The sequence below is a fragment of the Telopea speciosissima genome, chromosome 8, assembly GCF_018873765.1.
Source record: "Telopea speciosissima isolate NSW1024214 ecotype Mountain lineage chromosome 8, Tspe_v1, whole genome shotgun sequence".
Taxonomy (NCBI): Eukaryota; Viridiplantae; Streptophyta; class Magnoliopsida; order Proteales; family Proteaceae; genus Telopea; species Telopea speciosissima.
The window spans coordinates 6,485,722-6,629,900 of NC_057923.1; the positions used below are offsets into that span (position 1 = coordinate 6,485,722).

A 144,179-nucleotide genomic window follows, 5' to 3' on the forward strand; every position below is an offset into this window, starting at 1 on the left:
GTCTTTATGTCATTCCAAATTTGATGACATATTTTTAATAGTATGGTGTACCATTTCAAATTTGATGATACAACATAAATTTATGATTGATATGACGAACACAGTATTCCAAATGGAAACATGGTATGGTCCTTGTGATAGAGACTATATAGGATTGAGTTCTTGTAAAAAAACTTGATGATGATGCTTATTGTTTTTTGATTTACCTTCAGCCATATATGGAATGTACTAAGTTCTTATTGTTGAACTAAATACTATTGTACAAATGATTGAATTCATGTTATCTTATGAAATTCATATTTGACAAATTACAGAGAATGGCGAAGATGGAGGAAAACGGTTGAATCTGGATCTCGATGAGGATGACTTACTTAATGAATAAAGTCACATGGACTGCAAGGACTTTTCCTTTTGTCTATTTCTTTTGGTTTAGCCACTTGCATGTGAAACTTCGGATTTATTGTTGGGTTTAGTTTTGACCTAAAACCCTAGTTTATTTCTTGAAGTTTACTTACTTGATTCATTGGATTATTGATTTTCAACTTATTCAATTTATATTGATTCAATTACTGATTGAACAATGGTTTCTATACATGTGTAGCGGATATATGTAGAACATAAGAGGAGATTGTAAGAGTATTAAGGTAATATCCCTTCATATGTTCTAATATAATCCTACTTGTATTATGGCTCAGGCTGTGAGGGACAATCTAGTAATTAGCCCCATCTGACCTAAACCCTAGTTTCCTTATAAATACTAGCTAGAGGCAGCAACTTGGGTATTCCAAACTTGATACACAAGGTGTAATGCTTTAAGCAACCAGTGCTTAAACCCTAAACCCTAACACCTTATTCTTCATTGATAGTTAAATAGATCTTATCTCACTGTGGATGTAGGCAATCTTGTCGAATCACGTAAATCCTTATGTTCATTGTGTGATTGTTGTTTGCAATTTCCATTCTTTTCTGCGTCATAAATGTTAGGTTTCATTTTCAACATATAGATTATGGTCTTTGCACCTAGTTTTGCCATATTGAATTGTTATTGGTGAAGCCTAATTTCGGTCCAGAAAGTGGTTCAAAGGATCTTCGGAGGCCTATTTCAGCCTCAAAACAAGCTTAGATGGCTACATCAATGCCAAAAGTGTTGAGTTGTGTAGATCTCGTTGAGACCTTCGAAACGATATGTATTTCGACATATGTTTAGTTTTGGTCCGACCCTGGTTAGTTGGTCATTTTTGGGCTCTAGGGGTATTTCTGTACTTTCTGGGTTTGGGCTTCTCTAGATATTGTTCTTTTCTCTGGGAGGGCTGACATAGAGGGTTTATAACAATTTCAGAGATAGTGAAAACATGTTCTGTTGCTCGACCGTGGATGTAGCTTCCCATCTTGGGGGTGAACCACGTAAATCCTTTGTATTGTGCGTTGTGTGTGTTTAAATCAGAATCCTCATTTTAATTTTCTTTTCTTGAAGAGGAAACATATTAATAAGGGGTTGAAATCGAAAGAAGAGATCTGGGACATGAGCTCACAATTGATACCAACCGATACAATTTGGTTGATATGGCCGAATCAGTTGTGACGGCATTTGCACAACCCAATGTTTGGGGTGAACCACGTAAATCCTTTGTATTGCCATATCAGCCAAATTGCATCGGTTGGTATCAATTGTGAGCTCATGTCCCAAATCTCTTCTTTCGATTTCGACCCCTTAATAATATGTTTCCTCTTCAAGAAAAGAAAATTAAAATGAGGATTCTGATTTAATATATGTAATTACTGTTAAGCAATCCACAGGCACCAAGGAGATATATACTAATTTTTATTTTATTTTTTTGGTAAATATATACTAATTAATACTACTACTAGTAGTAATGATCTCATCATCAACCCTCTCATGTTGCTGACTGGTTCCCACCTCCAACTGGTTTTGTAAAGGTAAATTGTGATGCGGCATTGAAGCAGAGTAGCTTGGAGGGAGGCATTGGCTTGGTGTTTCGGTCAGATGTGGGAAGGCCCTTACATGTGTTATCTACTCCCCTTCATTTCACTTCTGCAATTCAAGGTGAAGCTCTTTCCATCAAAATGGCCATTACTAAAGCGGCCACTCTGAGGATATCGCATTTTGTCGTGGAATCTGACTGCAAAGAAGCTATTCTTTACCTTCACAATAATCTTACGCACCCTTCCCTTGAAGCAGTTGTAATTTTGGATTATGTTAAGCACCTATGTAATACCTTTACTGCTGTTTCGTTTTTTTTTTATTCCACGGGATCTGAATACTGTTGCAGATATTCTGGCCAAGAGGGCCCTGTCTAGTGTGTGTATGACAGATTGGCCCATTTCCACTCCTTGGCTCCAAAACATGCTTAGAGTTTGAGGCCCCTCACATGATTATCAATAAAGCTTCTTGTTACCCAAAAAAAAAAAATTTGATCTCATCATCAAGCAATTAGCAAGAAATAGCTTATTTGACACGTGGTGGAATGGTATTGAAGAGATCATGGATGAAGTTGTTAACTAGATTTCTTTCGTCTGTGCAATGTCCTGACTCGATTGAGATTGATTAAACAAATAGTTGAAAAATCAGGTTTTCTGACTCGATTTGTCCTTCAAAAAACCTATTTTAGGATGACTCATTTTTATGAGAGAAAGAATGCCACCCGGTCGTGTGTTGTGGTGTGTACCTGTGCCTAGACACAACCGGGTGCAAAATGACTAGCACACCCCTGCCTTTCCATGGGGGTGGGGCCGTGGGGCGGTCATTTTGCGCCCGACTGTGCCTGGACTCACTGGCTCAGTTACACGCCATAACATAAGACTAGGTAGATAACATCTACAAATGATTGTTGAAATGGATAACTAGGTTGTATTTGCTAAAGAAAAAAATGTATTACTCAATTGCAGAAGAGGTATATATGGTGAAGATGTTGAGACCTTTGTGATGGATGAAGTGTTAGGAATTGACAACGCAATAGAACAATGTTTTACGAAAGATAAACGAAAAAGGAGATCATACACACACAGAACATAGATTTACGTGTTCATCCAAGGTGGTTGGGCTATGTCCACGGCCAAGCGATAAGTAGGCTTCCACTATTCCAATGATAAAATTACAAACCTTCACCCCTTATATATAGCGTCTTGTGCAGTACAATATAAAAAAACCCTAATCCTCAAACGTACAAAATTACCCCAGTATAAACTAACACCCAAACACATAAAGTTGAACTACCACTCAAATAGCAGATTATAAAACTTGTTCTGTAGATAGCGAGAAGCACATGAGATACACAAACACGAGTATAGCTAAGCAAGTGATTGTGATTCCACTTCATAGTTGCTAAAACTGGCTGGCATTGGAGATGGGAGACTGGAGAGGATCATAATTAAAGAAGTAGCATTTGGGAGAGACTCAAATGCAACCACTTTATTATGAAAGCTAGAGGAACTTAAGGTATTGAAAAAGAGAGGGGACTCAAGGGCTAGGGGTGCCAATTTTAAGCCCGCATTGATAGGAATGATCTGTCTAGATCGGTGAAAGTCCGAAATTGGCCCAACATGTTAGCTAAACATGTCAATCACGGTGCAAGGGGATGGACCGATGGGTGTCCGATCGAGTTCGACACGTTTAAGCCCGATTATGGACTGTTGTTTTACTCCAACTACCTCATAAATTCCCTATTTTATCCCAAATATACCCTTTCTTAATCTCTTTGATTAATTTATTATCTTGCATTACATAAGCTATAAATAAAGGACTATGGGTAGAGTAAAAACATAGAATTGATAATAATACATTGTTGCACTTTGAAGTTATGGGCAAAAAATAAACGTAGTATGTAATCAAAGCCATTTATATTGTTCGAAATGTCATCATACTATTGAGATTGAAGACCATAGAGCTCCAAATAAATTTGAGATTTATTTAGGATGTCCATTAGCCCAGTAAGAAGCACCCTCTCGAGTAAATTCTCGTTTCATCACAAAGAATTGAATCTCATTAGGAGCTATATTGATCAAACTTACATAATAGCATTATAGCCCATTTAGTATGATCCCGTTTATAGGCATGTTTAGCCCATTAATAGCCCATTTAGTACAAGTAAAAAATATAATTCAAAGATACAGGCATTAGCTTATCTTGAGAGCCAAACCAAGCCAAAACTAGAAACACACCAAAAACAAGGAACCAATGAAGAAAGTCATAAACACCCGGTTTCAGACACAACGAAGAAAACTAATCAAGATAAAAGGGAAAAAAATATTTTACATTTTTACTGGAGTGGTTTGGTTTAATGGGGTTTTGTTTTTATGAGATTCACGAGTTTGTTGTGACTAAAGTCAGAAAAATGGAGTCTATTTTGATAGGAACGGTTTTTTATTTGATTATTTTTTAATTTGGAAGAATGTTCTCTGTGCCGTAGCGCAGGCTGCGCTCAAGCACATGGGCCTGCCATTGGGGGGGGTAGGGTGGTCATTGCGCCCACCCCCATGTGCTTGGGCGCAGCCAGTGCTGTGGCACAGAGAACAGCGCCCTTTTAATTTTTATCCTAGCCGAGTCTACATGACTCTAGCCCATGCTAGCTTGATGTACAGAGTAGAGATCAACTGGAAAGATCCTCCACCAATTCAAATACAAAAGATCCATCTTATAATCATCATCTTAAAACTGAAGCAAACATGAAAGAGTTCATAGCAAATACAAGAATTTTATATATAGTTACTTTGTGCTATAATACACATAAATCCTATTTATAGCTAGAAAGGTAAACAAACAAATAGGGAAGGAAAACAAAAGAAGAAGATGCTTAATTACTGAGACCTCATCCTGTTGATCTGGTTCAAAGCCGGTTGAAGAATGTTGTAAAGCACCCAAAGGATAGCCGGTCCAACCACAAACAAAAGAAGTGATCCTCTGTTATCATTTGAGGCATCAGATATCATAGCTACCTCACTTGCAGATGCACTGGGAGTAGAAAGGAAGCTTGATAGACCCAATAATCCACCACCAAGCCCAAGTCCTATAATAATTCCTTTGGAGCTTCTCATCTTATTAATTTGATTCAGAGCTGGTTGTAAGATGTTGAAGAGAACCCAAGCAATTGCAGGAATTATGGGTAGTAACAGAGCAAGACCACGATTGTCACCTTCTGCAATCTCTGCAATTTGTTGAGCTGCTAAAGCTGGATTACAAGAACTCAAAGTGGAAAAGATTGCACCAGCAATTGCAGTTCCAGCTAGTGATGGTGATGAGAGATTATTAGAATTGTTAGTGGTAGCTTTGGAGGTAGTGAATCCTTTAGGGAGGTTTTGGAGTGAAAGGAGGGAAATGGGTTTAAAGGATGATGGTTTGGAAGGGTTGAAGATCAAGCATTTGGCATTGAGCATGGCCATTGAAGCTGTTGTTGTTGCTGCCATTGATGCTTGTTAAGGATCTGCTTAGAGGAACAACTAGAGATGGAAGAAACTAGGTTAGAAGAAGGATTGATTTTAGGGGTTATTTGGGAGTATAGATCTCTGTGAAAGGAAGGGTGGAGATATCCAATGGGATTATGTCTTTTAGATTCTTCTCTTATCCAGAGATTGTGAATAGAGTAATATGGGCCTCATATTCCTCACCCAACACTACCTTTTCTTATCACTTCCCCTCCATAGAAAACCATTTGAGCGATTTAACCCTTAATTAACCTTATTTCATGGTTATTTTTCATTTTTGATGAATAGATTTTAATTAAAGCTCTGTTTGTTTGGGCATAAAATTTTAATTACTCAAAAATATTCACTTCAAAAAATTTGACTTATAAAATTTTACATGTATAAAAGTTTTCCAATACTTGTTTTTTTATACAAAACAAACATTGAAAAACTTTTCACCATGTAAAATTTAACATTTACGAAGTAAAATTTATTGCAAAAAAAACGATATATTATCCACCACATCGGTAGTTAGTCAGTATTGGCACAAACCTTTGATACACCAAAGCGCACATCACCCACCTACAACAGTGATAACCTCTCAAGTCTAGAGACCATAGCACCAATGATGCGAATCTTGTGTACATATAACAGATAATCCTAATCCATCATGGAAGATTCTCATGATCCAATTCGACACACACAACATATGATATATTCTTTATTTTATTTTATTTTCATTTATTTTCCCTTTATATACCTTACAAACGGATGAAGTCTAAATGGAATATTTTTTCACAACGAGGATTATACACCAATTTTCAAAGACTAAAATTTAGAATTATGATCTTATCCTTCTCCCTCTTATAGGTTTTCCTTTGTAAAAAATCAAACTCATGATCTTTAATTCCATATTATAATGTATTTGTATAATATAAATTTCGCTCTATTTCTTTATTTTTTTCAATGAAACCTAAAATACATTAAATTTTAGTCAAAACATGTATTCATGTTGGAGAGAAGCCCAAATAAATAGATTTTTTTTTTTTGTTTGAAAAATCTTATTGTAACTAAGGTTGGTTAAAAAAATCGTAATCTTAGGCACCGTTTGACAACGTTACTAGTGTTTCTGTGCCGTTTCTGATAAAAAACGTATTTTGGTATTACTGTTACCAGAATAATGTTACTGGCTTCCTGAAAGGTGTTTGATAAACTTGTTCCAGAAACGTAACCAAAACACTATTAATACTGAAAGGTGTTTGATAAAACCTGTTTCTATAATAGTTTTGTATTGATTAATCTAACGCATTTTTTTGCTTTTATAAATCACTTTCAAATTAGTTTGAAAATATTTTTATCCATTTTTTAAATAATTTTTAGAAATAAGATACAGGGCAATCAAAAAAAGGTTACAACTCTCCACTTCACAATTCTAATGACAACAAGATAATTTTTTTTTTCTAGAACAAAGTTGGAAAATTTCAAGTTGAAAGAAGATGAGGAAGAATCCTCAGCTCCACTGATGATGGGATATGACCATACGATGAGACTCTTGTTTCATCAACAAACTCCCATCTTTGACGAATTCAAAAAATATTCTTCCCCTTTGGTACATGATGGCCATTTGCAAGAGAATCTTTTTTTTTTTTTAAGAGAGTGATAAAAATATTTAAGAGAATCTGCCTTCATGGTCCTTGAAATAATAAATTATATTATATTACAAGCTAAGGACTATACAATCACGATTCATCTTTCACAAAAATTTAGTATAATTTTGTCCTTTGTTAAAAGGGTTTTAAAAAAATGCCTTAGGTTCTATTTTGGCACAAGGTCCATGTATGAACCCTATTTGGCTATTTCTATGTCAATAATAATGAGTCATTAGTAATAATTAATGAGGAAAATGAACAACAATTTGATCCAAGTTGCCTTCATGAGATTCGACCACGTAATATATTATTGGTTGGATTCAAATTCCACTGAGAGGTAGTACCCACTTCTCCTTCTCGTTTGTCAATTTAAATTATGCCTTCAAAAAAACCATTACCACATGTTAAAATAAAAAATCAATCGTGGTTGAATTTTTATTTTTATTTTTATTTTTTTGTGTTTTTGGGTGGGAAGAAGGTAACCAAGAAGAAATGGATGACTATGAACCGTTGAAAAAATAATAAAAAATTTTCCATAATAAAAAACATTGGTGATCATGCAATACCTTGTAGAGTTGTAGGCCATCTAATTGAGCTAGAGGCTAGGTCATTAATTGAGCTAGAGGCTACTAAAATAGTAAAATTTAACAATTGTTTTGGCGGCAAGTTACCGACCAATTGAGCAAGCAATTATTCTCACTTAAATCTTATATTTTTTTAGTAGATATCATAAATTTATTTGGACAAAGTTTTCCTCCACTCACAAAGGATGGTTCACCAACCATCTTAGGGTTTCATAAAAAAAAAAAATCCATCCTATGTTTCAGAAATCCCTCCTGGGGTTTTGATATGTTCCAAAATGCCTTCCCGATATCCATTCTTGCCCCTCTCCCCCCCCCCCCATTGAATGGGATCCCATTCACCGTGGGTGGAGGGAAATTCGGTCCAATTTATTATATTTTTATTTGTTGTTAGATTGTTGAACCAAATGATCTGATCGTCTAACCATCGATTGAGAGGACAAAGGAATTTGGCGTCTGATAAGTTTCTAAAAACATGTCGAAATTTATATCACTCCCTTATAGTTGGTCTATAATTTACTTAGGGTGGAGGTTTGTTGTTAGGTCGAATGGCCCCTGCTATGCCAATGCCTGGGCCAATGCAAGCATACATGGGCATCTACATAAGGGCAAAATGGTCTTTTCACATGGCCATTTGTGTGGGTGTAGGGATAAATGATCGGACAGCGATCTTTTCCCCCATTTACTTCAACTCCCTTATCTTAAACTAATTGCCTTAGAAAAATTAAGTTTTCAATTTTGTTTCTCCTTTGGTAATTCGAAATATCTAAATTCCCCTCCTATAGCATTGCAGCCCTCTTATTTCTCATTTCTCACAAATGGTTGTTATATTAGTATCTTGATTTGTATCAGTATTGAACATAATTAGTAAATCCACATATTATATGCGTATAATATGCGGATTCGAATATATAATTCAAATTTTTTTTTCTATATAAATGCTTAGATACGGATTTTAGCGCTCGACGTATTATACAAGTATACAAATCATATTATATGCATATAATATGTTTAAAAAAAATCAAACTCTAAATCTCTAACCAAGGAACTCGAACAGATGAATGACCAAAGTTATGGACCCTGAAAAAAAACCCCCAAACCCCTCGTCCTTCTCTTGCGGATACCATACCCTAACCCCCTTCTTTTACGTCTCCGCTCGCGAGTGATTTTAGGCCTACAATTGCAGTGGCAGATTCACCATTTCCGTCGAGGACTAAGGTTCAAGCCAATTTAACTAAATGAAACTTGGTTGTCTTTAGGCTGGATGAAAGCAACGAGAACTGATAAATCAGTCTGTTCTGTCCCGTAAGCATTTGGATGGTCCACGATCAGTGCTATTCGTATACCATATGCCTGATTTCGCAACTTCAACCCATTCATCTTAACTTCATTGTGATGATTGTTCGGTTTGGCCTAGCTCATGGTTTTATCTGCTGAGTTGGCTAGCCTATTTCTTATAACTGGAAAAAAAAATAAAAATTCTTTGCTACATTACATTAATGCGCATTATAATGCAGATTTTCCTCTTTTCCATTCTTTTTCCATCGATTGCAGCGGCAGATTCACATCAATTTCTCTTTTCCATTCTTTTCCCATCGATTGCAGAAACTCCATGACGATTACAGCGGTAGATTCCATTTTGAAAATACAATTCAACAGTTTTACATTCATGGATTATTGTCGGATAATGGAAGCTACTTTCCTCTTTCTCTAATATCAAACTAAAGGGTATTGGTGTCCCATTTGATAATAAATAGTAAGAAAAGGTCCCATAATAAGATAATGTAATTTACAAAAATTTCTTTTTGGGGACTTGACTTAATGGGTTTCCACTTTCCACTCACTCATTTGTGAGTTCTTTTAGCATTTCTAAAATGCTATTGAAATTTTGAAATTGGAGTAGTTTCTGTATTGATATAGCCTTTATCCAATTATAAACAACTTGGCTCCTGGTTTATTCTCTTAAACACAATATAACAGAGCTGTAAAGTTACACTTAGCCTAATCCTGGCCACCAAGAATGTAGTGTGGGTTTAAGGTAACCAGTAGCTTCAATTTTTTCTCCTTCCTTCAATTCTTGAACCCTAATTGAGGAATATATTATCACAGCAAAAGAGACTTTTGTATCTTAGTTGGTTATACTCTTTCATTTCAGTTATTATTTGTAGACTTCAACATGGATATGAGTAATATTCATTAAGATTGTAAAGTGACAGTTTATTTAATTCCTTTCAATCGTCTCATCCTAAGTTTTACAATGAAGAATAAATCCAATTTAGGCTTAGTAACCAATTGAACTATATATTTAGGCACATACCCAGTGCACAAAGCTCTCATCATTGCGAGATCTTAGGGAGGATCATATTATACATAGTCTTACCCCTGCTTTCGCAAAGAGGTTGTTTCTAGACTTGAACCTGTGATCCGTGACCACTTGGTCATAATGGAATAGCCTTTAACGTAGCAACAATAGAGCAAGCGACACCCTTTCAGCATGATTCAAAATCCTTAAATTCCATCATAACTAGTCTAATAGCATCCAAAACCGCCTTAGAGCTTCTCAAGATCGCAACCGATCAACACCAAATGAAGCTGCGGCTTGCAAGCTGGCCAACTTGATGGTCAATCCCCTTCTAATGCCATTGGTGGTGGCGGTGGTGGGTCTTCCTTGTTGAGTTCAGATCTACTACCCACACGGAGACGGGTGGGGATGGATCCCTCACCTCGAGGAGGGTTCAGACCTGTCCCCACCCGTTCCCATGTGGGCAGATGATCCGCATTCCTTGTTTGGATCCTTTGTACGGATCTCTTTGAAATAGATATAAACCCATGTGACGGAAGCCAAAGTGGAATTGATCACCACAACCCAAAAGGCGTGGAACTATATGAGCTGCTTACACAGGACACCATGACGGTTTACACCATTAGTTGCTTATAATATGCCACGTAGTACAAATATCAAAGACAGTTCGAAGAAGGGTTTTTCTTCCTCTCTGTCCTACTCGATTTTATTAAAAGGGAAGCAAAAGTGGAAAGATCGTTCCCCACCCCATAGGCCATAATCCAGGCCCATTCCCCACCCACACTCCAAATCAATGAAGAAACGCTCGCTTCTCTCCCTCTCGCTCTCTTTTTCTCTCTGCCTTCTTGAAGGAAGTTCTTAAAACTCTAAATAGGTTAGAAACTGAAACTAGGGCATTGAAATTTGATCCAAGTTTTTTGGGTCTAAACAATAATGGCGACTTTCTTCTGCTTACGACCTCACTCGCTCGTCCTCTCTCCTACCGTAGACAAAACCAGGCATGTCAACCGTCTTCTCCACCGAACCTCCCATGGTTTCTCCAATAAAAAATCTCTCCTTCCTTGTAAGGTTGGTGTTGTCAGGTCCTCTTTAAGTCCTGATTCGTTTCCCGATCCGGAGAGTGCAGAAACTCTCGTTCGACAACTGTTCGGAAGAGCTGAAGGCTTTATCTATACGATTGCCGATGCTGCGGTGTCTTCTTCGGATTCTGTGACTGCCACTAAACCGAACGGTGACTGGTTTTCTGGAATTACCGGTTATTTGGAGAGTGTTCTCAAGGTACTTGCCTCCCCTATTTGATTGTTGTTGTTTATTTATTATCAGCATCAGCTGGAAATTAGCTTATAGAATCTTTTTGTAAGTTCAATCTTTCTTCATTTCATCTGTGTATGTGTTTCTTTTTGAACGTTTTAGATTGAGATGATCGTCAATGACAGTAATTAGCTTACGAATGATCGATTTCTCTTTCCTATTCTTTTTAGTTTAATTTCGAGCTGAGCATTAACTAGTATTTCTTGATTTCAGGTTTTGAAGGACGGATTTTCGTCTTTACATGTCCCCTACTCTTATGGATTTGCGATTATTCTTCTCACTGTTATTGTTAAAGCTGCCACATTTCCTCTGACGAAGAAGCAGGTTTGTTGGTAGCAATTCTAAAAAACTTGATTGGTGTATGCGTATGCAGCATTCTTTCTGTTTTGCTGCTTTGTATTACAACCTTCTAATCTTCTGTCTAAGAAACTTTTGATTATCATTTCTTCCTACAAATTTATTGGCCTTTTGTTTATCTGGTTGTGTATCAGGAGCTTTAATGCGCATGTATGTTGGAAATCACAGTTTTAAAACAGTATACTTGTATTTTGATCATTCCGAGATGCGATTTTATGTTACCATAATACCATGGTTGAAGCCATCGTTAGCTTTGAAAAATGTTTCACAACTTATCAAAGATATTTCTCAAATTATTGTGCGCAGGTTGAATCTGCAATGGCAATGCGTTCTTTGCAACCTCAAGTAAAGGCTATTCAGCAACGTTACGCAGGAGATCAGGTAGCTTAGTGTCCCGAATTATCTGAAAATTTATATGATGGTGCCAAAAAGTACTATGTTATTTATTTATTAATAAGGAAGAAAATGACTAGACGAGAGGTCTTACAGAATCATGTATTCATGGTGATCAGTGGGAGTGCAAAGTACTCTTGATCACCCTTCATTACAAGACAGGTTTTATCCTACACCTTAATGGTACATTTGAGGAACGTTTGAACAGTTAAATCTTTCTGCTTTTTGCTTGTTTTTCCTGCAATACTGTTATCCTACAAGAAGTTTTGAATGCCCAAATATTCCTTTCTGACTTAGTCATAACCCAACTATTTGTGAGTACTTAATTCGATTTCCATATTTCAAATGGAATGAATATCATTCTTTCAGTTCATTTCATAAACAGTCAAGAGTCACGATCATCTTAGCCTGGATTCTACCCAGATGAATGACTAATCATGTGTTTTTTATCTGTTGCAGGAGAAAATACAACTTGAAACTGCTCGCTTGTATAAATTAGCAAGTGTAAACCCATTGGCAGGTGGCCATTCTCTGACCTAGGCAATCCATGAAGCTGAAAAATGTTTTAAATTGTTTGTTTATGAAGAGTTCAAGCATATTTCTTGTAACTTTTTGCCAATTCTTTGTAATTTTGCTTAATTTGATGTTTTTGTCAGGATGCCTTCCCACTCTGGCTACAATACCTGTTTGGATCGGACTATATAGAGCTCTTTCTAATGTGGCAGATGAGGTAGCATTCTATTTATTTTCACCTTTTGTTCGTGAGTTTGTCATGCATGTGCTGTTCTTTTTCTTTTTTACCTTAAAAAATTGTCTATTTAGTGGTTCTAATTGTTTTTGTGTAACCTTTAGGGGCTCCTTACAGAAGGTTTTTTCTGGATTCCCTCCCTCGCTGGTCCAACTACAATTGCTGCTCGACAAAGTGGCAGTGGGATCTCTTGGCTTTTCCCATTTGTAGTAAGTGCACTGAGTGATCTTAATATCTCTGTCCTCGAGCAACTTTTTCTTTACAAATCTAAGACATCTTCTCGTATTCAGGCTTTCAAGTCTTCAATCTTATTCTTCACTAAAAGTAACATGAACCATAAATAGTATGGTACTATGTTCCAAATTCTAGACCTGAATTTATAAATAGCGGGTCAAATTTGCAAGTACCAGAGTAGAAGATTAGGGATTAGTTATAATTCTGATTAAGGAATATGTAAAGAATATGATATAAAAGACACCTGTCCATGGTGTATTTGGTTGCTAAAGGCGAGAAACATCTTTTAAGATTTCAATTTGAAGCCAAGAAGCTGTGCTAAACTTTTTCATTTCCTTGCAGTGCATGATTGTGAAATATGCTCATGAACCGACGTAGAAGTTAATGCATTTGGTGTAATTTAGAATATCTGAATATGGAATAACATCATGTGACGGGTCAAGTACTTGTATAAACAGTTACTGGGGAAAAGACCACCTAAATGATTACCAGATGACTAAAATGCCCTTATTACATTGTCATGAATTACCCTATCTGATGAATTCTGCAATCAACACGAGAATGAGAGTTTTAATAGATAACGGCTAATTTTTAACATATAATGATAGTTTTCCCATCATCTGGTAATGTAGTTCTAGGTTGAATGTAATCCAACTAGAAGCCCAAAACCAGAATCTGTTCTTCAAAGGGAGATTCGGCCAGGGTTAAACTAATGGAAAAGGTCAAATTTAGGGTTTCGTTTAGTGGGGTTTAGGCTTTGTAGGTAGGGTTAGGGTTAGATGATGTCTGGAAGTCTTCCAGTGAAGGTTATGTTAACAAATAAAAAGCCTAAGACTACTGAACAGAATCGACAGCTAGTTATGGAGTCTAGGGTTGGGTTTAGTGGGGTTTAGGGTTTGTAGGTAGGGTTAGGGTTAGATGATGTCTGGAAGTCTTCCAGTGAAGGTTATGTTAACAAATAAAAAGCCTAAGACTACTGAACAGAATCGACAGCTAGTTATGGAGTCTAGGGTTAGGATTTTGAAAGAGGAAAGAGTGGAGTAATTAGGGTTTGGCTGGGCAGAATGTAACCAGCCTTGGATCAAGTTCTCCAAGTGGGCAGAAGAGCACTCGGTCAAGGTTTGGTAGTGTTCTATTGGTTCGGTTATGCTTTGCAGGTTATGGGTGGTCTAGAGGAGAAGAGGAAGGTTAGGGTTTTGATTCAGGTTCATACTTACTTGTATATTGAAGAACAACTTGAACAGAAATTTTGTTGATGTTGAACAGTCCTTGCAACAATGCTTGAACCAGAACTTGAATGTAGACCAGTGAATGAAAAGATAATAGTAACCACAAACCACCCGGGCTTCCCACCGCAAGGTGTCAATCGGATCGCAAACACCGATTCCGTCAGCCTTGATCAAACACAAGACAATTCTCCTTGGAGAAGACAAGTTAAAGCAGCAGCTTTGAAGAGAAATTTTTCAAATTGTAAGGTAAAGAAGAGCCCCACGAATTTATTTATTTAGAAGGGCCAAAAGGGCTAAATCCTATTCAGCCTTGGAGTAGAAAAACCCCTAGCTGATTCTAATTACAATTCACATCCTCCCTATGAACAGTTGGGAGGAGTGGATGACGTAAAAAATCTTGTGACTTACTTAGTCACATGACCATTTAAAACAAATTAAAAAGAAATCTAATAATTTCACTTTAATTGAACCACTGGTTCAAACCAGTTTTGGATCGGTTCAATTTAAAACACCAAAACATGAAAATAAAACTAAATAAGGAACTGAAACAGCTAATCTCGTATGCAACCCTATTACCCATACTTTAGGTACATAAAAGTGACGACCTATTACATTGAAAACCCATGAGATCAAAGGCCCTACATGTATATAACCCAACCCTAGACTTATTCCTAATAAAACAAGCTTATTTCGGTGATGAATCTGCATCATCTGGTTTGTGCAATGTTAATAGCTGACTTGGAATGTAATTTGGTCCTTTTTACCCACGTATAGTTTTATCATATTGATTCTGCTCAGTTGAATCAAGCTTCTTTGTGGGCGATTTGGTTGATTTTATTTTATTTTTTTTAAATCATTTGAGGTTAATTCTCATCCCTATGTGATTGATTTTGTCACAGGATGGTCATCCACCCCTTGGTTGGTCAGACACCTTGGCATATCTTGTTCTACCTACATTGCTTGTCATCTCACAATATATCTCCGTTCAAATTATGCAGTCATCACAGGTTGGTCCAGGTGCAGATTCTGCTGTTATATTTATTATTTACCTTTAATTATTAACTCTCTCTGAAGACGCCAGCTTGCTAAGCTGGTATAGTCTGTAGGCTTGTTCCCTGGGTTCTGAAATCTTCTTCATCTACTAACCAATGACACACTACTACCCTTAAAAAAATTGAAAAGGAGACTGTTCACTCTTTCATACATCTGCCAAAACTTTATTTCTTTTCTTACATCACACATGGACGTAGTATTGTCAGTATTCTTATACTGTGAATTGCATTTTACAAACGGCAGGTGATCTTTCCATTTTTCTTTCATTTCCATGACGTTGGTCATTCTCGTGTTTATTTTATTATGTCTGTCTATCTTTCAGGCTAATGATCCAAACTTGAAGAGTTCCCAAGCTATAACTAAGTTCCTGCCGTTGATGATCGGTTATTTTGCGCTTTCTGTTCCCTCTGGCCTGAGTCTTTATTGGTGAGCATATTTTTAATCCTCTTTTTAGATGTAACTGTAAAAATTTTAATTCAATGAAATAATCATGTCAGGAATGCCCTTTTGTTGGAAGAACTGTCTTCATGTTCTTTTTCTGTTGAGAATTGATAATAATTAATAAATGAATCCATGCTTTAAAATTTAAAGATATGTTTTTCTAATATTGTGCAGGTTGACAAATAACATTCTGAGTACAGCACAACAGATATGGCTCCAAAAGCTGGGTGGGGCCAAAAATCCAGTGGGGCAGCTTAGTGTTGATACCACTGTGGAAGAGCAACCCAAGATTCATAAGTCTAACCTAGAAGTTGACTCAACCAAAGCAGAGCAGAAACCTGTGGGAAAATTGACTCAGGAAGGGCCAAGTCCTGGTGAAAGGTGAACAGTCATTGATTTTTGGTAATGCAAACTTTGTATTTACTTGGCAATAACTGTATTAGTTTTGTACTTAATATGTCGTCTTTTTCAGATTTAAACAGTTAAAGGAGCTAGAGGCTCGGAGGAGACAACAAAGGGAAGAACAAAAGACAAAAGCAGCAGCTGAAGGAACTGAAACATTGAAGGCAGCCGAAGAGAAAGAAGCAAATGAGGCCAATTTTGTCAAGGCAGAAGTCAAAAGATCTGAAGCAGATTCATATTCTAATGGGAATGAAAAAGTTCAATTAGTGCATGAAATCCATGATTCTTCTAGTGCTGGAGTTACCCTTGTGAATGGTGATCACTCCATTCTGGGATCAAAGGAAGAACATAAGAAGATGACTGTATCTAGGATGGAAAATGGTGGGCTTTCTGTCGACTATGAGGTTGATGGAAAGGATGAACAACACTTTGACAAAAACATGGATAAGGTACACCATTTATTGTGGATGCATGCCTTGGAAATTTTAGTTTTGATCATGCTTACATTTTGATGAAACTTTGTGCAACTATGAATATTTGAGCCTATACTGTTTGTGAGTGGATTCTAGCAATATGCTTGTTTGTTATCTTTGCTTACGCATGCCAGTTTTTCAGTATTTCCGTAAAATGGTAGTTCTGTACTTCTGTCAACAAGAATTGTAGACCAATGGATATATCCTTTCATTTTTCCTCAAGTCTTATACCTTTATTGACTAAGTATAGATTTGTCATTGTGTGACTAAAAAGAATCATTAATACAATGAAACATAACTAAAAGGTGGTACAATCCCGGGTTCAAATCTCTGCTTTGGGATAAGCTTATGGACCCACCCAAGTATTAAACAACTCAAATATGAAAAGTAATGGCCATTCTGTAAATATACTGAAGCTTACAAAAGGGGGTGGTAATTTGGTAATTAAACAGAATCTTAAAGGGCTATTGATATATAAGAATAGGAAGGGACAAAATAGAGATCAAGAAATATTGATGGAGGGAAAACTGAGCATTATGTTAAGGAGGAACAGCACTAGGAAATTTTAGAGGGGAGGAGTGTTCTAGGGAATAATGAAATAAGAGTTAAAAATAAAATAATGATATGAGATTGTCTTCAACCTCTTGACAGCAACAAGGCGGAAAACCTACAGCCACTTTGAAGGAGAGAACTCTGCCATACGATTTCGGTTCATGCTGAAATTTTGGATTATGGTTGTGTTGGTTCTTTGATCTAAATGTGTTTTCATTGTAATGGGCCACTTTAATGGGGGCCTATAATATGGGTAGAAGCTCGGCCTATGAAATTAATTAAGTAAAGTGTTTTTATTTCTTTATTTTAAATGTTATTAAGTGTTTCAGTTATAGGTTGGATTAGGATTCTATCAGTCCAGTCCTGTTTTGAGTCAATTCCTTCATTATTTTATTTTCCTAGTCAGTTTATATTGACTTGTTTATAGTTAAGGATTGGTTAGGCCTTTCCTTTTTGGACTGAGTTTCCCTTTACCTACGACGAAGGAATCCCTTTTCTAATGGGTCTGGGTGTCTTGGGATGAGCATCAGGAACAGTGGAGAGGGCATTATCGAGTTGGTACAGTACGGTGGCAGGGTAATTATGACCCTAGGATGGTGGGTGAACCCTACTCTACTGGTGGTGGAAAACTTTCGCCGTCCATTTTAGTGTTTGAGTCTTCTATATAAGTTTGTTAGGGGCTACAGTTTATACATAGATTTGATTAATGAGATTTTGTCTTGAGCCTTTTTTTTAATTCTGTGAGATACGATTTGATTAATGAGATTTTGGCTTGAGCCTTTACTTTATTCTGTGAGATACATATTTGCTGTGGGATGCAGTATTATGTTTGTGGGAAGCCAATAATGGCTGGTGGGATTCCAGTTGAGGCTAGGTGGGATGCTTAGTCATATCTTCTTCTTTTTATTCATTCATCCTTTTCCATCTATATTCGAGTAAAGTACTCCATTGTTTTCTGCAACTCCATATCCTGTCCAATGATTTCAATTTTTTGAGAGTGATTTTTGAGTTAATTCGATTCTGCTGCAATCTGATCCTTGTTGCTAATATCTGACTACCATTCATATACACATTCATGACTCTATTAAAATCCTGCAAACTAGGGATTGAAACTTGCTATTTTCAAGTCTGATTTGAGGAGTTTTAATTGAACACGGAATCTATCCAATCTTAGCATCAAACAATGGATTAATCTGAGATAGATTATGTTATTCTCCTTTATTGGATATGCCTATGACCTGGATTTCATCTAGATCAGAAACACTGATCTACTGGAATCGGACATTTCAGATTCTGTTAAGACTTGAAGTATTTCAATCTGATGGGAACTCTTCTAGAACTATCAAGTATCAAAACACCATTCTGATTCTGTCCCAAATTTGCAGAACTGTTACTCATTAACAAAAACCCTGGACCTTATTATTACTCGCATCTGAGTTACTGATTTATTGATACTTAATTTTTTTTTAAATCTGCTACAATCTTGTGTCAACGATCCTGGCTTGTGGTTGGTTTGCTGAAACCTACTGTTAGGTGGATTCGGACCTCGTCAGTTTGCTAACCCAAACCCTTCTTTAAATCCACTAACTAGTCACCTCGAGAAGGAAGATCTTAAAGCTGCAACAGAACCTGGCAGTGAACTAAAGACCAAGTCTGAAATTCCAGTTGTTTCTCACAGCCCACGCAAGGTTTAGGACTGGGGTTCTGCAGCTAGGGTCGCCCAACGGCGAGGGTGATTCTCCCTAAGTCGTAGAGAGAGAAGTGGAAAAGGGAGTTCGATGGCTGGTTATGGTTGGTTGTGGGTGTCATTAGGGTTGGGCACGGAAGAGAAACAAAAGACCAACAAGGAAAACAGTAACGAAAAGTAGAGAGAAGATAGAAACTATTTACCTGATATAGGGAAAGGAATAGGTCAATGGGGAAAAAGGAAAACAGCACACTGTTAGCTCTTGACTACAAGAAGTCGCGCTACTGCAACTCAACTCTGTAAGTTTCATTCCATCTCTCTGTAGTATTGTGTTTACAAGCACATATAACTAAAGGGAAAGAGAACGCTACCCGTGCCCAGACACACTGGAGCGTGAAGTGACCGCCGTGCCCCCGAGATTTTCCTCCTTTCCATGGGGCTGCAGAGGTCATTTCATGTGTCCCTGTGTCTGGGTGCAGGGGCAGGGCACCGCACGCTCCCAGGTATCGTTCTTTCTCCCATAAATAATAAAGACTCCTATAAAATAAAACCAACTCTATCAAGGAAACTAGAGCAACTAGAACACTAAAATAAACTCAAACATGTGAAGTAGCAACTCCTATGTAGCTAACTCTTACCAAAATAAAACCAAATAAAATAAAAGAGAAGATTATATGTTTTTTTTTTATGGAAAGAGAAAATATATATTCCTTAGAAAGTAGTATTTTTATCGCGAGGTTATGAACATGAAGATTAGATGTTATCATTCCAACATGGTAATAAATCCTGCCAACCCTTCTTGGACCAAAACCCGGATTGGGACGGTTCCATCTAGGCGTAAGCTTTCATAGCAGTTGTGCTGGTCTAACCACGTCAACGCCACTGCATCAAAAGGACTCAAATAATTGTAGGCATAAAACACTAGCTGCATTTCGTGATTGTCACTTAAAAAAGAAAGCTCTCATAATGTTGCCTCCTGCATTAGGTTCTAGCGCATCGATTTTTCACTTCAAATATGCTGATGCTCGGATCCAAAGAAATTCCAAATCAAATAAATTAATGAAGTCTGAAGAAACAATTCCACCTGGTTTGAAACTCCACTGATACCCATACAACTCAACTCAACTGTGTGCAAATCTTATCGATAGTTTAAAAAAGTGGACCGAACTGGTTGAACCAGATATAGAACCTCCCTGTTTTCTTTAAGAACCACCCGGTTTTTAGGGGAGAGGTGATTACTAAAAACCAGAACTGGGGGCTTTGTCAGTTCAACCTCCAGTCTAGTTCTCAAAACTATCGTCCCATCCCAACTAAATGGCGTTGGCCACAAGTCTATTCTATTTCAAGGTGAAATCTCATGTTACTTGTGAGTTTACTGGTACTCGTGAGTTTACTTATTATATGCCTTTACCCCAAATGCAACCACACTAGGGGCATTATATGAGTTAGCTATCACTAGGTATCCTCACAATTCAGAAAGCAAATGTTGAAGACCAAACTACTCAAATTAAGGCAAAACAATGTGATCAGATGTTATGTGACACCAAATCAACCTGGTTTGAACTTTGAACTGCTATTCCATTAACTTTTATTTATTACATAATTAACCCTGAAAACCATAAAATAAAATATTATAAGAACCATCATAACTTGTCAAGTGTCAACAATTCAAAAAATAAGCACATTGAATAAATTAAGAAAAATATAGAAATACGATGTCAATACGTGAAACAGGCGTGTCAGGGTTAATTAAGCAAAAATATAGCAATACTATGTCAATAGGAATGCAGTTGAAGCAATCATAAAAATCCTAGAAGACCTGAATGATTCTGTAAGTTCTTCTAAACCCCCCCCCAGTGAGTTATGGCCATGTCAGTTACCTCGTTTATGGGAGTGTAAGTTCAAAAATTAAAACAAGAGCTCAACTGTTCCACACTTTCTCAACTTGAATAGGATTATGTGTGTTATGACTCACAATCTCCGCTCATACCATGTGGGTCCTGTATCAGTGTGTCCTAATTTTATTGATGATCCATCACTTGGGAGAATGATGGGAACTGGAGGCTATTCTTTACAAGCTCTTCAAAGATGATTGGCAAGACATAGAGGTTATCTTGAGATGTTCACGTTGTAATTTAATGTTCTCCTGTTCCTTCAAACCTGCATCTATGTTTGCTTTGCTGCTGCACATATGATTTCTTTTAATTGGGAACAGTTAACTTGCCCACTCTTTGAAGCTTCATATGATTTTTTTGTGTGAAAAGATTCATTAATTGATGTTAAAGAAGAAAGGATATGCACTTTTTTTTTTTGTCACCATAAGAATTGTAGTATCTTGGTTTTAATGTTTGATCACTTATTGTAAAATTTTCTTGTATCCCAGGAAGTAGCAGTGGAACCATACAGTACTTCAAATATTTCAGGTGGTAAATGTTCCAGTGAAGTTTTTGATGATCGAGGGGATAAACAAAGTGAAAGAGATGAAGCTTAGACACTCAACTCAAACTTGGATAATTTTTTCAAGTGAGAACAAAATTGCGTTGGTTTCAGCTTCAGTTGTACAAAAGAGGTACAGAAAGGACAGACCCCTCCGAACGCACATAGGTAGTTCCCTGTTTTGGCTAAAAGCATGATTTGTAAGGCCTTGGGATCCATGAGGTGTAAATTGTTGTACTCATAGATGAATATCGGACTAATAAGATTTTGAGTCTCGAAGTATTTACTGTTGTAGAATGCCTTATTATGTAACAATTGTCTGCCAAATCCAATTTTCCACAAAAGGTAATTGTCTTCCCCCCCCTTCCCCCCTTTCTTGATTCCCCAGATTCAACAACATTAGTTATGAACATGGATGGAAGTTGTAATCAAATTAACACAAAAGCCCAGGATGCCGGATTAGTGCTGTAGGAAATCTTCCATCACAAATGGTCTCTATGTTGTTTAGAGACAGCCCAGTGGGATTCCAGGCCATTTGATGAGTTGATTCGCCTATTCGGCTCCGACAATGATGTTTCCTTCTTAAAATGTGGTTTAAGGAAAATTTGGCCCTTCTAATAACTGGCATATGTAAACTTGGCAATCACCCTTTATTAAGTGGATATGTTTGCCATAAAACCCACATTGTTTTGTTTGTTGAATTTCAAGCCAATTTGGGGGAATAATTTGCGATAAGCAGAGGGTAACATAACTAGCAGGGATTGTAATACGTTACAATCCTTTACCTCTACCAAGACAAATGCTTTTCTAAGCAAATCGAAACTTGCATAGATGGAATCCAAAGATGAACCTCTCTGTACATGAGTTGGAAAGTAAAAACAAAATAAGCGATCTGCAGAAAACCCATTATCCAATCCCAATCCAACTCTGAAACAAAAAATTACAGTGCAAAGGGGGCAAAGACAAGACGAAGGGGCACCAATTGTTAATCAAGCAAAAACGGTCAGGAATCCAAAATATGGAAGAAGCCACCCATTCCTCTTAGCATGCTCCACATAGAACTTGAACTTCTCCTCTGCATTAGGGATGTCGAGAGCAAGATCTTCGAGTCCATCCCTTATCCTGGTGAAGCCTTTGGTCATCTGGTTGATGGTGATCAGTCCTTCTGCGAAGCACTCCTGCAGCAAATCCAGCATCCTATCATTCTTCTTTTCCATAGCCATAACCAGTGCCTTCTTCACCACTTCATGGTTAAAGAATGGCATCCCAAGGTCCCTGATGCACTGGCAAGCTTCAGCCACTACACCCCCACTTTCATACTCCTCCAGGAGCTTTGTTATCTTGTCCTTGGCATCCTCCACGGCCCAACCAGTGCCACCACCCCAGCACCTCAAAATCCTCTCACCTGCATGGCGAGCTCCAAGGAGCGAGCGGGCCATGTGGACAGTCTCACTCCCACTGCAATTCAGTGGTAGCTTACTGCTTATCTCATCCAAGTTCAAAGGAGCCAGTACATCATCAACTACTGCCCTAGCCAGAAAGTATGCAAGCTCATTTGAGGCATCCAATATGTCCAGTGCAGTATCTTCTGCAGACTCCAGAAGCATAACAAACCCATTAACTATGTCTACAGTAGAGAAGATCTCAGAATGAAGTGCTGATAGCAGAACAGATGACATCTCCTTCTCTCTGTTCTTCCTGTCCATGGCAAGGGTGATCAGCTTCTTGAGGAAAACTGGATTGAACTCAGCAACTGCAAGATCTTCAAGGCTTCTAATGAGTTCTGGTATATCATCTGAAAGAAAATATTCGTGGATGATAGTCACAGCCTCTTCCTTGAATCGTTTCACTTTTTCTTCATCATTTCCTACCAACTCCCCATCATCAGCTGATGTTTTGAGAAATGAAGCATCCAGCCACCCCTCAGAGATGGCTTTTGGGACTAGTGACTGGAACAATGTTTTTGCTGACGGAATGTCAAGAGAGAGGTCATCCAAGCTCTCAGCAAGCCGGCCGAATCCCTTTGTCATCTGACTAGAACTTATGAGGCCTTCTTCTGCCGCTTCTTTCAACACCTTAAATATAAGTGGTTCTGCTGTTCGAATTTCCATGGCAAGGATTAAAGCCCTCTTTACTACTTCATGATGGAAAAATGTGACGCCTAATTCCCTTATACATCTGCATGCCTCCACAGTATCTCCACTCTCAACGTATTCCCTCAACAAGTCTGAAATCTTTTTCTTCACTTCTTCAACAGTTATATGTGTGCTACCACCCCATCGCCGCTCCACAAGTTCAGCATGGTGGGGAGCAGACAAATAGCTCTTCTCTGCAGTTTGTAAAACCTGATGTCCTTTTAAAGAATCCGGGAGTGTTTTCTTTGCCCTGGTAATGAAAGCCGGAGGAAGAATGTCATCAACCACAGCACGTGCAATGAACAGTGCCAGAATATCAACAGCATCAAGTATGTCAAGTGCCAAATCATCAGCAGACTCCAGAAGCAAGAGAAATCCTTGGCTGATTTCGGCTGAGCTGATTACATCAGCATAGAGAGCTGATAGTAAAACTGAAGCCATCTCCTTCTCCTTATCATGCCTGTCCATGGCCATCGAAATGAGTCTCTTAACAAAATAGGGATGATACTCACTTGAGCCAAGTTCTCTGAGGTCAGAAGCTGCCAATTCCACATCTCCTGTGCTAAAATATTCCTCTATGATAGCAACCACTGCTTTCTTGTATTCATCAAGGGGATCAGAAATGGTAGAACCTACAAGCTGATATGGTTCCTGGTGGAGATCAGGCAAAAGAGATTAATTAGAAATGATTTCTTGGAATTAATACAAGTTGATCCATTTCTTGGAATTAATACGTGTTATCCATGTTCATAAACAATCCAACTACAGTAGAAAGCTGCAACAAGTGCAAGTGCTAGTTGACGCCTCTAAGAACAAGAACAGATAGTAGACTAAGAACATATGCAAAGCAAGGTGGAAAAGCAAATCAAAGAGGGGAGAGAGAAAGTGGGAGGAAAAGCAGCAAAACAGAGAACAGACCAACCTCGCCACTGTCATAATTAGGATCGTTCCGATCTACACAGAAACCACCATCAGTATCGAGTAGTTTACCCCATGTTCCTTTCCCACCAGCACCATCTATCATCATTGTCAATGAAAGCAACAGCTTATCAGTAAGAATATAGACTAATCAGGAATTGCTTATACAGTGCAAGTAATATACCACCAAAAGTAGAAGAAAAGCAAGTGTGCATCCTTTAAGTAACACTGAACAAGAAATATGAGTAGTCAATGACACTGAGGATTAGCTACTACTCATACACTCAAAGCATGGAAGCTTTAAATATTAGCTTATAGTACAGGATAACTTCTTTAAGGCTCCTTTAGAATCCACCAAGAGGTTACACCTCGGGCTTATATTGGGTAAATTTTCAAAAACATGAAATAATAACATCCAAGAGGATTGTCAGGTTAAGGTTTTCCACTTGCCCAGAGATTAAGCATAAATCTCTTCAGAAGCCTCATAATTATGCAATGATTGCAAGGGAGGAAGTGCATGTTTCTTTTTTCAGACAAGGATACATTTTCCCTCATTATTATAATGTTGCATTTATAGAGTCCAGGTATAGAGAGGCTCCTCTCCCTGGGACCCCCTAATTCTGCAACATGTCAAGATGATGTGGCAATCCTGACCGTTGGATAGACAAGGGATGGTCTGGATAAGCCACATGTCAAATCATAGAAACAATGCTCTTATACACGAAACCAGAGACTCGCGAGATGAAATTCACTGTAACACCATTATTGACATCTCTAGACCATTGAATGTAGACTATCAAAGGATTTTCCAATGTAACCAAATTTAAGTGCTAAGCTATGACAATGACTCTTATTAGGGGTCCTAATAGCTATCCTCATCACCAGTTTAGAAGTCTCCCTAGCAGAAAAAGACTTGTAACCTCTTTACATGGTGAAACTTTTTCCCTTTATCCTCCTGGCCTTAAATTTTAGTGTTTAAAACTCTTCAATCTGTTTTTGTTGATGTCACCACTGAAATTCTTAAGGTATCTAGCTGAGCAATGAAAACATTTCTCATCCTTGTTCCCGGTCTGTTAGTTGGACAGGGACCAGCCAATATCCTCTTTATGGTAAAGCATCTGTGATGATGTTAAGATGGATGTGCGGAAAAAAGAAGAAGGATAAAGTATGGAATGAACGTATTAGAGCGGACGTGGGAGTTGCCCCGATCAGTGACAAGCTTCGAGACAGTTGTTTAAGGTTGTTTGGTCATATTCATCGGAGGCCTAGGGATGCCCTAATAAGGAGGAGTGATATGATTCCAATTGAAGGAGCTAAAAAAGCTAGGGGCAGGCCTAAAATGACCATAGGAGAAGTGGTGAGGAAGAACATGCAAACTCTAGGTCTTGTACCAAGTATGACTTTGGATAGGGCCTATTGGAGGGCAAGGATCTATGTAGCAAACCCCATTTAGCTGAGTTTCTCCTGCCATGTTGGGTTGGGCTTCTTTCCACTTACTATCTTTCATCTTTCATTTGTCATTTGCCATTTTCCATTTTCCATTTTCCATTTCTCTTCTCTTTCCGCATTCTTTTTTGCTAAAACTCAGTTTTCCTTTATTCTGAAAATCTAAAGTTTTTTTTTTGGGTTGTGAGTGCTTTTGTGGTACCAATACTCAGATCCCTGGTTCCCTAAGTACAAAATCTTAAGATTTTGACCTTTGAGGAAACCAAAGGTATTGATTGAAAATCTAAAGTTTAATAGGCTTACTTAACAAGCTAATAAACCCTAAAATATCAGATACGAAATATACCCTTCATAAACCATAATAATACCTATAACCAAACTAGATCCTTGCCCAAAACCATATTACCTATGACCAAACTAGATCCTTGCCCAAAAAGGCCTCTTTCATTTTCCAAGCATATTAGTTCCAGTCAAATCCCTTTAAACAGTTGTAACTGACAGGTTTCAATCAGAAAGAATACAACCAAAAAAATACATACGAATGGATATTAAAAGAGGCTAAATGAGAGAAAACAAAAAAAACAAAACGATTGCATTGCATTTTTTTTCCCCTGTAAGTATCTGAGGCAAGCCATACAATTTCAACCAACCAGCAGGGCGAAAAATGTTTAAATGCACAGTACTCACCCTTCTTCACGCGAAAGACTTTCCCAGAGTGTGACCGACGGATATGCCTCACCCCAAACCCAAAAGTCGGGGCCTTCCCACCAGTAGAAACTTTAATATGGTGCTCAGGAAGTAGGGAAGTAGGGGATTTGGGCGAAGAAGACAAAACCTCTGCATTCTTCAAGATTTCCCTCTGCTCATCGGTCAGAAACCCCTCATTTGAAGCCATTTACTGCGTCAGGAAATCAGCATAATACGAATAAATCATTAGACTCACAAAAGCGGGCCAGTTTTGCACCCCACAGAAGGTTTTCGATCGCTAAACAAAAGAATACAAAAAAAAAAAAAAAAACACTAATGAACTACAAATACAGTCAAACGATACATTGACGGCGTTTACAACAACTTAGTTATAGTTTGAACACTGAACAATTAGTAGGGCCAAACGAAATTTACCTCGAAAGGGTGAATCAGCATAAAAAAGAACAAACACGTAACAGAACCTCTGCACTTTGGAATGTCGAAAATCGGCAATTCTGAACCCTAATCTATCATTGAAGTTGCAGAGATTTTCCTCCAACAAGTGCTTCTGTACTTGGCCCGGATCTCGAGCCAAGACAGTAACAGGAACCGGATCTTGGTATCAATAGCCAATAACAGTGGAGTAATAAGGCAATAAATCTGCAAAAAAATAAACCCTAGAAATATAACCTTACGAGTTGCGAGGGAGAGATCCAGAACCGTTATCTCGTCCCTCTCTCTTACACTTCTTACTACTAAAAGGAAAGAAAGGAATGAGAGACGAGAGAGATGGAGACAAAGTGAGAGAAATGAGGAATGATGGGGAGAAGAAAAATGAAGAGGGGCGGCTTGGGCGGTTAGGCTTGTCCTTTGGGGATGCCTTTTATATAAAGGCTTCAGATTCGTGTTACACGTCACCAACCGTACTAGCTTTTATAAATCTCTGAGAGTTTCCACGTGGTGGTTGTCTTTAAGCCAATACGTGATTATTCCCCGTTTCTTATGCTGCCACTTGGCTGTGGTTGATTGCTGCCACCATAGAGGAGTGGTCGCATAGAATAATCTATTCGGTTTTGGCTTTGAATGTAAATATTGTAGGGGAAAGGGTTTCTTACAAAGGTAGTGTAAAAAGGAATCTGCATGTTACACCAATGAGAGGTTGGAAAATGGTATCATTCATATGGATCTATATAGGGTTGATATAATCAAAATAAGAAAGAGAATGTCAGTGTAAGTCTCACTATTTATTATGTAAGAAGGGTATAAGGGAATCTGTACAAGATTATTATCCTTTCCAACTCCTAAAGTGTGGTGGCAGTGCTAGGTGGAGATGTTGACACCTGACACTAGTCACATCTAACAGTCTGATCTCATTGATATGGATGGTTGGATGCGGCAACTGCTAGGTGTCAACATCTCTACCTAGCACTGCTGCATTGCCACACTTTAAGGAATTGGAGATGATAATTTTTCACATTTACAAATGCAATGCAAGCAATTTTTTTCTCATATTGTTGAAGATTCATTTACCCATAGCCAAGGAAATCAACAGTCATTATATCGGCCCTTTGTATATATATATTTTTTTTACAAAAGATTGTATCTGTTTAACAAAACTAGAGGTTATATATTTTTGTACATATAGGTGGGGGTACACCACTTAACTGTTATATTAGTGAAGTTCCCAGATATTTCAGCAAACTTAAAAAAACTAGTTATAATGTTCCATGGGACTGGGGTTCGAAGACTATGGTGTTGAATATGTTAATTGTAGTTTTAGACTTCACTTCATCCCAATGATTTTGTAATTTTCATCATCCACAATGTTGTTACAAAATTTATAGAACTATATTAAACTGAAACCGAAATCAAACTGGCTAACTGAGACCAAATAGAAAGCAGTTTTAGTCTGAAAATTTGTAAGTTAATGGAATTCGGTTTGGTTTTGATTTATACCTATTACAGCATGACCCAAATCAAAACCGAACAGTTTAACTGAAAATGTTAAACTAACACCCTTATGTATAATATTTCTTTCCTCACAAGAAACTGGAGAAAATTAGCAATACGTGTGCACTTCTACTATGGAACTTTGAGAAGAGAAGGTTGTGTTAGTTGTGAATTAAAAATAATAGGCTCCGTTTGATAATGCTTTTGTTGTTTTTTACTCTTTTTGTTTTAAGAAATTGCCATTAGAAAACAAAAATGTTTGATAACTACTTTGTTCTTTTTAATCTGTAGTTTCCTACAATAAGAATTATAAAATTGTATTTAAGTATAGGGGTTGATGTTCTCTGTGCCGCCGCAGTCTGCACCCAGACACATGGGCTGAATATTCAGGGGGGCAAGGTGGTCATTTCGCTCACCCCAATGTGTCTGGACGCAGCCTACACCCCCAGCACAGAGAACATTTGGCCATAAGTATATTTGTATTTGTAACAAGGGTAAATTTTTTTCACATGGCAAATGAGATGGCGCAAAATTTGTTGAACAAGTGGACTCTGGAGTCCCCTGCTCACATGTCCAATTTCAACCTAATCAACAAAAAAGCCCTAAGATTCCTAATTTTAGAGGTTGGACAGGGATATTTTAGGATGAGTTTAACTTGTGCTAGCTCTATACATAGCCAAGCAGTCTCAAAAAACCGAAACTTAAAGGGCAGAAGGGGTGAGGGAAGGAGGGGGGTTGGTTGGGGAGAGAGAGACAAGAGTTTCAGCTTTCCTGTTTTTCAATATGGATTAGCTCAAGCAGGCTGTGGTCGATTCCATGAATCACAAGTCTCAGCTTGCTTAGGTTTATAGGGCTCATAGTCTTATACTAGTATAAACAAGCATAGTTTTGCCAACAATGGTTAAAAGGGGAAAAAAGTTATTTTAGTAACTAGATGCAGTAAAGCCAGAAGCCAGAAGCCAGAAGCCTCTTACCCATCATCTACTTAAGAATGTATCCAGGACATGATTTAACCCATTACTTGACGCGTTAGAGTATACATTAAAAAAAAAAAAAAAACAAAAACATAAAAACCCTCTAAGAAGTGGCATAAGCAAAATTTACAACATAATATTCACCAGTAGCATGTAGAAGATCCAGCTGACCTAGAGCTGACAATTATCGCTTTCCCTACATATTCTGTCACAAGCTCATCCTACATTGATTCATACCATGTTGGGCCTTTGAGGAAGCAAAAGATTATAGAACTTGTCATGCAAGAAGAAATTCTTACCCTTGCTATCAACAGCCTTTTTCCACCCACACCACCCACCATTCACAATCTTTTTTAGCTCATCATTACCCGTGTAGTGAGGATCCAGTATAAGGAATGCACAATCACCACTTGTCTCATTGTAGTCAACTCCCAGTAGGGTGTATGCAAGAACACCGCCACCTGCAGCAAATTATAAAGGCTCAGATGGAAGAAACACCCGTGTTTGTGTGTGTGAAAACTACCACTGCACCAAATCTAAGTAACTTGTTCATTGCTAGTCTGCTTCACATTTCATGCATTAATATTGTCTAGGTCTGTTTGTCTCATGGCAGTGACAGTCCAGAAGGGCACCAATTTTTCTATCTAACCTCATTGATTAAACAAGAAATCATAGGTATGTTCTCATCGAGACTATTTACTGGGCTCATCACCATCTCAACGATTTCTGGATCTCTTCTCATAAAAAGACTCGACGAAAAGGTGCATTGCTGTACTGACCAATCATGACTGGGGTTCCTTGGTTCTCAAAATGCATGGCCAGTTCACGACATTTCTCCGGAAGCTCTGATCCTGATCTCACATTCATAATTTTGCAGCTGACCTGTTCAAATAGCAAATCATTTCTATTAAAAAAATTCATTCATTGAAAAAGTAACAGTAGTGTAATGAAGCATACAGAACAATCAGATGTTGACAGCCAATGTAATTTAAACAATCTATGTCATACTCACACCAAGAAGTTTGTCCAAAACAAAGCTTAATTCAATGGCTCCAATCCATTCACGCGATCCAACAAAGGAAGCCTCTTTGTCACCTATCTCTACAAGTGCCTGTTGTATTTCTCTAAGAACAGAAATAGTTTTTCAGTTGACCATAATAGTAGGTGTTTAACCCTACCAGACTAGGGTAATCTTTTATATAATAACACTCGTTTATGCATCCCTTGTACTGGTTAGTGGTTATAGTCAAAAAAATTGGGGAAAAAGAGGAAGAATCAGTGGAACAAGAATTTACACAGGTAATTAAAACAAATATTCAACTTCATTTCTAACTATCTAAAGCAAAAAAAACAATAAGCTGGACGGGTAGCTACTGAGGACAGAAGAGACGAAATATATCACATTAGTTCTGATGTGTAATATCTTTCACACCTGTGTGAAGGAACTTCAATGGATGTATAGTGCTGGAGTTTAAACCATGAAATTATAGTCTGTAGAGAGCGGTAAGCACATCCCCATCCCTGGAGAGCAAATAAACATGATAGGTTAGGTCACTGAACTTAAATGCTGTGAGCTCATTCAACTTCTGACAGTATCTATATTAGTTTTTTTTTTTTTCCACGTTGCATGCGAAGCAAATTAACCACGTTGCATGCGAAGCAAATTAACTGTTGAAAATTAAAAGCAAAACTAAACCAACTTGATCAGCAACATAGAAAGTCTTCTGGCATTCTAATAAAACAACAGCAACTTTAACATGCATACAAGCATTGTTTTTAAAACTTCTGGGTTTTGCCGGTTTTGACAGGTCAAACAGTGGTGCAATGGTAAAAAATTTTAAAAATTGAAATGTGAAGGATGAAGTTTTTCTAGTTCAGCATGTCTAGAGAATTTCTCTAAACGCACAAATATCTGTCACATGGCAGATTTGATAGAGCTGATTGTGGTGAATCTAGACCATTTTCTAGATATCCATTCGGTCGAGGTTGCCATACCACCCTCCTTCCTCATGGCAAAACATGGTGTCGATCTATAGATACAAGTTTTACCAGACCAGAAAAACATTTTGCTAAATACGAAATAAAATCGGAAAGGGGGGGCTACAAGGTAGCCCTTAAATAAGGAACCATCAAATTCAGGAACCATCTGTTTCATTTTTAAATAAGGAAACAAGCGAACTGAACCAGGCAAATTCAGGAACCATCTGTTTTACAAAAACCCACTGATTTGATTCAGGTTTTCAGTCAAGGCAGTTCCATATCTGGACCGACCAAAAAAATTGGTGGTTCTGTTCTGTCCGGTTCAATGGTTAGTTCAGTCAGGTTTTAAAGGCTGCACAAAGATAGGACATAAGACAGGACAAAATAATTCAAAAAACTACAACCTCGCTTCCAAGTAGAACATAGTTCATACTGTCTATAAGTAATTCCCCTCCCCCTAGTAAATTGTTCTATTGTGGTATTACATAAAACCTATAGACCAAAGGAGGTATTTACTGTAACAAACTACTTATTGACCAAAGGAGGAATTTACTGCAAAGAACAACTAAAAAACAGATATAGGATTTGAAATTGTGCCTCCCATTCTGTATGGGAATAACTCCCAGGAAAGTGTAGTCACCAATTCTGGAATTCCAGTACTACTTTTTTTTTGGGGGGTGGGACTAAAGGTCAGCATTTCTAGAAATTAGTGTAGAATTGATGGAACTCCAGCACTACAAACTTGATTATCTCCATGTGTGTATGTGTGTGTGTGTGTGTATATATATATATATAGGGATGAAATTTTGTGCACGGCCATGCATGGTGCACAATCGTGCACACAACTGTTGGATGGGATGAGGGGCCATGTACCATACACTGTCTTACCTATCCAACGGTTGTGCGCATGACCGTGCACAAAACCTTTTGCTATATATATATATAAATAAAACTTATTTACATTGCAATCAGTTAAATTTTTGTTGATCGAAGAAGTTAAAAATAAAAGCACCACTTCTCTAAAACTGGACCACATCATGCCTACGAAAAACACAAACTACAACGCAAAAACTGGCTGAGACCCTGTGAAAGACATCTGACATTCAAATTTATAATACAATAGATACAAAAAAAGGACTGAGGCTCTCTTTTACTTTTTTGGGGGGGAAGGTGTGGAGAGGAAGGTACACCTAGAATGGTGAAATTTACTTACAGAGTCATCGAACCCATCTTGAAGGTAGTGATAGTATTCATAAGAACCCTGAACCAGAGAGACAATGCCTCCAGAAACTGCATAAGGTAGCCCATAATAAATACTTGGTAAAACCACGGGTAATGTCAAATACAGATACTTGAGAAGTCGAGGCTTCTGAATTTTCATACAGTTTTAAATAAATGTCATAACCAAATATGAGCAGAAATATATTTGCAGTAAACTCGTAAGCAGACTAACCCCCGCTGCTAGGAATTTCAGTATGTACATCCTTAAGCAGAGCAGAACCTGAAATTATAATTAAGACAACTCCTCTAGATTAATACATATAAAAATGGAATACATACAGAATCAATTGCATATATGGAAGCTGGATATTACCCTTTCTTGTTGGGTTGCTGCCTGCATGATCTTTAGTAATGGAAAATTTGATGGCATTAGCAATTAGAAGAAGAGGACGATCCAAGGGTAAACCCAGCCTTAAATGTAGGGACCTTCTAATATCAACTGTAGAAACAAGAACTACTAAATTGTGAGAAGATTCAGATATTATAATTGACGATAAGAGAACAAATGACTTTCACAAAACCAAACAACAAAACATGGTTTGGAGTATGATTCTCTCCAACCATGCACTCTACGATAAATTTTTTACCAAGAGGACATAATGTGGGAGGTCAGTGGAATATTGATATTTTTATAACTGTCGTCATGTACTCATGTATGGTAAGACAAATAACCTTGGAGGTGCCATTCAGCATCTTGGTACCTTCTACCTAATTAGCCTTCCAATAACAATTACAGAAAATGCATTGAATATACTTTCCAGTTCTACAAATTGCCAGATACAGAACATGGCATGCCAGTGGAATCCCAACATAGCTCCAGGCATTTGCCCTTCGTATATAAGCACTTAGGTAACTAAATGCATTTATACTTGCAATCAACTCCCCCACATACAGTTTAAAGGCATATCCAAAGCCAAGAAGATGGAATGGGCCTAGCAAACCACAATTACATCCTCATGATTCAGTGTTTCCGGTGCATGGCTTTAGTGTAGTTCCTCACTTTATCCCAGTCAAAGCTTTTAAATGCAAAGGCATGATGCAAGTTATTCTACTCGCCTCGAAGGCAAAAATCTTGAAGCTATGAACATAAACCTCATGACATGATCTTTCAATAATTAAATAGATACATAAAATGCTTATGCTATTCACATAAACTACAAAAATAAAATAAAAAATCAAACATGTAAGTTGAATATATGACAACATGCAGAACAGATATTTTAAAGGAGACGCATTACAATTGAAGCATAAGACCCCCAACATTCATGGTGGCATAAAAATGCAAAAATCTTATATCTTACACTATGAACCTTAAGACTCAATACAGCTCAAGGTTGTGAGCCTAAAGCACATTCAAAACAATGGTTCCAACATTTCTTCACTCTCCATACTGTATTGGACTTCCAGTTGTACCTACCTTGTTCCATCTCAGTCTCCCCATAACTGAGTTCATAGATAACTGTCAGCGGATGCACAAACCCAGGAGGACAGAAGTGATACGGTTGTAGCTGCAAGCACAATCAATTGATTATTAAAACAGAAAAACACTAAAATGCCCTTATCTTTTCCCCTAAGGTAGGATGAATATGATATATTGATAGGGGAAAAGGCAGGAACGACAGCCATGGGTCATAAATACAATGTAGCTTACTAGGATATGAACATTTTTCCACCCTTTGATAGGGGCATGAGCAAACAAAAAATTATGAAACTTCTCAAAAATTCATCAGTATCAATTCAAGAGTAAGGATTTTATTGGAGAACCAGATATCAGCTAATGCATGTAGATGTCATTATGTCAATAACAAAGGACATCTTGTGTTTCGAATGTTAATTTGCAGAATTTATTGGCATTTAAAAAGCAAGCAGTTACAAAGATAGGGATGTTAAATGAATCATACAATCCTCGTTAAGGAGTTCAAATCAATTGAAGTAGGAGTGCCAAATGAATCAGCAAATTCCTAGTATCAAAACTAAAATTATAAAATTGGAAGTTCAATTCAAATTTTACTTACCATCTCCCAAAAAACAAGAAAGAGAGAGTTTAAGTAGCTTCATTTTAGGGGGGGGGAGGGGGAGGGGGAGTATTAAGCTGTGAATAATTCTTGCACTTTTAGTGCCAACATATCCTACAAAAGGTCGATTTTCTCAGGATGATATAGCCTCTAACAATCCTCTTTGTAAGTCAGTCGATAGACTGCCCACAGCACATGATTATAGGAGATTATCTGATGCAGATTTATCACCAAACTAGGCTTCTTTGTTTAGGAATAAGTCTGGGTTAGGTTCTATACATGTTGGGCCTTTGATCCCATGGGTTTCCAATGTAATAGGTCACTCTTATGGACCTAAAGTATGAGTAATAGGGTTTCATACGGGATTAGCTCTTTTAATTCCTTAGTTTTATTTTTATGTAATTAGTGGTCATGTGACTATTTAATTGTTTTGTAAGTTGGGCAGGATTAAGACTCTATAATTCCAGCCATGTTTTGAGTCTATTTCCTTCAGTATTTCAGTTTCCTAGTCAGTTTAGGTTACCTAATAGGTCAAGGATTGGGTTAGGCCTTTCCTTTTTAGTGTGGAAGTCTATTTTTGAGTTTTTCATATAACGTTGTAAGGCAAGTAGTGAACATGAATTTTGATTAATGAAAAGCTAATGAAAAGTTTTTTGCTGCTCTTCTTCTCCATTGAAGATTTTTGTCTTATGTGTGATCAAGGCTGAGTTTGTTGTTGTTGTTGTTATTGTGTGATCAAGGCTGGTGGGATTGGTGTTTGATCCAATTGACACCTTGGGGTGTGAAACCCGGGTGGTTCTTTTGAAGCTCTACTTTCAAGTTCAAGTCAAGTTCTGGTTTTTTTATTCAAGATCTACAATCAAACAAGTTGCTGCCAAGGAAATTCTGCAACTATAGTAAGTTTGAATCATCCCCAACCCCTACCATTCTTCTTTTAACCTTCCATACACCCAAACCCTAGAATTCCCCCATTGTTTCTTGTTTTTCCCGACACCCTAAAATCACCACAGACCATTCTAGCCGTCAAAACACCCCCAAATTTGGATCGAATATTCCCCTCCTTCAATAGAAAACTTGATCCAAGCTGCTCCCTCATCTGACCATCCTAAACCCTAGAAATCCCTCTTCTCCTCTTTCCAAAAAACCCTAACCCTAACCTTGCTGCCAATTCATTCCAACCTACTTCCATCCATCAAAACTTAACGTAACCTTCACCGGAAGACTCCCTAACATCAACTTGACCAAACCCTACCATCAAACCCTAGACCCCATTAAACCTTAACCCTAATTTAACCAAAACTCCTATTTTGGCCTAGCTGAACTACCCTGTTTTTAGCAGATCCTAGTTATTTGGCTTCTAATTGGATTACATCCAATCTAGAACTACATTAAGTGGTATCAAAGCCATGGATGAACATGGTAGACCAGTGCTGCCAGCAACACCCGATCCTATGGCTACAGTGATTGAGTCGTTTCAAAAGTTCTCTGCTGAATAGAGGACTATATCTGCAGCAAAGTGAGCAATGTCAAGTTACTCCGGTAAGGGATAAATATCAAGTACATTCTCCAGTTCATCGACCTAATCGAAGGCACAGGGAAGACAGGGAAAAGAACAGAGAAGCTAGAGAACATAGGGAGCGTCAGAGGATTCTAGAGGCTCGACTTAGCTTTGAAGACCATGTGAAATCTTATTTTAATGCTGATAATGATACTCCTCATCAACGCTATGCTGATAAATCTGCATCATTATCCCTACCTTTTGCCATACTGGTTATTCATCAATCCATATAAATCCAAATAAGCCTTGTGTAGATGCCAAAGTACCACAAACATTTCCCTTATCTATAAGGGATTTAGCATGAGGCATCTTGCCATTTCCTGGGTCAATTCCTGCAAACACCGGTTCAGCTTCACAAGGACAGAACAGGTAGCTCTGCAACAAGGATATATGTATGACAAGCTTTCTTAACCCTTAAAAACAGGATTTGGCTACAAGGTAGCCCTTAAAAATAAGATTTGGCTATAGGGGATATAGAACTTTTCTTTTTTGGATTTTAGCTGTTCTAAAATTAAGTAAACCAAATGAGATAGAATGATGAGGTGGATATGGCAGTACCAAGTAGGATAGAGTAGAAAAACAAACACATTTGAGGGAACCTACACATCACACCAAGGTGAGAGGATGAAGGGAATTCAATTGAGATGGTTCAGCAAGATGCAAGGAAGAACAATGGATATACCAGTAAGAAGAAACAGTACTGTGAACAATGGAGTTCAGGAGAAGGTTGAAACATTGTGGGAACAAATAAGGATAATGAGTAAAAAGCAGAACTGGCCTCAAATTAGAGTGTTCTGGACTTTTGTTCATTTAGCCAGACCCAAGTAGCTGAGTCAGTTCATTTGAGGTGTCATTTTATTTTCTTTCTATTTTTTGTAAATAGTTGAATTGAGCTGGCTTTTCTTATGTCTCACCATGAAAGTTGGTTGACCTCATTCACTCATTCAAATGGAATCACATGCCTTTAGACCTCATGGGCATATGATTGGAGTATGCTTTCAGCCAGAATATGCTGGAAATTGTGCAGGAGGGAGAGATAAGGACATAGGATGCTTGTCTATTGAAGGAAATGGTTATTCCCAAAGTTTTCCATCCTTCTGCTTATGCCCTTCTTTACTGATTTTCATTAATAAGGCGTTTAAAGTGATTTTAGATGCACTCGGGTTCAGACAGTGTTGGGGAAGTACCTTTATTCTGCAACTGCAATCTTGTTCCTGCCAGTGGTGTTCGATGTTTCATTGTGGTCTAAGCATAACTTCAATCTTTCTTGTTTTGTTCCTCTCTGTTTTCCTTTTCTCATTTTCAAGAAATTTCAGTTAAAGAATGATTTTCCTAATGATTAGAAAGAAAAATGTCTCCAACCATTATTCAGTATTCTCATGAAGATAATAAGCTAATATAAGAACCTAAAACAACATGTTAAAAGCATTCAATGTTAAGTTTACCTGAGGATGTTGTGTAAAGAGATTAGAATAAAGAGTCTTCTCCATCGTAGTTAACTGGTCAACTAATCCTGGCACAATCAACTTCGATACAGCATGTACAGCAGGAAGATCCTTAGCAGCATAGCAAAGGATGTCTAGCTTAAAGCTGACAACCAAAAGCCTTGCAGGTTCTGAAGCTGAAAACACAAAATGTTCATCCCTAGTAAGAATGAATTGTAATATCAACATATGGTTGAAAGCATTATGAATTGAAAATGGGGATAAATTCACCCAGCATCATCCAATATACAAGATACCAGTTTGATTCACCATAAAATCAATACCAGGAAAATATTCGGCAAGAGGTGCCACAGCTTTTGGAGAACTCCCTGACTTATTCCACAGGATACTCACTTGGATTGTATCTGCACTCTAACCGAAAAAACTTTTACAACAAATGAACCACATTGGTGCTAGTTAACAAAAGTTTAAAAAAAAAATTATTACAAGACTCTATTGCTTGCATAAATTAGAACTTAGAAGGGCCAACTTGAAGAGGATATTGCGCATAAAATCAGTGAGGCTTGGAATATTGTCATGGACGTATACCAGTAAAATTTCACAAAATTATAGGAATGGAATTGTTGTATAGAACTCAATGCGGGGCAATAAAAGTAAACAACATAGACATTATGACTTATGAGGGTAGCTGAAATGAGTTTGTTGATACAGATGAATAGCAATACTAGGAGAGGATAGAATCAACAATTCACATGTTCAATGAAAATTAATAGTAGTGCCAGTAGGTGCCAATATGAGAGAAAGTTGCTTGAGATGGTTCAGAAATGTGCAACAGAGGCCCTTGAATGCACCAGCGAGAAGTGGGTGCAATCAAGAGTGGTAAAACCGTAAAAGGAGGTGGAAACCAAAGATGAGCTGGGTTGAAGTGACAAAAAATGACTGAAAATATTTAAGAGATAATAGCAGATGAGTATTTAAGAGAGAACATAACACATAGCCTTTAATAGACAGGAACAGAAAGCCAAACCCATGTAGTTTGGCAGATAAGGTGTAGTGAGTTGAAATGAATTTAACAGTATAGTGTTTTGTAGTGCGTATAACCACAAGGTAACATTACCAAACTATTACCAAGTTGCAACAAAGCACACGTAAATAATACTAACCTGCCCAGAAGAAAATGACAAAGCCGGTTTACTATTTGAACAAAAGTATGAACAAGGTAAGGCATTGACATCCAATTCTTTTACAACTCCCTTCAAAAGAACATCTGAAAGATGCGTCTGATAATCTAATTCCATGCCACGAAGCATGACAGGCCGAGATTCTCCCCCAGAGCTTTCATTTACTGCTTCCAGTATAAATACAACCTCAGGATCTCTGAGCTTAGCCGCAACAGCTTCAGTTGCTGAAGACAACACCTTCTCGGCAGCTATGGTGATACAACAATCGAAATTGGAATCAAGGTCAAAGTGTACATAATTATAAAACATAATCTAGATTGAGGGTTAAAACTTACCAGAGTCCCTGTTCGTAGGAACATAGATAGGCAAATTCATAGCCAACTCGCACCGCAGGAGGCAACCTCTTTCGCATATATACTTGTGAGGGTTTTCTTCATAAACAACGGTAGTAACGGCTCCTAGGTTGGAAGAGTTTTCGGGTTCAGAGACGAAAAAGTGAATGTCACCGGTGGTCGGATCCGCAACTGCTCCCACCGTATCGCGAATACCTCGATCATCGCCTGAGAGGAACTTTCTCATCCTACGAGCAGCATCAGCTGCCTTACCAGCATTTTGTTCCCAATTACTATCTCCAGGTAGTAAAGCTCCGATTATATCGAACCCTCTCAGCAATAATGTTCTTAGATCAACTGTTCCATCGATGAGACTACGTCAAAATTCAGAAGGGTGAGGAGGAAGACCAGGAGAAGATGAAACATTACCTGATTCTTTGGTGTATTCTGGGGAGAACGGATCGCCTGGTAGAGTATGGAGACATCTGATGGTGGAGACGATGGTGAGTGGCGGGAAGAAGGGAGATCCGATCAGCCACTGAAGGCCCGGTTCCTTACCGAAGATGATGAGCTTGCGGCACAGAACCGTAACGCTTCTCTCCTCCGGGCTTCCATTGTCCATTCTCGATCTCACCGCTGATTCCGCCGATTCTCAGTGAGATAACTCTCTTGTCTCTGTATCGGCTCCGGAGCTCAGTATGAATTTAGTTCGATTTTAGTTTGGAAAATGAAATTGTTTATTAAACATATGGTTTAAATCGATAAATAGTCGGATTTGAATCAATTATTACTGATTGATCTTGGCATTTTATACATGCACTCTAGTGTTTTATAGTGGATTTAAATTAATTTAAATAGTTTTTATAGCTTAATTCATTATTTGAGGTCAGGGGTGTCAATTGATCGCTTTGAACCGGTTTCGGTTCGATTCAGTTTCAATGTGAAATTGAGAAAGTCTAAAACATAATCCAATAATAATGCACCAGTTTCAATTCAGTTTGGGTTCGGTATGGCTTCGATTTCTTATCAGTTTACTATGGGGTTGATTTTGGCTTGCCATGAAAACATATTCAAAAGTATGGAAAAAATGTCTCTTTTATTTTTATGACTTTCAGGTTGGTATCAGGTTATATCGGTTTCGGTCTAGTTTTTTAAGTTCGGTTTGGTTTCCTAGTCACAATATCCCAATCCAAAACATGATCAAATGAGCTCATATCGATTTTGGATCGTTTCAATTTAGTTTCGTCGGTTCAGACTAGGTTTTGACACCCTAATTAGGCCTAGATGTTGCGATTCAAATCTTACAGCATCAGATTTCTTTTAAAAATAGGTATGTTCTTTGATTACTGTAATTCAACTAGCGATAAAACCAAAGTTGGTTTAACTTGAACCGTTTAAAAATCATTTATTAAAATTGGTTTGATTTGGGTTGTTGGATTCGTTTAATAAACGCTTCCAATTCTGTTCAACCCTTCATACCTTGAATCGAATCAGAAACGAACCAATTAACACCCTTATAAGTTATTAATTATTTAATTAAATAATTATGCATAAACGGTCATTTCATTATGTCAGCTAGAGTGGATTCTAACAGGGTTTTGGCGTTGGAGATCTTGCATTGCATACATTGGACGTTTACAACAACTAGTTTTTTTGCGTTGCATCTTCTATCTTAAAAATAAACATCTTTTGGGCCGTTTTCTTTGCGGATTTTCCAATGAGTATTTTTCCTCTATAAATAAATGACATCCTTAACATTTCAATGTTATTTTGTTTCTTTCATTCTTTCCTCTTTTGTGTATGTAAATCCAAGGAGCATATTACTTTGATATCCTGTGTTTTATCGATTATTCTTGGAAAGTATTCTTTGAGGCTGAACACAACTATGTAGAACTCGAAGGGACACCATAGGAGAATGCATTACAACTCATGGTAGCCAATGACTATTTTATATTAGAGACTAATTCACATGGACCAGGATCCTCTACAATACTGGCGGGGCGGCAGTGCACATCCGATGGCACAGCAGAGACCAGGTGGCACACATGGCACACATGGCCTCTGCTGTACTGTTGGGCATGCACTGCCGCCCTGCCGATGTTGTAGAGGATTTTTATCCAATTCACACTTGTCCCAATTGCACTATTTGGAGTGCACTTATCCCTCATGAAATAAAGAATTTCATCCATGCTGATGTCCTTACGAAGACTCTCATTGGCCCCGTATTGCTGTAGGGGCTACACGACCAAACAGTGATCTCTTGCCCTACCTTAAAATACTAACACTATGATACAAATCCTTTACAAATATAGCCCCTATTCAACCATTCATGTGTCGATCAATGAATCCTTCACATGTTTTCAGAAGGAAATCCAGAAAATATTCCCATGAAGGGTCGTCAATTCGTCACTAATGTGGCAACAACCCCGTCGCAGATCTTTGGAGAGCCCATGGTTCTCACATGGAGCCGCCTCCACCACCGAGGCACCGACCACTCCCCCCGTATGGGGGATCACTCACATTTTGGTGGAACCCACTAATGGTTATTGTTATCCAACGATCAGAAATGTTTGGATGATGATGATCTTCTAGCTGCCTTAACGCCAGATAAATTTACACAACTCTTTATGTTCCTTTAGGTTGCAAGAGAAATTAGAGGAGGAGTACGTGAAATTTTTAAACCTAACAAATAAATTTTTTAATCATCATCCCTTGTGATTGCATAAAACTACTTGAATTTCTTACCATTTTTTGTAATGATACATTTTATACATAATTTTTATTTTACTTTTTAAATCAAAGGGAATTGGATGCACATCAAAGTGAAATTTAATAACCAAATATGGAATGATTTGGAGTTAGTGATATAGTCATGAGGTAATAGTGATTATAAAAGTTTCCTTTTTCGATTTGAAAATTTTCATTCCCTTCTCTTTAACTCTTTTTGCAACCACACGAAGCTTTAAGATTTTATTTATTTATTTATTTCTTTTTGGTTAAAAGAGAACTCATTTATTGAAGCATGTCTAACACAAGGTATCCGAATTACAGACATCCATCAACCAAGGAGTGGAGATAGGCCATACTGGATCACACACACAAGACAAGACCTTAAGATTTTATTTATGGACAATCCATTTGTGATCAAGGTGAATACAATTGATTGTTGTCGTTTACTCTTTACTAAAGAAAAAACTGATTGTTGTAATTAATTTTTTTTTATAACTTTGACTATATTTCTCTCTTTCTTTTTATATGATTTTTTTTTTAGGGAGAATGTTCTCTGTGCCAGGGGCGCAGGCTGCACCCAGACACATGGGGGTGGGTGCAATGATCACCCTGCCCCCTGAGTGGCAGGCCCACGTGTCTGGGTGCAGCCTGCGCTGCGGCATAGAGAACATGAGCCCTTTTTTTTTTTATAACTTCACACTCCCTCTCCTTCTCCCTTTTATTGTTACTATAGTAACACAATTACTCTCCATGTGACCAATGGATGAACTGTATTCCAAACGCAAAGTATTATATTAAGATGGACTAAGTTTTTCTCCATCCATGGTGAATGGGATTCCATTCACTACGGATGTAGGACGGGCAGGAGAGGGCATCACGAGGGTGTTTTGAAAAAATACTAAAATCCTATAGGGATTTATGAACCCTAGGATGGTGGGTGAACCGTCCTCTATGGGTAGAGGAAAACTTTATCCCATTAAGATAATCCATGATGTAATCATTTTACTAGATAGTCCATGGTGAAAAAATATAGTCATTGTGCCATTGACACGTTTCATGCTCTGGTTAGCGGAATCGTTGTCCCCTTCAATTCGCTGCCCCCTCCAATTCTTCACACAAGGGCGGAAATGATCACCCTACCTCTTGCCCGAAAACACTGTCCAAGGTGTTAGAGGAATTGGAGGTGATAATTATTCCTGGTTAACATTCTGTTTTTTAGGTAAGGAGATTCTAGAATAGTTTCACAAGATTAGGTTGAATTTCCCAAAAAAAATTTGGACCATTTCTCGATTTGTGCGTGTCATCCTTGCGCAGGGGCCATGCTAATCTTCTCTGTATCGTTCCAATTTTATCGGATGTCTCCGAAGAGACAACTACTTGGGTAGCTCTTACACATATAAAGTATGGAAGTATCATCTTCTTATCCGATGTGGGATTAATGGTGTGTTGAAGCTTGACCAATTTTTTTTAAGGAAGTGGGATGTAGGTGATTATTTTATGGAGATTCTATAGTGCTTTCACAAGAAAAGGGATTGGGTTGAATTTTCCCAAAAAAATTTGGACCATTTCTCGATTTGTGCGTGTCATCCTTGCGCAGGGGCCATGCTAATCTTCTCTGTATCGTTCCAATTTTATCGGATGTCTCCGAAGAGACAAACAATATGGCTAGCTCTTACACATGTGAAGTATGGAAGTATCATCTTCTTATCCGATGTGGGATTAATGGTGTGTTGAAGCTTCACTTTTTCTATTGCCCCAAGAATGAAATGATATTATATAAAGCTCCAAGCATCACATATTTAAAAACTCACATTTGTTGTAGTGCTCCTACAATAGAAATGGTATAATATAAAAGCCCTAGGCATCACAGTGCGTTTCATTCATCCAAATGTAGAAACTATCCTCGTCCCTTGATGAACTTTCTATTCTCAAATAAAAAATATAATGTTTGAATACCAAGATAATACCAAAGGTATAATGGTTATTTTTGCATAACGCGTTGGATTCGGATGAAATTTTGCGTATAAGTTCGAAATTTATCTCATACGGTTCCCTGCTCGGTATGATTCCTACAATTCTTCTCATAGGGGGTGGAAATGACCACCTCACCCCCTGCCCAGACACCCTGTCCTAGTGAGATCCACCCCCCCTCTTATTAGAGGCACTAGGGAACCATACCAAACAAAGAACTATAGGAGATAATTTTTCGATTCAGAACGGCTAAATAAGGTTATCCTAATAATTTTGACTATATTTGAAAAGATTTGAGAATCGAATTTATACCAAGGGGAAAATAGTAATTTACCATATAATTGCCATATGAATCAAGTGAGCCCTAATCATCATCAAAAGGTCTCCCAAGGTGTAATGTCTACACCATATTTCTTGTAGGTAATTTGGTTAATCAAATGATAGAATGAGTAATCTTGTAAACCCAAATCCAATTTTGAGTAATCTCATAATTTTACCAATAAAAGATGGTAGACTTTCCATAATCGCAACATAATCGCCTACAATTGGTTTATGGGGAGGGAGGGGTTGGAGAGCATGGTGGGGGAGTGGAGCATGATGAGAGTGGAAGAGAGAGGCGGCGGTGTTAGGCGATGGTGTTTGCGGTAACGGCAACAGTGGTGGTAGTCGAGTAAAATTGTGCTTGGTTTAAAGGGGAAAATTATCCTCTTCAATTCCCTAAAATTCGACAGTGCGGTAATGTTAGGTGGAGATGCTGACACATGGCAGTTTGGACATCCAACATTCCGAGCTCATTGACTATGTTGAGCTCGAACCATTGGATGTTTGAGCTGCAATGTGTCGGCATTCTCACTTGTTTTAGGAATTGGAGAGGATAATAATCTGGTTTAGATAAAAAATAAAATGGTTTTGGAAAAAAACCATTCCCAAAGGTAATTCAAACGTTAGTTTTCAAAGACGAGGTACCCTAAGGCTACGTTTGGTAAATGTCTGAACAACGAACGCCCGTTCTTGACTAGAAATATTCTTTGGCGTTCTTGGTCTAGAACAGCATTCTGAGACCGAAAATGACTGTTTGGTAACGGTCTCAAGAACGCCGTTCAGAACGAAAATGGTGTTTGGTATAATCTGTTCTTCCCTATTTGATATTAATTACAATAATGTCATCCTCATCTATATTAAGACAAAAAAATACATGTCAATGTTTTTCTCTCTTACCAATCAAACATAAATTAAAATATCTAATAAATTCCAAACCTTAACATAAATTAAAATATCTCATTAACATAAGCAAAATAATTATAAAAATGTCAAATTTCAAAGATGCCATTAAAATTGGGTTCTTGTGTGGATTAATGCCATAACTGATTATGCTATGAACAGTTGAATAAAAATGGCCTTGGTGGATTCGAACCGCCACCCCCTTGGAACATGAGCAACTGCTCATGTTCCAAGTGCTCTACCAATTTGAGCTAAAGACCCATCAAGTGCTCATTGATTAGGGAGAGGGGGGGCTGCCAATGGTGTAGGTGTGTTGTAGGTGCTTGGGGCTGCCAATGGTGGCCTTAGCTACTGTTGTGTATAAAAAAAATAAAAAATGCAATAGAAGAGACCAATCTATTCTACCACATCCACAGATGCAGTGTATAATGCTGCCTGCTGAATGCTAGCTGGTGCCAAGGTTCTAAAATCTATTCTACCACATGGCAGCATTTCTTGCCATTCTTTCTGAACTATCTATCATCTAATCATGCATTAATTTTTAGCTGAATTATAAATTATGCAAGACTGCAGTTTTAGGACATCAATCAAACATTAACACAGCAAAACCATATCAAATTAATCCAGATTCATCTAGCAATAGAAGAAGACCAAATAATTGATCAAACAATATCATTAACCATGACTACATTTTAAGCATTACTTTTAGCAGACTTTCTGTTTTTGCAATGCATTTCTGCAATTCTCTGATTGGAAGTATTCAGCAATGTATTCTTGTGATGAAAAAATAGACTGAATAAAGAATAACTGCAAAAGTGTGTCTATCTAAAAACCTAGTATGTCCTTACAGATATGATAGTTTTCTTTTCAATTTGATAGAAAGGACTTCTTCAATAATGAAATAAGCCCGATAGGAAACACAATGAGCCTATTCTCATTACACCTGAATTGATAAGACTTTGAGCTAAAAATATTCAGACCACAGTTAGAACCTAATAGCATTCCTTTATCCTGAAGAGATCAAGACTTCTCCCAACCTCCTAAGCTCTTGAACATGGTTATAAAATTACAATGTTTATATATACATTGTCTATGGCTGCAAAGATCAGTCACCTAAGCATCATAATTTAGCACCTTCTATTCACCCTTAAAAACCAAAGATGAGAAAAAAATAGCATCTTCTCATCTTTCTGCACTCTCAAGCTCTTCCTGATCCTCCATTTGGACTTCTTCCTTATTTGGGTTAACACAACCAATTTCGTGACTACTGATATGCTGAACGAACCACCAAGAGGTAGGATCTTCTTCATTGAGGTCCTCTTCATATTCATTATCCTTAGGTGAATGTGAGATCGCATAACCGTCCATCCAAGCAGGACAGGGGTATTCAACTCCAAGAGCAGCCAGAACTTGTGAATCATTTGAAGGACTTGAAGCATGTGATGGTGCTTCTGAAGTGTCATGCCTCAAGCATGAACATTCTGGGACTTAAAATATTGATCTTTTCAATTAAATTTGCAACAAATTTTTTGATTGATTACAGCATATGCAATCCCAGTCCTTAGGATACGCCATTGTAAGCTTATTTTGGTAAAACATGAACAAAGAAACTAATCCCATCTCAAACCCATAAATCAGACAGCAATCTTATTTCTTACCCCAAAACAAAAAAAAAAACATTTATTTTGCCCCCTTTGTACTAGCTAATCTTTTATAGTATTTTAAACCTAATTAGAAAATTAGATGGGAGAGAGTTTCCTGCGCCGCTAGTGTGGGAATAAAATCTGCAAGCTAAACCAATGGTTGTCTAGAAAAAATTATCATTCATATGAAACCCACAGATTCAAAGTAGGAGAAAAATTAACAAAAAACTTCTGTGAGGGAAATGGCACTCATTTATTCCCTTCTGGTGAGGAGGGGAAAAGCCCAACCTACTGAAAATAAAAATAATGTACACACTTCATTCATTCCTCTTATTTCCCTGGGATTAGTTGATTGAAGTAGGGATAGAAAAAGATCCTAAATTATGCCTATGATTTGAGTGACAATTTGAGTGAGGTGCGTAATGGTCAAAGTACGGCTCCAGCACTGATGAGAAACTGGACAAAAGGACGAACCAGATTCGTCCTTAGGGTTCCCCAGATTGGAAAGCGCTTAGGCCAATCTATTATTCCCAGATTCTTATCTCTGTCAAGTGAAGTCTGAAGTGTGAGGCTGTGAACTGTTATCTTCTCTTTTCCCCTGCTTTTCCTTACTTCATTCTCTAACCGTTTGATTCATGAGAGTCATGAGGGGTCTAAAATCAAAAGGAAAAAAAGAGAAACCAAGTGCAATGTGTTGATAAATCGGAAGAGATGGAGAAGTACCTATCAAAAAAAAATAAAATGGAGAAGAAGTTCGGTATGCAGATCTGTTGACAGAGATGAAAATCTCACAACAATCGGCCAGTAAACTTCTGAAAAACATTACAGATTTCAGGAAAAAATGGGCCAGCAATCACAAATTTCAAACATTACACCATAAATCATACATCGACGCATGAAAAACATTACAGGAAAAAATCGGAAAGAAAAACGAAGAACAAAGACCTAATTACAGAGAGAGGGAGAGAGAGAGTCACCTTCGTTGTTGTCAACTTCAGTTGCAGAGAAGGTCGTGCTAGAGAGGACCACTGTAGCAGAAACCTTCAAATGTTAGGGATGTTGCTCCAAATCCTGAGACACAAGGGAGAAAAATCGATAGAGCTCTAGTCAGATCTTCATCCCAACAAACGACCAAGAGAGAGAGAAACAGAGAGAGTGAGAGAGAGAGAGAGAACGAGACAGAGAGAGTGAGAGGTAGAGAGAGCAGAGAGAGGCAGCGAGAGAGAGGGATATAGAGCGAGAGAGAGAGAGAGAGGAGATCGACCTGCAAGTTTCGCCTCCTCCTCCTAACTTCCTTCCCCAGATCTGTCTTTTGGGTTTTTTTTTTTTTTTTTTTGTCTTCAAGGCTTGCTCACGGGTTTTTGCTCTTGAATCGCGCGATCGATCGTTCTTGTTCTTTGCAGTCCTGGAGACGGTCTGTAAATAACGTTCTTGACAGCCAAAATTTCTTCGATTCGTTCTTAAAAAACAAAAAACCGAACCATCAAATCAAACACAAATTCACGTTTTTTTGTTCTTAAACAATGGAAAAACAGTTCTGAACACACTGTTCAGACATTTACCAAACGTAGCCTAAATGTAATTTTTTCAAGAGTAAATATCATCCCCTCCTATAAGTATCCTAGGGGCATCCAACGGCTGGGAATCCCTGGAGAGGAGCCGGATCCCCTCTTCTTCAGGTTCAAAAAAGGCTAGTACTGTGCTCTCTTTAAATAGTTTAAACATCTGAACCCGCCAAAAACACAGCTTTTCTTCCAGAAGAAAACCAGAGGACTTAAACAGTCACCACTGAATTACAAATCTACCCTTGAGCGCCATTTACGAGGATTAATCTCTGGAAACACTCTGCAATGTCTACGGAGGAAACAAAATTTCTCTGAAATATCTGACTGAAAAAAAAAAGCTCAGACGAATAGCAATGTTTACACCCTCAACCAACAGTTTTATTTACTATTATGCCATTACCTTCAGGTCTGTAAGCTCCGTGATAACAACAGTACTATGTGCTCAAGCTATTGAGCATCTAGAATGGTTCTCTAGGGTTAGGATTATTTTTATTTTCTCTGTCTTCTCGTTATTGGAATGTCTAGGGTCTCAAAGTTGCTTCAGGAACTGCAAGCAGGTTTGTTTTTTAGCTACTTGTCCGTTCATGTTGTTTCTTTTGTTATGTGTTTTTTTAATGGTAAATTCAAACTTAGATTCCATTTCCCTTTTTAAGATTTTCTTAATCCTCTGGATGCGTGATTTCCATTTGTTTCAGATTCCGTTCTTCTGCTGCTTCCTATGACAAATGTGCGTAGTTTTTATAGATTTTGAGTTTGTATTTCTGCTTTTTCTTCTAGCAGGAAAAAAAAATGTGTTCTTTCTTTTATGATTGCTGTGATCAGAAATTGGGTGAACCTCTGCTTCTCCTCTCTTTAGGTATGGTTCGTTTGTGATTATATATTTGCTTGCATTGTCGGTGAATGCATTTTTTTTCTTTTATATAAATAATACTTATCAAAGTTTCTGATTATGATATCTTTGAAGCTATACTGTTACGGTTATGGATTTTGGTGGAAAATGAAGATCTTTAATGGAGACTCCACTTTTAGTTTGTAATTGAAATCGTTTCCTCACTGGAGTACTGGACTGGAAAATCAGATTTGTAAGTTATAGAACTGTATTTTCGAGAATGTCCGATGGACCGCGTCATTCTGCTGATATTCCTCTCTCTAAAGCTCTTGTTGCACTTAGAAGAGTTCGATCACTGAGGGACCCATCAACAAACTCCATGAGCAAATTCACTGCTTTTGTTGACAATTTGAGCTGGGAAGCCAATTCTTGCCATGGTATGCTGAACAGTTGCCATGAAGGTGGCCTGAAGAATCACAGTTTTCATGACTCTCAGAACTTCAGTTTAGATGGAAGGAAAGTTGAGTTTGACGGTGACCCTGAATTGGGTTTTAGTTCAAGAAGATCTAGTTGCAAGTCAGTTTTATCAAAGAACACACATAATATAGGAATTAGAAGCTCAGACATCCGAGAATATTCTAAATCAAAATGTGATGTGATCCATGGGAACAAATCATCCAGTGAAATCCATTTCGGTAATCATAGGGACAAAGCATTACAGTTGGCATGTGTGCCTACTTCCAGTGACCATATGGAGCATGTTGATTCATATGGCGAACCAGCTTTAGGATCTGGACGCTTAGAAAGAGTTGATCCTACTGTAAAAAGGAAATCTGGATATGGTGCAAGAACAAAATCATCTCTGGTAGAAGCCAATGTTGTGGGGAGTAATGTAAGTAGTCCAAATCCATCCGTAAGCGATGTCCGGCTGGAAGGTTCGAGCCATAGCACATCACTTTTTGCAAATGAGGAGGTGGATCGCTATCATCATGGATGTGGAATTAGCCGCTGCTGGTCAAGAACCCCAAGGTTGAGAGAGTCAAACCTTCCTTCTGATTTCGAGGATTATCCCCTGTTATCGAGGGAATGCGGGGAGATGGATAGATCTGGACAGGGACAGAGCTGCACATATAGTAAGAGAAAAATTACTCATTATTCAGGCAGTCCTAGCAACTTCTGTCAGAAATTCAGGCCAAGATCTTTCAATGATTTGGTTGGACAGCACGTAGTAGCACGGTCTCTCCTGAATGCTATTTTAAAGGGAAGAATAACATCATTTTATCTCTTCCATGGACCCCGTGGTACAGGTAAGACTTCAACCTCTAAGATCTTTGCAGCAGCTCTGAATTGTCTTTCCTGAAAAAACAAAAAAAAAAAAAAAAAAAAAAAAAAAAAAAAAAAAAAAAAAAAAAAAAAAAAAAAAAAAAAAAAAAGGCAAAAAAAAAAAAAACCACCCCACAAAAAAAAAAAAAAAAAAAAACACAAAAAAAAAAAAAAAAAAAAAAAAAAAAAAAAGAAAGGACCACCCCCCACAAAAAAAAAACCCCAAAGAAAAAGACCCAGGAGAGACCCCCAAACCAAAAAAACCCAAAAAAAAAAAAAAAAAAAAAAAAAAAAAAAAAAAAAAAAAAAAAAAAAAAAAAAAAAAAAAAAAGAAGAGGGGGGGGGGCCCCACAAAGGGGCCCGAGGGGGGGGGAGGGAGGAGGGAGAAAAAAAAAAAAAAAAAAAACACCCAAAAAAAAAAAAAAAGAAAAAAAAAAAGGGGGCGGGGAGGGGGGGGGCCCCCCCCCCCCCCCGAGAAGAAAAGGAGAAGCACCCCCCCCCCCCAAAAAAAAAAAAAAAAAAAAGGAGGGGAAGGAGGGGAGAACCCCAAAACACAAAAGGAGGGGAGAAAAAAAAAAGGAAGAAGAAAAAGCAGGGGACCCCCAAACACACCCCACCCCCACCCAATGGAGGAGCACAGGCCATGTTGGATCATGATCGAAATTTTATTATCCCCCCCCCCCCTTTCTGAAGGAGGAGAAAAAAGGTAAAAAACCAAAATCCCCAAAAAAACAACCCCCAAAAAAAAAATTTTACCTCCCCCCCCAACCACCCCCCCCCCCCCCCCCCCCCCCCCCCCCCCCCCCCCCCCCCCCCCCCCCCCCCCCCCCCCCCCCCCCCCCCCCCCCCCCCCCCCTCCCCCCCCCCCCACCCCCCCCCCCCCCCCCCCCCCCCCCCCCCCCCCACCCCCCCCCCCCCCCCCCCCCCCCCCCCCCCCCCCCCCCCCCCCCCCCCCCCCCCCCCCCCCCACCCCCCCCCCCAAAAATAAAGGAAGTGGGTATTGTAACTATGTTGAAAAAATATGTGTTGAAGAAGATCTGGATTTTGACCCCCCCTCCCCCCCCCCCCCCCCCCCCCCCCCCCCCCCCCCCCCCCCCCCCCCCCCCCCCTTCCCCCCCCCCCCCCCCCCCCCCCCCCCCCCCCCCCCCCCCCCCCCCCCCCCCCCCCCCCCCCCCCCCCCCCCCCCCCCCCCCCCCCCCCCCCCAAGTTCCTGAACAGCACTAGATCTCCATTGCCATAAACTTACCCTCTGAATGCAAGTTGCAGCACAGATAGGGTTGTCCCCCCCCATCACATCTTCTAGCCCCTATCAGCCCTCCTTCCAAAATTTAAATCCATAAATACTCATTTCTATTTTAAATTTTAAACCAAAAATGAAACCTAAATCTCGGCTCAAATTTATTACCGAAATATACTAGTAGGACACCAAAATAGAAACTGAACTCAGAATTAGTAACTTAGTGAATAAAAACTAAACCAGCCAGCACAACCTCTCCAGTTTTGATTTGTAAAAAAAAATTGTAAAGAGATTTTTACCCCCCAAAATTATTTTATCCCCCATCTTTACACATATTTTTAAAAATGTTAGTGAATCAGCAAAACTAAACCAGCCAGCAGCGTTGGGTTGAACCTCTCCAGGTTTGCTCCCCCCCTCCCCCCTCCCCCCCAAAAAAAAAAAAAAAAAAAAAAAAAACAGCATAGCTAGCATAGTGCTTGCCATAGAATCTGTTTACATCACATCTTCAAAAAGTAGAAGAACTCCTCTCCATTCAAGCCCCATGGGGCCCACACTCTTAATCCAATCTACTACATGTGCAGGCCATATAATGGACAGAATATGGGCCTTTATGTGAACCAAATTATTGATCCAATATGGACTGGTTTTTGCTAAACCGTGGGGGCTAGTTTTGCTGGTTCTTTCTCCTCCTATGCTGGTCTGTTAATGCATCATGTGGGTTCATAGGAAATTAGGAATAACTGTGTTAAGTAATATAAGCATTATATTAGGACCACCTCTATTGTAATAGCAAATTTAACATTGTCCAATGTTTTTTTTTTCAATCTCTTGTTAGTGTTATAAACTTGGAGTTGAAAGTTTTAGTTAGTTTTGGCAGAAAGGCTGACACGGATTGGTTGAATTCATCTCAAGTAATTGGGTTGAATCATGAATTTAATTCATCTTATACCAAAAGACGAAAGTAGTTCTTCACCGTAGGACACAAAGTGGGTTTCATAAGTCATAACATCTATGGCAATGACACAGTTCATTGCGTTTGCTATTTCTAACAGAATTTTTTGATCATTTGCAGAACATGAATTATATTCTATAAGATTTTTATTAGAGTTTGCTCTAGCTTTCACAGCTTGCATTTGTGTACGCATTGTCGTACTAATAGCTACTATCCTTTGTCATAGCTGAAGCAAACTTACAAAAGTTGAGGCATGCCTTAAAAGTACTTTCTGAAACCGAGAAACAGTTGAGGTCATCAAAGAATCAGACAACCTGGCTAACAGTTGCACTCCTACAGTTAAGTTCTGTAGAATCATCATCTTTGGATGCAAATGATTCAAGAGTGTGCCTGAGAACTGTATCTGAGAGAGGTGCGAATGACCAGTTTTTTTTTTAAAGATACTAATGCTTTTGAGGTAAAGGCCTTAAACATTAAAATTTTATCCCTTCCATGTCTAGATGAAGGCTTCGGCCGCATATCTTCTACTAGAGAGATTTTGAAACATCCTGTGTCTTATTTGTGTGATGAAAACAAGTCCCATAATTCAGAGATGCATGGAGATTGTAAAGAGAAACTAGAAAATATATGGAGCAGAGTCATGGAAAGCTGCCACTCAAATACACTCAAGAGCTTTTTACAGAAAGAAGGGAGGTTGGCTTCTGTTTGTATCAACCAAGGTAAAATACTAGAAAATGTCTTCTTTCTAGTGCATGCTTAGTGGTCACATTTGTGTTGGTATGGAATTTGGATGCAGAAGACAGATATCCAGTTCCAGGTTACTCACAATAGCTCTTATCAATGCGGGCTATAGAAGTATCCTTTAGAGAAATGAAAAAGTGAAAACAAACAAAAAACTTGAAAAGTTTTTAAATGGCTACTCCACTTTTATTGAGCAATGCAACCCTCACAACACATGTTACCTTGTATTGATTTACTTATTATAGGACCTATGTTTATTGTCATATGTTTTGTGTGTTAGTATGATTATTTAATTTAAGTGTATTCTTCTGGATTGGATGAGTAGCTGCCTTGTTGAATTTTCTTTTTATTGGTGAGTGGAAGAAAAAAAAAAATGGGGGCTGGTGGTGGAGGTGAAGCCATAAAAAAAATATGGTTTGGACACATAATCTGAGACAAATGTATATGTGATAGAATTGGATGGTTTAAGATGGTTGATCTTTGTTATGTTGCAGTTATGCATATTTGAGGTTGTAGTGTTCCTGATGTCCACACAATCATGATTGAGTGCTTGTCCTAACTTCAGGTCTGGCAATAGCTGAAGTGGAATTCTATCATCGTGATCATGTGTTCAGGGCAGAAAAATCATGGAAACTGATTGCTGGTTTGCTTCAACATGTGCTGGGTTGTAATGTAGAGATTAGAATCAATCTTGTTCCATGTACTGCAACAAAGACTGCCAAAGTGAAGAAGCAATCCTTCTGTTTGTTGAGTTGCTCCCGTGGAATGGAAGACAATTCATCCTCAATCTCAGAAGATGGAGATGACCAATTCAATGACTCTAATTTCATCTCTGGAAGAGTAAGAAAACGGGAAAAGTCAATTGACATTTGCTCTGATTCTCAGTCCCAGAACTCAATTATCTGCTCTCATAGTAAAGAAGCAGCAAATACCTCCAGAAATAATGAAGTAATTTCTCAGAGCACTGGGATCTTCTCACTGCACAGATCAGAGCAACATGATACACAAAAGGTGTCCCATTTAGGAGTTGGCTTGAATGAAGAAGAGGGAAACAACCATGAGAGTCAGGTTTTTGCTATTGAAGAACCTGAGAATCAGCCAAGCTACTTCTCAAAGACTCTGAGGCTTCATCAAACATTATGTTCATCCAGTTCTTTGCATACTATTTGTTTGGAGATCCAGCAAGACAACAAACTCGAATTGGCTATTCCTCGGAAGACATATTTTTGTTTAACTGATCCTTATATTCTCTGCTCCAGTTCCAACACCCACTGTTACAGCTCTGGGGATGAGGATGGGTAAGTATTACTTATATCCTTCGAGTTCTCTCTTATGCACTTTCATTAAGCAAAATACATTAATTGCTCATGTACAGTAGTTATTTGGGAGGTAGACTTATTAGGCTATCATAATGTTGATCTGCAACATTTTCATGGTTTGTTTTATTTATTTTATCAGCCAAAGGAAGGAATCAAGGGTGAGCTCAAGGATACATTGTTGGAGAGCCCCAAAGTTTCCCTTTAAAAAGGTAATGGTATTCACTTACATTGTGGAACCCTGTGCATTTAGTAATTGGAAGAGCTGTTACATACCCAGAAGTCAAGTCTCTGGAAAATATGGTGTTGCAGGCTTGGAAGCTGAGGCAGCAGCAGCAGCAGCAGAGTTCTAAGTTAATGGGTTGCATCCTTTCATGTGTGAGTGCACGGTAGTCTCAGTGCAAATGTTGGCTCCATCCAGATGTTCTGTGTTTGCTCCCTCAAGACATTAAAGTCATGCCATTGAAAGGTCATTGCTTATTCAGCTGAAATCAACGAGAAGGTTGTAAATTGTAAGTGCAGGAGGGCAGGGTGGTCATTTTTAGCTTATATGTATCAATATCGAGGTCCGATACTGATACCTAAAACCATGTTTTGAAGACATAAAAGTATAGCCGTCTGCCTTGGTTTTATCTGGTACTAGTCCGCTACTGCTAGGCTCTAGAATGCCAGGCAAAGCAACTGGGTAGTGGCATTGGCCTAATATTTTATAGGGAGAATGTTCTCTGTGCCGCAACGAAAGATGGTGGTGAGGAGATGATGAAGGCCGAGGAGATAGAGGAGAGGGTGAGGGAGATGATGAGGGATGAGCGGCTGAGGGTGCAGGCGGCGCAGATTAAAGATGAGGCAAGGAAAGCTGCTGGGTTGGGTGGAGATTCTCACATAGGATTGACGGGCTTGTTGGAAAGGTTGCAGCGGAGAGGGACCAAAGTATCAGTCTCCCACCAAGAAGGAGACAGAAGGGGATAAATTTTTTCTGTACTGCACGGTATTGGTCACTTCAAAATCGATATGATACCGATATGTATCGGCATGATCGGTCCTGATTTTCTTAGAAAATGATTATTTTACATTTGATACGATATCGACCAAGTATTGATATCGGTCACCTTCAAAACCGTGGAGTATCAGCATGGGTTTGAGAGGGTAAGGAATGACGATAATGGGTCTCCGTCGCCACCTAATTTCATTTATTTCCGGATAACTTGGCATGTTTTCTAAAAAATGAGACACACTTCTTGAGTGTGGAATTTACTTATTAATTTTTTCCTTTCGCCAGTCATTTCTTTATGAGTGTGGGTATTCTAGGTATTCGAAAATAGATTACAATACTTTTCTAACTTACCTTTTGACAACATTATAATATATCCCACATCGGATAAGTAAATAATACTTCAATACTTTATATTTGTAAGAGCTCTTAGAGTAATTGTCTCTTCGGAGACATCCGATAAAATTGGAACGATACAGAGAAGATTAGCATGGCCCCTGCGCAAGGATGACACGCACAAATCGAGAAATGGTCCAAATTTTTTTTTGAAGATTCAACCCAATCTCCTACTCAAAATCTCTCTAAACATTCAAATTCTCTTAAAGGTAAGAAGGATAGTAATAAAATGGACCAGCGATAAGGAACTTTGATTTTAGATCGATATACTTTTGAGTTTGAACCATGATGAAATCATATATTGAAAATCTTTCTAAAAGGAAAAATCTCTCTAAACGTTCAGATTCTCCTAAAGGTAAAACAACAACAAACTTAGCCTTATCCCAACTTAATGGGGTTGGCTACATGGATCTAAACAAAACAGAGTATGGAAAAAATAGTTTTAATAAAAAAGGAAAAGATGGGAAAAGGAGAGACGGGGAAAGAGATGAGAAATGAAAAAGGAAAAAGACAAAAGAAAAATGAGAAACAAATAGAAAAATGAAAGATAATAAGAGGAAATTGGCACAAACCAACTCGTCTGGAGAATCTCAGCTAAAGGTAAGAAGGATAGTAATAAAATGGACCAGCGATAAGGAAATTTGATTTTAGATCCATCTGTTTTGGAGTTTGGGACATTGACTTGGTGTGTTCATTTTGTAATGGGAAGAAAGAGGAATAAATTTTAAGGGGAAGATAACTAATTTTCAAATCAATGATAAATAGAGTTTGTAGTGAAATTGTTGTTACAAATCAAATCAGGGGGAAGATAATTAATATTGAAATTAAAGGAGAACTAATAAGTGAGAAGATAAACTAATATTGAAATCACAAAAAGAACACTGCTAATCATTCATTTAACTGTTCGACTAATTTTGTAAAGTGAACAAGGAGATCAATGGAAACATCGTTACAAATCTCATTATACATAACCTCATACTCCTTGATTTGTACCAATTCCCCTTCCAACCAGTAATCTTCTCACTAATATTGAAATCATTGGATAACCAATTCATTTATTCATAACCTTATACTTGATGAGACGGGAGATTGATTGGTTTGGTTTGATTTTTGGTCTGGATATCGATCGGTTTGGTTTTCAGCTGGTCCCATCATACTGCAGTCCAAAACCAGTCTAATAAGGATCAGTTAGATTCGGTCCAGATTTTATTTGTTGATTTTATCAGTTTGGGCTAGGTTTTGACATCCTTGAGCGACTCCGATTTTAGTATGTATAATCGGTTCAATTGTATACTAGTTCAAATCAATTTTAATAGGTTCAATATGACGATTTTATCGATTCAAAACCAAATTGAATTATTTAATAAACAATATCCAAATGGTGAACTAAGGATTTAAGTTTTTTCTTCACCAATGGTGATTTGATGCCATAGTTGGACACATGGGAGTCGTTCATCATTAACTCCCACACCCTATTGTTCATGGTCTGGATTCTGGAATACCCTTATTTAGTCCAATCAGAGTTTTAGATGGGATGGGTGAAGATATTCTCTCTTCACCATAGGTTGATAGAAAGTGGGTCCCAATTAATATTTTATGAGCTCTGTCACTGTATGCTAGTATGATATATCAGTGTAATATAATAACTAAGATAGGCCCAGCTAGTCAGATGTACCTCTTTGGGTGGGCTTGATCTTGGTTAATGTTTATTTGATTTTGGGCCTCAAATATAAGACTGGGCTAAGATGGGTTGGGTCAAATGAAACATGTGGGCCTTTTGAAATTAAAAACTGCTAGGCATGCATGTGCCTACTCACCTTGGTGCAAGGATTTAAAAACCGGATCGGGCGAATCGGCCAAGCTTTGATCCCCCATTCCTACCGTTCCTGAGCTGGCGATCCATACATGGTTTCTAGGGTTCAGGCGAAATCTGATGGATTCCGGCTGATTCCGTTCAATCCGGAACGATATCGAAGCGGAATTGGCTGGACCTGATTCAAATACCGATTCCTTGTTTTAAAAACCTACCTTGGTGGAACATGTTTGAACTGAATATAGTCTAGAAGCCACCCTTTTTGATTTGAAGTTGGTTGCAATTTGTAGGAGTAGTTGATTAGTTTTCCAGTTGTGGTACTTATTAAAGCTGATTTTCTTTGGTCCTTTAATCTAAGTAGAGTATAGTCAAAAAGGTTAAAAGGAAAAGACCAAAGAAGTGATAGATGGGAGGGAAGGTATAATCCTTTTGGGTCAAACCAAGATTTTTACAGTTTAGGTGGCTTAACCAACAAACACATGATTAATCTCCTTTTGGTCGGTCTATGTAGTCTTGGCAAATGAGACACACACCCTTTGAGAAAATTTGGTGCCTGAATTGTCAAAAAAAATTAGGTTTCCAGAAGTATAATAAGAATTTAACTATAAGGACTTGACTCTGCTTCTCCCTATCCTTCTTTTCCCCTAAACTCTCTCTCTCTCAATCAAAAATTGAGTCAAACATGGAGGGTTTGGTGAGTGGAACTTGGGGGTGTCAAAATGCAAGACGAACCGGTGAAACCGGTCCAAATCGGCCCAAACTAGCCCGAACCAAACCGTTCCTTATTGAATGATTTGCAGATTTGGGTATTCCAAAACTGAATTGAAATCGAAACTGATAATAGCCCAAAACTCATTAGAAAAGAAAAAACATATTTTTTTTCATAATTTATATATACATATACATGTCAAACTGGACCCTAACTAGACCGAAATCAACATAAAAACAAACGGATAAGAACCCGAAACAAAATCGAAATGCGATGAAGGTCAACAGTAGCAGCTTGATAGGTTATTTGTCAAATTTGCAAAATTTCAGACTCAAATTCAACCAAAAACACCCTCTCTCTCAAGACTTGATCAGAAATTGAGTTAAGCATGGAGGGTTTGGTGGGTTGAACTTGAACAGGTTGGCTTGAATGTTGCCACTCCTAGGCAAAGGTTTAAAGGTTGTTCAGCACAGCCCAAGTCCAACCTTGGAACTTACTGCCAAGCCCAGTATCTTTTGGACCAAAATAAGACTGAAGAAATTTTTCGGACCCATTTAGGTTTTTTTTTTTTATGTGAGGGCCAGTAAAAGTTGCTTCTCTCAACCCCCTCCCCACCATCACAATTAAGGCTCTGTTTGGTTGCAAGGGGAATTAAAGGGAAGGGAAAGGAAAATTTTCAAACCTAAAAAAGAAACATTTGTAATCATTATCCCATGTGATTGTATAAATTACTTAAATTTCTTACCATGTCTAGTAATGATACATTTTACAAGTAATATTTATTTTACATTTTAAACCAAAGGAAATTGGATGTAAAGTAAAGTAAAATTTAATAATCAAATATGGAATGATTTGAAGTTAGTGATATTATCACATGGGGTAATGATTACACAAATTTCTTTTTTAAATATAAAAATTTCACTTCCATTCCCTTTATTTCCCCTAGCAAGCAAACGGAGCCTAAGGGATCACTTCAATGAAATATAACTCATAGCACACATAGAACATATTTCTAACAAAAGTTGACCACAAAAAAATTTCAAATTGGTCACTATGTCTAAGTTCACAAACATGGTAAACTATATTTGGTCGGCTGGAGTAGATGAATTTATCTGTTTGGTTTAAAGACAATCCGGTCTATCCAGTTAGTTTTGAGTCAATCCGGTCTATTATCTTGAATTTGGGTTTCTAGAAACTGGCAAAAATCAAAACCAACTGGATAGACCGGATTGACTCAAACTGGAAAACCCTATAAAATCGATACAATTAACATTATTATTATTTTTTTAATGTATAGCAAACAAATATGTTATAAGAGAAACCATTTAAAAAAAAACAAAAAAGACCGAAACAAATCAGACTGAACTGAAACCGATCAAAAACTTTATTGGACCTATTTGGTGTGGTTCAATATACTCATAAAATTGAAAAAAACCAAACCAAACCAAACCAAACCGACCCAACCATTTGACAACCCTAATCCCCTATCGATGAATTTTCCATCCTAAGACGGAAATATTGGATGGGCATGACATGTAATGCAATCATGTTTAGGGCTTAACTTTGGCTCCAAGGTCCGACCGCAATAACCCATTTTTAATCTTCATATAGATTAAGAGAGAGAGAGAGAGTTGTTACCATTATGATTAATTATAGTAATTACTACTACTAATCTCTGATATTCGAGTTGTTATCATTATGACTAATTGTAGTAATTACTACTACTAATCTCTCATTGGACACAAATCATTTCTGGCTTGGAAATAGGAATTGAAGGACAAGGCCGGACAATACCAATGTGAACTTAGTATGGGCCCACATAGAAAAAACCCAGATGGCAACCCGATAGTGACATGTGACCCACCCATATAACGAACCCAACAATGGTACATAACTAAAGTTTCTTTAGCGCAGTCAGTGGAAACACGGAAAAAAAGAGATGATGGGTTAGCTAGGCGTCATTGTTGGGCCTCCACTAAACACCCACACATGTGATGTTGTTGACTTTTCTAAATAAACATTGCTGAAATGTCAACCAACTTCATCATTTTGTCATTTGGGAAAGTTGTTCAAGTGACTTCTCCGCCTAGCCATCTCTTATTCTCTTTTATGAAACAATTTTATGAAAGAAAGTCCTCCATGATGGAGTGTAGCGCCCATGCTCAGATACAGAGGGGGTGAAATGACTATCTCACTCCATGAAAGGTAAAAATCCCACCCAATGATGCCAATGCGGGGCTTTCTAATTAGCCCCCTCACACGAGCAAGAGCCATGCTACCTATAGAGAACACCAACCCAAATTATATATATAGGATCTTGTTTTCCTTCACGTATGGTGAAAGAGGAATTCCCTCATCATCATGGTTTAAAAAAATGATATCGAATCAAATTCATCGATTGATCCATATATGATACAGTGAGTGTGCTCCAAGACCTATAATAGGAGTGGAATTTAGTTTCACATTGGTACACTTATAAGAACCTGATGTGAGCAAGGTTATGAGCTTGAGAAGGATCTCTCCACTCTAAAGTCTCTAAAGCTCGGGCTTTTGGTTGGATGTCATCAAATGGTTTTAGAGCGAGTTGTCCGTGCATCAGCCATATATGCAATGAATGCACTCTTTGACCAAAAATATGATGAGAATTTAGTTTGATATTGATTGGATAGTGTGTGTCTGCTAGACTTATAATCTTGGAATCACCTCTTCACTGTAAAACTCGGGCTTTTAGTTGGACGTCATTAATAGTCTAATGGACCACGCAATTTTCCTATCCACAAATTTTTAGTCCATCGGTTACAATTATAAATTGAAGAAACTTTTGCAACAACTAGGGTGAAGAGAGAATCTCTTCATCCAAGGTAATTTTAAGCTGTGATTGGAATCTTAGAATACTGAATATCATCATTAACTCCTACATCTATTCATGAAAATCCAAAATACCCTTTCCTGGTCCAATCGAAACATCAGATCTGATTGGTTAAAAGATTCTCTCTTCCTCATGGGTGTAGAGAACCTCGAGTCATTGCTACCTTTTCTGGCTTCATTCATTTTTGGGTGAATGAATGCCATCCTTTTTTGAGGCTCAATCGCAATAACTTCAATTGCTTGAATTAGTGTGATAAAATTGGATTGCGGTTTGACGCTAGGGCTTTGGAAGCCCTAACATTTGGTTCGTCCAATCTTGCGCAAAGGACCCAGACCTACCTACTCTACCTCAAAAGGCACAGAAAAATAAAAGGTCAGACTAGCTAGAGCATGATTCAGCTAGGGCGGAACCATTGTTTCAAAAATTGAAATTGAATCAATCAAATCGGTCAATTCATAGCAGAATTAGTCATTAGAGATCTCAATTGCAGCATATTTGACATAACCGATTCTAAGGTTTTAATCATGAGAATTTGATTTTTAGATTTGAAGAGCAATTCTAAGGTTTTTGGGATCGCAGATTTCTATTTTATTAACCTTGGGTGGAACCATTGGATTTGAAAAGTGGAGTATGAGAGTAAATTAATTAATTGGGATGCATTTGTGGCCTCTCATTGGATTACGGGAAAAATTTATATTAAACATTTTTGCCTTCAAAGCTATCGATATTATACTATATTTTGACAAATTTTACCCTTTGTCCATGCCATATCATCAATCCGATATCAGTCAAATATCGTATCATCAATTCAATACGAACTACGAAAACCCTGCTCATTTGGAGTTTAGAAAACACTTCCTCTTGTATTAATATTAATATTCAAAAAATATATATAACGTAGTATTACAAATCAATTATGACAAATTCTATTACGATAAAATCTAATAAACATTGAACCGAGTTTCCCTTCATTCCTGGAGAAGGGCATCGGTACCACTACCATGTAGGGGTATCAATTTAGGATCAGAATCGGTAATCGGAACCGATCTAGATTGACAAAAATCAGAATTGGACCACCCAATAGTTTATTGAGACGGATCTGATCCTAGTGATATACTATTGATCTGGGCCGATTCTAGTCCTAGTCTCCCAACGAGTCTAGAATCGATAGCGCATTAAGGACCCGGTAGCACCGGAACCGTTGGAACTGGATGATATATAAACAAATTGAATGGGAAATTAGATCTCTAAAACCCTAAAAGGCTTTAAACCCTAATCTTAGGGGTGCAAGTTTGGCCCTGTTGGCCCGAACCCACCCTGGCCCGCCCTGAGCCCGAACAGGGTTTGGGCTGAGATATTTGGCCCTGAGGGCGGGTCAGGGCTAGAAATTTCTGGCCCTGAGTTAGGGTCGGGTCGGGTTAGGGTTGAAGCCTCGAGCTAAGCTTGGCCCGGCCCGGCCCGACCCGACCCTGATTTAAGTTATACTATAAAATATATATTGACAAAATTTATACATTATAAACTTTAAATTTCACCCACATTTCTTTATATAATATATTATATATGAAGATAATAAGTGTTATAATATAATTTATTATATTATTATTTTATGTAAAATTAATAATGTTCTTTCCAGCCCATTCCAGCCCATGCATTTCTTTCCCCCTCCTCATGATCAAGGCCAATCAGGGTCGGCCTGACCCGACCCTGAGGGCGGGTCAGGGTTGGATTTTTCTGGCCCTGAATCAGGGTCGGGTCGGGCCTGGGCCCAGTTAAGGGGACTTAGGGTTAGGCTAGGGTTTTATAAAGCCCGGCCCAACCCGACCCTGTTGCAGCCCTACCTAATCTATTAATAACATTACATTGTTTGGGACTTTTAACTGGCGCTCTTTTGTTGTTCTTTAAGTCATAAGTATATGAGTTGAGTTTGAGATGAAAATTATGAACTCTTAAAACTAGTATATGAATCAATGTCTTTATTTTAAGCTCTAAAAAACTATATCTATGTATAATGAAGCTCCCGTTTTCCTAGAGAAACTCTCATTGTCCTTGTTTTGGGATCAATAATGTTTGAAATCGATTAAAAATCAGAACTAGACCACCCATTAGTTAACGGTCCTGGGTCTCAGATTTGGATCCAATAAGCTTATTGGTCCGGTTATGATCTTGACACCTTAGAGCCGAAATCACTAAGAATCCGGACCCTTAATCTAGAATCGAACCAATTGACACCCCTACTACCATAGATGCCTATGTGGTCCTTGTACGAGGTCGCTCCTTGGGAATCCCCTGGCCACCCACATGAGATCCCGAGGACCCATAGAGGAGGCAATGGATCTCAGGGGTTTAAGGTTTTTTTAAGAATAACATTGGCTCGAAATTCGAACCAAATTAAGAAGAATCGAGATCAATCTCAACCAATTTTTGATCCGGATCAAACCGATCCTATCCAATGCTTAAAATCCGAAAAAGGAAATATAAAAAATGGATAAAGTTCAAGGAAGTGTTGGCGCATGCGTATTGGAATGGGAGCCCTACCGAAAGTTGGGGACTTGGGGAGGTGCAGAGTTTTGGAAAAACATAATGGGCAGCGTGTGTCTAATATATATCTCTTTTATGCCGTTCATGCCCTGAGTACAGGTATGGGTAAGATTTTTTATTAGTGATTACGAGGTCAAGCCTCTCATGACTTATGCATGAGAGCGCATGGGAATGATACCCGCCATATCCTTTATCATTTAGCTCGTCTCCAGGAAGCCCAGTACGTTTAGGGTGTAGTCAGCCGTTGGCCTATGTCATACACATTGTAAGTGTGCATCGAGATATGTGTGGTACAACTTAATTGCTGGATGTCTCCTGGCAGCACCCTGGGTACTGAACTCCCTGGAGATAGGGTTGTAAATGGATAATCGAAAATCCAAATTGGATCCGCATCTGTATCTGTTTAGAGGCATTCGTATTCGATTAGAGATATCCGGAAAAAAATTCGAATACTCCGATAAAAATCCGAATCCAAATACTTAATTATAAAAAATTAAGTAAATAACAATCTTGAGGATTTTTGAAGATTCAACAGGTTCTAGAATATGAGGAAAAGAGAATCATGATAAAAAAACTATGGATTGAGAGTGAATTGTATCCACTAGGGGGAGGAAGGTTCGGGTTACACAAGGCAGAGGTATAAACGGATGGTCGAAAATCCGAATCTGATCCGCATCCGAATCCATCCAAATCCGTTTAGAGGTATCCGTATTCGACCAAAAAATATTCGAATCCGATTACATCTGATCCGTATCTGAGCCGAATTCGATCCATTTACAAGCCTACCTGGAGACGATCCTGATCCTTATTACACTTAATTTTTCTCACTTTATTTTTTTCCTTCAATTTATTTTTTCTCATCAACAATCCCATAAAGAAGTCTTGGTTGTTGGTGAGAGAGTGAAGTGAAAATTGTAACCATTGGATATCTAGAAATGGTCTCATCCCATTTTGGCCTAATTTGGTATGATTTCTATTGTGAAAATTATTTGGTTAGATTTTTGCACATATTTTAATGAAAGAGAAATCAAATGGAATAGAAATTTTGAAATAACATAGGAATTGATTCAATTTTGAAATTGAAATTGATATCACTCTTGCTCTAATGAACATATGGTTAATTTGATGGACAAAACAGTAATTTCATGTTAAAAACAAAAACATCATCCTTCTTCTTCTAATAATCACACCACCACCACCATCCCCTTGACGGCCCCGTCCTTCTGCCATCACTAGCTACCCTCATCCGAAGAAATATAGAGAATCTACTCTAAAAAATTGAACTACCAAAATAGATTTCTTTTTCTTGAAATATTTTACATTGATGCACCAAAACAATCATTTTTTTGGCAAAAAATTCTATTTAGTGACTATTTTATGCAATCAATGCAAATTGAAATAGAAATCATATCAAATCTAGCATTCATCATCAAATTCAATTTTGTAAGAAAATTTTCTGTGGGTGAGTGTTCACCCTGTGCCTAGACAAAGATGGGGTAAAATGATTGCTCCACCCCCATAAATGGTGGTAATGGCTGTCATGTTGATACTTTCGTGTGCATTCCCATTGGCCTTTGTGCGTGCATGGGGGTCACACTGCCCATGGAGAACTCTTCCCCTTCAATTTCCATGCACCCCTTGTGCCTTTTTTTCTTGGTCAGTTTTGTTTTTTTTTTCATGCTTGGTGTTGTAATATAACTACCTATGATTAAGTTAAAACTTAACATGTAAACAAGGAATTTTAGGATCTACTGTCAGTAAAAGTTTAACCTCAATATAATTTGCCACATACCAGATCAAAGCGTCCATCAACCAAAACCGCTCCCCCTGCCCATTTCCCCTCCCCTCCCCTCCCCTTCCCTTTTTTTCTTCTTTCCAATTATAAACTACACATTCTATACGGTCTCATGCAAGGCACTTTAGTGGAGGCAAGGCTTAAAAACTCGGATCAAATCTGGGAATAATCCCTAGATTCTGACTTGAATCATTCTAGAATCAATCAAAACTATTCAGAAATTAGTTTGAACTTGGCCTTATTCCTTTGTTTTGTAGAAAGGTTGTTTCCATATTTTGAACCCATATCCTAATGGTTGCAAGAGCCCAACTTAACTGTTGCACCAAGGCTCCTCCACTAATCTGGTTCTCAAAAATTGATCAGTCTAATCCAGTTTTTTTGTCTAAAAAAAAAATAAGTCCACAAGATGATAATAACTCTTAGAAGTTAGCTTTTTTGTTTTTTTGTTTCGATAGAAGAAGTTAGCTAATTCGGGAAGGACCAACATTCTAACTATATTAAGAAGAAAACCTAAAAAAAAGAAAGAAAGAAACTATGGTGATTATAATGGGTGAAGGAGATCAAGTCCAACACTCCTCAAATTATTTATAGGATTGGCAAAAATAGGGAGAGGGTTCCCTCCAACGCCCATCGTGTACTTTGGAGTAGGACTGCAATACGGTTGGGTTGGTCCCCTTAGTTGGGCGCAGGCCTGACCCGACCCTGACTCAGGGTTAGTATAACTTCAAACAAGGTCGGGCCGGACCGGGCCAGGCCAGACTTAACGTGAGACTTCAACCCTGACTCAAGGTTAGAAATTTTCAGTTCTGACCCGCACTCAGGGCCAAGATATCTCAACCCAAGTCCTGTTCAGGCTCAGGGCAGACTAGGACGGGTTCAAACTAACAGGACAAAAACTTGCACCCCTAGTTTGGAGTGTAGGAGGGTGCTATAGTGTTTCAGGTGTGCAATTTGGCCCAAACACTGGTGTCGTAAAAGTCTTTTCCCTGCAAAAATATTATGGATCGAAGCTTCTCCCTCAACTTTTGAACAAATTCTTCAAATCAGACCCAACAAATTTGATGTTTCCTTTCTATGCATATACAACCATAGGAGGTTTCTGTTCCTGGGCTCTATGGGCAGAAATAAGGAAGTACTGAAACCTTTGTAGCTCATCAAGCAACGAGGAATACAGAGAGCTATCATTTGTTCTGATTCTCTAGAGAGAATGGTGAAGTTACTTATCATCTATATTATTCACTTAAAACATTTGAAATGTAATCTTTGTCGGTAGAGAATGTGGTGGGGAGGGGCCAACTCACATACTAGTCTACTACTAGCTAGAGAAGCTAAGTGCTTGGAGACCACTAAATTTGGTACTCTCTTTCACTTCAATTTATTATAAATGGTTGGTGGTACATTACTATCTATCACTACAAATGTGTTGTGTTAAGATTAACAAATTATCTCAGTTCATTTCTGCCCTTGGCGCACAAGTAGACTCTATCATTTCTTAATTTTCCGTGACGTGGTGATGACTCTGCTACACAATATTAGATATTTGATCAATATGTCAAAAGTTTCAAAACTGATAAAACACGTTAAATTAAATTTTTTAACCTATTCTATATTAGGCTGTTACAATTTAACGTTCATAAATTAGATCCAACCCCATTACACACTACACAAAAACCTACTAACGTGAGGCTCCTCATCTCTTGTCCAAATATTAATTCCCATAGAGATATAAGAGCGACCAATCAATTGTCGGGTCGGGTTCAACAAGAGGGACATGGGGCAATCGCATGTGCTCGTGGGGACATGCTCTCCTATCATTGGTTGGTTTCACATCCTTCAATCGCAACTCCCGACACAAGGAAAAAGGAAAACAATTGGCTGAGAATTAAACTCACACGTGGCATGTTCGTTATTCGACAATTGGCAAAAATGGAACTGAGAAGGTGTTGCTCGGGCCGGGCCAAGTTAGGACCCAGCACCAACGTCTCAGTCTATATCTTATGCCTATGTCAGAGTGTGAGCTTATGTACTGGTCCGGTGGTCCCTTAAAAAGACAGTTCCGAATCGCCCGCCACCCACAGCGACCGTCACATGAATTCAGTCCAAAGTCCAAATCAGTGTTTGCAAACAGAATAAAAAAAAAAAACCAAACCAACGGTTTATTAGTGCCTTAGTGTGTACGACACTTAGAAAATCAATGGCCCAGACCTGGCAATACGGGGAAGATAAAGGTGGACCCACCAAAGAATAGCTCGGGGACAAAGGTCACATGGGGAGAACGTGGCTTTCCTAAGGATAGCCCAAGTCAGCTAATTGACGGATAAAAAGGCCCAGTCTACGGCCCAAGTGTCGGTTGATTTAAGAGACCGACACATGGCATCTCCCAAGTTTATCATATTTCCACCTCAGCTTTTTCGATGACCCCATTTGAATTCCGGCGCGGTTTGCGGTTAATTATGAAAGAAAGTAAAACCAAACCATTAATTGGAAAATTAAAAAAATAGGAAAAGAATGCTGTCTGGTCATGTGGGCCTTGTAACAGCACGGTGCCAATGGGAATATCTGTAAGAACATTTTGTAAGGGGTGGGATGGTTATTTTTTGGGGTTGACAAAGGTTGCACACATGCCAAGTGAAGCATCTAATGGTGGAACTGCTTGCAGTATACCGAGATGCGTATAGGTTGGGATTAGGCACATATCCTAAAATGTCTCATTGGACACTCTTCGGATGGGATGTTCGTAGGAGAGGAACCGAATCCCTCATTACATCACTCCCCATTTTCGGACAATGGATAGCTAATAGCAGAAGATGGACAACTCATCGTGATACTACTTAATGATGTTCAACCCAAATACCTGAGATAGAGTAACCCTTCCCAAGTTCATAAACTAGCAAATGCACACTATGCAATCAATATGGGAATAAAACACCTTCCATTCATGGCATTAATGGATCGCAGTCATTGTATCAATATAGGTAATCTTGATACCATTTTTTAAAACCATAAAGGATATGGTTTTAAAAAATAAAACTAAAAAATATGCATGGAAATGATGGGAAGAAAGGTAGAGTGGCTAGCATCACATGCTATTTGTAGACACGTAGTAGTAAAGAAAATAAAGTAATTCATATATATTTATAGCTAGAATGGGGTAAGGAATAAAATATTGAAAGAAAATGAAAGCCTACTTCAACAGCTTAACTGCCTTAACTAAAATGGCAAGTGGGAAGTTAGTTAGGAGTGGTGAGAAAAGGAAGGACTGTGGGGAGGGGGTGGGGGTGGAGAAGGGGGGAGAGAATTGGTGTTGTATTGTCAGTTCACACTTAGACAACTAACTACACAGTACTGCACCGACAAAAACCTATGGATTCGGATCGGGTAACTACCTTGTAGATCTTGTGGGCCAAAGTTTTTTGATTCCAATTGCGCCGTTTAGGGCACGCTGTAGGTATCTGCAGCCACCTCATTGTAGCCACATGAAAACAGAGAAGGGACAAAGGACCGTCCGGGACGGTGGCGCCTGCGCCCACCGCCAAAAAAATATAAAAATAAGAAATGAAAGGTGGAAATCTTGCCGCAAACTCATTGGCCCCTTGTTGGCACAGAGCAACATTCTTGGAGAGAGAATGCATTCCCAAAAGATAATACGGTAATTTTAATTTAGGGAAGAATTTTTTGTTTGGGAGTGTGAGCTACTTACTTACCCTTATGTTGTTGCAAGGTCAATGGGAGTGTGCACGAAAGCATTAATAGCATTGGCCATTGAAGAGTAGGGGTGTCAAAACCTAACCCGAACCGTTAATTAGATCGATCGAAACCGACCAAAAAAACCCGAGATCGAACCGAATCAATCCTTATTGGATCAGTTTTGGACTGGGGTAACACGAGATCGGTTGAAAATCGGACCGCATCGATAACAAACCGAAAATAGAACCGAATGAAACCGATAAGAAAATAATGAGTATACGGTTATCAATCATTGAATTGATTTCAATATTAATGAGCAAATTTATGGTTGTAAGATAAAGTGTTAAAAATCAATGAGTATGAAGTTATGAAAATAGGGAAATTGATTTGTTCCATTGATCTCCTTTTTAAGTGTGGGGCTAATGAAATATTTTACGTAGTTGAAAAGATAAAGAAAAGAAAATAGGCACAAATCGAATCCAACTTGTTTAAAAAAATCCGGTACCGAACCGAATCCAAACCGATATCAACCTATTATCATAAATCGAAATCGGCACGAAATCAAACCGCACCAAAACCGAAATCGAGCCGAAATCGAAAAGTTCCTATTGGATTGATCTCGGTTTCTCTAAAAATCACATTGAAACTAAAAAACCCGAACCAAAATCAGACCAAGCCGACCCATTGACACCCCTATTGGGGAGGAGTTGAAAGGGGACTGAACAAGTTTTATGAACAATACACCAATATGGAATTTATTGGTAAGTATCTAGTTTTACACTTTTACCACACAACAAGATGAAAGGGACTGAAATTTTATAGACAATGGTAGACTTAGTTAGTTTGAACGCATTTTAAATGATATTTTTTTGTGGATCGAATTTCCTTAAAGCTATGGGGTAATGAGTACAAAATTTTTGTTTATTAAAATTTAAAAAATTTCACTTCCCATTCCCTTTGATTCTCATTGCAATCACACGTAGCCATAGGGGTAATCGATATTTTAAAAACTTAAATCTTAGTAACCAAAAAAATAATTTAATGTTATACAAGCTATGGTATACACATCAAATATTAATATTTTATTAATAAGACATGAATTAGTCCCACAATTTATGTTGTGTATATTCTTTTTACTCATACCTTTGAAATATAAACGTTTAAAATATGTATCGTCCGTTTTTGTTTTGTTTTTTTCTTCCTGTAATTGAAATATTTAACCATTTTTTTTATTGTTCTAATGAAATTTTGAACCAATATAAAATACGTTGTAAAATACTTTTTTTTTTTTGTCGTTTCTATTTTAAATAACTGAGTAAACATCAAAGTCCTTTACTTACAAGTCAAGATTTAACCCAAAAGGAGCTGGTCATGTCGCAAAAACCTTGAGTATGAAGAAAGGGTATGAGCTACCAAGATGGTGCATGGGAGTGTAAGCCAATACGCATTAAGTACTAATGACCATATTTAAATTTGAAATTTAACTAGTGACAATAGCCGAAATCCATTTTCGTATTCGTGTCCGTATTCATTTAGCACTATCCGAATCCATCTGAAAACTAAACGGATACAAATACGGATAGGCTATAGCTATCCGAAAAGCTATATTTACATGTAAACAGATAAAATATCCGATCCGTATCCGTTTAGCACTATCCGAGTCTGTCCGAAAACTAATCAAATACGAATGCGGATATAGCACTATCCGAGCCGAATCCGATCCATTTACATCCCTAATCCTTTCTTAGATATCCAATTCATTGGAATATCCGCGTGGCAAAAATAGGTATTCCCCTTCATATATTCCATACGACTGGGGCCATTCATAAAAAGCACCAACCGTCTGCAGTTGTCTTTTTTTGTGAGGTTTAGATAGGTGATATATGGGATATTCTTCAAAGCAATCAATTATTTGAAAAGAAAAGTGTCTTGGACCGGGTTATACCCGAACCCGATAGTTATCCACTTCGAAGTTGGAATTTAACAATAACCTCAAAATCAACCAAATCTTAACCATAGCTTTTCCTTTTCCTTCCTTTCCCTCTCTATCTCATTTGAAGGTTTTTTGTGAATTATCAACTCATCAGTAATAAGTTTTTAGAACTTCGAATCGTATCAAAATCAGTCACGACTGACATTTATTGCCTTTCTATGGTGGATCTGACTCCTCTCCAGGGAGTGCTCCCAGGGGGCACACATCCTGACGCACACCAAGTCAGTCATTGGGATGTATGTGACACAGTCCAACAGCTGGATGCCTACCTAAGCACTCTCTGGGCTCTGTAGAGAGGAATTCAATTATTCTATTGTTAAAGACATAATCTGACAGATGATGCTACACTTGTAGCAAGGACAACCAAAAAAATGGGATCTCAAAAAGTATTTTAAAAAATACTAAAACCTATGAGGGTATTTATTAACCCAAAGGAGAAGTGAATTATTTTATGCTGCTAGCCTTGTAGCACATTCATTGTACAACAATTTTTTTTTTCTTTCCGAACAGACCATTTTTCATCCAATTCTTAACTGATTCTATTCGATCCGGATCCAGATTCTGCTCTTTGAAACCCTGATCAGTCAGAAGATTGAAATTCGATTGCAGACCCCAAAACCCAAAGATCATTGGCCAAAGCAGAGACAATTGCAGGATTTCAAAAAGACATTAACAGTTATGTTTGTCAGAATAAGACAAGAGGAGAGAGAAAGAGAGAGAGTCTGTGTGTGACTTAAACAGAAAGCGAAATCAAATGTGGGGTTTGTTAAGGTCTATGAGAGGGGCTTGCTTAACGAGCCAAGGCACCGAATGAGGAATCCAATAAAGCCAGAAATCACGAAGTGAGCCCCACTTTTGTTTAATTAGTTTTAATCACGCCCTATCACCCGGCTTTTCCCACCTTATATAATCACCCTCCCTCTTTCCATCTCCTCCCCGCTCTCACATAACCAACAACAAACACATACCCTCTTCCTCTTCACTGTCTCTCCCTTCCCACTTCACTCCTCTCTCTCTCTCTCTTTCTCTATCATAAAAGAGAAAGTAGAGAAGAAGAAGAACAACAACAAACATGGCTACTGCTGCTTCACTGACCCTTCTCTTCCTCATTGCCCTCACAGCTCCATCGCTCATTAACTCTTCCCCAGTTCAAGACCCTGAAAAAGTAGTGGAAGAGGTTCATAGGTGAGCTTTTTCCTTACAATATCCTTCTTCATTCTAGGCTTACTTACTAGTAGTTTTATAGTTTTATCTCGAAAATGAACTAATGTGTGATGTGATTTTGAGTTGCAGGAGGGTCAATGCGTCGGTGAGCAGAAGGGAATTGGGTTACTTCTCCTGCGGAACAGGGAACCCAATCGACGACTGTTGGCGTTGTGATTCCAATTGGGAGAAGAATCGCCAACGCCTTGCCGATTGTGCAATTGGGTTCGGCAAGCAAGCCATCGGTGGTCGAAACGGTCGCATCTATGTAGTCACCGACTCCGGCGACGACGACGCTGTCACCCCCAAGCCCGGCACCCTCCGCTATGCAGTCATTCAAGACGAGCCCTTGTGGATCATATTCTCAAGAGACATGGTGATCCAGCTCAAGGAAGAACTCATCATGAATTCCTTCAAAACCATCGATGGCAGAGGTGCTAGTGTACACATTGCAGGTGGACCATGCATCACAATCCAGTATGTGACCAATATCATCATTCATGGTCTCCACATCCATGACTGCAAGCAAGGAGGAAATGCAGACGTGAGAGACTCACCTCGCCACTATGGGTGGAGGACCATATCGGACGGTGATGGGGTTTCCATCTTCGGTGGTAGTCACATATGGGTGGACCACAACACTCTCTCCAATTGCCATGATGGGCTTATTGATGCCATTCATGGTTCCACGGCCATCACCATCTCCAACAACTATATGACCCACCATGACAAAGTTATGCTTCTGGGTCATAGTGATTCTTATACTCAGGACAAGAATATGCAGGTCACCATTGCTTTCAACCACTTTGGAGAAGGCCTTGTCCAAAGGATGCCCAGGTAAGTATCTCTTTCTCTCTGTTTCTACTTATCTCTATTTTTTTCTCTGTTTTTCCTCTCTGATCGATCTCTTTATTCTCTTACAGATGCAGACATGGGTACTTCCATGTGGTGAACAATGACTACACTCACTGGGAAATGTATGCCATTGGAGGGAGTGCTGCGCCCACCATTAACAGCCAAGGCAATAGATTTCTGGCCCCAGATTACAGATTCAGTAAAGAGGTGAGGTTTTGAGACTTAAAAAGAGAAGAAAAACCATCTTCCATTACTTTGAGAGGAAATTAATTTGCTTTGAAATCAATCAAACATGTGATATGCAGGTGACCAAACATGAGGATGCACCACAAAGTGATTGGAAGAATTGGAATTGGAGATCGGAAGGAGACCTGATGTTAAATGGTGCCTTCTTCACGCCGTCTGGTGCTGGAGCTTCGTCAAGCTATGCAAAAGCGTCGAGCTTGGGAGCCAGACCATCTTCCCTGGTGGGTACCATCACTACGGCGGCTGGTGCACTTAGTTGCAAGAAGGGATCACGTTGCTGAAAGCTCTAGTATTGAGCACTTGGGCTACCTAGGCATCTCTCTACCATTATCACCATTAGAGATTAGCTGCTGCAACTCTGCTACAAATAATACTATGTTGACTACTTATTAATTACATATCCCGAGGCAAATATACTTTAGCTAAGTGGAAGGGGTAAATGAAGGCCTAACTCTGTTTCTTTTCCTCTTTTTTGTTTTTTTGTTTTTTTTTTTTATATATATATTTATTTATGGGATTTCCCTTAAAATGTAACTTTGGTTCATGATTACAACCTCGGCCTGTTTGATCTGAGAATCATTTTGGGTTTCCTTGAGAATCCTTCTATTGTAGAGCAAACAAGTGCAGAAGTGTTGATAGTTAGTTTTGGACCTTTCAGTGATTGCTATGATATAAATCTTTCAGTGATTGCTATGGTATAAATCTCTCTCTCTCTCTCTCTCTGTGGATAAGGTATTGATCTCAACAGTATAAAGTAGTCCTAAAGTATATACCCTGCAACAACTGTATCCGGTATCAAAGACATCATCATTGGATTCCGTGTACAAAATATAATTCCAAAAGGACATGCTATGTGGAAACCAAGACGGGCCTACATTTGGATTCAGATTCTCTCAGGTGCATTCAGTGCGCATCCGACGGCTGATATTGTTCTTGGGATGTGTGTTAACCCGTTCAACCGTCTGTTGTGTATTAGATGCACTAACACGCTGGAGAGGATCCAGCTCTCACTCTGGAGATGGGTTCACGTTTACGTACATGAGCATACGAAAACGACTCCCAACTGTTCAAATGAAATCCATCCATGTGGGTCTTTTCCCACACCATTGATCCTTTGAGGTGACTTGAAAGTACTGTCGTTGATGGAACCTTGTAATCTGCCATGAACAGATATTCTCTTCTAGTGAATAGAAGATTTTTTGTACCAAAAGAAGAAAAGAAAGTACTTGTGAAACAAAAGGGGGGATATGGATTTAAAGATCAGAATGGTATCAACTGTCTTGGCCAATACGAATAGGTATAGATGATAATTGATATTGATATGGCACCGATCCTTATTGGCCGATACGATTGATCCATATTGGTATCGGTTTCGGCTTGAAGGGAACTGGAATGATGTGGGATCCACTGGACCTTGTAGTTTCCCATTCCATCTTTAGTTTGAGCCCAGCCGCCTTTCTTGACCCTCTCCTTGGGAGGAAACTTTCTACATGGATACTACTAATTTTAGTAGAATGGATAATTATTATTATTATTTTTTTAATAATAAAGGTTTTGAAAAAAAAATGCTACTTAGTCGTGTGTGGTGTGCAGCTCATGCATCTAGACACAGAGTCACACGAAATGACTGCTGCATCACCTTGGAAAGGCAAAAATCTCTAAGGACATGATGGTCATTTCATTTAATCTCATGTCTAAGAAAAAGAGTCGTGCACAACCAGGTAAGCAAGTATTGCCCTTTGATATGGGGTTTTTATTTTTATTTTCTCTCTTACTCTAATCATGTGGGTCTCATATGAACGATATTAATTTTTTATTTAGCACTGCCATGGGAGATTCTCGCCACAGTGACATGGATGTGAATATGTATTGATCTATGTTGATAATAGATGGAAATCTCCCCTACTTAGGTAAACTTGGACTCTCTCTCCATTTGGCAGCCCTATGACATATCACAGATCTTCTCCAGAAACTTGAAAGTACTTGTGAAATGAAGGGGACTGTTTTACCAAAATAAACAAGGGAAAAGGAACGCCACCCAATCGTGTAGCTGGGCATGTACCTGTACCCAGACACAGTCGGGCACGAAATGACCACCTTGCCTCAGTGAAAAGGTGGGGGTGTGCTGGTCATTTTGCACCCGACTGTGTGTGGGCACACAGGTACACGCCAAGACACATGACCCGGGGGTGACGTTCTTTCTCCCAATAAATAAATAAAGGGAGTGGTGTGGGTTTTTTTACCAATACTTTCAAGGGATTGGAGAAGAGTCCACCCGCCTTTCTTACCCTGTGATTAAGAGGAATCTACTTCTATGATAACACTACTAATTTTTTGAAAGGATAATGAAGTTACATGGTAGATAATGAAACTCCAATTTTTTTTTAATTTTATTTTTTGGGTTGGGGGGAGGGGGATTGGGGAAGCTTCTCACCAATGTACTATTTTCCTTTTCTTTTTTTTTTTTTGAATTATTTTCTCTCTTATCTTGACTATGTGGGTCTTATGTGAATGATACTAATACGTTGCCATTAATGTAATATGGGAGATTCCCCCATGCTTGCATCATGGGAAACCCTTTCCCTTTTATTTATTTATTTATTTTTTTGGTTCAAGAAATATCATATTTAAGGGGAAGAAAAACACTACCTGATCATGTGGCAGCATAGGGGCATCCAACAAGAGGGGCAGGGCAGTCATTTCACCCTCTTGTGTGTGGCCGTAGTGGAACACGAGTATCGATCACCAACTGTACTAGTAGTTGTTTTTCCACTGAAGCTATTTTTACTATATAGAGAAAGATGATCTTGAACATTCTGAAGATTGAAAAGGCTACACATTAATTTCATTGTCTGTCTCAACCTATTCTCTCTGATATTTCTATACCACTTTGGGAAAGGAATATGTTCTAGAGGAGGGGGAGTGGGAGAGAGAGAGAGAGTAAAAAAACACATCTGAGAATAAAATTTCCATTACCATGGAATGGTAGAAGCAAAAATTGGTTTAAGCAGTTATTAGATAATACCAGTTAAGCTTAATTAAAATTTCAAGAAAAGATGGGTTTTGGGGGGGTGGGGGAGGGGAGGGTGGGACCATCCACTTTGTGGGTCCTAATGCTCAAAGCATAAGATATGTAGTGACTTGTGAGGAGCCTATAGGTTCTAATAAATAATGTAGAGCTTTTTGTGGCCCTGGACTAAGATGTATTAATGAATTCATGTAGATGAAAGAGACACTTTGAGAAGAATCTCAAATAACTAACTTGCCTTTTAAACTCTAGATTCTAAATTTTGTGGACTAATATTTTTCTCCTTTGATTGAGGAATGTTGTTTCAGCAATGAAGTTTTTGTTTTTCTAATCCTATAATCTATTACCATGTGATCAGAACTATCACTTTTTAAAGTTTTCATTATTCAGATAAAGAAAATTATTTATAAAGGTGCTAGGCTCCTTTTCCAGATCGTTCAAACAATCGGTCAATCATAGGATCAGTTTATCGTAATAAACAGTATTAATAAAGAGCGCAGGCGTGCTAGAGTCTTAAAGACTCAACGTGAAAGAGGTTTGTACTTCTGACTTCTATTAGGCTATGTGAATCACCCACTTGTCTCGATTGCTCCAAGAATTTTAAAACAAACATCAAATTGCAATATTTGAAGAAAGGGATAAACACAAAAACAATTGAAGAACTTCTATTGATTCCTGATGTGAATACATACAAAGGACATATCACTGTTATAAGAAATTAAAAAAGAACTTGATAACTAGAGAGAGAGAGAGACTGATTGATCGCAAGGATCAGGAGGGAGAAGAAGACTACACTAAGAAAATGTAAAATGCAGAAAGAAAGCCAAAGACAATTTAAATTGCAGATTTGTGAATTGATCGAGAGTTCCCTTCTTCCTTTGATGTCTTGTCTTTTATAATTGTGAAGATGGAGCCTGCATTATGTGTCCCCTAACTGCGGCTTCTTTGACAGTTATAGAACCGTTTGGGGATCACCTCCTATTGAGGTGCCTCCCACATTGGAAGTGGCTTTAGCTTTGAGTGCCTCATGGTTACAACCGTTTTATACTTCACAGTTTGCTTCCACGTGAGTGGCTTTACTTTACTGACCGACCCCTTATTTCCCAAAATTGATCGGTTTTTCATTACTGGTTAGTCGGTAATTTTAAGGTGTAAACACAAGAATTTTTGTTTTAATTTATAAAAAACAAAGGAAGATTCAAAACAAAAAGCTATATATATGATTTTAATCCGGAGAATCTTCATGATTTGGACGGCCTGACCATGCCTTAATTCTACGTGGAAGAGGCCTGTTTTATTCTTTGTCACATTCTTATCAAGAACAAGAAGATGAGAAGACACACCATGGTTTCAGAAATTGGATCAGAATTGGCAGAATCGGCCGATTTGAATTGGAGGGTCGATTAATGTCGTTTCTCACAACTTAATTTGGAATCGGTCATGAATACTCTAAGATCTTTATTTTTGGCCTTTTTTTTTTCCCTTCTTCTATTCAGTAAAACAACAGAAAACAATGAAAATTATCTCTTGTAGCAAAAATTCTATAAGGATTTTGAATTAAAACAAATTCAAAAAATAAATCACAAATTTGTAAATTTTTTTACTTCTTCCTGATATTTAATTTATAGAGTTCCAACTGATTCTGATCCAATTCTTTGATCCATTCGGGGTTTATAAACCTTGAGACACAAGCAAGCAAGTATGAAGAGAAACAATGAAGTGCACATGCAGTATGTGTTCATGGGTTGGGCCCACTTGACCTGGTGGGCCTTAGGATAGAGTAGTGATTAGGAAGAAGAGCAATCAAAGCAAGGAAATTGATGGTTGTAGGACACAAGGGAAGTTGGGTTGATGGAGAATCCACATGCCCTTGGAATTTCTGATGTGATGGTGCCTTTATTCCTTTTTCTTTTTGAATTTAACGGTATTACCCATAGTTAATCATCTATAATCCAACTTTGAGGGCTTAAAAAGTGGGATTTGACTCTTCTATTTTCGTCTGCCCGGTACTGTCGTGTGCCCTTACACACAAGCACGGTGGAAAGTACTGCCTTACCCTCGCTCGGGCAAGGTGTTCGGGCAGGGGTAAGGCGATACATTCCATCTTGTTTCTGTGTGGGACACACACAGCAGTAGGGGCAGACGGAAGTAGAGGAATCAAATTCTAAAAAATGATATTTACAACTACAAAATTTAACAAACATTGGCTACAGAGTAGATGTGTGGTGCAATAAGCAGAGTGTGGTTGTTTGTCTTTCTCTATCTTCATATTTAATTCTCATTGACTCAATTTGCTATTTAGTGGGAGAGTGCAGATCATGGATCATCCCTCTCTCTGCAACCCTAGTTTTAACATTCTTTGTTAAAGTTCCCATCTCTGAGAAATTCCATTTTGCTATTCACTCATAAAGAAAATTTTGCTGAATAAGGAAGGAATTCAAAAAGTGTAAGATTGCAAGTTTATCAAGGAAGCTCAAATATTTTTCATATATTAAATTTAATAAACCCAAATTTTCGAAGCAGATAGTTTCCAAAGTCCTCTACTTACATGTAGCTCGAATAGAGTTTGCCAAGTGACAAAATAGAAGTTTGAAAATCAAGATTATAGAAAAACGCATAGTAGAGTGGTGTTCAGAATACCATAAGCGGGTATGAACATAAATGGGGATGTATGCCAATAGAGAATTGGAAACTGAATGACACCAAGTTATGAACCAACAAATACGGGTAACGCAGGGTGAGCTTCTATATATGTGATTAATTAAATCTCAGTTTGTAGTGATTTATATGAATTATGGTTTTGTAGGGATTCCTCAAGAATAAAAAATGCAGAGACTGTATTAGGGCTTGAAGGGAGAGAATGAACAAGGGTGGACAAGTATAACAATATAGATGGATTGTCAAGAGATGAGATGATTAACCAGCTGAAGTAGGGATCTAGTGAAGGATAAGTATGGAAAGTTTTTAATTTACTTTATGTACTTCCCAATTAATGAAAACTTTTCTCTAATCTATTTAATGAAGAAGAATAGACAAACGATATCTATAGCCCACAAGTGGGGCTGTGAAAGCTAAGACGAGATGTTAACAGCTACTATTAAGAAGGATGATCAAAACTTTTTATTTAACTAATGGGAGAGGGATGGCTATATTAGGGTAGCACCCCATGTGTTTGTCTCTCTTTCCCCTTCGAAATGATTCCGTTTAAAAGGAAAAAGAGATAGATACCGACACAGGATCTTAACTTACGGTATATCGTTAGCATACCCAGTCTTTCCCTTTAGGGCATCTTTGGAATAGTTTTTATTTTTTATTTATACCATAAAAAACGTTTTTGATTGTGTTTGGTATCGTTTATGCTCCATGTTTCTATTTAAAAAAGATTGAAAAAAACCAAAAACCAAAATAGATCGAAAGTCTTTTATGATTTTTGGCCAAAAATCACTTTTGATCATTTATGCGGGGACTTTAATGAGCACGTGCTCATAGGTCACAAAATCGAAGGGTAAGAACGTCATTTCCTTATTTGATTAGAAATATTGACTCTCCTCCTCCTCCTCTTGAGACCCCATCCGTCACTTCCCATTTTTTTATTTTTCCTACAAGTCCATCCGCCCCCTCATCTTCTTATTTTTCCTGTAACTACTCTTTCACCTAAAAAAAAAAATTGAAACTACTCTCCCTCTACAATCTCTGGCAATCTGACGATACCAATGCCAGGATGAAGAATTCGTTCTTCGCCATAGATGAAGGAAAACTCAGTCCTGATTTTATTGTGTTATTTCTTTTTGGTCCTACCATGGAGTAATTTGTGCTTGTAATGATGAAATCCAAATGGCACCTTATCCCAATTTGCAAGATCGGTCTTCCTGGTTTGTGAAAGAAAAAAAAAGGTCTCTGGTATAGATGGATCAAGTAACAGATCTGTAAACAGATCAAGAAGGTTGAGTTTGATTGCAACTCCTTATGTCTTCTGTGTCATGTCCTTTCAACCTCCATCTCCATCTCACTATTTCAGCTACAGAGTTGCCGTGGAGGTAGTTTTCTTTCACCGAGGATGAATGAGTGTCAATAAAAATGTGATCTTGGGTGGAAATGAACAGTTCTAATTCAATTTTGATTTACAAAAACTTTTCGGATTTGGATCTTAGGGGATTAAATCGCATATGGATGGGTGATCTAAACCCAAAATCCAAAAATGAAATAAGAAAAATCCAAAGAGATTGATGCCCAACAACTCGGTTCTAAGTTTATGATTTGGGAAGAAAGATGGGTAAAGGCGGCATCTCTCCACCCACTCACTTTAAAAAACTATTAGGCATATAGGTATGCCAAACATATTTCGTTGTCTACAATCTATTCTGTGTAATGGTTGCCAAACGATTTTTATGTTTTGACCAGAATTGATTTTCACAAATAATTTTTGTTAAATAGGCAAAAATAAAAAATCAAAGAGAGCCTTAACTAATTTAGTTTTCTTATTTCATAAAAGAAACAGTTAAAACTTGTTCATCCTTAAAGGGGTTCTTCAACAACTAGGCACACGTACATCATCATTTAATCATGGTTTACTTTTGAACTAATATGATTTCTTCACTTTAATTTTAACGGTTTAAATAAATCTTCTTTATATATATATATATATATATATGCAGTGCAGCACATGAAACTTTTACAATACAACGCAAAACCAATTTACATTGTTGCCCTAGGTTGTGTGAAAGGTTTACAAATTTGGCCATCAAAACTTTGTGGACATGTCTACAATCTACATCATTATCTACTCATATTTTGATTTTCCAATTCAATTTGATATTACAACAAGATATGCTATTTGATATATATATATATAAAACTTTTGAGAGAGAATGCTACCTGGTTGCATTATCCTATGGTCTAACACAGGAGAGCACGCAACCAAGTAGAGCGCATGAAAGTACTGTCGTATCCCATGAAAAAAAAAATAGCATCTATGTTGATGCCCCTACGTGGCTCCCACATTGCTATGGACGTTACACAACCAGACAATGATTTCTTGCCTTTGGTGCAATAGTTAAGGTTGCTCCATTATAACCAAGTGGCCACGGGTTTGAATCTGGAAACAACTTCTCTACGAAAGCAGGGATAAGGGTAAGCACATTATGATCCTTCTCAGACGCCATAGTGGCGGGAACCTCGTGCACTGGGTACACCTTTTTTTTCATATCCATCCAACAAGAAATCATCATTAACCAAAAGTTTCTAGGTCTACCTTAACCGGATCCTTTTTCTCCTATTTTGGAACTTCTATTAAACATGTCCACATACAATAATTAATCATATTAGCAGTTCATTATCAACCTATATTCTACGGTAAGAGATTTACATCCAATAAGAACCCACATCTATCAACAATCACGTTGACAGGCCCTATATATAAAGGTTGGTTCTTAGTTAGTAAGTTCGGGAACGGCAATTGAACGGGAACGGATACGTACGGCATAAACGGACTAGACGGTAATAATACTTTTCAAAAATCCGGCTTCATAAAACGCATACAGTAATAATACGGTATGCGTTTAATACGGGTATAATACGGCATAGACGACAATAATACTTTTAAAAAAACGAACATATTCATTATATAACATGCATTCACCACCTAATAAACAAAATAATATCATGATTTTATGAACTAAAATAAACACAATAATATAATATGCTATATAACATCTCTAAGATTATCATTTAACATATCAAAATATCAATAATCTACAAGAAATGAATGCAGATTGTCTGAAAATGACATGAGCAAGTTGATTACCTTATCATTAAATCATTCTTCCAACATTACATTTTTTTCTATCTACAATGAGATAACCATATATTTTTAACCAGATGTGTTCTTGTGAAGGGGAATGAATTCCCACTAATTAACCAACACAAGACAAGAGGGAGAGTTCCAGATATGGATCTCCACTGTACACATTAGCTACAAGAGATAGAAAAACAAGAATAAAATAGAATAGAGATTGAGCCGTTCTCGCCAATATCACACCAGATTCATTTGCTTCACTACCACCATCAAAGTTCAAAAACCAGAGAAACAAGAGGAGAGTACAAGACTTAAGTGCCGCTTTGTTGAACGGAGATGGCGAGGATGATTGGAGATGGAGGGTGACTACTGTTGCCTGCTACGGTTGGATGTTCAACGCAAATCGAAAGGGACGAAAGGGAAAGTAAAATCGTTTCCCTAAATTCTAATCTTTTGGGTAATTTTTTTTTAAAAAAAAAAAACAGATAATACGCGTATTATACGAGTATAATACTCAATCGATTAAAAAATGTGTTTTTTTATAAAAATATGGGGACAGGAGTATTATATGTTTAAAAATATAGGGATGCATATAATACGCGTATGATACGCGAATTTACTAAGGGTTGGTTCCATGAGTCAAGGATTGCCACCCTAAAATCCCACCAACGTACAATGACAAATGAAGTTCAAATAACAATAACACAAAAGACCTATCCAATGCACGAAGCTCCCGCCACTTCAGGATTTGAAGAGGGTCATAATGTATGCAGTCTTACCCCTGCTTTCACGGAGAAACTGTCTCCAGAAATAATAATATCAATAATAATTAAAAAAACGAAACAAGTATAATTTTTACCTTTAAGCTGGTAAAACATAAGGTGGCTTAACTGCAGAGACGCAACTCGTACATCATACTATCATAGGACGAAGCTTGGGTTGAGTTAAATGCAAAGTTATTACCATGTAGTAACCTCAAAAGATAGCAAGGACTTTTTTCCCCCTTCTTTTAGGGTGTATGGGAGATGGGCGAGGATTTTCCTGGATTCAATCATTTGAAGTAACCCAGACAAAGAATTTAGTTCACAGTAACAGCATCTCTTATCAATCGCCGGCGATACCAATGTCGATCCATATCAAGAGATATCTTCCAAAAATGGAAATCCGTATTAGTCACAGTTGATACCAATATGAATCAGCTGAAATGGTTGATCCAATACCAATGCCTAAAACTAGGTTTCCGCATGAGTGCGTCACCTGAGCTGAGTCCAAAAATCATAAAATCTGATTAGGATCCAATAGTTCTACAGACTCGCTCAGGATTAAAAAATGACTAAACCAAGTCCGAGTTGTCATTGAGAGTATTTTTCCCCGAGTCATGTGAAACTCACCAAGTCCTGTATTTTTATTGGACCATAGCTAAACAATTAATTTGGTCTACAGCTAAACAAAACCCAAGAATTTTAGAAGATATTAAAAAAATAAAACAAAAAACATGACTTCCCTGACCAGGTTAGTCTCACCCAAGTCACCAGGTTTTGAAAAGGACAAGTCGAGTCGAAAAACCTGAGTTTCCAACTATGCTTATTAGCTAAAACCATGACCTGGAAGGTCCAGGCCATCTTAACTAAAGAATCCCATAATTAAGGCCAGAACCAACCGATGGATTGAAAAGCCGAGACCTTGTTACTTACTGCCATAGCATGGGAGAACATTGGAAGGGTATGTGAGACGCAAGCATACGGTAATACCAGGCAGACAAGAAACACTGCATAATGAACATACTTCTTTGCTTTGCCTACTTCTTCCAAAGGTACGTATTGTGTAGTTAGAACAGCTTGCCGCTATTATAACAGCAATTACTTGACACTTGCAATTGCTTGCTGGCCTTGAGACAACAATAGCTTATCAGTTACTACAGAAAGACCAATAACAATATTGGGCAACAACCAACAATTGAAGTAGAGCTTCGAGCATTAATGGAGAGTAAGACCAAACCGGATGAAGAACAAACTCAAACTCGACAATGCTTGGGGCCTATTTTGGTGGGATCATATCAAAGAATAAAAAAAAGCATACCCAGTGCACGAGGCTTCCACCCCACCACCACGGGTCTAGGGAGGGCCATGATGTATGCAGCTTTAACCCCCCCCCCCCCACCTTGCGGAGAAGCTGTTTCCTGAGGATCAAATCAAAGAATGAAACACATTATATACTACTAGCTCCGGAGTTCCAGACTTCTAACCCAGTCCTACACTAGTAGCTCGGGAGTTCCAGACTTCTAACCCAGCCCTACACTAGTAGCTCTGGAGTTCCACTTATAACCCAGCCCCTAACACGGAATTCCAGACTTACAATGTTGCATGCAGTGAAAATCGGGATTATGCGCCTAGACTGAGCACCATCCAAAAGATCAACAGGGAACTCAGAAATTGTATCTGACAGAAGGGAGAGAAGAGGCCGAGTTTTTTTCCAGCAGTAGGTTGGGCTGGGAATCTGAAGATACGATCACTAAGATGAGGGCTTCCTTTGACTCAAGACCTAGGTTGAAGGGAAGCGGGATTGACAACCACCGTAATCAGATCTCAAGGAAAGACGAAGGAATCAATGGGGGGAGATAACAGAAAGGACGAAAGAAGAAGGGAGAAGACAGCCACTGGCTATTCAACCACACAGGCACCATGCTATTAACAACTCAAATAATTCATTCTAATATATTCTCCAATGTAGGGATACATGCATATTAATAGGGAAATAAAACTCCAAAAATAGTAACTCAACTAGGAAACAAAAATCAACTCAAACAAGTTAACCCAATATCCTACTTAATCTACGCAAATAAAAAAGAAAGATTACAATATATTCTCCCAAAGAAAATAACTCTTAAATATCCTACTAGACCAAAAAACTAATTGGACCCGGTTCTTGGTCGGAGTTCTCAAACAGGTTCTGCCCGATCCAAAGAACTGCTTCTGCATCACAATGTCAAAAATAACACCATAGCCAATGCCATGCCACAAAACTATGTGAAGCAGTCAAATCTCCATACAATCATTCCATTAATCAAAATATGGCATTTGACCCAACATGCAACGTGTGAACAAACACAAATCATGTGATGCTTTCAGGAAATGCAGAACTCCAAGCTGGTTCACAAAGAAATCTACCTGATGAATCAGTAATCAGAAGGCGAGATGACATCATCAATTTTGAGAATCATTTTGACGACTTGAGTGGCCAGCAAGATCTGCTGCTGCTTTCCAATCAAAGTCTCAAAAACATTCTGTTCATGCATGTCATTTGTCCCAACATCATGGCAGTCTATCCCACAACAGGGGTTGTTCTCCTGCAAGCCAGATATTGTTCAACAATGGGGTATCCCACATAAGAAAGATGCAACATCACCATTAAGAAATATCCATGCTCAAGAGCTACAGACCAAACCCACAGCCAGCCACAATAACATGCTCACCTTGAGTTGTTGAGATTTGACTGCAGATAGTGTTTCGATGGGTTGGAGGCCACTGTTCTCGGCAAGTGCCATAGGAATTGAGTCCAAAGCATCAGCATAGGCCCTGATAGCATACTGCAGGTAAAAAAAGTCCGAACAAATTAGTTGAAGATACTACCAATAAACCATAAGTAATTTGAAGTTCTTGTCACCTAGGAAGGGGGAGAATAAGAAGCAACACATCTGTACCTGCTCCACTCCTGGATATCGGTCCGCAGCAGCCTCAACAGCAAGTGAGCAAGAAATTTCAGCTGATCCACCACCGTATACAATAGAGTTATTGCGGATTAGATTCCTAGCCACACACAAGGCATCATGGAGGCTGCGCTTTGTCTCCTCTATCATCATTTTGTTACCTGAAGTATTACCACACCCCAAAAACCTGGTCTTAGAGAAACTGTTTACAAATTTTCCTACAGCCCTTTTCTTCTCTTTCAACATTTTCTCCTTTTTATGGATGCAAGTCCACACCTATTAGCGTTTTTACATGGAACTCCTTCATGCATGTTATTACAGAAAGAGATGTTATCATTCTATTCTGGAAGAGCAACATACACAGCCATTATCCAATTTTACTGGAAACATCAACAGTAAAGACATGCCATCAAATAGTGTGTTGCAAGTGCTGAATGTCTAATGTCAAAAAGATATGCATTAGTTCGCAGAATATCTTCATGGAGATATTCAGAATGACGGGAAGTTCTAGGAAAACAAACATTTAATGTTTGTGCATGACACAAACAACATGGATCTCACCCCAACAGTAGACCCCACATCTGTACCAAGGACTCATGTTGCAAACTGCTCATGCCCTTACCATTTCTAAGATAGCTATATCAGACTTCTTCATTAGAAGCCTACAAATTTCTGGTTATGGTGAAATAACTTTGATCTAGATGGCAAAAAAGTGGAAGAACATCCATGCAAAAGTTCATACATATAAGGAACACAACTCAAACACATATTCCAAGGGAGGCTTAAAGCACACACTAATTCATAACTTAGTCTTTTTAACATATTCCAAGGAAAAAATATCACTAAATGGCTTAAAGCACACAATAATTCATAACTTACTCCCAAATCAGCTCTACTATGATCATTCCTTAATTTCTCCATCCTCGTTTTGCCACATCCATCCCAACATCCTCATCTCCACTACAAGTAGATAAACTCAGTGTAGCAGAGACAATGATGTTGAGATGGATGTGTGGAAAAACTGGGAAGGCTAAAGTAAGGAATGATAATATTAGAGCTGATTTGGGAGTAACTCCAATACATGATAAGTTACGAGAAACTCGTTTGAGGTGGTACGTCATGTTCAACAGAGGCCTTTAGATATTCCAGTATGGAGGAGTGATTTGATTCAGATTGAAGGAACTAAAAGAGCCAGGGCAGACCTAAAATGACTCCAGGAAAAAGGTTTAAAGTATCGGTATCGAGTCATATCAAAAGGGTCATTTCAAGAGATGAATCGTATCGTATCGAGAGAGACGCGAGATACGTATAGGAATGGTCAAGAAACATATGAAAATGATTATGAAATATGCAAAATAAAGTTTCAAAGCATAAAACACTATACATATGTATATGTAAAATATATCATGTTTAAAAGGAGAACAGAGTACGATACGACAAGTGCATTCAATTGATTATATATAAAAGACGAGGTTTCTTAAATGTATAGATGTACTATACCAATTTTTTTTAGGTATCGTATCGACCTTAAAGATAAAATACGTATCGGTTAATATCGGTGGATACGGAAGCATACTTAAAACCTTGCCTAGGAGAAGTAGTGAGGAAAGACATGCATAGCTTAGGCCTCAAATAGAGCTGATTGGAGGGCAAGGATCCATGTAGCCGAGCCCATTTAGTTGGGATAAGGCTGAGTTGTTGTTGATGTTGTGAAGCTTCTTATATAACATGAGAATCCAACATGATGGTCAACTGAAATACAACCATACAACACAACGAGTGTAAACAATAACTAGTTGAGCATTATGCATCAAAATCACAATATGATAAAAGAATCCATTGACAGAACATGACTAAAACATTTAGCACAACCTACAAATGCGAGAACTCGAAACAAATGATGATGGCATTAATTGGTATCCACAAGTAGACATCTTCAAGGGAAGAAGACAAACAGGAAAATAGGATAGGATGCCCCTACCACCACGAATGAATATAGTCACAGCCCTTGAATTTGCACACTGCTCAATATAGAGCATTCTGTCTTTAGTGGTCCCAAATGATTTTTCTCTCACTAAACCAGCCTGCAAGGATAAATTGAAAAAATATCAGTATTCCTCATCCCCATCTATCTATATTTCTAAATAGGCGGATTATTATTGTCACAAAGGTCTGTTATTTTCCAAATGTCACGAAGCATATATTCTACAATGTGGATAGATGATATGTCCATTCTGACCGTTGGATAGAGAGGACATGGTCTAGATTAGCCATGTGTCAAATTTCAAAGTCAAACAATCAAATACCCCTTTTGTAAGCATACATCCTGTGCATGTCCATGCATGTGTACCAGTACTCTAGACATTACTGTGCACTTTCCCAACTGAGTGGGAACAAACAGTTTAGATTTAAAAATAAATACATAAATGGATGGCTCAAATTTATCTTGTGATTTTCGGACCCATCACCTTCCATTGTTACATGGATAACTACCCTTTTAAATATTAACGACATGATCATAGTTTTCTGACACATGAATAAAAAGGATAACCCAAAAAATAAGTTCATTAAGGAAAAGACATCTAATTCCACATTCTAAGATGACAAGTCAATGTGGTAGTAGTTATAGTGGATAACAATCGAAAAGACATCTAATTCTACATTCTAAGATGACAAGTCAATGTGGTACTAGTTATAGTGGATAACAATCTCAGAGTTCTGACAATCAAAAACATATTGATGCAGATCCTAGCCTCCTCGAATTGAAGAAGCCACCCTAAGCCTAGAGTTTTAGTAGGAGCCTTAGTTTAGTTTATCTTAGTTCTATACTTAGTTTTTATTTTGTGTTTTTAATTGAACCGGTTTAAATTGGTTGCATCCAATTGGTTCAATTGGTCTAATTTAAGTGAAGTGATCCTATTGGCTAAGAGGTTCTTATATCCTATTGGCTAGTAGGAAATCTTCTTTTATTTTAAGTAGTTTAAATTGTTTTTAAGTCATTAGGACTCTATTTCAGTTTTCTAGTCAGTTTAAGTTAGCTAATAGGTTAAGGATTGGATTAGGCCATTCTTTTTTAGTGTCTAAGTCTATTTTTTAGTCTTTTATATAAGTTTGTAAGGGAGGCCAGCATTAGATACGAATTTGATTAATAAAAATTAGTTTTATGCTTGCCGCCATTGCTGCTACTCTTTGTGAGTGTATATCCTTGTGGATCTCAAGATGGATAAGGTGGGTGGACTCCTGCGACTCCTTGCATCGTGAAGATCGGGAGGTTTCTTCAAGTTATCAAACTTACTGAATTGCAGAGAACAATGGCAGCAGCTTGATAACTTGAAGAAACCTCCCGATCTTCACGATGCAAGGAGTCGCAGGAGTCCACCCACCCTATCCACCTTGAGATCCACAAGGATATACACTCACAAAGAATAGCAGCAATGGCAGCAAGCATAAAGCTAATTTTTATTAATCAAATTCGTATCTAATGCGGGTCGCCCTTACAAACTTATATAGAAGACTCAAAAATAGACTTAGACACTCAAAAGGAATGGCCTAACCCAATCCTTAACCTATTAGCTAACTTAAACTGACTAGGAAACTGAAATAGACTCAAAATAGAGTCCTAATGACTTAAAAACAACTTAAACTACTTAAAATAAAAGAAGATTCCCTACTAGCCAATAGGATATAAGAACCTCTTAGCCAATAGGATCACTTCACTTAAATTAGACCAATTGAACCAATTGGATGCAACCAATTTAAACCGGTTCAATTAAAAACACAAAATAAAAACTAAGTATATAACTAAAATAAACTAAACTAAGGCTCCTACTAAAACCCTAGGCTTAGGGTGGCTTCTTCAATTCGAGGAGGCTAGGATCTGCATCACATATCCTATACCAAGAGCTGGATGAATCAAACAGAATAGAATCTGGAACCATACCACTTGTATGCAGTTCAATTTCTACACCAATAATTTAGCACATGTTGGTTCTTCAAATCATTAATTGACAAATAAGATAAATTCAAGGAGTTCTAATCCAGATTCTAACTTTTCTTAATCAACCTTAACACAATATTCTATTCCCATGTGATCTTATGATCTCTGCCAATACTTTCCTTCAACGGTTCTGTAACAAAGAACTATTCTACAAAATCAAATGATCTGTAAGGGTATTCCCACAATATATATATATATATATATATAATCATTAGTCGAAGTTCAACAGAAGACTCAAATCCCATCTCTTCTGGAGAAACTAATTCAATAACATACAGATAGTCTACTGCTAGAGTAAGGATTAAATGGAAAATGGGATGAGTTCTATTGTGAATGCTTCAGCTTCATAAAAAGTAAAGAAGATGTATAATCCAGTTTCCTCAGTTGAATTAGTAGTATTAGTAGATTTTCCCTCATATGTAGACCGTCAACTTCATAAGGATACGACATATAAGAATAGTATCTTCTAGTCACAGTTCAGGGCCATTATCTGCTGAATGGTGGTGGTATTAGTAGTAGTAAGCATTGGACTGCAACCATCATTAAACACCAAATCCGCAGAAAGGGCATTTAAGGTTGAGTGAGAGTATGGGTGTGGGAGTCAAAAAACGATGAATGGGAGCACAAACAGCTTTACACAATCTCAGTAAGACAGTTATTTGACCTAAAATAGAATGGATAGCAAAATAGAGATCATGTAGCCAACCTCAAGTAATTGGGAAAAAGCTTTACGAGGGAGACTTGGATGAAGACAGTTATATTTTTACTAATAGGCATATATCTTATGTAACTCCAGTAAAGAATGATCCTCTAAACACCTACCCTCTAACTATGAATATTAACGGCAGTCTAAACACACTCTTTACTTATTTAAAAAAAAAAAAACAAATTATGAAATTTAAAAAAGAGTGTGATTATATTTATCTGATTGAAAGAAGCAAGAACCAGAGGCTATCACCTTTCCCAGCTTTTCCGGTGTCAATTCCTGGAACCTTGGCACAATTCTTCCACCTATAAACACATTAAACAGTGACTAAGTTCCAGAGTACCAAAGATAGACTTCAAATGCTAGCTCGAAACTGCAGCATACAACCATATCTATCCCCATCCCCACCCCCCCCCCCCCCAAAAAAAATTTGCAGAATACAACCATGAGAATACCATACCTGTAGCTATTGCAATCAACTCTAACTCTACTCCACCAACCCATCTTACAGCAGGCAAGTTCCGGTGCATTAATAAGTGATTCGCTTCATCATCAAACCCCCACTGACAAATAACCAGGGTAGCACCAACATCCTGAAATACATCTCAGGACAAAGTAAATAAATCAGACTGTAAAGAATCAGACATCAAATAGCCTATGAGGCAGAAGGAATAGGAAAAGTGCATGTTCAAGAATACTTTTTTTAAACTAGTAGAAGACGTGAAATTTATAAATAACCTGAGAGGCAAAATGAATAAGAAAAGTGCATGTTCAAGAATGCTTTTTTTTTTTAAACAAGTCGTAGACATGAAATTTATAATAAATTAATAACACCGAAAACTCAATACCTCCTCTTTTATGAGTGAAATGTACCCAGTATAATTTAGCATAATAGCGTATTCTTCTTTATGATAGCATATTGATTAGAGAAGAAACTCCACCATACTTCAAAGAAAGGTTCCACACTAAGCACACCCAGAGAGAGAGGAAGGAAGATGTATACAATACAATCGGACAGTCATACGACTCATACCTTGCATTTCTGAACCATTTCATCAAAGTATTTCTGCTCTTGTTGACGTAAGGTCTGGAATTTTTCCAGTGTGTCAATGTCAACCTTATGCTTAGTCTTGGGCTTAGGCGGCTCAAAAGGGCAAGTAAGAATAGCTATTTTCGCATTTTCAATTCTCTTTGGCATCTGCGGATGGCTCATATCCTTGTCAACAACAATACCATAAATTAGCTCTGTGTCTTCCAGCTTCCCCCCTACTTTGCCCTCGACTTTAATCAAGTCCAAGTTAACATCCTTCCTCTCCAGATCAGCAACAGCAAGAACTGCTTTAACAGCAATCTCAGCTAAGGAGCGCTTGCACCGATTCACGCTGCAAGAGAATGCCGAAAGATTCAGAACGAGAGAGAGAAGTAACGTAATGAAATGTAATCATCAGAATAATAACAAGTGTAACAACATTGAAAGGATGGGTTATAAGCAACATAGAGTATCAAACAAGTGGCACTTTGTAAAAAGAGATACTGGATATAGAAACAGAATATAAAAAGATAGCCATAAAAGGAAGTGGGTGTTCTTGCTATAATTAGCAGAATTCATGCTAATAATTACAGTCTGTGTACCGTCCTCATCGGCTAGGTATGCTCATTCTCAGGTAATGCAATAAGGATATTCTTCATAAATTGGCCATTTGCAGGTTCAGTTTCAAAAAGCAATCAGCAGTGCGTCCAATTCCTATCTATGTTATCCCCGTTTTCCAACCAGTGGCTATCATTCCAGTTGCTAAATACTACATGTCAGAATAAATACCTCTCTGGAACCTAACTAACAATCATGAGAGCTCTTTAGGTTCTCTTCTAAATTTTAACTGTCAAGTTAGCTCCCATCAGTCCCCTCTATTGGCTGGAGTTATGCAGGTTGTAATATAGTCCTAGATTGAATATCATCCAGCTAGAAGTCAAAACCAGGATGTGTTCTTCAAAGTGTAATTCGGTTAGCGTTAAATTAAGGGAAAAGGTCAAATTTAAGGTTAGGGTTTGATGTTAGGGTTAGGGTAAGTTGATGTAGGGGAGTCTTCCAGTGAAGGTCTCGTCAACAAAGAACTAGTCTAAGGCTGCTGAACAGAATCGGCAGCAAGGATGGTTAAGTTAGGATTAGGTTCGGAAAGAAAGATGAGTGGAGATTCTAGGGTTAGAGTGGACAGATTAGGACCAGGATTGGATCGAGTCTTCCAAAGGGTGGGAAGGACACTCGGTCAAGGTTTGGTAGTATTCTGATGGTTAGGTTATGCTGAGCAGGTTATGGATGGTCTAGAGGAGAAGAAGAGAGTGGTTAAGGTTTGGTTCAGGTTCAACTTACTGGGTTATTGAAGAACAAACTTGAAAAGAATTTCCTCGTTGATGTAGAACACTTCTTGTAGTCAGAACTTGAATGTAGCAGCAATGGAGAAGACAATTAACTAATTTGAACCACCCGGGCTACCCACTGCAAGGTATCAATCGGATCAAACACCGATTCCGTCAGCCTTGATCAAATACAAGACAATTCTCCTTGGAGAAGACAAGTTGCAGCAGCAACCTTGAAGAATAAATTTTCAAGTTGTGAGGTAAAAGAGCCTCACAAAAAATAACTTTATTTATAAGGGCCATAAGACCTCCTATTCAGCCTAGGAGCCAAAGAGCCCCCAACTGACTTCTATTACATTGCCAACAATTAAAAAGGTCATGTGACCAATTTAAGTAGTCAGATGACTACTAAATAGCCTAGCTGATTCTATGAGGTGACAAGTAAGTTGTCACATGACTTACCAAAAACAAATAAAAAAAGGTGATGTGACCACTTAAGTAGTCACATGACAATTACATCAAAATAAAAACTAAGTAAAACTACTAACTACTAACACTAACACCACTTGGACAGCTTTGACTTCTTCTTCTTCTTTCGGACATAAGTCTTCACATCTGCATCAGCTCTCCCCGGCTTGAAGACATTTGTCTCCGATGAATGGGTGAAAAACATGTAACACTCATATAACTCAGGGTCGAGCCTCTTGAAGTCATCAGCGTGAATCCAAGTGTTGTCATATTGTGGCCGAAAATTTCACTTGACAAGGAAAGCATGGTAACCGCTGCCATGTCGTGTGGTCTTGTGCATATCATCCAAGACCTCTTCAATGATGTCTTCAGTGTGTGATTTGAATTGGGGCAGCCTCAGCATATGTTCAGAATCACCATCATCTGAGTGATGTCACACATAGAGATGTAAATCAGCCACGTTGAAGACATTGCTTATGCTCATATCAGCATGCAACTCGAGCACATGACTATTAAATAGCCTAGCCGATTCTACGAGGTGACAAGTAAGTTGTCACATGACTTGCCAAAAACAAATAAACTAATTCAAATAAAAAAAGGTAAGTGGTCACATGACTAATACATCAAAATAATAACTAGGTAAAAATACTAACTACTAACACTAACACTACTTGGACAGCTTTGACTTCTCTTTCGGACATAAGTCTTCACATCTGCATTACGTTGCTACACACACACTGATGCAGTTACACGTTGGGTAACTATGAGTTGTGTATTTTTATAATTTTCTCTTTATTATTTTATTCCTTTGGTAGAATCGTAGGAGATTGAGTTGTGGAGTTTTCTTCAAACACTATTTCAGTTTCAGGATACGATTAGATGATGGCGATCCCAGGGTTCGGAAACCCTGTTGGGTTCGCTATGGGCTCGCCCAAATACCAAATACCCAAGTTACAAAGGGGAGGCAAAATCTGTAATTTATCACAAGTTCTTAAAGGGGAATGGCAAACTTGTAATAAACCTGAATTTGAGAGGGTCATTGGGTAACTCAATAGTAATGATTCAAGTGAGAGTTATATGGTGTGGAATGTTGGCAGTTAAAAAGCAACATAAATATAAACTAAGTGTAACAGAGATGAGGATGTTGAGATGGATGTGTGGCAAAACTAGGAAGGACAAAGTAAGGAATGACCACATTAGAGCTGAGTTAGGAGTAGCTCCAATTCATGATAAACTACAAGAAAGTCGTTTGAAGTTGCATGGCCATGATAAAAGTTCAATACAAAGGTGAATCGGGTTGAACCAGACCGAACTGGGTTTGATGGACACACACTTGTCCAACATGTAGCATGATAATCTAATATGCCATACTACCCAAGAAGGATGCTATTGGCAAAATGATCTCTTCTATCTATATTTAGGAAAAAATATATTGGGAAAAAAGGAAAAATCTACATACCTAATCTGGGTTTTTTTGGGGGCTAACCTACCAATATGGTTTGAGTGATTGAAGAGTGGCTCTTGCAATGGAAACTTACTGTCATAAATAGAGTATTCGTGATAAAAATTATTTTTTGGCGATTAAAAACTTCTACCACAAAAAACCAAATTTGTTGTAGTATCTGAAATAACCAATTTCCGGTCTACGAACCCCTAATAGTAAACAATTGGGGGGGAGATTTTGACACTTGATTGCTCCCGACAAATTTATTTTAATAATATTAGAGCACTTTTTTTCTTACGATTTTGACTCTGAGAGGAGAAATACATAAGAGAGAGAGAGAGAGAGAGGTTCCATGGGTTGAGACTGAGAGAATAATATTATAAAGGAGTATTTTTGTCGACTTAAGAAGTATATCAAACAATGGGTAGATTGAGATACTTGTGGGAGTCATTTTCCTTTTCCATTTCATTCATTCTTAATATCCAGTTTCTACCACATCCAAACAAACTGACAACACACAGAAGGTTCAAGAAAATTTATAGCAGTGTCATTCTATTTATGGATTCCTTCCAATAGAGGGATTATTTTAGACATTTCATTGTTTTGAATGAACAGTGAAATGTGAGGGGGAGTGTAGTCTCGTTTTTTGAACTCATGTTATGGGAATTTTTTCGCAAAGGAAAATCATAATAAAAGATCAAATTCTTGTGGAACTTAAATTGGGTATGCAATATTTTAAAGGAGTGATGGACCCAATAGTCAAACCTACTAAGCCATCGGCCTGTTTATGTGAAAGCTCTGTATTAGTGCCTTGACTGGACTTTTCTTAAAAAATCATGAATTTGTCAATGAACCATCTGTTGGTCTGACAATTCTGACTATCAATGAACCAGTGAATCATTGAGTCTATATTATGTTTTTAAAGCTGGGGAGACTTGAACATATGCCAACTTGCCTGGTCTGTTACAATGCGTCAAAATGTATAATTATCAAATGGAAGGCCTCATCCCTTTATATACTGACTAACATATATATATATATATGTGTGTGTGTGTGTGTGTGTGTGTGTGTTGTCTCCTTCAGATTTCCAATACAAACAAGAAGAAAAAGTCCGATTCTTAATCAGGCTTACTTTCAGTAGTCAACAATCCTACCAATGATTCTGTGTATTATATTCATGAAAATGAATATTAGATGTCTATCATATAATTACAAACACCTCTTTGGAAGCGATGGTGGTTGAAGTGATGCTAGTGGTGGGGGAGGCTTCTGCTCACTAAATAGTTTACATTTAATTCATGAGTTGAGCATCCTAGAAATGGATTGAGATGGTTATTCGGCTTTGTTTGTGGAGCCATTGGTTGGATTAGTGGAGAATAACAAATATATAGCAGCTATTCCTATGATATGGATCTGATGGACTCTCGATTGAGGAAGGATACAAACCGTCAAAGAGGTGGTACTGGAGAGACATAATATGTTTGGAGAGAGAGAGAGAGAGAGAGAGAGAGAGTACTTGAATAGCGTACTGTTGCATCAGGAAATCGCCGATTGGTCCTTTGGGTGTCATAACCTGCAAAAGGACGTCAGTGACAAAGGAGAACCGGTGTGGTTCCGGCCTAGGACTCTCCGATGCCTTAGTTAGATCTCTCCTAGCAACAGATGAATTACTGGAATTCAAGATGGGTAATGGGGTAGAATACCTGAGTATTTATAGTTGAGTGTGGAGGTGTGGAGAGTCTCAATTGGCGATAAGCCTTCTTCGTGGAAAAGTCTATCACGTAGTAAAGTGCCTCCTCATGAGACGTAGAGTCGTAATAGGGAAGAGGTTCCCTAAGCGTGTTGGCTAGACTTATATCTCTTTGGGATAATCCCCCTTGGTATATATCTATGTTGCAATCTTTTAGTGATAGGATAACGTAGACCTCGGTGATGACGTCATGGTTGGACCTCGTTGGCTTGCATGGAAGACTTGGTCTCTGGATGACTTCTTGGGTCTATTTCTCTTGAATTGCCGAATGGGTTCTGTCGTGTCTCGGCTTGGACCAGCCTCTTTTTTGGGCCAAGACACGTGGCCTCTCAGCACTGGAACGTGTATTTTTGGTTTATCACTTGCCCCCTACTCTCTTGGAACGGAGTGTTCAAGAGAGTAGTGTCTTTGTAGTCTTCAAGCTTGTGAGGGGCTTGTTGCAAATGAAGCTTCTTGGAAGGAGTTTTGTGATTGGGCATCTCGTGACCGTTGGATGGACTTTGCTTCTTGGGGTAGATGGTTTTTTCTCCTCTTGGTAAGTGGGAGAGGTGAGAGGTTCAAATCCTCCCCACTACCCTTTTTATTCTCTTTTTCTTTCCTTTTTGCCAACTTTTCCTTCATTCTTCACTTTCTCCTCATTTTCTCTCTCTTGGATTTCTACCCTTTTCACCTTTCTTCCTTAAGTTCAATTTTCTTGCCCCCCAAGTGTTTGTCATAATCCCTCTTTAAAGGAGATACATTTCTTTTTCTTTTTTCCTGGTCTTCGTACTCGATCACCCTCTCGTCCTCGCCCATGGTCTCGCCAGTCTCGTCTTCGTGCCCGTGTACAGTCTTGTCCACGGCTCCTACATCCGCCTCGATCTTGCCTGACCTCGGCTCTCGCCCATCTCGCTCGCGGCTGCTCGATCTCACCCATCTCAGCCTCGCCCACGGCTGCTTGATCTCGCCTGTGGCTTGCATCTCGTCTTCGGTCTCGCCCATCTCGGCCTCTCCCGTCTTGCCTGTGGCTGCCTCGACCTTGGTCCCGCCCATCTTAGCCTCGCCTATCTCACCCGCGGTGGCCTTGGCCTTGCCCGTCTCTCCCGTGGTGGCCTTGGCCTCGGTCTCGCTCATCTCAGCCTCGCCCATCTCGCTCGTGGCGGCCTTGGCCTCGTCCATCTCGCCTGTCTCGCTTGCGGCGGCCTCGGCCTCGGTCTCTTCCTCGGAGCTCTTTCAGGTTTGGCAATCATGTCTTTTTTTTTTTTTGGTATTGACTCAAAATCATCTTTCTTCGCAGACGTAACTTGAGCTCCCTGGTCGGCACTGTTTCTTCTTCTTTGTCTCTGCCCTTTTCTCATGGGTCTGGTATGTTCCCCTTACTTTGTGTGTCACTATTATTCTTTGTGAACATCTTTGTAGTTTAATCTTTTGAAGTGTTCTCTTGGATGTTTTGTTTGTGCATGCTGCAGCTTGTTCTCGAGGCAGCTTGGTGTTAGGGAGCTTCATCTGAGTAAGTCTTCTCTTCTCTTCTTATTGCTATGTTGAGTAGCTCTTCTCGTGAAGGACATGACATCGACGAGGCTACATTAGGCCCATCCTCGTCCGAGTTGAATGTGGATACCCTTCCCCCATTGCCTTCCCCTAGGCCTATACTTAGTGATGACGGGGAGGGAGCCACTAGCCTTGTCCATTCTGACGAGAGCCCAGATTCAGATGGTCATTCTAATGGAGATGATTCTGGGGTATCTGCCCCTACTATGAATACTACCAGTGGGATTGGATAGTACCATAGTTCTTTGACCTCTTCCGATTTGGCGACCTTACGTTAGTTGTATCACATCCCCTCTGAGATCGTCCTCCGCGTCCTTGGGGATGGTGATCTAGCCTTCTCCCACCGAGCCAATGAGATTTGTCTATATGAGATTTCTCTCACCAACGGTCTTCGCTTCCCTATTCTCAAGTTTGCCGAATTAGTACTAGACCACTGACATCTCACTCCTGGGCAGTTATTACCCAATTCATGGAGGGTCATCTTGGGTTTCTTCGTGTTCTTTGCTCGGTTGGGTTGCACCGCTACTGTTGCCCTGCATTCATATTTTTATGCATTGAGGAGAGGAGATGGGTGGTGCCATTTTTACCGTCGTGTCCTTAAGGGCTCCTTTGCTAATTTTGACTTCTTCAAGAAGATGCCCAATTTGGTTAAACGTTGGAGGGACCAATTTTTCTTCGCTTCGATCTCTCAATGCCCATTATGGACCCATTGGGAGGTGATCGACTTGCAGAGTGTGAACCGCTCCCTTGATCTAAACGACTTTGAGAGCGAGTCTCTCAGCTGGTGCCTAAAAGGCAATAGGTTTGATGTTCAAAAATTGGAGTCGAAAGCCTTTCAATTCCTTTAGAAGTTGAGTCCTGGTAAGTTCCTGGTCTGGTCTTTTATTCGCCTTGTATATACCTTGTTTTTCCTTTTATTTGTATTGATGCTGACTTATTTTTTCCTATGTCATGGTGCCAGTGAATCTTCGACCCAACCTTGATTGCTTTCGCACTAATACCGCGAAGAAGAAGGCGGCTCCCCAGGCTTCACGTCCTCTCAAGGATGCTTCCTCTATTCCTGCTATGATGGGTCGTGCTAACGTGGTTACCCTCCCGATCACCATGCCTGGTGTGGTCCTGGCTGTGGATGCAAAGAGGAAGGGTGGTCCCAACTCTCAGGGTGGAAAGAAGGGTTCCGTCGTCTTCAAGATTCCTCAACCTGCTCCCGCTATCACTCCCCCTATTGCTATTTCTAATGCTGCCTCTCTCTCTTCTTCTAGGGGTAATGATGTTGTCTGTTATGTCGGTGCCGGCGAGGATCCGCCTCCACCTCCCCCCTTGGTCCTTCTTTGGGATATTCATGACGGGGATTCTACCATGGCGAGTCCGGACATTGCTCGAGAGTGGGTGGACAAGGGTCGACTTCCTTTTGATCGTGATCTCTTACAGGGTGTTTTTGACTCGGAGCTGCTGAAGCCTCTCTATGGAGATATGGCCTCTGTGAGTCTACATTTCATTATCTTTTCCTTATGTTCTCATGTATTTGGGGTTTGCTGACTTTGTCTTGTGTGCAGGTTTTTTATCGCACCGTAGAAGCGGTGTCACACTGCGAGAGACATGCCTTTCAGAATGTTCTGCATACTCGGCATGTGCAGGGTCTGGAGAGGGAGGTCTTGGAGTGGAAAGCTGCTTGCGAGGAGGGTGCCGCCGAGGAGAGGAAGATGACCGAGGAGATTCGTGTACTGACTTCTTAGAAGGCTCCCTCTCTTTCATCTTCGAAGGTGTCATCGCCGGATCGTAATGTTGCCACTACTTCTCCTCTTGAGCCTGGAGATTGACTTCTCTTCATCCTATCATACTTACTTTTTGCTTCGAGCTTTATTTTAAACTTGATGCATGGACGTGTAGTTACTTTTAGAATTTCAGTGTTATCCTTGCCTTGAATCTTTGTGTTTAAGTCTTGCTTCTTTTTAGTGTTATCCTTGTCTTGTGGCCTGTTGGCCTTGGTGGCATGAGCGCCTCATGGCCGATGGGCCTTGGTGGCATCATGCCTTATGCCCTACAGGATTTGTTTAGCATAAGTGCCTCGTGGCCTATAGGCCTTGGTGGCATAGAGCCTTGTGGCCTTATGCCTTAGTTGGCATAAACGCCTTGTGACCTACAGGTCTTGGTGGCATAGAGCCTCGTGGCCGACAGGCCTTGGTGGCATAGAGCCTTAAGGTCGATAGGCCTTTGTGGCATAGAGCCTTGTGGCCGACAGGCCTTGGTGGCATAGAGTCTTGTGGTCGACAGGCCTTGGTGGCATAGAGCCTTGTGGCCGACAGGCCTTGCTTGGCATAAACCCTTGTGGCCGGAGACCTTGGTGGCATAAAGCCTCGTGGGCAGCAATGGAGAAATGCAGCTAAGAACTTTTATTACTTCAAAATCTTCAATCTTCAAAAAACTTCAAAAATCTTTGAAACATGGAAATAAACTATCACTGGTAGAACTTCTTCAGATGCTCAAAATTCCATGGTCGATCTATCTTCTTACCCCCTAGAGTTTTTATGCGATATGTCCATGGTCGTATCTGCTTGAAAATTATTTAAGGCCCTTCCCAGTTTGCCGATAATTTTTCTTCCTTCCTCGGTTGTGATGCTTGAGCTCTTCTCAGTACTAGGTCACCCTGGTGGAACAACCTCTCCTTTACTTTTGAATTGTATTACTTGGTCGTTCGCTGCTGGTATGCTACGTTCCTGAGTAACGCCTTTTCACGAACCTCGTCCAAGAAGTCCAAATTTGCTCGAAGTCCATCATCGTATGTTTATTCGTTGAAGTGTAAGACCCTGTGTGATAAGGCTAAGACTTTAATCGGTGCCAGAGCTTCGATTCTGTATGCTAGTCAAAATGGACTTTCTCCCGTGAGAGTCCTCACCGTTGTTCGATATGCCCATAGACCACTCGGAAGTTCTTCCACCCATCTCCCTTTTGCTTCATCTAGTCTCTTCTTGATCCCCTCGAGCAGTGTTCTATTTGTACCTCTACCTGGCCATTGGCCTGTGGGTAAACTACGGAGGCAGGTCGAAAGTCGATGTGGTACGTGTGACAAAAGGTTTTGAATACGGGAGGGATTGTTGAATTGTGTGCCATTATCTGTGACAAGAATCCTTGGTACCCCGAACCGGTAATTCACTTTGTTGCAAACAAATTTTTCCATCTCTTTCTTCGTTATCTTTGCCAATGGCTCAGCTTCGACCCACTTGGTGAAATAGTCAATCGCCACCACCAAATATTTTCTATTCCCGGACGTTGGCATAAAGTCCCCAAGAATTTCCATCCCCCACATGGCGAATGGTTTAGGACTAAGGATGGAAGTCAATTGTGTAGTTGGCTGATGAGGTATCGGGGTGAATAGCTGACATTTCTTGCAGGCCTTAATATAGTTTATGGTCTCTTCTTGCATCTTTGGCCAATAAAATCCTTGACGTAGTTTTATAGGCTAGGTTTTGCCCTCCTATGTGGCTTTCGCATATTCCTTCAAGCACCTCTGCTAAGGCGTACTTAGCTCCCTCGGGTCCTAAGCACCTAAGTAGCGGTGTCATGACCGCTCTCTTGTATAGCACTCCATCAATCATCGTATGCTTGGCTCAAATTTTTACTTTTCTATCTTCGACCATGTCCTCAGGCAATACATCATTCTGTATATGGTTGATGATGGGGTCCATCCAGCTTGGCCCTTCCTCGATCTCATTGACTTGTTTCTCCTTGTATGTTGGTTCATGAAGTACTTCGATGTATACCACCCTGGCTAAGTTTTGGAATTCACTATTTACTAGCCTTGATAAGGCATCTGCTGCAGCGTTCTCGCTCCATCTTGAGCTTCTCAAACTCAACCACTAAATCACGAGCTCGCATCAAGTAGGACGCCATGCATTCATCCTTTGCCTTGTACTCTCCGTTTACTTGGTTTACCACGAGTTGGGAATCACTTCGGACGGGCAGGTGGGTAATCTGGATTGCTCTTATGACTCGTAGTACGGCAAGCAATGCCGCTTATTCTGCCTCGTTGTTTGAGACTTGGAACGTGAACCAAAGTGCGGATTGAATCCGAAAACCTTTAGGGCTGGTGATCATGAACCCAGCCCCGCTCCCTGTCGCATTACTCGATCCGTCCATGAACATCTCCCACGATCCTCGATAATGCTCTTTATGTCCCGCCTCTTCCGGTTCGGTCTCTGAGAAAGTGTATTCAACTATAAAGTCCGCCAGTGCTTGACCCTTGATTACCATTCGAGGTTGGAACTTGATGTCATACTCACTTAACTCCACCGACCAGGTGATCAATCGCCCTGATATGTCCGGCTTGTTTAGCACCTTCTTCAACGGTAGGTCTGTGAGTACTACAATCGTATGGGCTTAGAAGTATGGCCTTAGCTTTCTTGCCACGATCATGAGCGCATAGGCTATCTTCTCAATCTTGGTGTACCTGGTCTCTGCATCGATCAACACGTGGCTGACGTAGTAGATGGGCTTCTGCTGCTTTCCTTCCTCCTTTAGTAACACTGCACTTACCCCTACTGGGGTTGCTGCCAAGTAGAGTTCTAATTCTTCGTTAGATTCTGGTCGCCCTAGCAATGGCGGACTTTCCATGTACTTTTTTAACTCCTCGAAGGCTCTCTGGCATTCTTTTGTCCATGTGAAGTCTTTAGGACTTCTCAGGTTCTTCAATGTTTTAAAGAATGGCAAACACTTGTCCCCAACTCGCGACATGAACTTTGTCAAGGCTGCTATCCTTCCATTCAACCTTTGCACCTTTCTTACTGTTCGGGGTGGCGACACCTCTCGGATGGCCTTAATCTTCGTCGGATTAGCTTCTATGCCTCGAGCCGAAACCATGAAGCCAAAAAATTTTCCTGATGTCACGCCGAAGGCGCACTTTGCTGGGTTCTTCCTCAATACCTAGAACAGTTCCTTGAGATCGGCTACATGGTTTTCGGCTTGGACACTTTTCACGAGCATGGCATCCACGTATACCTCCATATTGCACCCGATCTGTGCCTCAAACATCTTATTGACCATCCTCTGGTAGGTTGCTCCTGTGTTCTTTAGTCCGAATGGCATGATGCGGTAGCAGTAGGTTTCCTGATCTGTTCTGAAGGCAGTGTAGGTCTCATCCTGCTCATTCATGAGGATCTGGTTGTAGCCTGAGTATGCGTCCATGAAGCTCAGAATCTCATGACCTACAGTCGCGTCTATTAATAGGTCGATCCTTGGCAGAGGGTATTCATCCTTTGGGCATGCCTTGTTTAGGTCGGTATAGTCCACGCACATTCTCCACTTTTCATTTGGTTTAGGAACCATCACGACATTTACGAGCCAAGTGGGGAATTTCTCCTCCTTGATGAAACCCGATCGATTCAACTTCTTGACCTCTACTTTGATTGTCACTTGTCTATCAAGGGCAAAATTCCTTCGCTTCTATTGTACTGGCTTCCTAGCTGGATCCACGTGCAACCTATGTTTGGCAATGTACCGAGGTATGTCTGGCATGTCTGACGCCGACCATGCAAAGACATTCGAGTTCTCCTTCAGGAATCGCCCCAGTTTATCTTTCTGTTCTTCATTTAGTAATGACCCAACCTATACTGTTTTGGTGGATTCATCCTCGCTAAGAGGGAACGGGATGAGATATTCTATTGATTTTTCCCTTTATTCCATGAGCTCATGTCTTTGGTCGCTAATGAGGTTCTCTACACATAGAGCCATCCCCCGAGTGTTGCCATTATTCTTCTTGACAAACAGTGCGTAACACTCTCTGGCTATCTTCTGGTCATCCTTGATCTTGCCAACGCCATTCTCTATTGGGAACTTTATCTTCAGATGTATGGGTGATACTATCCCCTTGAGGGCAGTTAGAGCTGGTCACCCCAGAATGCCGTTAAAGGATACGACCAACCTTACTACCATAAAGGTAACCATGATCCGTGGCTTGTCGAGGGTGGTCTCTGAAGCTGACTGGCAATTCGATTATTCCTCTAATAGAGGAGGAGGCGCCCAAAAATTCGTGTAGATAGGTTGCCTCAGGTTTGAGCTTATCATTGTTGAACCCAAACTGTCTGTAGGTTTCTAGTGAGATTACGTCCATGGACGCTCCAGTGTCAACCAACATCCTATGTACAGCTCGATTGGCTATCCCCACCTGCACCACTGGGGCGTCTTCATGTGGTAAGCTTATTCATTCCAGGTCAGCTTTCGAGAAGGAGATTACCGTTTTTGTCTTGGCTACTTTGTTTGACACCTCCGTCACCCCAACGAACTGAGCATGGGCTTTTGCCTTTTCTGTGGACTCCTGCCCTGGTCCTCCTAATATAGTAAGGATCGGGGCTCCTCTGGTGTTGCTAGGTCTTGAACCATCCGTTCTTTATTCTGGGCTGCCTCTATCTCCGTCGCGATCTGTTCTCCTCTCTTCGCACCGTGGCTCCTCTCTTCCTCGATCTTGGTCTCTGCCTCCTCGGCCTGAACGACCGTCTCGGCCTCCCTTCACGTACCCGCTCAGGTTCCCTGCCCTTATAAGTTGTTCTATTTCTCTCTTCAGTTGAATGCATTCTTCTGTGTCATGCCCCGTGTCTTTGTGAAAAAGATAGAATTTGTTGGATTCTCAGGTCCCGCAAGCATGGGTCAAGGCTAGTGGAGTAAGTCACGATCTTGAATTTGCATAAGGATCTGTGACCTGGTAGTGTTCTGGGGAGTGTAGTCGGGGCTTCCAGCTCAATTAGTCTTCTCTGGTCGACGCTTAGCTTTTTTCGGTCGACGATCACCTTTCTCCTTTCTCCTGTCGGCGCTCAGTTTTAGGTCATTTGTTTTCTCCATGATCATCCTGTGCTAATCTTTTATTCTCCTGGGGCTTGGCTTCGATCACCTTCTTCCGGGCTTATAATACTTCGGCCATGTTGGCAAACTCATTGTACCTCTCCAATAGTTCCTTCATTGTCCTTGTCTCATGCCGTGCTAGGTTCTTAATGAGGTCTAGGTCCCTGATGCCCCCGGCTAGGGCTGCATGCTGAGTTTGGTCATCTTGGTCTCTGACCTCCAAGAATTCCTTTGTAAATCTGTTGACATACTCCCTAAGGGACTCCTCTGGATTCTGTATCACGTTCAATAGGTTGACTGTGGTTTTCTTCTGCTTGACGCTGCTTTGGAAGCGAGCGACAAACTGCTCGCAGAGTTCTACGAAAGTACTTATAGATCGAGGCTTCAGCCTTGAAAACCACGAAGTGGCTGCACCCTTGAGGGATACCGGGAATGCTCGGCATGAGACAATGTCTGATCTCCCGTATAGGGTCATCATCTTGTTGAAGTAGTTGATGTGATCATTGGGGTCCGTGGTACCGCTGTAAAGTTCGAAGATAGGTAGCCTGAACCGGGTGGAGAGAGATGCACTCATGATTTCTATCAATAATGGGTGTTGGCCTGGTATGGAGTGTGTTTCACCCTTTGTTTGCTTCTTCAATCCTTTCAACTTCTCGTCTAACTCTCAGAGTCTTTTATCTAACTCTTCATCACGTGACCGTCCATCATGCCTGGTCGCACGTACACTGCGAACCCGTTCTCGACCCCTTCTTGGTGTTTCTTCCCATGGTGAGTTTTGATGTGATGAGCCTTGATGAGAACGTGAGGGACTCTCTTCCCGACACGTCCGACTTGGCCTTGGTGTATAACTTCCTCCTAACCGCCCTTGGAATACCGATCTTCTGATTGAACCATCCTGATTAGGTTCCACCGATCTATGCGTTTGGGATGCCTCACGTTCTGATCAGATCGGCAGATCCACAGTTCTCATGGGATGATGTGAAGGATTTCCTTGCGGATGAAATTTGTGCATCTCGCAGGTCTCTTCGATCTTTCACCTCCAGGGACTGACCTCCTAGGGTTTTGCTCCTGCTGCGGGATTGGCTCTGTCCTCGGCAGTGGCACCACCCTCCTGCGGGAGGTCGCCCAAAAAAGGTTTTGGTCCTGGAGAATCTGTCTCTGCAAGTCATTAATCTGACCCACTGTTGCTGGTGCGTTTGGATTAGCTATTGCTTCCCTGAGTATTTCTCCATCAAGATTTATCTCTCCTGCGTCGACGTGCACGTTCTTCGGGTTCTCCATCTCTTGAAGTCCTTGATGAGTGGTTCTCCGACGAGAGCTCTCCGGTGGTGGTGTCTCGTTCCTCTCCCTCGGAGCATTGGTAGAGGGAGTGGCCTTCTTACGTGGTGCCATTTAGTACTTGAGGAAGCGAGCTAGTAGAAATGTAGGCTAGCGTCGTTCCCACAGACGACGCCAATCTGTTGCCTCAGGAAATCGCCGATTAGTCCTTCGGGTGCCGCAACCTGCAAAAGGACGTCAGTGACAAGGAGAACCGGTGTGGTTCTGGCCTAGGACTCTTCGATGCCTTAGTTAGATCTCTCTTAGCAACAGATGAATTACTGGAATTCAAGATGGGTAATGGGGTAGAATACCTGAGTATTTATAGTTGAGTATGGCGGTGTGGAGAGTCTCAATTGGTGATAAGTCTTCTTTGTGGAAGAGTCCATCACGTAGTAAAGTGCCTCCTTGTGAGACGTAGAGTCCTAATAGGGAAGAGGTTCCCTAAGCGTGTTCTTCACGTATTGAGTTTGGCTAGACTTATATCTATTTGGGATAATCCCCCTTGGTATATATCTATTTGGGATAATAGATATATACCAAGAGGTTCCCCAAGCGTGTTCTTCACGTATTGAGTTTGGCTAGACTTATATCTATTTGGGATAATCCCCCTTGGTATATATCTATGTTGCGATCTTTTAGTGATAGGCAACGTAGACCTCAATGATGACGTCATGGTTGGACCTCGTTGGCTTGCATGAAAGACTTGATCTCTGGATGACTTCTTGGGTTTATTTCTCTTGGATTACCGAATGGGTTCTATCGTGGCCCAGCTTGGATTAGCCTTTTTTTGGGCCAGGACATGTGGCCTCTCGGGACTGGTGTGTGTATTTTTGGATTATCTCGTACGTAATTGTTTGCCACCTTGGATTGAACATATCTGATAGATGGAACATATGAGTTTTTTATGGGATGAAACTAAAATAAGTCCAAAAAATAACTAACATGATAAGATTTAAAAAAAAAACAAAAAAATTAAAACTGCTATGAGGCCATAAAGAACAGAACCTGTAAGGCTAAGACGGTTCTAGAAAAAGGGCATCCTTGCTTGCTCTAACCCGCCTCAAGCGGGCATTTAATAAACACTATGTTACTAATTCTGGCTTTAGTTCAATGATTTAAATGTGCAAACTTGGAGCGTACCTGTTCATTTGCATGATAAAAACCAAAACCAAATGTCAATGGCCAAATTCAGATATGCAGGCCAAAACTACAGATAGAAAAACTCAAGATTCCCCCCCCCCCCCCCCCCCCCAAAAAAAAAAAAAAAAAAAAAAAAAAGGGAAGTTAAGAACTTCCAATTAAAGCAGCAAATCAGTCCAAAATTTTAGTCGAATGTAGTTTTGGAATAGAAAACATAGTTCCATCGAGATGATCAATACTTGGAGGGGACTTTGTCAGATCAGGAACTTAAAAAACATGACACTGCAAGTAATGTAGTTGCAAAAATAATATGGTATGGCAGCATCGGAGCAAGATAGTCTTCATCAAATACAGAAATCCCTTGTTATATATGTACATAAGAACCAAGGGAACCCATAAATCAAAGATGCGGCAGCGGTGGTGATGCTGTTCTGTGGAGATCTTCGCCGATGCAATCGTTGGAGATGGTTGCAGCAAAGGTTGCGGAGATGGTGGTGAGAGAAATCACAAGATCTGTAAAGTTTGAAGGTTCAGTTCTCATGGAGAAAGAGAGAGAGAGAGAGAGATATTAGGAGGAGACACGTACATGACTCTTTGTATTTGAGGAAGTGAAGGGACGTGTCTCATAGGGGTATAGAGAATTGACTTTTGAGAGGGAGTAACATGTAAAGGGGTCGTATGGATTAGAGGGAGGGGTATTTTAGTCTAATTAAAAAGGAAGGAGAGACTTGAGAGAGAATAGAAGAGGATGTAGGAAGAAGGGGCGTGTTGTTTTGAATAAGAGATTAGTTGGTAATTATTCGTTCGAGTGAGAGGCTTGAGAGAAAATAGGAGAGGGTACAGGGTACAGGAAGAAGGAACACGACTATTTGAATAGGGTATTTTTATCAGTTAAAATAATTAACGATGATAATGATATAGAACTTGTAATTTTGTTTTGACCTTTTGATTCCCTTTGTATTGTATTCAATTTTTTTTTTTAATTACAAATAAAAAAGTTTTTAAAATTGCATGCATATAGTCCCCATAAGCCTCAGATTATTGTAGCACCACCCCTATCAAATGTTTCATATAACCTCCCTATTTTAATGTTTTCCTAATACCTTTTCTCCAAGGCATGAAACTACACAATGTTGGTGTAGCAACTAGCAAATCCTCTCCCTATATAATTTAATAATGATTAGAGAAAATGTTCTCTATTGGAGGGTGGGGGCGCAGGCCATGCCCAAACATAGTGGCGGGGGAGGTTTGAAATGATCGACCCGCCCGCCCCCATGAAAGGCTGAAATCCCATCCCTGAGATGCCAACGAGTGCCCTCATTGGTTGCCGCGTGCACATGGCCCCTGCGCTCCCCCACAAAGAATTGCTCCCTTCATTATTATATATAATATATAAAATGGTGTATGATCCCCTGGTGGCTCATAGCTTTGTGGATATGAAATCTCAACAGTCACCACCAGTTTAAAATCCTCTGCAGTTCGTGAATCTTGCAGTGCGGTGCGGGTTTTATAGAGCGCCATGTGGCACTGGAAGATCGTGCGGTTGAGATTGTTTTGGCACATTTTTATGCTTTACAAAGTCACCTGGTCCAAAATTATAGAGAGACAAGAGAGATGGCTGAAGAGGGTTCGAATAATGTCTTATGGAACGAAAGCCAAAGCAGGTTCGAAACAGAGGACAGGGAAGCTTACCTACAGTACGAGCTGAGAAGTGGCGGGAAAGTGATGAACATCCTTCACACCTTCGTTCCATCCAGTAAGAGAGGCCAAGGCCTTGCTTCACGTCTCTGCGTCGCAGCCCTCAACCACGCAAAAACCCACTCCATGTCTGTTATCCCTACCTGTTCTTACGTTTCTGTAAGTTCCTCAACCGACCATTTCCTTTGTATTGTGCGTTTGTGCTAAAAGTCTATGGGCAAGTAATTTTGAATTTTGATGGCCGTATCTTAGGATTTGGAGTTGAAAGCTTAGCTTCTCTCTCTCTACCGAAATTTTATTGGGTTTCCGATGAAAATATGGGTGAACATTGATGGGCTTTTTTAAGCTTGGATTTTTTTCCTCAGATGAATATCTTCATAATTTGATCCTCCGCTATTTTCAAAGCTTCCTTGTAAGATTCGATTCGATGCAACTGTGGATTCAATTAGGATTTCTAGTTATAATCAATAGCTGCCTGAGGGCTTTCTAATGAAGGTGTTCCTGTTAATTTAAGCATGAATCAATTTTGTGGTAGTTAATTTTCAGACTAAACCAACGGTGTCTTGACCGAGGCCTTTTTGTGGTCATTAGTACCTTCCCAGTTTAAGTACAGATGTTTGTACTTCCCTGCTTTGTCCAATAATCATCTTCCACACCTCTCATTAGCTGGTATATACTTTAGAGTATAGACGTCTCTTTTACCCCTTAATTTTCAATATTTCATGACTGAGTTGTTGATTTCTAGCAGTTTCAATTCTATCTTTAGTCTGAATTTAGGATTTTTCAACATTTGGTTATTAGAGTAGAAGTGATTCTCGTATATCAGTAGTTAGTGCATACTTCTCTAGTACCCACATTCATTTGTATAGCCTCTTATGGAATTTTTTTTATGGTTGTAATGGTCAGATTGATCAATGGTATTAAAAAAATCTTATACTGAAGTAAATATATGATCTCTTATGTGTTTAATGAAAAAAGAGGGCAAAAGCCTCGATTCAAGGAAAGGAAATAGAAAATGTTGATAAATTTGAGTTTAATGTATAAAGAAGGCATGTGAAGTATCTTTTACTGCTTGTTCCTTAGCAAACAATTCTTTGGCTATACATTGACAACTTATGGTGGGATTATCAAAATATTTTGGTTTCCACAATGTGACAATAAGATAGACTAAATTTCTCACCAATGTGCGATAGAGTTCAAAATAAAAAAGAGTCTCTCCATCAGTGGGATGAGCTTGACATTGGGTTCTAGTGGAGTCTTAACTGATTGGGTTCTAGTGGAGTCTTAACTGTCTTACTATGAGACAGTCTACCTTTGGAGAGTAGATCAGAGGCATACTTAGCTTGAGACAGAATATAACCAACATGTGTTGAAGTAACTTCAACGCCCAAAAATATCTAAGATTACCAAGATATTTTTTTTCTCAAATTGTTGATGAAGAAAAGTTTTAAGATTTTAAATACCCTCGGAATCATCACCAGTAATAATCAAATCATCTACATATAAAAGTTATAATACAAGGTCTTGACCCATCTGCCGAATGAAGAGTGTTGAAAGCGTATTTTAGATCAATATCTTTTTTGTTATCTTCAAGTGAGCGTAATTGAAAAGGTGAGGATCCGTGCCTACTAGGAGACGAAATCAGTATCAGATCCAGTACAAAGTTGAAGAGAACTAGTAGGGAGAGACTGTTGCTTACAGGAAAGGGAGGCCTAATTGCTTGCGTCAATTAAGTAATTCAACTGATTTGTGGCCTGGGTTCCCTAAAATTTTCAATGAAATATCTCGATTCCCGTTGCATTAGAGATTGAGTTAGTATTTTTCTAGAGAAGGAAAAGGAAAGCAAACAAGCAACAAGGGATGCCATTAAGCAAGAGGAAGCATGCCTGAGCTAACATAAGGCAAGAACAAATGAAAGTACACTTCCCTATCTCGGTCCTTGCTCTCAACGCAAACGATAGTCAGGTAGTCAGGGAGTCAAGCTATCATGTGAGCTCAGAGAAAAGCCAAGAGCGTAAATAGTGGAACTGAATGTTTTGAACCATGCCCTTGGAGCTTGTTTGAGACCATAAAGTGCTCGACAATGAAGACTGTATGAAAGATAGACTGAGTTTACAAATAAATGCTGTTGCAGTCTGTAATTGAATAGTAGTCATTTGGACAATTGGAGTAAAGGTTTTTTTGTAGTCAATACTATATCCTTGATTGTAACCCTTGGCAACTAATCTGGCTTTTGTACTATTTAACTGTCTCAACTGATCTGGTTTTTATGTTGTACACCCACTTGCTTCCTATAGCAGTTTCGCCAGGAGGTAGTGTGACTAAGTCCCATGTATGCTGATTTTGCAAGATATCCAATTCTTCTGATATGACTTGTTTCCGTAGAGGATAAGGAGAGCCTTCTCTGAAGGATGTGGGTTCATAGATTGCAAAAAGGGTGAGAAATAGCTATGAAAATCACAAAGTTTGATTGACTGTTCTCTTGTTCTCACTAGATTACGGCGAGAGAAATCTGAAATGGACTCAACAGGCCTTAGTTCTGAAGTAACTCTTGTTGCGAGGTCCATCATTGGAGGAGTCTTAGTGGGAATAGACTCTCGTGGTGGATCAGATGAGACTTCAATTGGAGTATGTTCATGTGGTGATTCATCAATATAAGAATTTGGATATACAGGACTAAGTGTAGTAACAAAAGACTGAGGGGGACAGTTATCAGGAAAAAGATCTATGAGCTGGTTGGCGGATGAGGAGCCACAAGAACGATACTGAGGAAGAGTATAAAATGGTTTGTTTTCCCAAAAATGTGATGAGAAATATGTTAACTTCTGAGCAACAGGATCATAACATAGATATCCTTTATTCTGAATGTCATATATTAGAAAAACATAGGGAGTAGACCAAGCAGAGAGTTTGTCCCATTCATGTTTTGGAAGAAGAATAAAACAAGTGCACCAAAAAACATGAAGTTTAGAGTAGTCGAGAGCAACTCCAAAGAGTCTTCAAAAGGACATAGACCATTAGTTACAGACGAGGGAATTTTGTTGATGGCATAAACTGATGTGAGTGCACCTCCCCACCCCCAAAAAAAAAAAAAAAAAAAAAAAAAAAACTGTTTAGGAACAGTTAATGACAAGAGTAATACACGAGTGGTTTTAATAACGTGTTTATATTTGTGCTTAGCAACACCATTTTGCTGGGGAATGTTAAGATAGGAAAGCTAGGGTTAAGTGCCATAACTTGAAGTAAATCTCTGGAATCATTTTGGAGATATTCCCACTGAGTCCAACGGAAAAACTTCAATTGTTTTGGAAAATTGAGTTTTAACTATGGACACAAACTGTTTGTAGACAGATAAAAATTCAAAACAGTAGCTCTACAGATATATCCACGTGAACCTCGAGTAATCATCCACAAAAACCATATGGTAACGTGAAAGACTCATTGTTTTCTTTGGAGTAGGTCCCCATTATCAGCATGTATGAGATCAAAAGGGGTTGAAGATATAGTACTTCTAGTGAACAAAAATGATGAATATTTAGCAAGTTGATACCCACATATTTTTTAAAAAAGAGTTTTCAGATCCAAGTTTTCCAGTATAAATTAAATATTGAAGTTTAGATTGTGAAACATAACACAAATGAGAATGCCAAAGAGAGTAAAAAAGAAGATGGGGCAGTGGTGGCAACAAGCTGATGTATTGTTTGAGGAATATACAATGTCTGAAGTTCAAAAAAACGTTCCACTTTATGGCATGTCCTAGTTGTCATTTGACTCATTCTCGTTGATGGATCTTGCACAATACAACTAGAAGAAGAGAACGAACCAAAGGCCCAGGTCACATAGGGGTGTGTTTGGTAACCCTCCGAAAAGGTATTTTCAGTGTTTAGAACCAAAAAAGGGCATTTGTTAAGTCTGGTTCATTTTTTGTTTTCCCTACGTGAATTGAGTATATGGAAAAAAAAACACAAGTTAAAATAAAGTTGTTTTGTTCTAGAAACAAATCGAGATTAACACAAATCCTTTTAACCCTGACTCTCCAACCTCACATCTCTCGTCTCAAAGCGTCGTCTTCCCCATGAGTCACAATCGTCTCACTTCATCTTCCTCGAGAGCAGTGGCAGAAATTCCGTCGGCTTTTCTCCAGTATGTACCCCTCTCTCTCTTTGTCCTCATCCTTCTAAATCCACTGTCTCCTCTCTCTCTTTCCCTGTTCGTCTTTCCCGATTCGAAACTCCGGCCAGATGGAATAGAGCAAAATGCCTTGCCTTCGCCCAAATCAACAAGGTAACATAGATGCAACAGATGACGATGTGTAACACCCAATTCCATGAGCAAAAAGATCACCAAGATTCAAACACCACTAGCCAAACACAAAGTTTGCCTGTGCTTGGAGCAGAGTAAAATTCATCTTTCACTTGTTTCTTGTTTGGTGTGCCACTTTTAATTGCATTGAGACTCGAGAGTTGATACTTGAGAGACTGAAGAATCATTGAATGTGTCGTTATGGTAGTACTTAAGAATCACAACACGAAGTTGCAAAGCCAAACACGAAGTTTGCTCGGGCTTGGAGAAGAGCCATTGAGGTGGAGAGGGTGAGGGAGCGGTGAGAGAGGGAGAAGCCCCCTCCCACAATAGAAAATATAGAGAAGCCTACTTTGAATTTTCTGGTTTGCTTCGCTTCTTCTATTCACCCATTCATTTATAAACTCTAATTCGTATTGTACAATACTTAATTTTCACGAAGAAATCCTATTAGAAGTTAGTATCCATCGGCTTGCTTTTAAAAGTCTATGCCCGTTGTTTGTTACATAGAGAAGCCTACTTTGAATTTTCTGGTTTGCTTCGCTTCTTCTATTCACCCATTCATTTCTTGTTGGAACCGCTTCCTCTAAAAGGCCGACCTTGTAGGAAAGGGAGGAAACAATACGTATATCATACAGGAGCTCTAACACGTTGGACTATCCAAAGGGGGACACGGGTGGATAAATAATTCAACACCTGCCCGCTCCCAGGGGGACTCGATACCGTGACCCCTGCCTGCTTTGATACCGTGTTGGAACGGCTTCTTCTAAATGGCCAACCTTGTAGGAAAGGGAGGAAACAATACATATATCATACAGGAGCTCTAACACGGCGGACTATCCAAAGGGGGACACGGGTGGATAAATAATTCAACACCTGCAACTCTAATTCGTCTTCTACAGTACTTAATTTTCATGAAGAAATCCTATTAGAAGTTCGTATCCATCGGCTTGCTTTTAAAACTATGTGTCCATTGTTTGTTACCATGTAGATGGCTTTGTTAGTTTTTAGACTCTGGGGAGGTAGCCATAGTGCTCTATTTGTTAAGAACCAAATGCATACGCAGACACGGTGCCCTATATGATGGTTATGTCATCTCAGACTCAGGGTCTGAACACTTTTGTGGGTTGATGAGTAGAGGGAAAGTGCAAACAGATGATTTCCAGATTTCCTCGGCTTCTCTCTCTTTCTTTGATTCCATTTCCTTTTCCTTTTCTCTTTCTATTTTTCCTGCAAGATTTGAGTGTGTTTTGCTTTTAGGTTCGAGATTGAGCCTTTTATTATATCCTGTCGTCTTACTTTTCATCTTTCCCTCCCTTTTTTTCTACTTAAAAGTGGAATATTGTATTATTATGGTAATCAATGCATTGTAAATATATTGTTTCTCCTGCCCCGTACATTATAGTGCCATCTATGCTTATGTTAGTTCTTTCAAACAGACCATAAAAGTGTAGAAGAAGACGATGTTCTTTTAAATCCGAACAACAGAAAATGGAATTGGTTTTAGTGATGGGCAAATGGAAGATGATAACAGTAGCAACAGATCAGTGTCTTTGTGCCCAAGTCGTAATGGTTAGGAACAAGTACAGAGAAGGGGGGCAAGGACATTAGAGTAAGAGCTGAAGTTTGGAGAAGGTGGTGGAGAAAGGAATCTTTTACCACTAAAATGTAATAATAATTTAACTTATAATGAGTGTATATTTGGTATTGTAGAAGTGCTTCCAATGTTATTTACACTGCCTTCCAAACACATGTCTGATTCTTTTGTGATTCAGAAACATTTCTTTCACTGTTATCAAATACACAATTATCTCACAGAAGTGTTCTCCAAGATTATAAACATTTAAAAACACTTTAACTAAAAAACGCTAGCAGAGCATAAGTGTTACCAAACATGGCCTAATTGACTAATATATTGGAGATTCATACAAAGAGGGACCAAATATATGATTATTTGCTTGAATGGTACTAATATGAGACACTCAAAACATTTCCATCCGCAGTATGTATTGAAGGAAACTGTTATCGGAACAGAATCAGAGAAAATTGAAGGGTTAAACGTCATGTGATTGGAAGCACTCAAGTCAATAAACCAGGAAGAGGTACCTGAAATAGCAGACAGAGTACTGTTAGAAAAACGGTTACCGAGAGTGGACAACGTCATACTAATAACATGAACTTAAACTGCCGAGAAGTAGCCGGGTTGAGTAATAGTGTGAGACCCAGGGCCAGACAAGACAGGTGTTGTATGCTGTGGAGTTGTATTCTGGGGCTGTCTTTGAATGGGCACCTGTCGGTTATTTTTCTTGTTAGGACAGTGATACTTCAGACAATCCATTGCCTGCCAGTAGTTGCAGCGGACTTTGGTCAAATCAACTTGGCCAGTGGGTGTCTGAGGCAGGCCAGGAGTAATATCCGAGGTTGCCATAAGAGAATGGAGTTGGGTGACAGGTAACAGGTGACGGGTGATGGGTGGTTATGGGATGACGGGTGATGGATGGTGACGAATAACGGGTGGTGAGGGGTGGTTGTGGGTTGGGTTGGGTTTGGTGGGTGTGACTGGAGCTGTTGTTGCTGGGGTGATTATGGGAGCAAGAGGGTGGGGTGGATATAGGAATCAGCAGATAAGCAGAGAGGGGAACAGAGTGCAAGGGGTTGCAGAGTGTTGCAGGGTGCTGGGGTTGCTGGGTTGGGGTGCAAATGGTTGCGGGTGGTGGTGCGAAGGAAATAACAGAAGGCAGGGGCTGTGCGCAGGCGTACACAAGCACGATGGTGAGCACAGGTGGGGGTGTGAAGGAAATAGCAGAATGTGGGGGCGAGCACAGGTGAGGTGCGAAAGCACATGCACGGGCGGTGGTTTATAGAGGTGCGGGTCTCAGGGGAGCTTGTAGACAAGATGATTTCAGGGAAAGAAATAAGAGGGGGAAGGCGTGTGAGGGAGTGGTCTCACGGGTTGGGGTGCGTGATGGTCAGGGATGTTCAAGAATGTTCCGGGATGTTGGGGGGGTCGCAGTGGGTTAGGGTGCCGGGGATGTTGCAGTGGGTTGGGGTGCGGGGTGAGCGAAGGTGTGCTGTGGGGTGGGTGTAGAAGAGGGTGGTGGTGTGACCGGGGGCAGAGAGGAGGTAGTTGCTGTGGCTGGCAGGGGCGATCTCAGACGGGTGGGGATGGCATGTGGGTTCTAGCAGATGGGGTGTGCAGGGGCGAGTTGACTTGTGACAGGGAGCAATGAGCAGCAGTAGACTAGGACAGCGTGCAGCAGCAGCAGGACAGGAATGAAGGCAGATGCGATCATGGCCGAATAGAGGTGATCACAGACAGTAACAGGACATGGGAGAGCTCAGACGGGTGATCTCAGATTGCCTCTGATACCATGTGAATTCTGGTAAAACTCGCATCTTGTAGATTCATTTACGAGAGAATAAATACAGTTGAATGGTGGCCATGCATGGTAGGTCTATTAGTCTATACAAGGTAAGACTATTGAGAATACAATATACAAAGAGAAAATTCCAATAGCTAACATCCAGCTAACACACATACGACTGGAATTTATTCCTCGATTTAGGTCTAAATTGACTGATGTCATAGAAAACAATAGTAGTTTTGATCAAAATCACCAAGATGTTTCAGTTTCACCCATCATCATAACATTAGCTTCCATTTTTAAAACTGTTTGTATTCAGGATTACACATGTATCTTATGTTCGCAATTATGGATAGAGTTGGAAGTCCATAAGCTTATAGCTCATGTCAACCCATTCTGATCCCACATTACAACTGTGAGGGACTTTCGGTATTTTGATCTACATGCGTTGACGTGTATATTCATACATACTTACGAATGAAAATAGATTTTGTTGATTGGTTTATGACCATATTTGGTAAGAAAATTTTTAGGGCCTTGCAATTGAAAATTTTTAGGTCAGCTGTCAAGTAGTGCTTATGGTATATGGATTGCAAATATTTGGAGGAAATGCTTGGATAAGAGGTTGCTTTTCCTTTCTTTTCTCCTTGTCTTCTTCACTAGTTGAGAGGGTTGGAGCCTTGCCCCAATATTATACACTTTGGCATCCCAACTCTAATTCAAAATACGTCCATGCATGCACAAAATATTGAAAGGTCATTTTCATGTATCACATACTTTTCACATGTTGCTTGATAATATATTACCTTGGGTCAAATTAACTTTTGCAGGTCACATTTCTTCCTCAGAATCCTTCTTGGAATTCAATCATATACACAGAGAATATCAGGTCTAGTATATGAGGTTGCTTTTCAGCCCTAACGAGCATGGATATTGATTGCAATAAATAAAATTTCCAGATGGCTGACTTTCATTCCCTAATTGTTGCCATCGAGATTTGTTATGGCTATATATTTAAATTTTGAATCAAAATAAACTGTCGTTATGTCTCATCACATCTGATTCTTTCATATACCGATTTCACCTCTTTCACATAAGATGCATGCACATGATAGGACTTATAAAAGGCCAAACGACCCAGGTGGATATTGCACTAAATGCATTTTCAAATATCTTTCTTATATTATTACTATTACAATGAAAAACTAAAAGCAGGAATGTAAATAATATTATCTATCTTGGCATCCCTTTTTAGCCACATGACAGGCCAAGTAGGACCAATCAAGACCATTATATGGGGAGCTGACAACCTGCATTGTCCACATGTAAAGTTTCGCTCCTTGCTTCAATTATAAGGCTGACCATGTCATTTTCTTTGTTTATATGATACCAAAATCTTCAAGGATTTGTAGCTTTAACCATTTTTCTTTGCTATATGGACTTGAAGTTAGCAAATACATAAGGGAGGCTGGTGTATACCATGAAATTTCAGACCCTGCCTGACCTGTCATGTAGCAGATTTGCTGCCAGTGTTGCTAAAGGTAGTAACTTAGTCATTATGAAGGTCATAGTTTTGTAAAATGCTCTGAAATACATCAATAATTGCATTTGGTTGCTGCCAATCTTGGCTGGTAGATACATCGTAGTATCATACCTATTTGCAGCAGGGTGTGTAGTGCATGTAATATGTGTTTGACGGACATATGTTTCTTCATGATGAAAAAAAATTAATTCAATTTGCATATGATACACACAGAATGACAGGGTGTTTCATTCGGTTACACTGTTTATTTAGATATTAGATGGGCAGGGGTAAAAAATCTAAGATCGAATTTTATCGCTATCATCACCTTTTGGAAGTGAACACTTCCAATTGCATTTTGTACATCACATGTTCCATCCCCAAATTTACTGTGGTCATTTATCGCACTTTGTGTAAGTAGCAACATGTGAAGTGTCATAGGGTAAAGCTGTGAACCTGCTATGTACACTTTCAGCCATTTATGGTTGCATACCCCCCTCCCAAAACCCCAATGAGAGGGGGGGGGGGGAATAAAAGTCTGAATTATACAGTTATCTTCGGAAAAGTGTGAAGCCAGAATCCTTAAGGCTTCTATCTTATGCTGAAGATCATCATCTTCTTACAAGCACATGCAGAAAGCTAGAATCCCATAAAATTAGCTTTCTTCTTAGGTAGCAGCAAGGAGTCTAATTCAAATCGATCTCTCTAAAAGAAGAAATATACACTTGCAATCAGGTGTACTTATCGTTTCTATGACATCGAGACAGCAGGCATTTGTTAACACATTGTTCTCGTTTGAGTGAAGGCTTTTTGTAATGAAGATTTTCTCTATCTCAGCTCCTCTCCTAATGATTATTAGAAACACGACTTCATCATGGAAAGCTTATGACCCATTCAAATAGCTCGGGCAGGTATTGGTGCAGGTCATGTTTTGGTCTAAACTCATGGACATGCCGCTCCAATGTTCAAAAGAAACTCATAAAATTCACCTCCTCCAACTGAACATAGCAATTAATGATCCTCCAACATCTCGTACTTCCTTTTTTTTTTTCCTTCTTTCATTTCATTATTTTTCTACATTTTCTAGATATATGTATGTCATTCTATAGTGAAGGTAGCTTATGGAACTCTATTATTGTGTGTGAAATTTAAGCCTACTTTGAGAGTTGAGTAAGTCCTCTCTTGTTGGCTGAGTTCCCAAACCATCCACCGATCCTTGTATCCTTCTTCATTGTTAATGAAGTTTTTTCAATTTCCTTATATTTCTAATTTTTTTTCCTTTGAGCTTAGCCTACATCATATTGGTATTAGAGTGGTCTCCAATCTTAGAGCTTGTTCATTTTCATAATGCCAAGAGGTAGAGGGAGCCAATGTATAGCTGCAATTCAAGAAATTGTATTACGAGAAGAAGTGAATCAATTGCGGCAAGCAAATAACAATATCCAACAGATGATGCAAGGTTTTTGCGACGGCTTCCTACGATGGTTTCAACAAGCAATCTGTCGACTTCAACAATGGATATGGATCCCACTTTGCATTCTCGAAGAACCCTGTAATGATGGTTGCGATGATTATTGAGTTCTACATTGGTTCAATCCTAAATTGAACTGTCGGCAGGAGCCTTGGAACAAGCTGACTAGAGTATTCGATTTGGCGTAAATGACTTTGATGGTAAACTCAATCTTGAACTCTATGAAGATTGGATTGCATCCATTGAATTTTTTTCCTTAATTAGAAAGAATTAGTAGAAGAGATAAAGGTCGATTTTATGGCCACACAACTAAAGACGCGCCTTGGTTTGGTGGCTACAATTTAAATAAAGCTGAGAGGGAGATCTCTACCTAATTACTAATTGGTGTATATGAAAGATACATTATTAGAAGAAATAAAGGTCGATTTTGTGGTCACACAAATTGAGAGTTATGATGTGCCTTGGTTTGGTGGCTATAATTTCAGTATAGGCTCCGTTTGTTTCAGTGCGCGTAAAATTTTACATAAAAAAATTTACATGTAAAATTTTTCATGCTAACGAATTTTCCAATGTTTGTTTTTAAGAGGTAAAATGTGGAGTAAACATCATTAAAAATCTTAAGCTCATTATTAGTATAGAGATATATCGTTTGATGAAATTCCTCACAAAAATGAAATCATCTACATTGTCGCTCCAAAATCAACAATAAATAAAAAAAATTTAAATTGATAAAATCCAAGAATCGACATCCTCTACTTCCACCTGCCCCTACTTCCGTGTGCGCCCTACACACATCGAGGTGTGTTTGTTGTGTGATTGTTGTTTGTAATTTCCATTCTTTTCTGCGTTGTTTTAGGATTCATTTTTCAACAGCAGCAGGACCCTCTTCCCTCCTTAGTTTCTCTCTCTCCCTTTGTTTGTTTGGTATGCATTGCGTTCTTGGAAGAGATTTTGGGTTTATAGTGAATTTTGAAACCTAGTTCTTTTTCCTGTTTTCTTGTTTCAAAATGCATTCTAGACTCATAATATATCCTGAGAATGCATACCAAACAAAATCTTTGTTAGCAAAGAAGCCTTGCTAGAAATTTGCAGCAGTAGACCTTTGCTATTAAAGATGCAAGAGGCCAACGTTTTCTTTTCAAATCAAATCTTGTGCATAAGGCTTCTTACAAAAATCTGGTATAATCCATATGGGTCACACCCCATGAGTGGTAGAGATGGATACTTTGATTGTTGATATGTGTGTCCATCAAATCCGGTTCACATTAATAAAATGTTTATTTTATTTCACGTATGACATATTTTATTGGGCTTATAAGTTGTGTTCCATAGGTTTTCACCCAAAACGGTTCTCGACTAGGGACAGGACCAGACATCTTGTTCATATGGTCGTCACATTGTATGTTACTAGAAATACGTTTTCAGTACATAAATGTGGGTACACATATTGTGTGTATAGAAAAGAATCTGGTAAGAATCTTGCATGTGCTATTGCCAGTTGTGAGAGGACAAGATTGAAACCTGTCATTTGACCTTTGACTTTAGAAATCCTATTTGTTGCAATGTTGTGTCACTTGTTTTGGTAAGCTAATTGTTGATTTTCTATGGACTAGATATTGATACACTGGACACGTGGTCTTGCATTGTTAATGAAAGAGATACTTAACAGGGAATCCATTGTCGTTAATTCGGTAATATCAAGGAGAGAAAAAACTTGTGATTGATTAGACAGATTTTTGGTACTAGTGCAGTTTTTGTAAATTGTTAACAAAATTATTTTGAGATAAAAAATAATTATTTATCTATTGAAATTTATTTTCAAATGTTTTCTAACGTTCGATCATCGTCACAGGATCTCTGATATTGTCACGCCCCGGCCCGGTTCATAAGGGCCAAGTGTGCCAGGATGTCCTTGACATCCAACCAAGATCACCATGCAGTTCTCTATTCGCAGTTTCAGTCACAATATAATTAAATTAAGAGCAGCGGAAGCAATTTAATATGAAATAAGGCAGTAATTAAAGGAAACTAGTGATGATAGTTGTATTTATATATATATATGAACATGCTTTTACATCAGGGTTACACAGTTAGTTCACAGAAGGTGTAACACTAACTAAGCCAAAAAGGTTATATACATAAGTACTACAAAAAGTAATATAAACAAAAGGAAGGGAGGAGCCTGATCAGTCTGGGAGATCAGGAGAATGAGCAGTCGTCGCAGGAGCACGAAGCATCGTGCTCCACCAGAACATAAGGACCAGCTCCGCGATCAACAGGAGAATCCTGAACAGTAGGAGTCCCCAAAGGAGCACAAACAGCAGCGATAGAAGTCTCATCTGTAAAAATAGAGTGATCACGAGGGATGAGCTCTCAACTGAGCCCAATAAGGGAATGCATGCAAACATATCGCAGCAATTATGATGAATGTCCTAAGTAGCATGTCCTAACATGGATACTAAGTCATATGTGGTATAAGTATTACTGTAGTAGATGCTAACCTCGAAGAGAACCTGCCAGGAAAGCATGACACAAGGCAGCTAACCCAACAGACCCCCAATGACCAACCGAAAAACATGACACCAGGCAGTTCCAGACATCGGTCACCCGAGCGAAACCATTCTACCACGGTGAGGACCCGCCAGGAGAGCATATCACCAGACAGCTAACCCAACAGACCCTCAATGATCAACCCTACTGTTTGTTCCCACAGCGGAGTACACACGCTAACATGGGACAGTGAATGGTACCCCGGCATACCCTTCGGCTGTACCACGGGTTGTCCAACACCTTACCCCCTGTTGGTAAGGGGCGTAGTACTGGGTTATGATAAAACAGCCTAGCCCAGTGCAATCTATGCATGATAACACATGTATGTATAACTGAATTTAATAGAACAATACTTTTCCAATAATAGTCATCAGTAACAAGTAGATATCAATGCAAATGCAAGATGCCAATGCAACCTAAATCATATGCAGATTCTAATGCAATAAATAAAAGCTAATAAACTATATGAATAGGATAATTTTGATGATGTATGACATGGCAATCAGAACAAAACAAATTAAAATGATAAACACTCCAAAATTTAAGGTTAGAATTCCCTTACTTGTCTCTCGTAGGTAAGGTCTCAATAATTACCCTCCAAAATAGCCCGACAAAATAGACAAACTAGCAAGAATAGACTGAAACAGTCCCTATCGTGAGAAAATCAGCAATGTTTGGAGGTTAGAGCATAGCCTAGAGATCAGTCAAAGGCATCGGGGTATTTTGGTCACAAATGGCTGAACCGACTGTCCGGTTCAAGGGGCAGAATTAGGGGTTTTACTTTAAATGGGCAGATCTTAACATGCACAGTCCCAATTTTTGATTTCAAATAATAATTAAGGTGGGTCATTTCACTAATTTGTTGAATTTCAGATCTAAACACTAAAATTAGGGATTTAGGTTAATTGCTTCTCAAATTAATGATTTAGGCTTATAAATTGGTTCATGGAACCTGAAATTGGGTTCAGCAGAGAAACAGCCCTGAAATTTCAGGTATAACTGAATAAAATTGACTTAATTTCAGGTTGTGTAAGTGAATTTCTTATGGTATAAGCTTAAGTCAGCAGGCTTTAATGGCAGCAACATATAGGTTGCAATCTTGGGGAAAATAAGGGAAGAAATAGGCAAGAAGAGATGGGGACTGCAAGAATCAAGGCGGGTACGGGTAATTACTTGGAATTGGAATCTCCACTGGGAATGTGGGTCCTACAAGGATAAAATGACCAGAATACCCCTAAAAGTCTAATTGGTCATATAATCGGCATACGAATACACAAATAAGTCCATACTTACAATAAGTTAGTTAAGGGATAGGCTCTGCATCCCCTCCAGGTAGCATATCTGACACAGGTAGCTCAGATGCGGGACCCCACCAGGGTTCTCTGACTCTAGAAGGACAGGTTGAGAAGACTCCTCCCCGGAATCCTCCATAGGTGTGTCAGATGGTTGGTCTAGTACCTCGACCGATGCAGCCCATAACATTGAAGCAAGCATTGTCACAGGACTGGAACCTGAAATCACACAAGTTCCAAAAATTCAAAATTATTGCGGATTTTACACTCCACCCCCTTATTAGAATTTTGTCCTCGAAATTGACGTACCTGGAAGATCGAAGAGATAAGGGTATCTCTATTTTATTAAGTCCTCTGTTTCCCAAGACGCTTCAGCTACAGAGTGATTACCCCACTTGACTTTAACAAAAGAGATAATTCGATTCCTCAGGTTGTGTTCCTTTCTGTCTACAATCTCCTCTGGCACTTCTTCATAAGTCAGGTCAGCAATAAGCTCAGGTGGTTGCTGAGGCAGCAGGTGTGAAGAATCAGGGATAAATTGTCTCAACATAGAGACATGGAACACATCATGCACACCGGCAAGAGCTGGGGGCAGTGCTAGTTGATAAGCTACTGGACCAACTCTACTTAGAATCTCAAATGGGCCGATGTATCTGGGGTTTAACTTCCCTCTCTTCCCAAATCTCACAACACCCTTGATTGGAGACACCTTCAAGAATGCCTTCTCCCCAACTTTAAACTGTATGTGCTGCCTCCTTTTATCTGCATAGCTCTTCTGCCTGGACTGTGCAGCCTTGATCTTCTCTCTTATCAGATCCACCTTCTCACAAGTCTTCTGGATCAGCTCAGGACCTAAAATGCGTCGCTCTCCAACTTCATCCCAATACAGTGGAGTACGACACGTCTTCCCATACAATGCCTTAAATGGGGTCATATCAATAGATGCGTGGTAGCTGTTATTATAAGCAAACTCTATCAAAGAAAGGTGTTCATCCTAGCTGCCACTCATCTCTAATACACAAGCCCTGAGCATGTCTTCCAAAGTCTGGATTGTCCTTTCTGACTGTCCATCTGTCTCAGGATGGTATGCTGAACCGTGACTCAACTCGGAACCCAAAGCCTTCGTAGACTCTTCCGAACCTTGAAGTAAACTGGGGTCTCTCATGGACACAATATTCACTGGTACCCCATGAAGTCCGATAATGTTATCCACATAAAGCTTAGCTAGCTGATCCATGGAGTAAGTAATCTTCATAGGAATGAAGTGGGCTGTTTTGGTCAACCTGTCAACAATTACCCATATTGTATCCATTCCCTTCCTAGTGCGGGGAAGGCCAGTGACAAAATCCATGGTTATATTCTCCCATTTCCACTCTGGTATAGCTAGGGGTTGCAAAAGTCCTTGTGGTCTATTCCTAACAGCCTTAACCTGTTGACATGTAGAACACTTGGAAACAAAGGCTGCTACATCATTCTTCATACCATGCCACCACATAAATTGTTTCAAGTCTCGGTACATCTTGGTACCACCAGGATGCACAGTATAGGGAGATCGGTGAGCCTCTTGTAAAATGGGCTCCTTCAAGTGACTATCCGTGGGTACACACAGTCTATCTTTAAACATAAGCACTCCATCAGAAGTCAGTGAAAAATCTGCACTCTTCTGGGCCCCAGTACTAATACTATTCACAATGTGTTGAAATTCTTCATCAGAGGACTGTGCTGCTATTATCTGAGCTCGCAGTGATGGTTGCACTCTCAATACAGAAATCAATTCTTCAGTTTCACCAAATATCATTTCCACTTCCATAGCATGTAAGTCCTTCAGAATTTCATCCTCAACCTTAAATCTACCCATATCCCAATCTGCAGACTTCCTACTGAGTGCATCAGCCACTACATTGGCTTTACCTGGGTGATATGAGATATCAAACTCATAATCATTAATGAGTTCAAGCCACCTCCTTTGCCTCATGTTCAACTCCTTCTGTGTGAAGAAGTACTTTAAACTCTTGTGATCTGTGAAAATCTCAATTTTCTCACCATACAGGTAATGCCTCCACAACTTTAGTGCAAACACAACTGCTGCCAATTCTAGGTCATGTGTAGGGTAGTTCTTCTCATGGTCCTTTAACTGTCGAGAACCATAGGCAATAACCTTCCCATTCTGCATCAACACACATCCTAACCCTGACTTGGAGGCATCAGTGTACACCACCATCCCTTCAGTTCCATCAGGAAGAACAAGAACTGGGGCTGTTACCAATCTTTTCTTCAGTTCCTGAAAACTATTTTCACAGTCCTCATTCCACTCAAACTTAGCGCCCTTCTTAGTAAGCTGTGTCATGGGCATAGCTATCTTTGAGAAGTTTTCAATAAACCTTCTGTAATACCCAGCTAATCCCAGAAAACTTCTAATCGCTGTTACTGTTTTGGGGCTCTCCCAATTTACCACAGCTTCAACCTTCCCTGGGTCTACTTCAATCCCTCTGGCTGAACTAATATGGCCTAGAAACCCAACCTGAGGTAACCAAAATTCACATTTGCTGAATTTTGCATATAGTTGCTTCTCTCTCAGTCTTTGCAGAATAAATCTCAAATGCTGGGCATGCTCCTCTTCATTCTTGGAGTAAATCAAGATATCATCAATGAAGACTATCACAAACTTGTCCAGGACATCATGGAAGACTCTGTTCATCATGGCCATAAATGCTGCTGGGGCATTAGTAAGCCCAAATGACATAACCAGGAACTCATAGTGCCCATATCCAGTCCTGAAAGCAGTCTTACTAACATCAGCTTCCTTAATTCGAAGCTGATGGTACCCTGATCTGAGATCTATCTTCGAAAAGACTTGGGCACCCTAAAGCTGATCAAAAAGATCATCAATCCTTGGCAGAGGATACTTGTTCTTGATCGTTAGCTTGTTTAGCTCTCTATAATCAATACACATCCTCATGGAGCCGTCTTTCTTCTTCACGAACAAGACTGGAGCACCCCAAGGTGAGATACTCGGTCTTATAAAGCCTTTCTTCAATAAGTCTTGAAGCTGAGCTTGTAATTCTTTCAATTCTGTCGGTGCCATTTGTAAGGTGCTTTAGATACTGGCGCCGATCCAGGTTTAAGATCAATCACAAACTCATTCTCTCTTGGTGGAGGCAGGCTTGTCAAGTCATCAGGAAAAACATCAGGGAATTCCTCAACAATAGGGATCTCAGTCATTGGCCTAACCTGTGTCCTGGTATCCAAAACCGACACAAGGTATCCTTGGCATCCCTTGTTCAACAGTTTCTTCATTTCCAAGGCTGAAATCACCACCTTCTTTGGCCTTTTCTTCTTATCACCCATGAAGATGAATCCTTTCTTGCCCTTTGGCTGGAATACTATCTTCCTTTCAGCACATAGTACATTAGCTTTATAAGCCGACAACCAGTCCATACCCAATATGACATCAAAGTCAGTCATATCGAGCAGAATCAGATGTGCATTCATGATTCTACCAGCAATTCTCACTGCACACGGTTCATATAAAGTATTCAAGTCTATTCTTGACCCGGTAGGTGTACTGACTGCTAAACCTTCTGATAAACTCTTAGGTAACACACCAATCCTCTTAGCAAAGGACGGAGACACAAAGGAGTGCGTGGCTCCAGTATCGAACAATGTATATGCTGGATGATCACATATAAGGATGGTACCTATATGCCATGACTTGATGATTATGTATGCATGACAATAATGATTGAAATTTACTATCAAGCTTGAGTTTAGAAAGTTACCAGTAACTACAGCTTGATTGGCTTCAGCCTCACTTGCAGTCACAGAGTAGACTCGACCTTGAGGTCTACCGGCCGGTTATCGAGGAGGAAGCATAGGCCTCTTTTGATGGCAAGTCCTAGAAGTATGACCCATCTGGCCACAGGTGAAACATTTGTACTCAGCAACACCCGATGGAGCAGTAGAAGTAGTATCTGACACCTTGGTGCCTGGATTGGCATACACCGGCCTGGTTACTGATGTCTCAGACTCACTTCGCGTGGCAAGGATGAGACTGCACTAGATCCGTAAAACCTACTATACTTGTTGAATCCTCCGTCAGGGAATGGTGTTGCTCTTTTGCTCAAGATCGACTAACATGATAAGCATCCCTCTCGCTTATCCTCAACCCTCTTCGCTGTTTGCACGGTCTCTGAGTACCCTTGGGTCGGTCTGGTGGCCATAATCGAAGCAATCTATGGCCTTAATCCATCTTCGAACTTCTGTGCTTTAGCTTCATCTGTTCCCAAGTGAAGAGGAGCAAAGAAGAATAACTCTTCAAACTTCTGCTGGTACTCCAGCACTGACTTCGATCCCTGAACCAATTCAGCCAATTCAATCTCTTTCCTCTTCCTCACACTGGTGGGGAAGTAATTCCCAAAGAAAGCTTGTTTAAAAATGTCCCAAGTTAGGACAGGGTGAGCCGCTTGCAAGATAGGCTTTGTGGTTTTCCACCAAGCCTCTGCTTCATACTGTAGCTTATATTTAGCACAGATGAGTTTCTGCTGATCATTGCATCCCAGAAACTCAAAGGCTTTCTCCATCTCTTTCACCCATTTAACAGGAAGCAGGGTGTCCTTGCTGATCCCAGCAAAAGTTAAAGGCTGCATCTTGAGGAACCGTTCCATCATGCGGCCTTCAGTGTCCTGTTGTGGAGCAGGAGGGGGAGGGACAGCAGGGGCTGCAGGAGTTGCAGGGGCTGCTTGTGAAGTTTGGATACTCCTGATGGCTGCTTGGAATTGATTACCCATATCGGTAATCATCTGATGCATTTGCTGTTGCTGCCCTTCCATTATAGCCCTTATAAGGCTAGCTGTGTCGTGAGCAGGCATATCAGGGGGAGGAGGAGGATGATTTGCTTGTGTACCCCCAGCTGGAGGATCATTATGGGTAGGATTGGAGGATGAGGCTGCCTGTGCACGGCCTCTGGTGTTATGCCTTTGATATGTAACAGGAGGCCGAGGATCCATAATGATCAGCTGAGAAAGAAAATAAACATCAAACTATCAGCACATGCAGCAGTTTGATATACATATATGCACAAAATAGAGAAAGTAGTAATAAAGGCAAGATAAGCCTAATCGTACTCCATAGAATTCAAGGGAGGCCTTGAAGTATATCTGCCCATCTGTGGAGGATAGATTCGATGCGAGAAATGTGGGCCCGAAGGTAATCCATCCTCCGATCGATGATGTAAAAATCTCTGGCCCACAATGATTTGCTGTCATTCCATAAGACAGACCGTAGATATATCCGGTCATTAACAAGTAACTCAAGCGCTCGATTGAGTTCATCGATGTTCTCGGGATTGTAATTGTACTCCTCAATTGGCCTTAACACATAACTCATCTCGAGTTGGTGTTATATGTTAAGCCAAGAATCGAACTCCTATAAAGAAAACTCACAAATCATGCTACACATTAAAATATATTAGATTATAATGAAACAATAAATAAACACTCACTTCATAGCCGTTTCCTAACTTAAGCATAATCATAGCATTTAATAAGTTTAAAATCATATAACACAGCATTTAAAGCATAAAAGTATGATTTTTACACCCAATTTATAAATATACAAGCCTTATATTACACAAACATAGTTTTAAGAATTTTTTATCATTTTTAAATAATTTTTTTTTTAATGTATATATATATATATATTTTATTTAATTTTAATTTATTCTATTTTATTTCTGTTTTAAATAATTTATTATTATTATTCTTATTTTTTATTATATTATAAAGATATAATTATTTTATTTTAATATATTATAGGGTACAATTCATTATATATCTAAGTATTTATTATAATTTTTCAAACCATTTTAGAAGGCAAAAGGGATGAATCGGATTCACTAGCAAAAAGGGCAATCAGATTTACTACCAAGTTGAATCGATCATCCAGTTCACTCGGCAGTGACCAATTTCTCTTAAAAGTGTAAAAACCTGCATCTTTTCTATTTGAAACCCATTCGGCTCTTACTTCTCCCTTTCTTTTTTCTAAGTGTCTAACACCCCAAAGAGGGTTCCTAAGAGCATTCAAGACTAAAGAAGGGATCCTAACACAAGATTTCACCCCCCCAAATCAAATGTAAGTGATCAAATCCTCATTCCTTCTCTTTCTCTTACTTCATTTTAGATCTAAATAAGCATCTCTTCTTATATTTTTTTTTTGTTCTTCAACCAAAACAGAAATTTCTTGTTCTCTTCTAGCACATTCACTTTTCTTAGCTCATTTTGTCACAATGTGCTATGTTATTGTTGATTTCACTCTTTTGCTTCCATTTCCTCAAGATCTATATGCAACATACACTGTGTACAGCTTGTGCTCAGCAAGTGTTTGATAAAATGCTTACATGACCTTCCTAACTAAATTTTTTTTTTATTTTTTTTTATTTTTTTATTTTATTTTATTTTATTTTATTTTATTTTTTTGCAGCTCAATCTATAATGGTTGCAGCCCGAGGGCGAGGTCCCAGTGCCACAGCCTATTGATCGCCCACCAGTGTCTCAGCCTGCAGCATCATTTGGGCATCTAGGTGCCTCTTCTTCTTCAGTTGCTCCAGAGTACACAGGTGATGGTACCACATGGGCACAGCTGTTCAGCAGATTAGAGAGCATGGAGAGGACCATGAAATAGGGTTTTTCTGAGCTACCTGGAAGGATGAGTGCAGTGGAGACCCAGCTGTCAGAGTGGAGGTCACACTTCTCGGGACAGGGCCCACAACCACAGTGACTATCCGATGATACTATCTAGACTAGGTCTTAACTTATATGTAATTTTCTTTTACACTTTGTAAGGACTATGGTCCTCAACTTAACCTATATCAACCTGATGTAACCAGATCAGCCTATGCGCTGAAATTTTTGTATAACTCGGATCTATATAATAGAAGTTTTATCTTTATATCACAGTCTACAGTCAATTTTTCCATTTGTTTTTACTTGGTAGCTTTTAGTTGAGGTTTTTAATTAATCCTAAGTTGAACTCACCTTCAGGTCAATGAGTTCAAGAGCTGCCAATCATGAATTTGACTGCGAATAGAAAAAGAGCGTGGCTTGCTCTGATACCACTTAAATGTCACGCCCCGGCCCGGTTCATAAGGGCCAAGTGTGCCAGGATGTCCTTGACATCCAACCAAGATCACCATGCAGTTCTCTATTCGCAGTTTCAGTCATAATATAATTAAATTAAGAGCAGCGGAAGCAATTTAATATGAAATAAGGCAGTAATTAAAGGAAACTAGTGATGATAGTTGTATTTATATATATATATATATATATATATATGAACATGCTTTTACATCAGGGTTACACAGTTAGTTCACAGAAGGTGTAACACTAACTAAGCCAAAAAGGTTATATACATAAGTACTACAAAAAGTAATATAAACAAAAGGAAGGGAGGAGCCTGATCAGTCTGGGAGATCAGGAGAATGAGCAGTCGTCGCAGGAGCACGAAGCATCGTGCTCCACCAGAACATAAGGACTAGCTCTGCGATCAACAGGAGAATACTGAACAGTAGGAGTCCCCAAAGGAGCACAAACAGCAGCGATAGAAGTCTCATCTGTAAAAATAGAGTGATCACGAGGGGTGAGCTCTCAACTGAGCCCAATAAGGGAATGCATGCAAACATATCGCAGCAATTATGATGAATGTCCTAAGTAGCATGTCCTAACATGGATACTAAGTCATATGTGGTATAAGTATTACGTAGTAGATGCTAACCTCGAAGAGAACCCGCCAGAAAGCATGACACAAGGCGCTAACCCAATGGACCCCCAATGACCAACCGAAAAACATGACACCAGCGGTTCGGACGGTCACCCGAGCGAAACCATTCTACCACGGTGAGGACCCGCCAGGAGAGCATATCACCAGACAGCTAACCCAACAGACCCTCAATGATCAACCCTACTGTTTGTTCCCACAGAGTACACACGCTAACATGGGAGTGAATGGTACCCAGCATACCCTTCGGCTGTACCACGGGTTGTCCAACACCTTACCCCCTGTTGGTAAGGGCGTAATCTGGGTTATGATAAAAAGTAGCCAGTGCAATCTATGCATGATAACACATGTATGTATAACTGAATTTAATAGAACAATACTTTTCCAATAATAGTCATCAAGAATAAGTAGATATCAATGCAAATGCAAGATGCCAATGCAACCTAAATCATATGCGATTCTAATGCAATAAATAAAAGCTAATAAACTATATGAATAGGATAATTTTGATGATGTATGACATGGCAATCGAACAAAACAAATTAAAATGATAAACACTCCAAAATTTAAGGTTAGAATTCCTTACTTGTCTCTCGTAGGTAAGGTCTCAATAATTACCCTCCAAAATAGCCCAAAAAATAGACAAACCAGCAAGAATAGATCGGAAACAGTCCCTATCAGTAGAAAATCAGCAATGTTTGGAGGTTAGAGCATAGCCAAGAGATCACCAAAGGCATCGGGGTATTTTGGTCACAAATGGCTGAACCGGCTGTCCGGTTCAAGGGGCGTAATTAGGGGTTTTACTTTAAATGGGCAGATCTTAACATGCAATCCCAATTTTTGATTTCAAATAATAATTAAGGTGGGTCATTTCACTAATTTGTTGAATTTCGATCTAAACACTAAAATTAGGGATTTAGGTTAATTGCTTCTCAAATTAATGATTTAGGCTTATAAATTGGTTCATGGAACTCTGAAATTGGGTTCAAGAGAGAAACCCTGAAATTTCAGGTATAATCGAATAAAATTGACCTAATTTCAGGTTGTGTAAGTGAATTTCTTATGGTATAAGCTTAAGTCAGCAGGCTTTAATGGCAGCAACATATAGGTTGCAATCTTGGGAAAAATAAGGGAAGAAATAGGCAAGAAGAGATGGGGACTGCAAGAATCAAGGCTTACCTAGATATGTAGCAGCAAGGATTGGAAGTGCAGCCTTCAATTTCAGCTCCAAACTTCTCAAATGAAGATTTCCAGCTTCAACTAAGACCCAATTCGATGCTTCCCAAGTCTGGTTCTCCTTTCCTTTCTTCCCTTCTCTATTTTCTCCCCAAAATTCTTTTAAGACTGAAGTTTCGATTCTCCTTATGTCTAGGTAGGATTGAGAAGTAGAAATAGTAAAAGGGGTTATGTATATATATTACTTAAGCACTAAGGGGTAGGATAGTAATTTGAGTCTTAAATATTTCTAAAACTGATTTCTAACTTCTTACACTAATGAATAGTGAAGCTGGTTTCTATTTATAGTGGTTAAGTTACTTAAGGCATGTTTGGTCTTTTAATGTACAATCAGTTTTTAAAACTAATTTTTAAAATTGTTTTTAACCAGAATTTTGTACTTATTACCTTAATGTAATTATAGAATGATGTCACATGACATCATGGGTAAATTGGGTACGGGTAATTACTTGGAATTGGAATCTCCACTGGGGATGTGGGTCCCACAAGGATAAAATGACCAGAATACCCCTAAAAGTCTAATTGGTCATATAATCGGCATACGAATGCACAAATAAGTCCATACTTACAATAAGTTAGTTAAGGGATAGGCTCTGCATCCCCTCCAGGTAGCATATCTGACACAGGTAGCTCAGATGCGGGACCCCACCAGGGTTCTCTGACTCTAGAAGGGCAGGTTGAGAAGACTCCTCCCCAGAATCCTCCATAGGTGTGTCAGATGGTTGGTCTAGTACCTCGACCGATGCAGCCCATAACATTGAAGCAAGCATTGACACAGGACTGGAACCTGAAATCACACAAGTTCCAAAAATTCAAAATTATTGCGGATTTTACAGATATGGACTAGCTTGTACAATGAGTTGGGGTTAGGCAGTATTAATTACATGCCCTATAACTCATTATGAGATATTAGAAAAGTGAAAGTTCTTATATGCAAATTAAAGAGTTTAATTGTGCATGACAATTTTTGAAAATATTAAATTAGTTAATTATTATTTTTGTTTATGACAATAAATAAAATATAATTTGATTATATAGTTTGTCATAATTAAAGAGATAACAATCCCTTTAGGTTCTACCTCTTCCTTCTTTAGAAGCATGATTATTGACAATTGGAAAGATTTTCTTCACCACCAAAATTAGAAGTACACAGTTTTGAAAATTGAGTGACGAAAGGAATTTCACCACCAAAGGTGCAATCACATTATAAAATAAGGAGAAATATTCCTGTTGCTTTATGGATTGGAGATTCAATGAGTTGAAGAACCAATCCCTTTCTCTGCTCAAGTTGGAGCTTGGGAGAACTATTATTTTGGAGGAGGAGCTTCGATTGCGGCTCTAATGTAACCGATTCTTCTTGTGTAAATTTTGTTTACCATGATCTCTGAATGTGAATGCACAATTGTTTTCGTATCCGATCCATTTCCGCTGCGCATATCAGACACAAACCAACACTGATCTCTACAATCTGCACACTCGCAAAGAACACATTTAAGTTTGGAGAGGGAGTCATCATAAATTCGGGAGGAATGCTAAGTATACTTGTCAATGGGTCTCACTAAGAAAAAGTCTGTTATACCCTTTAATCATTGAAATGGTTAAATATTGTCAATTTTTTAATTCAAATATGTGAAAACTGAAATTACATGTCCATCTTAATTTCAAGCTATGTGTTACATGCACGCAGGGAAGACGAGAGAAAATAGGGTAATAAAATAAATAAGATGAAAATAGAAAAGATAGGAGGTAAAATAGGAAAAATGATAAAAAGCTTTATGGACCAAGCTTGGGATCTTGGCTTATGAAGGAAGCCTACCTTATCTCAAAGAGTTTTGATTTGGTTCCAAGTCATTTCTTCATATTATCTTAAGGTATTTAAAGAAATACAAATTCGTTAAAATAACTTTCCTTACTTAACACGTCTAACATAACTAACTTCACTTAGACTAATCTCACTCATCCATAGAATCCTACGGGACTCTACTACTCCCTAGTATATACATGGATAAATGCATGGGTAGTGGTGGACACAACTGGTTCCATTTGATAGAGGATCTAATGCCCATTTCACCAGTCAAATTTCAGTCCAAAATGAATATGCATTGTTGTTCAAAATGGGTTCCAATCTATAAAAAAACTCAAAAATAGGCCACAAAGTTTGGTGGACTCGTGTATCTTTGTGACTTTTACTGTGGACACACTTTGGACCCACATGACATGGTCATCTTGGGCTGAAATTTAACTAGTGAGATGGGTGCTGTGTCGGTGAATTTGATCAAGTTCACCCGCCTTTACAATCCTTATTATTCTGGTTTGCCTGATCCTGTAGAAGAATCCGCTTATCCGAGGAACTAACCCTGATCCAGTACCAATTCTGCTTCGATTCCATTCGTTTTTCTCTCAAGGCATATCAATCAACTTCTGGCATTTCTTTTCTGATATACTTGCTTGTGCTCCCACTTTGAAACTTTTTCTTGTTGCTCAGGATATTCTACTTGCATCTTTGCTTTGTAGGTGAACATTAGAAGAAAGATTAGCAAGGAGGAAAAGTTGGCATTGGTGAAAGCTGGGAGGGAGGATAGAGGGAAGTACCAAGCCCGAACTGCTGTGAAGCAGAATAAGGTATCTTGTGACTATGTTAATTTGCTTGATTTTAGTAGCTCTTTTATTACTCACATGTTATTGGGGACCATCTACTTGAATTCACAGAATATTTTACTATTAGAAAATGTAAGCACATACCTCTACCCCAAGAATGGGGTGTGATGAAGGTGCACAGGTAAGGAGTACAACTGTTAGAGGGCATCTTAAAATGAAAGATTCTCCATCTTTTCTCTTTTCCGTGATCTAAACCCCTAAAGCCCATATTGGAAGAGAGTGGATGAGTTATTCAAAGAATCATGTTCCTTCAAAATGAGAAATCCAACTGCCTTATAATTTTTGATAGATCTAGGTAGTTCTGTTCAGCTTTGTTGAAGTAGTCAATCAAACTCCAATTAATTATAGGGTCCAATATATTGAACTCACAACTATCTGCATTATGTGGTGCAACAGGTTTGACTCTACTTTTAAAGCTTGTGGTTCACTTGATAAACTCTAGCATCTGCCTTCTAAAACTTCCATCTGCAATGCTAGGCATAAATGGCATGTCATGGTGGCAGTTGTGAGGTTCTTTCTTTTATATCGTCTAATTCTATTTCATTTGTACAAATGACAACAGAAAGGAGGTTTGAGCAATCGACAAAAGGAGCACAAGAAGGCAATGCCTCTTGCTGCAAAGAGAGCCAAGGTCACACGAACCCGGGAAGTGAAAAAGAAACTACAACGCCGTGCTGGTAAACAGTTCCGGGGGAAGAAAGCCTGGAAGTGAGTTCAACTTAGTTTTCCCGTGGAGTCACAGGTACAATTTTTCCTAATGATACGATTGAAGACAGCGAGTTGCACAATAGTTGACATCCCAATCTGATACACATGTATATTCATATTTTTATTTGCACCTTTTTCCTTCTTTGTTCTTCAAAAATTTCCCAAATGAGCTTCCTTAGCAGGTTGGACCAATGGGCAAAGTTAATGCTTGATACCTATTCTTTTTCAAGTCAAGTCCCATGTAAAATAGTAAAACACAACCCTTATGAGGTGCCGTCATTGGCTTGGTGAGACGATCAACAGGGGTGGAGAGCGGTGGAGCGATTAGTACATGAGGATGTCCAAAATCGAAAGAGCGAGATTCTGACATTCGCCTTGATTGGTCCTGCATAAAAATCAATCAATAAGAATAGATGTGTTTTTGCGGAAAAGGCGAACATATCATCTTGCATAAAAACCATTCAATCAATGAGCATTACTCTGTATTCAAATAAGTGGTTTAATTTTGATTCAACTGTGAAATGGGATTCATCAAAAAAATATATATATATAAAAATAAAAAATTGGGAAAATGGGATCAATGCATATATGGGGAGGTGTTTTACCTTTTGCTCTCGAACAGAAGAGTCGTCTTTTTCCTTTTCTCTGGTGAGGGCACAAAAAGTATAATCTTGGCAGTTGCACTGATACAATATAGTTTCTTGAGACGTTCGCAAATTGGATCGACTTTTCTGCAAAGATGGAGTGAGGTGACAAAGTGGGCCGTGCCATGGTCAACCCCTTCCCCTGTGGAGCCTTATAATTGTAGGGTTAAGTGGGTCGGAATCAAAACAGACCTGAAGTTTGGCCTGGAAAACAAACTGGGCCTGGCAACTAGGCTATTGGTCTATTTGAAATGTCAACATGGGCGGATGGGCCTGTTGGACCTGTTTGGACTAATGTGTCCCAAGATTAGTTGGCCAATTGGATTTTCTTATTTTTTTTACAAGGTTCCCTACATTCTCGTTGTAGGAACTTTTTCTACACACTCTAATGCTTGGACAAGATCTGACATTTGGATAGAGAGGTTAGGGGGTTAGATTCCTCATGTGTCAAATTTCAGAGATCAATGTAATCAAATATCTTTTCATATATTGGCATGCATCCCATATAATGGTCAAAAACGTCGTCTTCTTTTACCCCAACAATTATTCTCCACTCTCTTATGGCCTTGGATTTTTCAACTTGGGACCTGATCCGAGTTCATTTGGAATCTTGAGCTGTTTTGTGGGGCCAATGATTTCAAATGAGCTTGGATCAGGTTCTAACGACAGCACATGTCATTGGACCTAATCCAAGCCCATTTTTCTCTATGGAAAACTGCTATTAAGGGAGAGTGGGTCTATTTTCCACAAAATTTGAATCATATATGATTTAATTGCCATTTGTTGAATATCGGCTTTTAAAGTAGGTGTGTAGGAAAGATTCCTACCATAGGCATGTATGAACCATGTTGAGCTCCTCTGCAGCACGACACAGAGTGTAGCGCACATCCAACGGCCCATAGTGCTTGGGCATACAGTCCAACACACAGGTGGGGTGTTGGGTTGCGTGCCCAAGCACTGTGGGCCGTCGGATGGTGCGCTACACTCCGTGTCGCGCTATAGAGGAGCTCAACGCGTTCACATTTTAATTGCAGTGACAAGATCCTCGTAGGTACTGGGTCTCGATGACACATGTTTATCCTTGACTTTCGTAATCCTTTTCCTATATATGTCTCTTGTCGGATACGAATCGGCCTGAATCGGTCCGATCCAACTATTTTTAAGTTAATTTATAATGAAAAAGAATTGATTTCGAAATCGACCGATGATTGAAGGTGGATTACAAATAATAAAAATCGGACGATTGGGATCCGATTCGGCCATTCAGATTTTGATCCTAACAATAACACTTAGAAACGGTGGAAATCAGGATCAATGCCAGCAGATTTCGATCTGAATCTGCGTTTCGGGCTTACCGTTTTGTGATTCCTACGATTTTGATCCTAACAACTACACTTACCAAACTTTTGTTGTTTATAGAAATATATAAAACCGCGTAGGAGATTAGAAAAATTCAGTTTGCTATATGGATCCCAGCTGGCCTGGCCTGGCCGAGTTCCGAGTTCCGAGTTCCGAGTTCCAAGGGATTGTTGAACTTGAAAAAACAAACCAAAACAAAATCCCTAACTAACTGGGATCATAGGCACATAGATAGATATAGATAGTGCCTCTCCTCTATTTTTTTCTCCTAATATTACTCAACCGCACAACAACTCTCCCTCTACACCCTTCCTTCTGATTTCTTTCTTTCTTTCCTTCCTCCTGTTTTTTCACCCACACTTTCTCTTCCCCCCTGACCTCTGGTTCTCATATCTCCAGATCTCCTATTTGTTGTTCTCTCCACTTGCATCCCCTGACTCTCGATCTCTGAGTCCCCCCGGCCCTATTTCTTTTCTACGTTCTTCTTCGGGCAATCGATAGAGTAGAGAGTCCAACTCTACCTTCTACCTGATGGGGCCGGCCGGGACTGCTGCTTGCTTGATTATGCGATGCTACGTAGCTTATTATTTAATGCTCCAAACCTCCTTGCAGCTCTGAACCGACGCCAGAGGAGACTTTGATTGCTTAGAAGGTGAGGCTGGCCATGGCCATGGCCAATGCAAGAAAGAAAGAACAAGCTACGAGCCTTTACCTTTTTATCAGCATCACCACTGGGCAATCAATGTCTCGGACGTCGGTTGGGAGCCACAAGCAGTTTTGGTAAAGCCGAAAGCCAGAGATCGATTATGAAGCTTCTGATGTCGTGCTACGTACTCCGGGAGGTATGTATGTCTTTCGGTATTTTTTGTTCCTTCTACAGTTTTTGCCTCACTGTTTTTATGCTCTGAGATCTAATTTAGGCATCGGAGAGTCCTCCCCCGAAATCCATTCTGTTTGCTTTGCCTTCTGGTTCTATTGTGCACAGGATCGAACCAAACCAGACCGTGGAAGGAAGATCTCGATTGCAACACCTCACATTGTAGATTTGATTCTCTCTCATTCTCTTCTTGTGCTTCTTGTGATCATCGACTTTTAATGCTTAACATGGTATTTAATAATTAAGAACAAAATTGAATAGAAAGAGAGCCTGATAATTTGAACTATTTAGAGAACGATAAAAATCACTTTAATTAGCCTATTTAATTTGAACTAGACTTGTAATACAATGTTTGTTTTTAGGGAATTTATTGTATTTCAATTTTTATTTTTATTTTTATTTTTTGGGGGGAAGAGGGAGGGGGGGGGGGCGGGCGGGCAAGAAGAGGGAGGGGAACAAAAGGGTATGAAAGTTATTAGACTTTGTTTAAAAATACCAAAATTAGGTTGTTTCGTTGTAATGATGGTGGGGAAGTTGGATTCGTAATCTTTTTCCTATATATGTACCTTGTCGGATATGAATCGGCCTGAATTGGTCCGATCCAACTATTTTTAAGTTACTTTATAATGAAAAAGAATCGATTTAGGAATCAACCCATGATTCAAGGTGGATTACACAGGAATCGGACGATACGGATCCAATTCAGCCAATCAGATTTCGACTCTTCTGCAAGGATGGAGAGAGCTGACAAAGTGGGCCGTGTCATGATCAGCCCCTTCCCCTGTGGAGCCTTATAATTGTAGGCTTAAGTGGGTCGAAATCCAAGTTGACCCGAAGCTTGGTTTGGAAAACAAACTGGGCCTGGCAGGTGGCAACTAGGCTATTGCTATGTTTGAAATGTCAATATGGGCGGATGGGCCTATTGTACCTGTTTGGACTAATGTGTCCCAAGATTATTTGGCCAACTAGATTTTCCTATATTTTTTACAAGGTTCCTACATTCTTGTTGTAGGAACTTTTTCTACACCCTCTACCGCGTGGACAAGATCTGACATTTCGATAGAGGTTAGGGACTACATTACTCGTGTCAAATTTCGGAGGCCAATGTAAAATCAAATATCCTTTCATGTATTGGCATGCATTCCATATATGTATAAGAATGTCTTCTTTTACTCCAACAATTATTCTCGACTCTTCTATGGCTTTGGATTTTTCAGCTATGTTTTTTTGAGTCTAGATCAGGTCCATTGACATGTATCATCCTTGGGACCTGATCCGAGCTCATTTGGAGTCTTGAGCCCACCTGTGGGGCCAATGATTCCAAATGAGTTTGGATCAGGTTCCAAGGACCGCACATGTCATTGGACCTGATCAAAGCTCATTTTTCTCTATGGAAAACTGCTATTAAGGGACAATGGGTCGATTTTCCAGAAAATTTGGACCATGTATGATTTAATTGCCATGTGTTGGATATCGGCTTTTAAAGTAGGTGGGTGGGAAAGATTCCTACCATGGGCATGTATGAACCATGTTGAGCTCCTCTGTAGTACAACACGTAGTGTAGCATACATCTAACGGCCCACAATGCTTGAGCACGTCGCCCAACACTCCGCCTATGTATTGGGTTACGTGTCAAAGCACTGTAAGCCTTTGGATGGTGCGCTACACTCCGTGTCGTGCTACAGAGGAGATCAACGCGTTCACATCTTGATTGTAGTGACAAGATCCTCTCAGGTACTGGGTCTCGATGTCACATGTTTATCCCTGATTTTCATCCGATAGTAACACATGAGGGAATCGACATCAATAGATTCTTCATCAATGCATATCAATATGTACACTCGTATTTGTATCTTGACATTAACACGCCTAGGTGTACCCAATGCGACGACCATGTGATAAGGGTGCCTAACTCAAACCCTAATCATAATGACTATTTTTAATATAAACTTAAAAACACATAATGCTCAAAAAAATTATATCACATATGATAATATTAAACTAAAATATATAAACGGTTCAATATTAACTAAAGTGGATTTGATGCACAAATAATATCCAACAATTCTCTCATCTCGTTCTTTCTCTCTAACTTTTATTTCAAAAGCTATATAACTACAAGGCAATCGTGTATTTTTCTCTTAATTTTTTTTTGTTTATAGAAGTACACAACCTTTGAGGGGAGAGGCCCATTTGCTTTATAATTCTTTATAGGACCCAGTCTTACTTACTTTACCTTGTAAATATAAAACCGCGTAGGAGATTAGAAATTCAGAGCCCGCTTGATAACCTTACAAGAAACAGTTTTTGGTTCTGAGAAACGAAAAAACACTTAGAAATCGCTCGATAACGAAGTGATTTTTGTGACCATTTTTGAAAACATAAATCAAAATTTATGCTCCCTGGAAGACTTTTGACAGAACATATCGTTTTTTGGCTAAAAATTGGAAAAATGTTCCCGATAAAAACTCCTATATTTGTTCACTAGGCTCTTTTGTAAAATTGGAAAAGTGTGCCAAACATATCCTTTTGTTAATTTTTTTTAAAAAAAGGGGTTTTGCTTGTTTCCAAGAACAGGTTTACCAGGCGGATCAAAAACGATTTCTCAGCACAGAAAATGAAAAAACTATTTTACTGTTTCTCAGCACATAATCAGAACAGAAACACCCATAAAGTTATCAAGCGGGCACTCAGTTTCCTATCTCTGCTGGCCTACCCGAGTTTCAAGGGGTTGTTGAACTTAAAAAACCGGGATCATAGATCAGAGATAGATATGTCTCAACTCTTGAGCTGTCCTAACTCATGAGTTGGCCGATTTCTCCACTAGATTCCTCTCGTGCATGCACAGGAGTGCCTCTCCTCCTTTTTATTCTTCTATTATTGCTCACCCGCACAACTCTCCCTCTACAACCTTCTGATTTCTTTCTTTAAAAATACCAAAATTATGTCTCTTTACTTAATTTTGATTTCTTTATTTAGAAATACCAAAGAGATGTGAAAGTTATTAGACTTTCTTTAAAAATACCAAAATTAGATTATTTGATTGTAATGAGGGTGGGGAAGTTGGATTCTTAATCTTTTTCCTATATATGTCTCTTGTCGGATACGAATCGGCATGAATCGATCCGATCCAACTATTTTAAAGTTAATTTATAATAAAAAAGAATTGATTTAGGAATCGACCCCTGATTCAAGATGGATTACAAAAAAAAACATAAAAGAATCAGACGATTGGGATCCGATTCGGCCAATCGGATTTTGATCCTAGCAATAACACTCAGAAACGGTGGAAATCAGGATCAATGTCAGCAGATTTCGATCTGAATCTGCGTTTTGGGCTTTACCGTTTTGTGATTCCTACGATTTGGATCCTAACAACTACACTTACAAACTTTTGTTGTTTACAGAAATATATAAAACCGCGTAGGAGATTAGAAAAATTCAGTTTGCTATATGGATCCCAGCTGGCCTGGCCTGGCCTGGCCGAGTTCCGAGTTCCGAGGTCCAAGGGATTGTTGAACTTGAAAAAACAAACCAAAACAAAATCCCTAACTAACTGGGATCATAGATACACAGATAGATATATAGATACTGCCTCTCCTCCATTTTTTTTCTCCTACTCAACCGAAACCTTCCTTCTGATTTTCTCTCTCTCTCAATATTCCTCCTCCGGTTTTTTCACGCACACATTCATTCTCCTCCCCCCCCCCCCCCTGAGTCCCTGACCTCTCGTGTTCTCATATCTCCAGATCTGATCCTATTTTTAATTTGTTCTCTCCACTTCCATCCCCCTCACTCTCGATCTCTGAGTCCCCCCGGCCCTATTTCTTTTCTACGTTCAGTTCTTCTTCGGGCAATCGATAGGGTAGAGAGTCCAACTCTACCTTCTACCTGATGGCCGGCCGGGACTTCTTGATTATGCGTTGTTACCGTAGCTTATTATTTAATGCTCCAAAACTCCTTGCAGCTCTGAACCGACGCCAGAGGAGACTTTGATGGCTCAGGAGGTAATGCGAAAAAAGGTTTTGGTTTACATTACAAGGCCATGGCCAATGCAAGAAAGAAAGAACAAGCTAGAAGCCTTTACCTTTTTATCACCATCACCACTGGGCCATCAACGTCTCGGACCTCGGTTAGGAGCTACAAGCAGTTTTGGTAAACCCGAAAGTCAGAGATCGATTATGAAGCTTCTGATGTCGACGACCGTGGTGGTACGTACTAATGTTTCTTGGTAATTATTAAGTCCATATTTTTTGTTCTTTCTACAGTTTTTGCCTCACTGTTTTATTGCTCTGAGATCTAATTTTGGTATCGAAGAGTCTTCCTCCGGATCCCATTTTCTCTATTGTTCAAAATCGAACCAGACCGTGAAAGGAAGATCTCGATTGCAACACTTCACATTGTAGATTTGATTCTCTTTCATTCTCTAGTTATGCTTCCTGTGATCGACTTTTAATGATTAACAAGGTATTTAATTAAGAACAAAATTGGATAGAAAGAGAGCCGTGGTTTCGCTCTTAATTATGTACTTACAATTACATTGGTGGTGGGGGTCTTTTGGTATTTGTGTATGATCGATTGTGTGGACAAGTTTACACTACCATCATCCATTCATTTGGTAAGTTAGCACCACCTTCAAAGCATAAGCATTCCACAATGTGATTGCATCGTGTGAAATGACCACCCTACACCCTGTTTTTAGGTGGTTTCCATGGGCTGGACGCTCCAGCTCCTGCCACTGCAGGACAAGAGCCAGATCCCAATTGCTTGTGTAAGGTCACGCCCTCTTAGGGCCTCTTTGGTATGATTTTTATTTTAATTTTTATGTGTGAGTTTATTTTTTGTGATCGTTTGATATGGTTTT

General features: G+C 39.2%; 8 protein-coding genes, 1 long non-coding RNA gene, 3 other non-coding genes and 1 pseudogene across 14 annotated transcripts; 6 read left to right on the plus strand and 7 right to left on the minus strand.

Annotated features, from left to right (window-relative positions):
• Positions 1-4,805: 4,805 nt before the first annotated feature.
• On the minus strand, positions 4,806-5,442 carry LOC122638395 (photosystem II core complex proteins psbY, chloroplastic-like). Its single transcript, XM_043831339.1, has one exon. It carries the CDS (start codon positions 5,419-5,421, stop codon positions 4,816-4,818), a length of 606 nt encoding a protein of 201 aa, XP_043687274.1. The 5' UTR covers positions 5,422-5,442; the 3' UTR covers positions 4,806-4,815.
• Positions 5,443-10,857: 5,415 nt separating this feature from the next.
• LOC122671586 (ALBINO3-like protein 1, chloroplastic) lies at positions 10,858-21,587 on the plus strand. The gene is made up of 11 exons (XM_043868888.1): positions 10,858-11,228; positions 11,475-11,585; positions 11,925-11,999; positions 12,471-12,531; positions 12,668-12,741; positions 12,864-12,968; positions 15,122-15,229; positions 15,598-15,701; positions 15,891-16,097; positions 16,189-16,567; positions 21,214-21,587. Exons 1-11 carry the CDS (start codon positions 10,884-10,886, stop codon positions 21,319-21,321), a joined length of 1,677 nt encoding a protein of 558 aa, XP_043724823.1. The 5' UTR covers positions 10,858-10,883; the 3' UTR covers positions 21,322-21,587.
• Positions 21,588-22,173: 586 nt separating this feature from the next.
• LOC122671353 (MA3 DOMAIN-CONTAINING TRANSLATION REGULATORY FACTOR 1-like) lies at positions 22,174-27,162 on the minus strand. Its single transcript, XM_043868514.1, has 4 exons — positions 26,888-27,162; positions 26,453-26,663; positions 24,324-24,418; positions 22,174-24,052 (listed from the first exon to the last, which is right to left on the minus strand). The coding sequence occupies exons 2-4, from the start codon at positions 26,658-26,660 to the stop codon at positions 22,256-22,258; spliced, it is 2,100 nt and encodes a 699-aa protein (XP_043724449.1). The 5' UTR covers positions 26,661-26,663; positions 26,888-27,162; the 3' UTR covers positions 22,174-22,255.
• Positions 27,163-29,470: 2,308 nt separating this feature from the next.
• Positions 29,471-39,823, minus strand: LOC122671664 (probable Ufm1-specific protease). The gene is made up of 13 exons (XM_043869024.1): positions 39,598-39,823; positions 39,172-39,525; positions 38,819-39,084; positions 37,979-38,066; positions 37,656-37,831; positions 34,055-34,145; positions 32,951-33,076; positions 32,810-32,857; positions 32,570-32,646; positions 30,809-30,897; positions 30,389-30,500; positions 30,156-30,258; positions 29,471-29,837 (listed from the first exon to the last, which is right to left on the minus strand). The coding sequence occupies exons 1-13, from the start codon at positions 39,788-39,790 to the stop codon at positions 29,608-29,610; spliced, it is 1,953 nt and encodes a 650-aa protein (XP_043724959.1). The 5' UTR covers positions 39,791-39,823; the 3' UTR covers positions 29,471-29,607.
• Positions 39,824-43,166: 3,343 nt separating this feature from the next.
• On the minus strand, positions 43,167-43,269 carry LOC122638444. The gene has a single exon (XR_006329439.1). It is a non-coding gene; the product is annotated as a U6 spliceosomal RNA (small nuclear RNA).
• A 180-nt stretch (positions 43,270-43,449) lies between these two features.
• Positions 43,450-43,552, minus strand: LOC122638445. The gene has a single exon (XR_006329440.1). It is a non-coding gene; the product is annotated as a U6 spliceosomal RNA (small nuclear RNA).
• A 3,494-nt stretch (positions 43,553-47,046) lies between these two features.
• LOC122671665 (probable pectate lyase 18) lies at positions 47,047-74,458 on the plus strand. The gene is made up of 6 exons (XM_043869025.1): positions 47,047-47,060; positions 58,547-58,560; positions 72,526-72,675; positions 72,784-73,530; positions 73,617-73,755; positions 73,854-74,458. The coding sequence occupies exons 3-6, from the start codon at positions 72,563-72,565 to the stop codon at positions 74,073-74,075; spliced, it is 1,221 nt and encodes a 406-aa protein (XP_043724960.1). The 5' UTR covers positions 47,047-47,060; positions 58,547-58,560; positions 72,526-72,562; the 3' UTR covers positions 74,076-74,458.
• Positions 47,482-47,547, minus strand: LOC122638427 (annotated as a pseudogene).
• Positions 48,988-55,089, plus strand: LOC122671201 (protein STICHEL-like 2). Its single transcript, XM_043868306.1, has 8 exons — positions 48,988-49,154; positions 49,385-50,485; positions 51,078-51,115; positions 52,847-53,051; positions 53,140-53,358; positions 53,946-54,678; positions 54,839-54,908; positions 55,009-55,089. Exons 1-8 carry the CDS (start codon positions 49,088-49,090, stop codon positions 55,087-55,089), a joined length of 2,514 nt encoding a protein of 837 aa, XP_043724241.1. The 5' UTR covers positions 48,988-49,087.
• LOC122638446 lies at positions 56,128-56,230 on the plus strand. The gene has a single exon (XR_006329441.1). It is a non-coding gene; the product is annotated as a U6 spliceosomal RNA (small nuclear RNA).
• An 11,185-nt stretch (positions 74,459-85,643) lies between the features above and the next one.
• On the minus strand, positions 85,644-92,466 carry LOC122671202 (T-complex protein 1 subunit epsilon-like; the record flags this gene model as incomplete). Its single annotated transcript, XM_043868307.1, has 7 exons — positions 85,644-85,962; positions 86,089-86,202; positions 86,317-86,483; positions 88,304-88,406; positions 91,278-91,330; positions 91,486-91,618; positions 92,059-92,466. Coding segments are annotated over 7 exons (1,149 nt in total), but the record flags the coding sequence as incomplete, so codon positions are not given.
• Positions 92,467-95,608: 3,142 nt separating this feature from the next.
• Positions 95,609-118,399, plus strand: LOC122671667 (acetyltransferase At1g77540-like). Of its 3 annotated transcripts, none has more exons than XM_043869026.1 (3): positions 95,609-95,639; positions 109,474-109,720; positions 118,059-118,399. In XM_043869026.1, exons 2-3 carry the CDS (start codon positions 109,478-109,480, stop codon positions 118,128-118,130), a joined length of 315 nt encoding a protein of 104 aa, XP_043724961.1. In that variant the 5' UTR covers positions 95,609-95,639; positions 109,474-109,477; the 3' UTR covers positions 118,131-118,399. The 3 variants fall into 3 exon arrangements, with proteins under 3 accessions (XP_043724961.1, XP_043724962.1, XP_043724963.1); XM_043869027.1 differs by lacking the exon at positions 95,609-95,639 and adding an exon at positions 96,784-96,804 and having other exon boundaries at positions 109,473-109,720; XM_043869028.1 differs by lacking the exon at positions 95,609-95,639 and having other exon boundaries at positions 109,472-109,720.
• Positions 118,400-135,574: 17,175 nt separating this feature from the next.
• LOC122670689 lies at positions 135,575-136,384 on the plus strand. The gene is made up of 2 exons (XR_006334240.1): positions 135,575-135,691; positions 136,290-136,384. It is a non-coding gene; the product is annotated as an uncharacterized LOC122670689 (long non-coding RNA).
• Positions 136,385-144,179: the final 7,795 nt, after the last annotated feature.

Excerpts from the sequence above, each read along its gene's own strand:
- LOC122638395 (XM_043831339.1), bottom strand. The coding sequence starts at position 5,421 with ATGGCAGCAACAACAACAGCTTCAATGGCCATGCTCAATGCCAAATGC.
- LOC122671586 (XM_043868888.1), top strand. The coding sequence starts at position 10,884 with ATGGCGACTTTCTTCTGCTTACGACCTCACTCGCTCGTCCTCTCTCCT. Across the intron at positions 11,586-11,924 it reads TTCCTCTGACGAAGAAGCAG|GTTGAATCTGCAATGGCAAT; the intron begins GTTTGTTGGTAG and ends TATTGTGCGCAG. Across the intron at positions 12,532-12,667 it reads AAGTGTAAACCCATTGGCAG|GATGCCTTCCCACTCTGGCT; the intron begins GTGGCCATTCTC and ends TGTTTTTGTCAG.
- LOC122671353 (XM_043868514.1), bottom strand. The coding sequence starts at position 26,660 with ATGGCTTCAAATGAGGGGTTTCTGACCGATGAGCAGAGGGAAATCTTG. Across the intron at positions 24,419-26,452 it reads AGTCTTTCGCGTGAAGAAGG|ATGGTGCTGGTGGGAAAGGA; the intron begins GTGAGTACTGTG and ends CAATGATGATAG. Across the intron at positions 24,053-24,323 it reads CTAATTATGACAGTGGCGAG|GAACCATATCAGCTTGTAGG; the intron begins GTTGGTCTGTTC and ends GATCTCCACCAG.
- LOC122671664 (XM_043869024.1), bottom strand. The coding sequence starts at position 39,790 with ATGGACAATGGAAGCCCGGAGGAGAGAAGCGTTACGGTTCTGTGCCGC. Across the intron at positions 30,898-32,569 it reads AAGATGGGTTCGATGACTCT|GGATGGGGATGTGCTTACCG; the intron begins GTAAGTAAATTT and ends TTTGCTCTCCAG. Across the intron at positions 29,838-30,155 it reads AGGAACCCCAGTCATGATTG|GTGGCGGTGTTCTTGCATAC; the intron begins GTCAGTACAGCA and ends AATTTGCTGCAG.
- LOC122671201 (XM_043868306.1), top strand. The coding sequence starts at position 49,088 with ATGTGTTCTTTCTTTTATGATTGCTGTGATCAGAAATTGGGTGAACCT. Across the intron at positions 50,486-51,077 it reads AGCTCTGAATTGTCTTTCCT|TGGAGGAGCACAGGCCATGT; the intron begins GAAAAAACAAAA and ends ACCCCCACCCAA. Across the intron at positions 51,116-52,846 it reads GTTGGATCATGATCGAAATT|CTACTATCCTTTGTCATAGC; the intron begins TTATTATCCCCC and ends TCGTACTAATAG.
- LOC122671665 (XM_043869025.1), top strand. The coding sequence starts at position 72,563 with ATGGCTACTGCTGCTTCACTGACCCTTCTCTTCCTCATTGCCCTCACA. Across the intron at positions 72,676-72,783 it reads GTAGTGGAAGAGGTTCATAG|GAGGGTCAATGCGTCGGTGA; the intron begins GTGAGCTTTTTC and ends TTTGAGTTGCAG. Across the intron at positions 73,531-73,616 it reads CTTGTCCAAAGGATGCCCAG|ATGCAGACATGGGTACTTCC; the intron begins GTAAGTATCTCT and ends ATTCTCTTACAG.
- LOC122671667 (XM_043869026.1), top strand. The coding sequence starts at position 109,478 with ATGGCTGAAGAGGGTTCGAATAATGTCTTATGGAACGAAAGCCAAAGC. Across the intron at positions 109,721-118,058 it reads CTACCTGTTCTTACGTTTCT|GTCACATTTCTTCCTCAGAA; the intron begins GTAAGTTCCTCA and ends TAACTTTTGCAG.